Source organism: Meles meles, chromosome 9 (genome assembly GCF_922984935.1).
Source record: "Meles meles chromosome 9, mMelMel3.1 paternal haplotype, whole genome shotgun sequence".
NCBI classification, from domain to species: domain Eukaryota; kingdom Metazoa; phylum Chordata; class Mammalia; order Carnivora; family Mustelidae; genus Meles; species Meles meles.
This window is the reverse complement of record NC_060074.1, coordinates 79,498,142-79,642,320: the sequence shown is the minus strand read 5'-3', so window position 1 is coordinate 79,642,320 and position 144,179 is coordinate 79,498,142. Positions and strand designations below refer to the sequence as shown.

At 36.9% G+C, this 144,179-nt stretch overlaps 1 pseudogene; it reads right to left on the bottom strand.

The window, feature by feature from the left end:
* Positions 1-59,461: 59,461 nt before the first annotated feature.
* LOC123950873 lies at positions 59,462-60,718 on the bottom strand (annotated as a pseudogene).
* Positions 60,719-144,179: the final 83,461 nt, after the last annotated feature.

Genomic DNA, 144,179 nt, shown 5'->3' with positions numbered 1-144,179 from the left:
TCCACATATTTTTTATCCCCAGGCCAGAACTATTCCCTGAGTATCAATCCATCTGTCAGACTGTCACTAACACCTCAATGTTTCAAATCAATCTCAAACTCTACAAATCCAAAATTGAACTCATGCTTATTTCCTCTTAGTACACCAACTCTTCTGGCCAAAATCTAGGTAATCACCTTTTGACATATCCCTCTCATTCACCTTCCATTTCCAATCAACCAGGAAATCACATCAATTTTGTTTCCTAAATACCCCTCCAATCCATCCATTTTTCTCCATTCCACTATCCACATCTTAACCAAACTCATGACCATCTCTAGCTGGAAAAGGACATCAGTTTCCCATTTTAGGTGTCCACAAACACTCAAGTACTCTTTGAACCCATTCTCCACAGAGTGTTTCAAAAAAGGCAAAATTGATTGTATTATTGTCCAGATTAAAATGCTTTACAGGTTTCTCATTGCTTTTAGGATAAAGGAAAAAAAACCTGCAAAACCTACAAGGACATCATCGATGAATTATTTCCCCCTTGTCTGCTTTTTTAGCCTCATCTTCAATTTTTCTTCCCTCACTTATTTTGCTCCAGCCAAAGGGCCTTTATCTCAGTTCCTCTAATTAGCTGTGCTCCTCTCTACCATAGGCTCTTAAATGATTGGGAGAGGGGGAGCGGGCTATGGACATTGGGGAGGGGAGGCGAACCATAAGAGACTATGGACTCTGAAAAACAACCTGAGGGTTTTGAAGGGTCAGGGGTGGGAGGTTGGGGGAACAGGTGGTGGGTGATGGGGAGGGCACGTTTTGCATGGAGCACTGGGTGTCGTGCAAAAAGAATGAATACTGTTACGCTGAAAAAAAAAATAAATATTTTTATCTTAACAAAAAAAAAAATAATTTATTTCTTTTTGGAATACTCTTTCCCAGCTCACTTCTTTTGTCTACATGGCTGTAATTATTTCTCAGATGTCAGTTCCAATACAACTTTTACAGGTAAGCCCAAGTTAGTTCCCCCTGTTATATGTTCTAAAGTCTCCTATGTGTTTTCTTCATTTAATTTCACTATATTTTGTCAATATTTCTTTGTCTTATGGCTTTCTTACTGTCTTTTATATGTAAGCTTCATGAAGAAGGATCTAGTAAACCTATTCTAAATCCAGGGAAAAGCATAAGAATGACTCTTAACAGGAAATAAATACCTGTTATTTATTTTAAAAATAAATATTTTTCAGTGAGAAATCAATGGACAGATGAGTGACTATTCGCTAGAAATACATGCACATAAATTAACACTTAAATACTCAGCACACTGTAAACTCTTAAATGAGATGGATAAAAAGAGACCAATAGGATATTAGTTTAGGAGAGTTATGTCCACAATAAAAACATTTTATATACTGATCATATATGTGTAACACATACATACAAAAAGTCACACACACACACACACACACATTCACAAAGTCCACAGAAACACCAACAACCTGAAAAAGTTTCAGGAAGCCATACAAATCTTCACTAAAAGATATTTTCTTTCCTATCCCACTCTTTTTTTTTTTTTGTTCTAGTCGATTTTTTAAACGATGGTAGGACATGCAAAATTGATTTCATGGCCCACTTACAGATCTCAAACTACATTTTAAAAGTCATTGCTCTAGAGAAATGTAAAAAGTACCATATGAGACTGAATTTTGCCTAGATATTAAAAGATTTGAATAGAGTAAAAGAAGAGATAGGTACTTGAGAGAGAGGGAGAGAGAGAAGGACAGTTGGGATTTGGCTAGAGGAAAAGGACAATACTACCATGACTAGAGATGTGTGCCCTTGGTCTAGTAGGTAAAGGTGATAGATAAACATATTTTGGTGTTACTTAGTAATCAAGATAAACCTTACCTTGCATGAAAGTGAGAGATTTTATACCAGCAGTGTGAAATTATGAAAAGTATTTTTGAAAAAAAATAGTTTGGAAGTAATGAGATTGGAGAATGGAAGATGGTTCGAGCTGCTCTTGATATGAGGTACTGAGATTCTCATGATTAGAGTAGAGATTGCAGGGATGGGAAGCAATGGTTATCAATAATGTCCATGTTGATCAATCCAATAAGCATAGTTATTTTCTCACTCAACGTTTCAGAAAATTTTGACATAGTTTACCATATCTTCCTTTTTAAAAACTTTCTTCTATTGGTTTTCTAAATGATGCATTCTCCTGTCTTGCCATCTCACTGAATGAACCTTCTTCTTTTTTTAAAAGATTTTATTTATTTATTTATTTGACAGACAGAGATCACAAGTAGGCAGAGAGGCAGGCAAAAAGAGAGGAGGGAAGCAGACTCCCTGCTGAGCAGAAAGCCCGATGCAGGGCTCGATCCCAGGACTCTGAGATCATGACCTAAGTCGAAGGCAGAAGCTTTAACCCACTGAGCCACCCAGGCGCCCCTGAATGTACCTTCTTAATTTTCTTAATTGTTTCTACTTTTCTGCCCCAAAATGACAGTCTAGTTCTCTTTCCTGAACCAGTTCATACTGTCTGTACACCACTATTCCTAGAGGATGTCATACAGCCATATGGCCTTAAGTAAATAAATAATCCCTAATGTTACATCTTCAGCTGTCTGTATAATCATTCACATACTTGACATCTCCATAGAGTATCTGATAGTGATTTCAGCCTTAAAGTGGTCAAAATAGAACAGATTTCATCTTCAGATCTCACAATTTTTACTCTCTTGGTTGTAAGCATCACTATTCATTCACTCAGTTATTCAATCCCAAGCAGAGATTTTTCTTGGATTTTACTTTACCATCCCCCTCAATTTCAATTATGAATGCATGGCAATCCACTTGAAAACAATTCATTTCTCAGTGTTTTGTAGGTTAACTAGACTGAGCTGGGCAAAATGCATCTGGGGTCATTTATGTGATTGCAGCCTGACAGCAGCTGAGACCAAGTCACTTTAAAGACGACAGTTCTGAATACCCAAATTGGCTTCTTTATATACATGTTTGATGCCTTGGTGCTCTTTGCTCCCTCTCTTACTCACAACCCCTCCCACTCTACCCCTGGTCCTGTGATTTTTCATCCTCCAGGGCTTATTCACACAGTAGCTTGGTCTTCTCATAGAATCATGGTCTTATATGGTAGCTGGCTTCCAAGAAGCAGGAAACCAAAGTTGCCAAGCTACTTATGGGCTACGCCTACAACTGCCACCACATAAGTTCTACCATATTCCCTAAATAGAGGCAACCACAGGGAAAAATCCATATGCAGAGCAATAAGGAATAGACTCCAGTTCTTGACAGAGAAATGGCAAGATCACATTGCAAAAGAACATATCAGATGTGATTTAATATTGTGGCCATCTTTGAAGTATAAACTGCTACTTCCTACACTACATCTAGTCTTTAAGTGTTTTTGTTTTTCCAGAATGTATCCTTAATCAATTCAGACTCCACTTCTGGTACTAATGCCCAACCCCATACCACAATATCTCAATGTATTAATCTCAACCCTGCATTATCTTTTGTCCCCCATAATGTATTCTCTACCTAAGAATAGCCAACATGATACACAGTTTTCTGTACTTGTTTGTATGGACTGAATTATATATGCCCAAAGTTTCTATTTTAAAGCCATAAACCCAATGTGATTATATTTGGAAATAGGGCCTTTAAGAGGTAATTAAGGTTAAATGGGTTATAAAAGTGTGGCCTTGATCCAATGCTATCGGTGTCCTCAAGAAGAGACACTAGAGTTCTCTTTCTTCCCCACAACCTCCCTGCACACCGAGGAAAAACCATGAGGACATAGCAAGATGGCCATCTACAAATAAGAAAGAGAGTTCTCACCAAAAACCCACTTGTCTGGAAACTTGATCTTGGACTTCTAGCCTCCAAAATTGTAAGAAAACATATTTCTGTGGTTGAAGCCACCCAGTACATGGTATTTTTTTATGGTAGCCCAAGCGAGACAGTTAAATCTCTAATTTCCCACCTTCCATTCTCTTTTGAACCTACTTCAAATTGTCATCCAATTTGATTGCTCCATCTAAGCAGATTTCTTCAGTATCACCAATTATCCTCAATTTACAAGGCTCTACTCTCATTTTCGGTATTTACACAATATTCAACATTAAAATGCTTCTTCAGTTGGCTTTCAGATGACACACTCTGTGCAGTTTTTCTTCCTACCAAACTTGCATTGGTAGAAAGCAAACCCTCCTCAGTCTTTTTTCCTTGTTCCTTTTGATCTCCTTGACCTCTGTGGAGTAGTGTACCAAATCTTAGTCCTTGGATAGCGTGTCTTTTTATATATTATCCTCCTTTAATGTTCATGTCTAGGCTTGTCTTTGCAAAATGACCATTAAAAATGGAATCTATCTCCTACGGCTATTATCAGTACTGGGTTTATATAAAGTATGTAGAAAAGTATCTGGCATATTAAAATCCCTATATAAGTATTAACTGTCACTTTATTAATACATTATTATTTTAATACCATCTATATGCTCACAACTCCCAAATTTATGTTTCAATGCTAGTCTTTCCCTTTAAATTGCAGACTTCCAGATGAGCCTAATTGGAAAGGTTACTTTAGATAGGAAAATAGATGGGACTCCATAAAAAGGAAGGCAAAGTAAATAGACTTGGAATCATAACATTCACTATACTTGAAGTAGGAATTCTCTTCTAATTGATTCTTTGTTCACGGCAAAGAAAGAAGAAGCAACCATCAGCAAATAGTAAAGAGAAAACAGGACATGATGTAGATCAGAGGGACAAGAAGTTGAAATAGTCTTTGAGGAGAAGACTAGAGCAAAATAAGTTATTCCTTGGCACATTAAGGGGTGATTTGAAGTCTGCACTCATTAATTTAACATGAGTTTACACAGCATTATTATGTGGCATTTCTCCAGCCATATTCAGCAGCAAGTTTTCAGGTCTGGAATAGGCCAATGGTCAGATTTAACCAGAGTTTAAGTTAAATCAAATTAACATAGAAGAAGGACAAAAGAATCAAGGATTGAGCAATGGAGTAGCTATAATGAATGGTAGACTATGGAATCTAACCTGATCGTCACTGTAAACTTTGTCTCATGTAATGCTTTTGCCCTAGAAGGCCACTTTATCTGAAGGTCATATTGCTACTGTTATTTCTCATTCATTGCACTAACCCAGTATTTTACCTTTAAATAGTTCAGAGTTACTTGTTGCTGTTTTTTTATTTTAATTTTATTTATTTATTTTCAGTGTAATAGTATTCATTGTTTTTGCACCACACCCAGTGCTCCATGCAATACGAGCCCTCCCTATTACCCATCACCTGGTTCCCCAATCACCCACCCCAGCCCCTTCAAAACCCTTAAGTTGTTTTTCAGAGTCCCTAGTCTCTCATGGTTCATCTCCCCTTCCAATTTCCCTCAACTCCCTTTTCCTCTCCATCTCCCCATATCCTCCATGTTCTTTGTTATGCTCCACAAATAAGTGAAACCATATGATACTTGACTCTCTCTGCTTGACTTATTTCACTCAGCATAATCTCTTCCAGTCCCATCCATGTTGCTACAAAAGTTGGGTATTCATCCTTTCTGATGGAGGCATAATAATCCATTGTGCATATGGACCACATCTTCCTTATCCATTCCTCTGTTGAAGGGCATCTTGGTTCTTTCCACAATTTGGCGACTGTGGCCATTGCTGCTGTAAACATTGCGGTACAGATGGCCCTTCTTTTCACTACATCTGTATCTTTGGGGTAAATACCCAGTAGTGCAATTGCAGGGTCATAGGGAAGCTCTATTTTTAATTTCTTGAGGAATCTCCACACTGTTCTCCAAAGTAGCTGCACCAACTTGCATTCCCACCAACAGGGTAAGAGGGTTCCCCTTTCTCCACATCCTCTCCAACACACGTTGTTTCCTGTCTTGCTAATTATGGCCATTCTAACTGGTGTAAGGTGATATCTCAATGTGGTTTTAATTTGAATCTCCCTGATGGCTAGTGATGATGAGCATTTTTTCATGTGTCTGATAGCCATTTGTATGTCTTCGTTGGAGAAGTGTCTGTTCATATCTTCTGCCCATTTGTTGATATGATTATCTGTTTTGTGTGTGTTGAGTTTGAGGAGTTCTTTATAGATCCTGGATATCAACCTTTTGTCTGTACTGTCATTTGCAAATATCTTCTCCCATTCCATGGGTTGCCTTTTTGTTTTGTTGACTGTTTCCTTTGCTGTGCAGAAGCTTTTGATCTTGATGAAGTCCCAAAAGTTCATTTTTGCTTTTGTTTCCTTGGCCTTTGGAGACATATCTTGAAAGAAGTTGCTGTGGCTGCTATCGAAGAGGTTACTGCCTATGTTCTCCTCTAGGATTCTGATGGATCCAGCAGCACATTAAAAAGATTATCCACCAGTTGTCTTTTGGTTTTGTTAACTGAGGCGAACCATAAGAGACTATGGACTCTGAAAAACAACCTGAGGGTTTTGAAGGGTCAGGGGTGGGAGGTTGGGGGAACAGGTGGTGGGTAATGGGGAGGGCACGTTTTGCATGGAGCACTGGGTGTTGTGCAAAAAGAATGAATACTGTTACGCTGAAAAAATAAAATGAAAAAAAAAAAAAAGATTATCCACCATGACCAGGTGGGATTCATCCCTGGGTTACAAGGATGGTTCAACATTCGAAAATCAATCAATGTGATAGAACAAATCAATAAGAGAAGAGAGAAGAAGCCACATGGTCCTCTCAATTGATGCAGAAAAAGCATTTGACAAAATCCAGCATCCGTTCCTGATGAAAACGCTTCAAAGTATAGGGATAGAGGGAACATTCCTGAACTTCATAAAATCTATCTATGAAAGACCCATAGCAAATATCATCCTCAATGGGAAAAAGCTTGCAGCCTTCCTGTTGAGATCAGGAACACGACAAGGATGCGCACTCTCACCACTCTTGTTCAACACAGTATTAAAAGTCCTAGCAACAGCAATCAGACAACAAAGAGAAATAAAAGGTATCCAAATTGGCAATGAAGAGGTCAAACTCTCTCTCTTCGCAGATGACATGATTCTTTATATGGAAAACCCCAAAGACTCCACCCCCAAACTACTAGAACTCATACAGCAATTCAGTAACATGACAGGATACAAACTCAATGTACAGAAATCAGTGGCTTTCTAATACACTAACAAGGAAAATACAGAAAGGGAAATTAGAGAATCGATTCCATTTACTAGAGCACCAAGAACCATAAGATACCTGGGAATAAACCTAACCAAAGAGGTAAAGGATCTGTACTGGAGGAACTACAGAACACTCATGAAAGAAATTGAAGAAGACACAAAAAGATGGAAGACCGTTCCATGCTCTTGGATTGGAAGAACAAACATTGTTAAAATGTCTATACTGCCTAGAGCAATCTATACTTTTAATGCCATTCTGATCAAAATTCCACCAGTATTTTTCAAAGAGCTGGAGCAAATAATCCTAAAATTTGTTTGGAATCAGAAGAGACCCCGAATTGCTAAGGAAATGTTGAAAAACAAAAACAAAACTGGCAGCATCACGTTACCCTTTCAAGCCTTACTACAAAGCTGTGATCAACAAGACAGCGTGGTACTGGCATAAAAACAGACACATAGACCAGTGGAACAGAGTAGAGAGCCCAGATATGGAGCCTCAACTCTATGGTCAAATAATCTTTGACAAAGCAGGAAAAAATATTCAATGGAAAAAAGACAGTCTCTTCAATAAATGGTGCTGGGAAAACTGGACAGCTATATGTAGAAGAATGAAACTCGACCATTCTCTTACACTGTACACAAAGATAAACTCGAAATGGATAAAAGACCTCAATGTGAGACAGGAATCCATCAGAGTTACTTGTTTTTATTGAGTCTGTCATGTAAAATTATAGATTTCAGAACAGTGGTGATAGTGTGGTTTTAAAAACTGAAATGTTTTTCTCCATCTAAAAAAAGTATTTTCTGATATCAGATTGTTTCCCTTCCAAATATGGAATAAATAGCCTCTTGGGTAGCATTTATAATATAAATTAGAGATGATATAAATTCTTTCCACAATACAACCTAACTGTTGTATTGTCCTAACTTACAACCCTAACTATGGGTTTTTGTTTTAATCTCATACATGTGGAAATTTTTCTTGGTTTGCTGTAAGTAGAGGGTCCAGTTTGGGATATCAACATAGTTCTTTCAGATAATGTTCATATTCAAACAGACTCAGATTTAAGATGTTTTGTTTTTTAGAAACTTAACCTGCAAGTTAACAGGTCCAATTGCCATGGCAAGTAGTAAGAATCAGAGCCCAGCCACCGTGCTAAATATCTTTTCTGAAAGCTAGCTGGGATAAACTTTTCTGAACCAGAACATCCACTTACCTCAAAAAGCCTTTTGGAGGGTCTTCACTGTACTTAGCACATTCTCTAGGACAAACATAAACTCAGAGTGTTGCTCTCATACATATTTCGTTCTTTATGGACTATAACACCAGTGTATTTTTTCAAAAGTATTTGCACCATGAACATTTGCTCATATTAACTGTCCATAGCTTTCATCATCGGTTCTTGTTCCTTTGCGTTTCTTGCCTAGTTTCTAATGCTAGTTTCCAATTCTAGAACTTATAAATTTTCTTTTCTATTAAAATAACAAGCTATTTCAATGACTGAGGAGGAGAACAAAGTTAAATGCATGGGCTCAGACATTCATTATGAATTACAAGATTAAAGACAGAAAAGTCAATGAACTCTGTAATGATTAGCCAGGTGATTTGGAAGGCAGACAAACCACTGTCAGAAAGTTGACAGGGAGGGATATTTGGTGGAAGGTACTTAGTTTTGTTTTGATGACTGCAAGTCCTTTCTATAAAGTTTGTCTCTGAAATCAGTACATTGCAGTCTATATATATCAGGTATCTCTTAATGGAAGGAGCACTCTGATCAATCAAGCAACTGTCCTAATAAAATGGCTGTGCCTAAGGGGGAAAAATATAATAACATTATGAGTACTGTACTTTAAAAAAAGCTAGCAATCTATTTGCAAAGAAATGCCTGAAAAGTCTAAAGGATCTAGGAGATCAGGTATGCACACGTATGCACTTGACAGTTTTAGGTCTGTTACGCATGTCTTTTAACTGTTAAAAGGTACTTTAGTGCAATGTTGTTAACTAAGCAAATTACACATTTTAGTGAATCACATATATATATATATATATTTTAAGTTTACACATTTCAAAGAAAATACCACTCTTTTGAAAAAGAACTGCTGCAAAATTCCTGGAATCTACTTCTGAAGTCTTCACTGATATTTATTTTGGTCTTAGTTTCAAACCAAGATAGCTTTACAGAGCCTATTCAGAATTACATTTTTCAAGGATCAAGAAGTTCAACTAGAGAGAAATTTCTAGAGATTTTTGGATAGGTATTCAAAATATAGGTATTAATACAAATATTGACTTTATATTTGGTTGAACATCTAGATTTATTGTCCCTCAAGGCAAATATTGACCTTATCTTCCAGGTCAATAAATCTCACTGTTCACTGCAACAAAAGTCAATATCTGCATCATAACCATTTTCTCAGAAAATAACTACCTCTATTCACGCTGCAATGATCACCATTTAAAGCCTAATGCTTATTAAAAGGAAAGAACACATGAATAAAAAAAAATGTTAATTGGCAATAAAGCCTTAGAATTTGTTGAGTATACAAATAACTAATTCTAAATGAATCTAGGATGCCTAAGCTTCTATATCAAGATTTTGGATTTACAAATTATTTTTACCAGGAAAAACAAAAAAACTGTTATGATCAGTAACTAGAATGAGAAAGGCAAAAGTGAAGCATGTGTCAAGAGTTCAGCTAGGCTGCTCCATGGTATTGCTGCCTCAGCTTCCACTTGTTTGGCCAAGTGGCCTGCCGGAGCTTTACACTAAGATTAGCCCCTCATGCCAATGCAGGCCTAGATAGCAACCCACAGAGTCTCAAGTAAATATAAGTTCTTGATGGGTCTTCCCCAACAGCCCTTATGATAAACAGTGTCCCTGCTTCTCAGCATCTTCTGTTATGGTTACTTTAGATATATTCCACCATGGAGCTTACCCAAACCCTGATCTTTTTGAGGGTATCAATCTGGTCTCGGGCCAGAAACACCAAAGCACTCCCCATTAGACCCTAATAAGCACGTGCCCCAAGTCCTGCAGTTCTGTCTGCAGCTTGTCTGACAACCCATGTGTCCCCTCAACACCTGCTATGTGGCTCCTCTAAGAATTCAGGTAATGAACTTCTCTATTCCAATTCCCTTGTGGTCCTTTGTTAAATCATCTGACACCCAGGATCTCTACTTAACAAATATTAATAAAGTCACAATGCCACAAATCTTATGTTCCAAAAATGTTTATTTTTTTTCCTTCCCAAATTATATATCTTTAGTTTTTTCTAGCTATGTATCTTAGGAATAAACTATTGTCTTAAATTATTGAGAATTTTGGGGTTGCTTATTACTTTAGCACAAACTTGTCTGTATTTATGCAGTATCTAAAACAATAATGGATTAAGAGTTCTTTACATTGTAATAATCATTTATTTACTTTTCTATATCCAAGATAGTGAAAAATCTTTGTTATAACTTTCTATAATTTACTATGAACTCTGATTCCAGACTCTTGAAAATAAGTAGTTTATAGTCTAACCTGTGGGATGTCAGAGTTATTTATCCTACATATATATCTGTAGTAATAATGGAACATTTGGGGGTTGTATTCTTTTTTCCAGGAAGGTGTTTTAAATCGCCAACATGAGCAGTAGGCATCTCTCTAAGGAGATCGCTAACACTCTCTAATGAATGCCTCTTGTGAGCTCTAAAACCATAATACCCAGTTCCCATCTCTACCTTCAGATAACAAAAGTAGTCTTTCTCTTCCTCCAAGACATGAGGTGTGGACATGTGACACATGTCATTTCCAAGTGATATACCCACCTGGCCTAATATGAGATAGTGGAGCCAAAACAAGGAAGTAGCCTCAGTCACTGAGTATGGAGGAAAGCATGCTTGAAAAATAGTACCTAACTATATGGTAGTCATGCACAAATAAGGGGGAAAAAATGTTATATTAAAGCCACTGATGGGGGGGGTAATTTTTCAACACCAAAACCTAAGATATTTATACCTCTCTAGTGTCTGGTGAAATGATCAAGGAATCTAGCTCTAGGCATAACTCTTAGCTTGTCCTGTACTTACAGAATCAATACAATTATTGAGGTGCCTTTTATGTTGCTGATCCAAAATAAAGAAAAATGAAAGAAAAAGAACACAGACAACCTCATTTAAAAATACAAGAGTCATTTTTTTCCCCTTTCAATTTCTTCTACCTCATTACTAAATTCTTTGGCATTCATCTCTAAAAATCACTCCAAGTTTTGCCTTTACCTGGTTTGGCCAAAGGCCAAAAGTTTTCGATTGTGGTTCTCATTAAAATTCCAAACATGATTTCTTCTACTGTCACCTAATTAAACAACTTCCGCTTTTGAGTGTATTCAGCAATAATGCTGTCACTTTTCTACTCTATTGACTGTAATTAATTATTAATTTATCTAGAACTTAGTGGACTATGATTCTTCAGAACAATTTTATAAGAATTATGGTCTTGACAGAAACCTAATCTTGAAGAGATTACCCTGCGCCATCATTATGAGTCTCTCTATGGCAGTACATAATCTTATCATTGAGTGACAATGCCCATGGATCTTGGCACCCAACTGCATAAGTTAGTGGCAACAATATTGGAAATGGCAGACCATTCACCGTTCAGGGTGACAGCACTAATATAGCTGCTTCTCTTCATTTGTGCCATACAGGCTGAATCAGGAGATACAATAACAAATCTTGGAAAGGGAGTTTATCAGAAAGGAAAGTCTCCCAGCACAAGGCATTTTCTCTCGCTGCCAAACACTTACTTTTGACTCATTAGAATGAGGCTCCACAGGTAATTTTAGGGTGCTGACTGTGGAAAAGGGGGCCTTAGAAATTTATTACACATTTATCCTAATCATTTCCTCTTGAAAATTATATTCTTAATGTCTGTTGACCTCTGAAATTCTTTTCTGTTACTTTCTTCTGTTGCATTTGATATAACTTTCTATTTTTGTTTCCTAGACTCATAGAATGTATTTGTCATTTAAAAATAATTAAACAGCACCAAACTAATGAACTTATTTCCCAGAACACTGAATTCACCACCCCCTCAAGCAGAATAAATGGAGCTGCTACTCTTAAGGGAAAAGCTATTATTTAATTTCATAAGCCACTATTGCCTGTGTGTGTGAGTGAGTGTGTGTGTGACTGTGTATACATGCTACCGTATAAATACAATCATTTCAATACCAAAACCAGTTCAGGTACTAGTGCCCTAAACATAGATATATGACAGAAAAATTACTTGATCGTGCTATTTCATCCCACTATTGTTCCCAGCATCATTTTAGTCCTCATTACATAGTAAATAGATATTTTAGTGCGCCAAAAATGACCTAGCAGAGAGCTGGTCATTTTTAAAGGAAATAAATCATTCTATTAAACAAATTGTTTAATCAGGTGAGAATAAAATTGTGTAATGGTCTCAGATCTCTTTCAAAGTACATAGTGAGGTTAAGTTTATTCTATTATGCTGGTTTGGTTTATTTTTCTCTTCTAGTGTTTCCATGTAAAGTTTAAACATGGAAAGTATATTAAAAAAGTTTTATGAGAACACTTTCAGTTACCCTGAACCTACACTCTTCCTCTATCCACAGCTGGAGACACTTGATCTCCACTCAGCCATTCCCCAGGTTTTGGATTTAGTCTGTCTTTAAAAATGAGAAAATTTAGTAGATGATTCATCATTAAATCAACTGATGTTTCCAGTTCTATTTTAGTCTCCCAGTATAGGAATATATCTGAGCTCTAATAATTCAGTTCCCATATTATTGCCCCAAAGCCCTTATCTTAAATATCTGCCCAGTTTTCTACTTCTCATCCTAGGATCCTGTCTTGCCTTGCCTTGCCATTTGCAAAAATTTTCAAAACTAACCCCTAAATTCAAGTTCAGCAGCAAAAAGAATAGTCTGCAGGCAAGCAACAATCCATCTATGTCACGTAATACTAACTACTTCTGGAATGTGTTTCATCACCTGCCTTTTTGCCCAGCTAACTCTTAGCATTTCTGTATCATTCCTGATACTGAACAAATACCTGGACTGGGACCACACACTCCAGGAATGAATCTTCAACCAAAACTTTAGAATTCCTCTCTGTTCCTATATCTGCCATTGGCTAACACTTCCTACTTCCAATTACCAGCCCCACTCTAATGAAGATATATCTGGCTACTTTCAGATTTAACCTGAACTGTCATCTGTAAAATGTTATGGATCTTTTGTATAGGCTATTGTCATTAATACTTACTTTTCTCCCTTTTTTTAAAGCTTTATTTCTTCTCCAAAGATCATAGGTATATTTGATCTATTTATGGTATATAAAAATAGGGTATTTTTTCATTTTATTTATTTTTTCAGTGTAACAGTATTCATTCTTTTTGCACAACACCCAGTGCTCCATGCAAAACGTGCCCTCCCCATTACCCACCACCTGTTCCCCCAACCTCCCACCCCTGACCCTTCAAAACCCTCAGGTTGTTTTTCAGAGTACATAGGGGGGTAGGGGGATAGGAGAAGAGTAAATGAAACAAGATGGGATTGGGAGGGAGACAAACCATAAATGACTCTTAATCTCACAAAACAAACTGGGGGTTGCTGGGGGGAGGTGGGATTGGGAGAGGGGGAGCGGGCTATGGACATTGGGGAGGGGAGGCGAACCATAAAAATAGGGTATTTTTAAAGGATTTTATTTATTTATTTGAGAGACAGAGACCAGGAGGAAAAGGAAGAGAGAAAAGGTGAGAGAGAACCTCAAGCAGAGTCTGCGATGAGTGTAGAGCTGATGTGGGACTCAATCCTATGATCCTGAGATCATGACCTCAGCTGAAATCAAAAGTTGGACACTTAAGCAACTGAGCCACCCAGGTTTCCCCTGGGAAATGGGGATATTTTAAAATGGGATATTTTAATTGTAATGTGAGACCTCTTATTCAAATATCATGAATACCAATAAATATGTCATAAACTTGATCTCATTTTTATTGTCATTTTGTAGATAGTTTTCTAAAAATTGTTTAATTTCTATTTCTTGTAAAATATTTAAGCTTTTGTCTCATCATAACTGTATAGTATTGTGTAAAAAGCCCAGGTAATGATAACCATATTGTGATGACCAAATACAAAATAAACTTTAACACGATTTTCTCCTTGTGATCCTAAGCAATAATTGTCTCTGTATTTAAGATTTACATTATTTTAAAAAGCAATGATAGAGACCTTGAAAACATGAATATATTTTCTCTGTAATGTTCTTTATTCTTGTTTTCAAGAATAAAGGTGTTCTTTTGTTTTTATGTTCCCTCCATAAAATATCTTCATTTTGGTTCATATGCATAAGGAGCTATAATAAGCAACTATCAGATAATGCTGTAGAATCTTAATTTTTATAAAGTCATCAAAAGTAATCAACATTTTCAACAAGTGTTAACTTCTCACCTTGAAAGCTAGAGATAGCTGCAATATTCATATACCAGCTTATGATTTTCTGAGAAGTCAAGACGTACTCAGAATGAAAAATAGAATATCTATGAACAATGTTATTAAAAGCTATAAATAGATACTGTTATGCTGAAAAAATAAATAAAATGGAAAAAAATAAAAAAATAAAAAATAAATTTAAAAAAAGCTATAAATAGAAAAAAATTAAATTCAAATACCTGTAGACCTCAAATGGCAAAACAAATATGGTGTCACTTTGTCAAAAAAAAAAAAAATCCAAAGTTTCCAAACTTTTTACTGTCTTCAAGTCTAAAAGTTTCATAATGGTACTTATTACCACTTCTAATCATTTACTGTCACTAACATTTGGAGTCCTGAAACTAGCTATTAAACAATGCAGTGAGAATTTGCTGATGGCAAGACTTTCATGAAAAATTAACATTTTCTAAGCGCTTACTAAAAAATATTACTCTTTGCAAAAGAAAGGCACAAACCTCACATGATAGCAGAAACTGATAGACTGATAAGGGTTATTACACAAAGGTACAAGAAGAAGGAAGAGTAAGAAAATGAGATGTATTTTCATTAAGAATAGATATGTGGAACAGAATAGAGAGCCCAGAAAAAGACCCTCAACTCTATGGTCTATTAATTTCAACAAAGCAGGAAAGAATGTTCAATGAAAAAAAGACAGTCTCTTCAACAAATGGTGTTGGGAAAATTGGACAGTCACATGCAGAAGTGGCAGAAACTGGATCATTTCCTTATGCCACACACAAAAAATAGACTCAAAATGGGTGAAAGACTTCAATGTGAGACAGGAATCCATCAAAATCCTTGAGGAGAATGCAGGCAGCAACCTCTTCGACCTCAGCCGCAGCAACATCTTCCTAGGAACAACGGCAAAGGCAAGGGAAGCAAGGGCAAAAATGAACTATTGGGATTTCATCAAGATCAAAAGCTTTTGCACAGCAAAGGAAACAGTTAACAAAACCAAAAGACAGCTGACAGAATGGGAGAAGATATTTGCAAACGACATATCAGATAAAGGGCTAGTATCCAAAATCTATAAGGAACTTAGCAAACTCAACACCCAAAGAACAAACAGTCCAATCAAGAAATGGGCAGAGGACATGAACAGACATTTCTGCAAAGAAGACATCCAGATGGCCAACAGACACATGAAAAAGTGCTCCACGTCACTCGGCATCAGGGAAATACAAATCAAAACCACAATGAGATATCACCTCACACCAGTCAGAATGGCTAAAATTAACAAGTCAGGAAATGACAGATGCTGGAGAGGATGTGGAGAAAGGGGAACCCTCCTCCACTGTTGGTGGGAATGCAAGCTGGTCCAACCACTCTGGAAAACAGCATGGAGGTTCCTCAAAATGTTGAAAATAGAACTACCCTATGACCCAGCAATTGCACTACTGGGTATTTACCCTAAAGATACAAACATAGTGATCCGAAGGGGCACGTGTACCCGAATGTTTATAGCAGCAATGTCTACAATAGCCAGACTATGGAAAGAACCTAGATGTCCATCAACAGATGAATGGATAAAGAAGAAGTGGTATATATACACAATGGAATACTATGCAGCCATCAAAAGAAATGAAATCTTGCCATTTGCGACGACGTGGATGGAACTAGAGCGTATCATGCTTAGTGAAATAAGTCAATCGGAGAAAGACAACTATCATATGATCTCCCTGATATGAGGACATGGAGAAGCAACATGGGGGGGTAGGGGGATAGGAGAAGAATAAATGAAACAAGATGGGATTGGGAGGGAGACAAACCATAAATGACTCTTAATCTCACAAAACAAACTGGGGGTTGCTGGGGGGAGGTGGGATTGGGAGAGGGGGAGCGGGCTATGGACATTGGGGAGGGGAGGCGAACCATAAGAGACTATGGACTCTGAAAAACAACCTGAGGGTTTTGAAGGGTCAGGGGTGGGAGGTTGGGGGAACAGGTGGTGGGTAATGGGGAGGGCACGTTTTGCATGGAGCACTGGGTGTTGTGCAAAAAGAATGAATACTGTTACGCTGAAAAAATAAATAAAATGGAAAAAAAATAAATAAAATAAAATAAAAACTCTCTGCACAATAAAAAAAAAAAAAAAGAATAGGGTGGCTGGGTTATGGACATTTTGGAGTGTATGTGCTATAGTGAGTGCTGTGAATTGTGTAAGACTGATGATTCACAGACCTATATCCCTGAAGCAAATAATACATTATATGTTAATTTTTTTTAAAGTATAGATATGGTCAGCTAAAAGCTTTAAATTTTGATCTAAAGCAGGCTGAAGAGAATAAGACAAGAAAGATGATACTAGGAGTCAACCAGACAGCAATGACAGCTAAAAATGTAAGAAATAATGGGTACTTTATGAATTACAAACTAAAAAGAGAAGATAGAATGGGCGATATGAACACAGAAAAGCAGAGTTCAAGATCCAAGGGAACACAGCATTTGAAGCTAATGATGGTCAGAAAGCTTATGGATAGTATGTCTTTAAAGTATGCCACTACATTTGATTATCAGGAGATTATTGTAGACATTTAAGGTAACAGTTTCAATAGAGTAATCTAATGGCATCCTATAGATCTCTACTGTAACATTGATTTTATTTATTTACATATTACTTGTATATCCCCTGAATAGCCACATACACAGTGCATACTATGTACTGCTAGCTGCCATTTGTCTATATTTTTGTGTGTATATAACTTAAAAAGTGCAAAAACATGGGCTTACTATTCAATGAATTTTCACAAAATGAACACGCCCATGTAACTAGCATTCAGGTTAAGTAAAGGAATATTGCTAGTCACCCATAAGTCTCAACCCCTTTCCCTATTCCAGTAACTACCTTCCACACAAGGGCAATCAATCACCTATCATTTTAAACCCAAAGCAGTTCACAGTCCTTGAAACTAAATATGTGCATTTTGAGTTCATGAATTTTGATTACAAAAGTTAGGAAGGAAAATAAAAGGGAGAGAGTAAAGAAAACGATTGCATGTTATGGTTTCATGACCCAGTTACTCAATATTTACAGTTTCTATGTCATGTTGAACATGAACATAAACCCCAGGAGGAGATGCCAGAGAAAAGGAAGATACAATCCCTTTCTCGGTGATGGTTTATAATCTAGAACCACCATGCTCCGTTTGAGAATAATATCAAAGTTATATAACCAGTGCCTAGAAAAAGACCAAAATATTACAGTTATTTGAAATATTTCTTTAAAAGCATAAGTTATCAGATAGAGAGACTTATATCGTATGTGTTCATAAACACATACAAAGTTACAAAATTAAATTGGAAATCAGTTCTTATCACCAAAGTCCTGCCAATAACATTGTGATAATAACTGCCAAATGCTCCCAAACCTGTAGCCCATCATATCACCAACACTGTCATTCTAAGCCAATTGTCTCTTACAAAATGAAGTAGATGCCATGAAGTGAGATCTCGCTTAACAGTCCACCACAAATCTACAGCCTTTATTACATCTCCTGCTGCCACCAAAACTTCTGTTCTCAATTTGTGGAGAACCCAGTAAATGGAAATAGTACAGAGCAATTACTTCATTCTTCTTCAGAATCCTCCACCAGTCTACAAAATCAGGAGCTTTACACTATCAAATAATCTGTCTTTCTTGCATACATTCAACTCCTGAATCTCCGTTGTATTACTTATGGTATTTACATATGCTTAAGAGTTTCTCACATCTCGGAATTTAAGAGTATTCCCTAGATTCCCACATCCTCCTCCAGTTATTTTCATCTTCCTTACATAACAATTAATTCAGGAAACACTTTCTATACTCATGTCCTTTTTTTTGGTTTTTGTTCTTGTTTTACCAATCACTCTATCACTTACTTCCCAATCATTTCAGTTTGGCTTCAGCTCTCATTACAGTTTTTTTAAATAAAAAAAAAAGCCATTATTGGTAGTCATTTTGCTAAAACTGGAAGATAAAAATAAAAGAATAAAAAGGACAAACAGAAGTCCCATAATTAAATACTGACTATAAATTCACATATTTGTATGTACTTAATGACAGAACCACAGAAAATACATAAAGCAAAGAATAACAAAAAAAGAAGCACCAGACAAATTCATCCTCAGGTGGAAAAGTCTAGTAAACTTCTCAGTAACTAGATCAAATCAACACAAATCTGAAAAATAAAGGAAACTTGAGTCCATGAAATATAAAGTTTGATCCAATAGATATACAGACATATAAAGAATATTATACTCAGAATTTAAGGATATACATTGTCACCAGTTTTTTTCTTTTATTATTATTTTCCAATCACCCAGCCACCCCATCCCTCCCACCCCCCTCCACTCCAACAATTTTTTAAAATCTATCCTAGACCTAACAATGTAAAAAATTGGTATCAGACCACCTTCTGTGATAAAAAATCTATTCTGTATTCTATTCTATTCTATATCAAGATTTGTTATAAATCTAAAGTAATTTAAAATAGTATAATATTAGCACTACTGCAGAACTGAGTGATGGAAAAAATGGTGTGCTCAGAAACAAATTCAGACATGTAAAAACTGGATATATAATGGACCTGACATATGAGAGAGGTAGACTACTAAAATTAGGCCCCTTCCTTCTTACTACACATCAAAATCAATCCCAGGCATACTGAAAACTTAAGTATAAAATATTAAACCAAAAATCTTTAGGAAAAAAAATTTGGAGAATATCTTTGAGACTTTGGGGTAAAAATGGCATTCTCAAACAAGAAAAGGTATAAACCATTTTAAAAATATTAGTAACTTACTAAAGTAAAACTAGAGATGTCTGTTCATCCATAGATACCATAAAGATATGTCACAAGCTTGAGGATTGTATTTGCAACACATGTACCTATAAATTATAGTATCCAAAATACAACAAGAATTCAACTGGATTTAATAAACATCTCAGAGAAGAGGAAGTACAAATAACCCATATAAGTTATGGGAAATAACCATATAAATTTATGGGAAAAATGCACAACTCTGGTAATAATCAGAAGACTACAAATTATTATGACAATAACATTTTATATCCACTATGACAGTAAAATTTAATTGATTAGATTTTGGATATTAGAATCAATACAATTTATTGATTAGAATGTACAACAATAGGAGTATCCATAGCTTTATAGGATAAGTATAAACTGATAAAACCAATTTGGAAAACAGTTTGACATTTCCTTGGAAAACAATACATATTCTGTAATTCACTAATTTCAGTTAGGTATAAACTCTTAAGAAATTCATGCTAATGTGTACCAGCAGGCATGAATACACACATTTGTAGAAGTACTGTTTATAAGTACACAAGCTCACAACTAACTAACCCGTATGATTTTTAGAAAAAAATGCTTATACAAATTATTGTATATTTGTACAAAAGAAAATCAAATAAAACAAAATAAAACAAAAGGATAAAAACAAAACAAAACAAAACAAATAAACCATAGCAATATGTCCCATCATGGATATATCTCAAAATTTAATATTATAAAAAAGTAGTGATCAATGAATATTTGTATATATAGTCAGAAATGGGGAAACTAAACAATATGGGGTCTTTTGGTGTAACACATCAATAAAAACATCACAAAGAAAATTAAGGACATAAAATTCATGACATTACTTCTGGGCAATAGGAAACAACTAATGATTGAGATGAGTCGCACAAAAGGGGCCTAAAACAGCAGTTCTCAGGGTGTGTTCTGTGAAGAAAAATTTTATTCATGGTAAGATGTCGCTTAAATATTTCTTTCATTCTTCATAGATTTCAACCAAAGTAATACTAATTGCAACAGACAGAGTTGAAGCAAATATAAAAATTTACTGTTTCTTTTAAAGCAGACATTAAAAAGATATGAAAAAATATAAATCAATGCCACTTTCCACTAATTTGTCTTATTTTTTGAAAAGATAGATAGTTTTTATAAAATGTATTATTTTTTTAATTTAAAAAAATTTTTTAAAGATTTTATTTATTATTTGACAGAAAGAGAGAGCATAAGCAGGCAGAGTGGCAGGCAGAGGGAGAGAGAGAGGCATACTCCCTGCCGAGCAAGGAGTCCTAATGCAGGACTCAATCGCAGGACCAAATCGCAGGACCCTGGGATCATGACCCAAGCCGAAGGCAACCACTTAACCGACTGAGCCACCTAGGTGTCCCCAAAATGTGTTATTTTATACTAACATGCATGGCTTTATATACTTCAGTGAGTTAATACATATTTTCTAAATTTCTCAATTTTAATTTCTCCCATGGTGAGCATAAATAGATATAACCCATCTAAACAGAAGTATTTCATGCTTTTCAGCAATTTTTAAGAGTATAAGGAGTTTTGATACTAAAATGTGGGAGAACCACTGAACTTTAACACTGCTCATGTCCTACTGCTTAAGCTGAGTGGTGGGTATACATTTTTTTCATTCTATTATTATTTTAAAAATTTATATACACATATACATATAAATGACCCTTGAACAATGCAGGGTCAGGATTGCTGATCCCTCATTCAGCAGAAAATATACATATAACTTTGACTCCCCAAAACTTAACTACTAATTGTCTACTGTTGACCAGAAGCATCACTGATAACAATCAGTTGATTAGTACATATTTCGTATATTAGATGTATTATATACTGTATTCTTTCTTTTTAAAGATTTATTTATTTATTTGAGAGAGCAAGCATGCAAACATGCATGGGGTGGGTAGGGGTAGAGAGAGAGAGGGAGAGAATTCCAAGTACACTCTCCCTGCCACCCTGAGCATGGAGCCCCACGTGAAGTTCACTCTCATGACCCTCAAGATCATGACCTGAGCTGAAATCAAGAGTCAGACACTTAACTGACTAGCCACCCTGGCATCCCTATATACTGTATCCTTAAATAAAGCCACAGAAAAGAAAATGTTAGAGAATTATAAAGAAGAGAAAATACATTTAAAGTACGGTAAATGATAAAAAAAAAATCCCCGTATAAGTGAACCCATGGAATTTAAACCCATTTTGTTGAAGGGTCAACTATATACAATTTCTATATACATATATATATATCAAGTAAATCAGAATTTAGAGTTTTTTTTTAAACTACCTACTGCCCTTCATATGCAGAACTGTGAAAGTATGCTCAGGTATCAGATTTTCCCAAGAAGATGGCTGGGCTGAGATGATTAGTTATCATTAATTGCTCCACCACAGCAATGAACAAAATAGATGTGCATGGTCCCTGCTCTTAAGATGCTGAAAGTGAGGAAGAGAGTCATGAAACATATCAACAACTATAATTCTAATTTGTGACAGATGCTGTGAAGGAAAATCCCAGAGTACCATGGTAGAAGGTAATGGGAAGGAGAAAACATATTATTGATTGGGTGGTCAGGCATATAATCAAATCCAAGACACCTCTGAGGTGACAATGAAAACAAGACCTAAGAATGAGAAGAAACCAGTCATGTGAACACTAAAAAAAGAAAAGAAAAATCCCAGTGACAGAGAACATACAGGTACAGAACCCAGAATGGGAGAGAACAAGGAGGTTAGACTAACTGAAAGAAAGCTGGAGCCTCATGAATGAGTGAGTGAGTGAATGGCATCAGGTAACACTTCAGAGCCGGTCTGCTGTGAACCACACCATGCAGAACCAAGACCAGGAGGTTGAATGAATTTTATTCTAAATGTAATGGGAAGCCCTCCAAGATGTTAAAGTTGTAACAAGATCTGCCAGAATTCAGCTTAAGTTTTTTTCAAAGAGCACTGTATTTCCTTTATGAATAGACTGGACAGGATCAAATGTGGAAGCCAGGTAAGAGACAACGGCAATAGAAAGACAACACATGATATAACAGTGGCTTTAATTGCTGATTGTGAAAGAGGTATTTGAAAATACTATGTCAGCACTTTTCAATCTCTAGAGTGTACCTATGCATTCAAGTTAATGACCTCTATTAACACTAATGTCCTATAAAGCAAGTTTCTTCCATGAGCCCATCCAGCTAAAGGTTCTGTGAACTCGAAGTGACAAAATGACTGGCCAACTGGCTGAGTATCAAAGATAGCAATTTCAAAACTGTTCAAAAGTAAAGCACTAAGGTTACTTTACAAACTCAGATCGTGTGTTTAACTAAAACATTCAGAATCCAGAGAAGTACTTCATCTTGCCCGTGCTGCACAAAGGCATCCCATAAAATCTTTTCTAAGCTGCTTTGCCTATGCAGCAGTATTAAGAATGCTTTAGTCCTCTATTTTTAAGATATAAGTAGCTAATGATTCTTCCCACCAAAGTATTATATAGAATACTTCCTGACTGACAAGATATCTCCAGGAAAGCAGACGGGATATCAAGGATCCCCAGGTCACAGCAGTGTGATCTGTCGTTGTCAATTGTGTCCATTTTGTCACTTACCAGGGAAAAATCCCAGTTCTGTTTCACAGTACTCTAAATACTGACAACATCTTACTCTGAAACTCCAAGAAAAACGGACTTGAGAATCCTTCATATGTTTTAACTGAGGTCCGGAAAAGATGATTTTTATTAATGAGAATGGTTTTTAAGACAAGATACCTTTTGTCTTGCCCACCTTTTTACTGACGATGAATGTCAGCCAGACTTCACTAAACTTGCAGAATGATTATGTTCCAATGAAGGAGAGAAAAAAAAATTTTTTTTTTTGAAGGAGAGAAAATTTAATAACAAGTAGGTCTAAGTAGAGTTATAAAAATCTATGCTTTTCAACTTTAAGTATGCAATTATTTTTAAAACAAGAACAGCTAATTGACATTGAAATCTATTCTAGAAACACTTCTGCTAAAAGTATTTCAGGGGAGGGGCATCTGGTGGCTCAGTCAGTTAAGCGTCTGCCTTCACCTCAGGTCCTGATCTCAGAAACCTGGGATGAGCCCCACACTGGGCTTCCTGCTCAGCGGGGACCCTGCTTCTTCCTCTCTCTCTCTGCCTGCCTCTCCCTCTGCCTCCTGCTCCCCCAGTTTGTGCTCGCTCACTCTATCAAATAAATAAAATCTTTTAAAAAAAGATATTTCAGGGGAAATAGATTTTTTCAGGGAGAGGGGCACTGTGTTGGGGGAAAAAGCCTACCTACTTAATGCATTATAAACAACAACCATAATGTTTAACAAAGTACAAAATTTGCAATTTCACAGAAGAGCCAACACTTACAGCATGTGCTGCCTGCATCAACAAAAAAAGAATAAAACTAGTAACTATTCCTTAAAGAATGTCCTATATATATCAGAGGGACTAGGACTAGTTTGGTTATAATTGTTCCCACTTTAAGTGGAAAACAGGGAATGCCACTGACCAAGAGAAAAAGATCTAAATATGTAAACAAAAATAACAATGTAATTAATCAATTATTAATTGGCTATGAATTCACATGTAAAAGTCAGATTTTAATTTCCCCTTGACAAATGTTTCCTGAGTAGGATTTATGAGTTATGGAAAAGATATAAAAACTAGCATTGTTAAAATACTAAAATGCATCCTGCATACATTTTATGTATTCCACTCGGAAAGTACAGGTGACCTTAATACTCTAACTAAATTGAAAAAATGATTTGTATAAATAGTACATTCTAGTTTGTAGCATAAAAAATGAAGGGAAGGTTAAAAACAGGCAAATTATGAAAATATTATGAAGCTAAAAAAACTTTCAATTGCCATTTAAAGTGTAGATATTTCATTAGTAACAGTAATGATGATTTACTGAAATGATTAAATCTTCAAAGTGTTTGAGTAGAAGCCTCACTCACTGTACAATCACTTTCCTGAGAATATTATAAGTCATTGCCTGAAATTAAAAAAATAATAACATAAAATAAGTAGGAAAGCAATGTCATTTCTACCTCTTTTTCATGTGGTTTATTTTCCTTTATTGTATATTAATTTAGTGGTTACAATCTAATTAACATCATCAGACAGCAGTGGACAGGTAAAGAAAAAAAACGAAACAAAGGTCTCCGTAATTCAGCAAGAGTTCTAAAAGCCTTAGGTAATTAGTCAGACTTACTCATAGAATTGTGAAGAGTGGCTTAATACCTGCCAGATTAAAGGAACAAATTTATTTTGCTCCACACAATTAGTGCTATATTTAAAGGAAAAAAGTCTTTAAAAAAAATAGTTTTCTTAGAACAGGCAGGTATTATTCCATTTTTCTAATGGGAAAAATAAATAATGAAAAGACAGATGTATCTTTATCTGCTGCATTACCTAGTTTTTGTTCTTAAACCAACTTAAGTGCATTTAGAATAGTTAAAAATAAAATCTATCAATAATGAAGCAATAAAATAGCGTTAGCAAGAGCAAATAGCATTGACAAATACTGTGGACATCTGCCTTTTTATAGTCACAACCTGAGCCACTCCAGCTCATCAGCATCTTAAACATTCACTAACCATATTCTTAAATTCCTCTTCTCTAGGGAACCCATGTCATGTGATGAGATCAACATAAACTGAGTTTGCTCTTCCCATCCAGACTAGGAAAGAAACAAGAAACAAAATCTGCTAATCATATTGATCCTAATCAACAAGAGATCTCTGTAGGATTTTTCTTTCAGAACCATAAAAAAAGTGTATTCTTTCTATGGAAATTTCTAGGCTGGTAGAATGTGCATATAAACTGTTGATGGTCATCTTATCACCAACCAAAAAAAAAACCAAAACAAAAGAAAACAAAAAACAGGCTTGGTTTCCTGGTAACAAAGGAGCACAATTCCTAAATTCCTAAATACAGTTAGCATGGATTATGAAATTGAGTATTGACAGTACACAGGATCTCTACTCTGGAAATTTTAGGATGCTGTTTTTTTTATCAGTAAGAGGTTGATAAGTTACCACTTAGGACTTCTTTCTTTCAACCTAGCAAGACCCCAGCCTGCAGAATACCACTGCAATAATTCTGAGCCTATCTCCTGTGAAAAAAACACAGAAACTCGAGAAGCTACTCCCACTTACCATACCCCAACCCATGTGTCTTTGAGAGCATTTTTGATAAAAGTATCCCTTACACGTATCACAGTAAAATGTCATTTTTCTAAGACTTATGTGTTAGAATGCTTACCTTTGCCAAGCTTCAAACACAGACCCATGCAGACAGAGGAAGGAAATTTGTTTCCATGGAAAAGAAATTCCAATGAAAAACATTGTTAGTAATAAGACCTGTGGGTTTATTTCAGCCTTCTGGATATGGAATCAACTCTCAGTCTCACCATTGCCCATGAACTGACACTGTATCCTGACATTGAGGTAAATTGCTTTCTCCTGGCCAGAGATTTTTCAACCATCTTTATTTTTCTAGATACCATTCTCTTTCTAGAATATCTTAATTTTTATGCTGCTTTTTTTTCTAATCTGGGAACTTTTCATTTCAATAATCACTTCTCTGTTACCATATTCCCAGTTTCCCAAGGTAGATTCATTGTTTTATCCTGTATTCCTGCACTATTTTCATCATATATTTGACCTATTACTTAACTCTGTCTCCCTTGCTGGACCATGAGCTTCTTGAAAGTATTATGCCTTCCTCATTTTTGTTTCCTTAGCTTCTTGCACAGTATGGTTATATAATACATACTCAATTTTTATTAAATGAATAAATGTTATCCTTTACAAGTATGCTTTTAAAATATGAAGTATTAAATAGAATATGAAAATCAGCAGGCCATATAAAGAGTAAAGTAATGGATATATGCCATGAAGGAGTCATCTGAAAAAAATCCTTAGCTTAAAACTATTAATTATAGAATTGTATTTCATATAATTTTTAGTCTCAGAGCATATTAGTCGAGTTCTTGATAGTTACTATATATTACACCACTAATTATTAGGCACAAATTATAGAAATATAAAAAGCAATAAATAAAGGATTGTAATAATTATGACAGATAATGAAGAAAACAAACAGTAAGTAGTATCAAACTCTGATTTTAATTTGAATATACATTTTTTTTTCTTCTTTAATTTATTTATTTTTTCAGCATAACAGTATTCATTGTTTTTGCACAACACCCAGTGCTCCATGCAATACGTGCCCTCCCTATTACTCACCACTGGTTCCCCCAACCTCCCAACCCTGCCCCTTCAAAACCCTCAGGTTGTTTTTCAGAGTCCATAGTCTCTTATGGTTCGCCTCCCCTTCCAATTTCCCTCAACCTCCCTCTCTTCTCCATCTCCCAATGTCCCCCATGTCATTTGTTTTTTATTATATGGCCCATCTGAACTTCTGCCATCTTGTTTTAGTGAGCTTTGTAACAGCTGAGTTTGATTACTTTGGTCAATGTCATAATCTGTCACATGCCAAAGATCAAACAGTGCTAATCTCTGGGTCAGGTTAGTGAACAATTCATTCATTTCTTAAATCTGTGCTGCAGTTTGTCTTCGTATCAGCCAAACTAATGTACACTATGTGAATAGATACAGGAAATTCAAATTCTCTGAATCCAATTATAGCTAGAAAATCAAAGTAGGGAAAAATTAAGAAGGTTAAATAGAAATTTTCTATTTTTTTTAAATATTTTATTTATTTTAAAGGGCAAGCAAGTATGGGGTGGGGGGGGATGCACAGGGGTAGGGAGAGGGAGAGAGAATCTCAAGCAGAGTCCACATGGCATTGAATATCAGGACCCTGAGATATGACCTGAGCCCAAACCAATATTCTGATATCTGACTGACTGAGCCATGCAGGAGCTCCAGAAACCTTCTATTTAAAAAATAAAACAGGGCGCCTGGGTGGCTCAGTGGGTTAAGCCGCTGCCTTCAGCTCAGGTCATGATCTCAGGGTCCTGGGATCGAGTCCCGCATCGGGCTCTCTGCTTGGCAGGGAGCCTGCTTCCCTCTCTCTCTCTGCCTGCCTCTCTATCTACTTGTGATCTCTCTCTGTCAAATAAATAAAAAATCTTAAAAAAAAAAATAAAAAAAATAAAACACCCCTAAATTCCAAATATTAATTAAAATCTACTTGCTAGACAGACTACAGAACCTGATACTTTAACTGGTTTATAGTCATGTGTGAAAGTCTTCACAATGTATTATATGTACTCTCATATAAGGTAAACATCGAAGATTATCACCTTAAAAAAATCTGATGCGCCAAAACAGTCAGTGCTCTAGAGTTCTGTAATGATTGTACTGCAGTCAAGTAATGAAGATCTATAACCTTTTGTTGTAATCCCACAGTGCTGAGAATCTTTGCATCAGGTATCCTTGGTGACAGTGTGGCAATGAAACAAACATTAAGAATTGTATTTTAGTTTCTGAAAGCAGCAAACAGAATAGATGAGGTGATTAGAGCATTTGAATGCATTGGCCAGCATAACATGACATTCATTTGAAAGGTAGTAGATTGCAGTTCTGAGGAACCTATTGCTATGTTAATCTCTCTGGGAAAGTGTTGCTCTGTGTGTAACAGTTTCAGAGCTTTGAATTTCTTATTTTAAGCAAAGAATAACAAAAAGAAATGCTTTCCTATCAGAACTGGCTGTTATTTGAATGAATTTAAACAACCGAGCAATTCCCTAAATCGCTAAAGAGACCAGACCAACCTCGAGCATGGGGAAAACAACACTCTGGGCTGTGTTGCATTCTAGTGGCCCAAGCACACCAAAATGAAAATCAAAGAATTGCTCATCAGAGTCACTGAAATTTCAATGTTAATCAATCTGCTACAGAGAAAAGAGGATAACTAGAAAATGATAAGAACTGTTACTTTCACAAAAAGCATTTCAACAAGAATGTATTGACCATATGCAGAGAACCAGAGAACTGGGAGTTACAAAGAATAAAGAGAAAGAAGAAACAGTTCCTGTCATTATCTGATCTCTTGCAGGAGTTTATTTTCAAAGGAAACCTGATCACATATTGATTATGTAAAAATTACAAATACCTTAGATTTTCCATTATGTGAAAACTAGAGATGTGGGGGAAAAAATGGGCAATCTGATTAAGATCTGCACATTTAAGGGAACAAAAAGTAGATTCTAGGGATCTGATACAACTCCATAGAGGACAACTGACCAGACTCCTTACTTCTCCCTGCTCTGTACAATAGATTCATTAGATTATGTTTGGGAGATGTTGTCAAGTGATAGGGACGCATCATCTCTACAGCCTCTTAAACATTTTAGCTTTATTTCAACTTTTTTCTTAATGTTTTACACATAACACACTTCCTTTGCAAATATAGGCTTTTTTTTTTTAAATGTGAAATCTGAATTGAGATTAAAATTCCTTATTCTCTTTCTCCCTTCCTCTCTGACTCCACAAAACCTACCTGAATCTCAGTTGCCTAGAATTCTCCTTCACTTCTTAGTAGTTCTTTCAAGTCTTATGTCCCAAATAGACACACTCTCTTTAGGTTTATTTGGACTTCTTCCCTCTTCTATATTAAAATAATATCTTTTTTCCTAAGATTCTCTCTGTATGAACAATCCTTCTCTCCACCCTGGATCCCATCACCATACATCTCCTTAGGGTTTATCAACATCTTAGCTTCTCCATTTTAACAGAACTTTCCCATAAACATTTAAATATGTTAAAATATCTCCCACCTAAAATTATTTTTCTTGTCCTCACTTTTTACTCCAGATACCATCCAAACACACTTTTCCCTTCATAATAATTTTTCAATACATTGTTGTTCTATAGTAGTTGTCTTAGCATTCTAGAAGATAGAATTCATTCTGTCTGAGGGTGGAGGTTGGACAAGTCTTCATGAATAAGTCTTGAAGAATGAGCAAAATGTTTCCAGGTGGCCAAGGTAGGGAAAGGGATTAAATATAGAAGGAAGCCAACATGCCAAAATACAGAGGTATAACAGAACAAAGACTGTCCAGGAAAAGTGGTTTCACACCTCTCTGGTATGAGATAAATGTGTATGTGCTTGCATCAGAAGCAGGGTGAGTAAGGACTGGAAATGTAGATTATGGCCAAGTTGTAAACAGGTTTTTAAATCTGATTTAGACTGACATCATTGACTAATGAGACATCAGGGGTGAATAACATGCTTAGTTTTGCATTTTAGAATGATAACTCCTCACAATGGATTGTCTCAAGGGCAGTGAAATAAGACAGTCTAGGTATAAATTCTGCCTATGCCACTTACTGTATGACCATAGATAATTCTGAACCTCAGTTCTTTCACATGCTTAATAGAAACATTAAAAGCACTTAACTCAAGTATAAGGATTAAAACAGATAATGTATTTTAAGCCCTTACCACACAACTTTGTATATAGTAAGAATCAATAAATGTTAGTTGCTGTACACTGTTATTCTATTTGTCAATACTTATTCCAAGTAAATATTATGGAAAGAGAATTATGTATAATCCCCTTGTGAGTGAAGAAAGCTTGTAGCAGTACCACTTATAATTTAAAGAGAAGGGGAGGAAAACAATAGGTCTATTTTTTATGTTTTAATCCATTTGTTATCAAAACACAAAAATACCTGTCAAATTAGGAAAGTATATTTAGAATATTTAGAATGGTCTATCAAAATATAGTCTACATAGGATACATAAATTCCCTTTAAAAAGTGAAGCAGGGGGCGCCTGGGTGGCGCAGTGGGTTAAAGCCTCTGCCTTTCTCTCAGGTCATGATCCCAGGGTCCTGGGATCGAGCCCCACATCGGGCTCTCTGCTTGGCAGGGAGCCTGCTTCCTCCACTCTCTCTCTGCCTGCCTCTCTCCCTACTTGTGATCTCTGTCAAATAAATAAATAAAATCTTTAGAATAATAAATTAAAAAAATAAATAAATAAAAAGTGAAGCAGGATGCTACAACCACTGATAGGAGAAAGCATACTCTCTCAAGGGCAACCAAGGTGAACATCCGAGCACCAGAAGAAAGAGGAATTCATCCTCCAGAATGTCTGAAATGGAGGTGTAATGAAAAGACCCCTCCAATTGCTTATAGGGAGAGGTGTGCTTTTTTTTTTTCCATTTTATTTATTTTTTCAGCGTAACAGTATTCATTGTTTTTGCACAACACCCAGTGCTCCATGCAATACGTGCCCTCCCTATTACCCACCACCTGTTCCCCCAACCTCCCACCCCTGACCCTTCAAAACCCTCAGGTTGTTTTTCAGAGTCCATAGTCTCTTATGGTTCGCCTCCCCTTCCAAATTTTTTTTTATCCCCAGGGGTACAGGTCTGTGAATCGCCAGGTTTACACACTTCACAGCACTCACGATAGCACATACCTTCCCCAATGTCCATAGCCCCCTCCCCCTCTCCCAATCCCACCTCCCCCCAGCAACCCCCAGTTTGTTTTGTGAGATTAACAGTCATTTATGGTTTGTCTCCCTCCCAATCCCATCTTGTTTCATTTATTCTTCTCCTATCCCCCTAACCCGCCATGTTGCTTCTCCATGTCCTCATATCAGGGAGATCATATGATAGTTGTCTTTCTCCGATTGACTTATTTCACTAAGCATGATACGCTCTAGTTCCATCCACGTCGTCGCAAATGGCAAGATTTCATTTCTTTTGATGGCTGCATAGTATTCCATTGTGTATATATACCACATCTTCTTTATCCATTCATCTGTTGATGGACATCTAGGTTCTTTCCATAATTTGGCTATTGTAGACATTGCTGCTATAAACATTCGGGTACACGTGCCCCTTCGGATCACTATGTTTGTATCTTTAGGGTGTGGTGTGCTTTTTCATGAGCAGTTGAGAACCATAGTGTCTCTCTAAGGATATCCGTCTAATAATTGTGCAAGATCCAAACATAGGAGATATTTTGTGTGGGAAGAGGGTAGTGTCTTTCAGTGTGTTCAGTAAGGTTATGCCCCCCCCAAAAAAAGAAGGAAAAAGAAAACAACAACACCAAAAAGCAAACATAGGTTCAAAGGAAAAGTGAATTCTAAGAAAAGCCAGTACAATGTAACATCATATTAGAACCAATTATTAGTTAACACCCTAAAGAGTAGAAGAACAAATACAGTATAAAGATTCTTTGTGACAACTTTGAAAATAATTATAGCTTTGTATTAGTTATCAAAATTATAGTGAACTAAAATTCTAATGTCAGTGTCTTTATTATATCTATTAAACAACATCTAACAAAAGTTAAAAATTCCTCTGAGCAATTCAAGGTAGTAGATCTCATTAATATATTAAATTGAGTTCATCCATATAATAAAGTATTGGTTAATCAATCAGAACAAATGTGCAACCAATTCATTGAATGAGTTAGCTCCAGTAAGTAGGGAATGAAGTAAATGTAACTTTATTCTTTCATGTTTCCAATTTTCCTTGTGCTCCAGTGAGACTCCTCTCTGTACCGCAACAGATCACAAGTGATTTCACCACTGTCAGATATTAGCAAACTATCTCGTTGTCAGTACAAACAAGTCCATTCAAGTTTAATATAAAGCAGTGAAATGATCCAGTTCAGAGCTACTCCTGTTCCCCAGCCCAGTGGAAAATCTGCACTGGGGAAGGCAAGCCTATCCAGTATTATTCAGTTCAAACATGCTTACGCAAATCCCAGAACATTAAGAGGGACAGAAGTTTCCTTTATTCCCATGGAAAGAACTCCAGAGGTGGGTAGTCCGGATCTGGTAGAGTGTACCACGTAGCCAAGAGGGATTCAGGCTCCTTCTCCTACCTTGTCCCTCATTCTCAGTATGTGATTTCAACTTCAACTTCAAGACACCTGAAAAGACCCAGATCAAGTCCATATTCTCCCTAGCAGGAAGAAAAAGATGGAGAAAGATCTGCCCCTTCTATTTATGCCATTCTCAGAAGTCACAGATGACTTTACTGCTCGAATCCTATTGCCAAAACTTGAAACTTTTTGTTTCAGGAAGACCAAGAAATATTGGAGGGGTAGCCCTATGCTTCCTTAAAAATTATCTAACTTATCACTAAGAAAGGGCAGAGTAGATTTTGGAAAAACAGCTAGCATTGTTGGACACAGGGGCACAAAGCTGGTATATTTATCCGTTTCCACTGTACTTTTCTACTTCACTTTCCTCACTCACTACACTGACACTATTTCTTCTAGGTTTAGGTAAAGAAAAAGAAGCAAAAGGCATAAAATGCACAGTCAACTGATTCAACTGTAATCTCACTTTGGTGCCCAGATGAGGCAAATGTCTAGTGTTGACTTTTCCTCTTCAGAGTGCTTTTGTGGATTCTACACTGATTCCCATGATGAGTCTTGGATTTCAGTTTGCTAAAATGGGTATTGCCTTCTCCATCTGGCTGTGAACAATGTTCCCTCATTTTTGAACTTGTGGCAATCCACCCGTCAGAAAACTATCTTTTGGGATCACATCAACCTGAAGATGATCTGAATTCCTTCCAGCATAACTCCAGCACAACTCACTACAACTTTCTTCTGTGTGGCCCACATCTAGACAACAAAATAGGCACCGATTCTGCCATTTTTGGTATCCAGCTCACAAACACTATGGCCTTCTTCCCTTACTCTGCTGTCAGACAACTGGCTGGACTCTCAGCTTCAGCCTTTTGTGATAAATCAGGCACTGGTCTCTGCCTGCCCCTATAAGTCATTAAGGCCCCTTATTAGTTCACTCATTTATGGTGACTCTGAAGTATTTCCCCACTATATGGGATGGGAGAAAAAAAATAACAGCAAAGCTAACAGCTCTTTCTATAGACTCCCTCACTCATCAACCTCTTGTGATCAATCTTCAAGATTTCCCAGCATACTCTCAAAGTGGCTAATGTGGTATCCAGTCAACTTTAGGTCATATCTAAAGCAATTTGGTATAAATGGTCTGACACCACTTTTGTAAATGTGAAGTAAATTAATTTCTTAAATTTTAATCTTTCGTGCTCAACTAATACAAAAATAATGGCAGAATTCCCATTAAAATTTCTTAACAGCATTTATGAGGTAAAACAAACTGCACACAATGAAAGTATAGGACTAAGAGCTGACATGTATATAGTGTGAAACCATCACCACAACCAAGGTCACAAACATGAATAACATCTCCAAAGCTCCTTGGTCCCCTTGGTAATCCTCCTTCTCCTGTACTGCCAAGCCCTGTTCCTCTCTTCAGGCAATTACTGATCTGTTTTGTCATTCTAGAGCTAATCACCTAGAACTTAATACAAATGGAATCATACTGTATCTACTAACTTTACTGTGTCTTCTTTCACTTACCATAATGTTTTTGTGGTTTATCTATGTACACCATGTATTAATAGTTCATTCCTTTTTATTGCAGAACTGTAAAAATAATATACCACATTTTGCATGAATATTCACCAGTGGATGGATAATTGAAATGTTTCCAGTTTTGAATATGAAAAAAGCTAGCATAAACATCCATACACAAGTCTTTGTATAGAAATGTTGCCATTTCACTTATGTAAAAACCTATGAGCTGAATGGATAGAACATATGGAAGATAGATCATTCAACAGTTAAACTGCCAAAGTGTTTTCTAGTGGTTGTAGCACTGTGCATCTCCACTAGTACTAAGAGTTTGAGTTCCTCCACATGCTCACCAAGACAAAATATGATCAGTATTTTTAATTTTAGCCATGCTAATATCTAGTAATGGTATTTCACTGTGGTTTCAGTTTGCATTTGCCTAATGATTAATGATGTTGAACAACTACCCATGCACTTATTTGCTATTCATATTAATTTGCTAAAGAAGGCAATTGGAGGGACACCTGGGTGGCTCAGTCAGTTGAGCATCTGACTCTTGGTTTTGGCTCAGGTCATGATCTCAAGGGTTTGGGGATCAATACCCTCATAGGGTTCTGTGCTCAGCAGGGAATCTGCTTGAAGAGTCTCTCCCTCTGCAACCCCCAACTCACATAAGCTCTCTCTAAAATAAATAGATCTTAAGAGAAAAAAGAAAAGAAACTATCACAAATTATTTGGTGGCTTTAAATAACACAAACTTATTATAGTTCTGGAGGTCTGAAGCCTGAAACAGTTCTGGTTGTGCTAAAATCAAGGCACTGGCCAGGCGGCTTTCCTTTCTGGATGCTCTAAAGAGCGTTTTCTTGACTTTTCCAAGCTTTAGGACTGCCCACACATTGCCATGGCTCATGGCCCCTGGCCCCTTTCTCCATGGCTAGTAATGAATCTTTGTGTATTTCTGACCCAGATACTTCTGCATCTGCTACACATTTAAGGACTCTGATTATATTGGGCCCACCTGGTTAATCCAGGCTAATCTCCCTATTATAACTTCAAATGGCTAGTAACCTTAATTACAGCTGCCACCTTAATTCCCCTTTGCCATAATGTAACCTGTTCATATGTTCTGGGGATTAGGACAAATAATGGAAAGCCATTATTCTGCCCACTACACATTTCATTTATCATCTGTGATAAAGAATTAGCTCAACTATTTTGTCCATTTTTGACTTGTTTCATTATGAGTGTGTTGAGTTATTTTGTAGGTTTTGAGTACAAGTTCTCTATCAAAAAAAAATTTGATAGTCTTGGCTTGTCTTTTCATTCTCTTATGTGTTTCAAAGAGCAAAATTTTAAGTATTGATGAAGCTTAATTTACTATTTGCTCTTTTTTAAAAATATTTTATTTATTTATTTGACAGAGATAACAAGTAGGCAGAGAGGCAGGCAAAGAGAGAGGAGGAAGCAGGCTCCCGCCGAGCAGAGAGCCCTACTCCGGGCTCAATCCCATGACCCTGGGATCATGACCTGAGCTGAAGGCAGAGGCTTTAACCCACTGAGCCCCCCAGGCACACTTCCATTTGCTCTTTCATGGATAAATATTTTAGTGTTGTATCTAAGAAATATTTGCTTACCTTAATATCACTAAAGTTTCTCTTTGGTTTTCTTCTAAAAGATCTGTAGTTTCAGGCTTCACATTTAGTTCCATAAATCATTTGAGTTACTTTTGTATATGGTGAGAAATAGTCATTGAAATTCATGTTTCTGCATATAAATATGCAATTGTTTTGACTTAAGTTACTGAAAGGACTATCCTTTACCCACTAGTTACCTTTGCTTCTTTGTCAAAATTAAATGTATAATTCTTATTCTCTGCTCTCTCCTCTGACTCATCTATTCGTCTATCCTTAGATAAATATCACACTATTTTGATTACTGTAGCTTTAAATAAGTCTTGAAATCAAGTAGCATAAACTCTTCAAATTTATTTTTCTTTGCTAAAGTTTGGCTACCATACATATGTTGATGAAGCAATTTATCCATCCGAAGAAAAGTTTTGATAGGATTTTCATTGGGATTACACTGAATACAAATATATACACATCAATTTATGGGTAAAAGGACACCTTAACAATATTAGGTATTTGAATTCAGGTCTCTCTGTTATTTAGATCTTAATTTCTCTCAGTACTGTTTTGAACTTTTCAATGTACAACTTTTAGGCATCTCTTAAGAGATTTATTCCTAAACATTGTGATCTCCATACAATGGTAAAATGTCATTTTTAAGATTTTCAATTTCTGCTTATCTGTTAATATATAGAAATGAAATGAAATTGTATCCCATGGTCATTGATGTGCTGTTCATTTTGTTTTTAGTCTTTCTTCTCTGCCTTTTCATTTTAGGATAGTTTCTATTACTATGTCTATAAATTCACTTATCTTTTCTTTTGCAGTATATCCTATTATTAATCCCATTCAGCATATTTTCCATCTTAGACATTGTCATTTTTACCTCTGGAAGTTCAATTTTGGTCTTTTTTGTTTTTTTGTTTTCAGTATCTTCCATGTCTCTGCATAGCCTTTGTCTACATTTTTTAACATACGGAATAGAGATACAATAACTGTTTTCAGGTCCTCATCTATTAATTCTATCAACTGTGCCATTTCTAGGACATGTTTGTATTGATTGATTTTGTCATTTTAAGTTTTATTTTCCTATTCCATGCCTGAAAATTTTTATTGCATTATGAATTTTTACCTTGTTGAGTACTGGAACTTTTTATACTCAAATATTCTTGAATTTTTTTTCTGAGCTACAGTTAAGTTGCTTTGAAGAGTTTGATCCTTACATGTTTTTAAGCTTTATTACATAGGGACTAGAACAGAATGTAGTCTAGAGCTAATATTAACCCACAACGGAGGCAATGAAGTTCAGAGTATTCTACCCAATAGCTCATCAATTATGACATTTCCCACTCTCTCTGGATGAAGCAGAAACTATTTCCAGCTTTGCCCTGGAGACCATTCCTTCAATCTCATCAATCCTTTTGAGTGGTTTTCTCTCCAACCATGGCTTATTCTCACACATGCACATGCTAATCAGTGCTCAATTAAAGATATGAAGGAAATCTTTTGAGATTTCTGGGGTTCTCACTCTCTCTCTCTCTTTTCCTGAACTCTACCCTTGACCTCACAGACTCTCAGTTCCAGCTCCTCAATTTAAAGAAAACTGCTGGGCTCTTACTGGGCTGCTTCTCCCTATGTGATAGCCTAGAAACCCACTCCTTGTAGTAGGCAATAGTAGAATTTACCTCTTTTTTCCCCATCTCTTAGCAACTACCAGTCTATACCTCACATCCAATGACATGAAAACTATTGTTTCAGATATTTTGTCTGTTTTTTTTATTTTATTTTATTTTAAGCAAGACATTATAGGGGCAGAATTCTGACATAACCCCTATAAGATTCTTGGGCCCTGGGGTATGTATGGTTTTTCCCAGTTATGTAATCCACGCTAATCTAAGTACTACTATGAAGAAATTTTGTAAATATAATTAAAGTCCCAAATCAGTTGTTAAGGAAATTGTTTGGGTGATTATCACATAAATCCTTTAAAAGAAAAATTTTCTCCAGTTAGTTGCAGAAGAGGAATTCAGAGAAAGTCAAAGCATGAGAAGGATTCATACCATTACTGACTTTAAAGATAAAGAGGGACATAAAGCAAGGTGTTTAGGAGTTTAGAACTATTCCCAACCCACAGCCAACAAGAAAACAGGTACTTCTAGAGTAGCGAGAAAACTAATTTTGCCAACAAGTGGTTGGTTTGTAAGAGAGCCCTTCACATCACCTCCTCTGAGTGTCTATGTCTTCTGTAAAGATGCTTGTTGCTGGATTTAGGATCCATCTGGATAATCCAGGATTATCTGATTATCTCAAAAATCCTTTAATTACGTCTGCAACATCTTTTTTCTAAATAGGTAACATTGACAGGTTTCAGTAATTAGGACGTGCACATATCTTTTTGGGGGGTTACCATGCAATCCAATTCATCTTATGAATTATCAAAATAAATGCTCCCCTCTCAATTAATATCCTACAGTAGTCTTTTAAAAAATATTATTTGAAATTCTGAAACATCTTATATTTAAAAAGTTAACAGTCACTGTTAACTAATGGTTGTATATTCATACTTTGGGCTGTTTTGTGAAAAGAAACCAGTGCAGACAACATGAGGGCTTTAAAGTACATTTGAAACATTTTCTAGTGAAGCGTAAAAGATAGAAAGGTCCCCAAGATAGTATGTATTTTCTATTTAAGAGAACCAGAATTTATAGATTGACAGACCTCAAACTTTGGCTCTCTCTGATACCAGGTAAAGAAGCATCAAAAGCAACAAGCTGTGATGGTAAGTCAAGTTAGTAGCACTACTGCTAAGAGGGTCTTCTGATTTTTCCAAATGCATTCATCTAGACAATGAAACCCAAGATAAATAACCTAGAACATCCTGTATGGCCTCATGGTTACATTTTGGTGAAAATAAGAAATCCAGGAAATCATTGTATATAAAAGTTCTCTGTTCCTAGAGAAATGATAGGTTGTAGGAAAGGAAAAAGAAAAGAGATCCAAAATATTTCTTTGACATACAATATTATTTAAGTCTAAGAGATAAATTGTGATAACTCAATATAAGTATATTACTATGAAAAGTTTACCACAGTAAGTTTAGCTAACACAACCTTCACCTCACACAATACCACTTTGCTGTTATTCTTGTGATGGTGAGAACACTAAAGCTCTACTCTCATAGATGTGTTGACAACACACTATAGTATTGTTAACTGCCGTCACTATACTGTACATGAGATCACAGAACTTAAGTCATCTTATAACTGAAAGTTATACCAGTTGATCAATGTTTCCCCATTTCCCCTACCACAACCGCTGGCAACCACCATCCTTTCATTTCCCTGAATTCAATGTTTTTACATTTGGCATGTAAGCAAGATCAAACAGTATTTGTCTTCTCTGACTTATTTCACTTATTCAATTCCAAGAGGGCCTGGAACTACTATAGCAGTGGTGATAAGAGGACAGGACCTCAAAGATAGAAATAATAGGATCTGGTGACCAAATGGATTTGAGGAATGAAAGAGAAGGTGGAGACATTCAGGCGTGGGCCTCAGAATCCCTGGTGATATTATTAATACAAAAAGTTACCAAAGAAAGTTATACAGGTTTCAAGTCATCATGAATTCTGCTTTTGATGTGTCTAGTTTTCAGTATTTCAGGGCCAACTTTCATTTATCACCACCACACATTGTTTTTCACTGGCCAGGCACTATGATAAATGTTTTATGTGCTTGTTTTCTTTTAATCTTCACAATTGCAATGGGAATTGAAAGGTCTTAGTCTCATTATATAAATAAGGATTCCAAACTCACAGAGGCTAATTAGAGAAGGCAAGTCTCCTAGAAACAGACCTACGCTAACTCTGTGATAAGACCACAGGAAACCCTATGGCTGCTGGGAGCAGGGGCAATACAAGATGGGTTTTCAGTGAAGGACGGACCCTGGGGTGACAATTTTACTCAGCCATTTATTTTACTCCTTAAATATTTTAGGGAGGAAAAAACGTGTCCATTATCCAAAATGTTGAACTCATAAAATAAGATTAAAAACTAGATGGAGAAAGGCTTTAACCTGTGAGGGAGCCTAATAACATGCTTAGATGAGTGACATGATAAATTGCCATTACATGGAAAGAAAAATAGCTTTACAACCAGAGCAGCCTGGGACCAGTGCACCCTCCCGCGAATTTTAATACTCTCAATTTATACCACTTTTCCTACACTCATTACTAACTAAATACCCTTTTATCTTCAAAAGGTGCCAGTATGGACAATCATATCATCATCCTATCACCACCAGAAAAACTTCAGGATTACATGAGACTGAAGTCTAAGCTACTATAACCAAGACACTGGTCAAAGAACATAGAAGCATATTTTTCTTCCTTACATAATAGTCCAGGGTAGATAGATGGGCCCAGATTAGCAAACTCATCGTAGAACCCAAGCTAGTAGGACAATTCTTCTATGCTTAACATGCCACTTTCAATCATCAACATGGGAAAAGGAGAGCAAGTCCAAGGTAGGCATCTTAATTAGTTGAACCAGAAGTTGGATACATCACTCCACCCACATACCATAGGTGACACTTTAGGTGACACAGGACCACACCAACAAGAGAGGATATAGTATTTAGGGTTTAACTAGTAGATCTTGCCACAATGGACTACACACTCTCCTTTCCTCTTTAGTCTCCCCCACCCTATGCTATAACAAGGTGACTATAAAATTTGTATTTAATATTAACAAGTGGTGCCACCGTACAAGGGATTTTTGTTTAGCTGATAAAAATTCAGATCAAACAGTCATCATAAAACACAAGTTCAAGAGTCATAAACTATGCATGTTACATCTTGTCTCTAGATTTGCAAATAAATATCAAATTCACTTTTATACACCTTTGCTTCAGTATTCACTGTAGTGATTTGAACAAATGGAAGAGAGATAAAGCAGTAAATCAATCAATGTAACCTTCTCTCTATTACAGACTTACAGAATTTAATATAGACTCAGACTTTAAATGAAAATAAATCTCAAGAGTTATTGTAAAAAGAAAAAAAAACAGTATTTCAAAGCAAATATTTGAAAAAGGTCAAATTTGACTTTTTTTTTTACTATTGCCAAAACAACAAATTCCAGGCATTAAAAATCGATTCTAGAAGTAAACAAAATCAATTGCAATTCATTTAATTATAAAACTGAATCATCACTAAAATAAATCAAGTATTTTATAAATGTAATTGAATATAAATAACTATTACAGTAAAGATTTTATGTGTAGCATCATTATGCAATTATAAATAAGTAGGAAATCAGACTATATATTACAGCTACATCAATACATGAAACTTCTGAAAATAAAAATGAAGCACATAGATTTGACAGATATCAATGTATAGAAAGACTGAATGTGTGGATTCTGGATTGTTCTAAATATTGGTAGTTGGCCCTGCTAACTTCTCAGAAATAGTGTCTTGCCCCTCCCTGCCCCTCCAGGTTTACTATGGGCTAGGTCACAGCTTCCTGGTTAGAGCAGCCTCATAAGACTTCCTTATCTGGAAATTATCAGAAACAATAACCCATAAAGTCAGGTAGGGACATCCTATTCAGCAAAACCCTATAAACTCATGGGATTTGATTCATATGTCATGCAATTTGTGTAGATCCTGAAAATAAACGCCACAGAACATATAGGGCCAGCATCTCATTTTGGCTAATACACATTCAAAATAAGGAAAAAAAAAAAGCTATGTTATTTCTTCAGATTATTTCTTGACTCCTCCCCCAGATCATATTTATGATTATGCTATTATATGACATAAGTGAATTGCTATAATTGTTTTGAAGTTTATTTTATATTTCTTTATATTTTACCACACTGAACAAATACTTTGGCATCAAGTTGACCCAGCTTGGTCACACCAACTAATCCCTTAAATTCTGCACAATTTTTTTGTATCTCCAGTACTCTCTCTAATTGACTCATTCCAAACATTTATGTCCTGTTCCAACAAACTTGGTGTGTAACCTAGACAGTGTTTCTCAATCTGGGGATCTTGCTAAAATCCAATTCTCTTTCAGTAGGTCTGTAGTGAAGACAAAAGTTCTGCATTTCTAACAAGCTCGGTGATGGTAATGCTGCTGGTACTCAGACCATGGTTAGAATAGCTAGGACACGTTCATGCTCACCAACATAAACTAACATTGATAGTGTAAATAACAGTAAAAAATTAACTTTTAGAAATTGTTCAACCTTCCCATCTCCCCTAAGGAAATAGCTAAGTGTGCCTTAATGTAGAAAAAAGAAAGCATGTAAAGTGCCAAATAATTTCAACAATAAAGGAGAGATATTAGATCAGAATTTTTCGATGTCTAACTCGTAATAGGTAAAACAAAATTCTTTTGTTTGGGGGAGGCTGAAATTGTGGTGGCAAGTTAATTCATGAATTCCCTTTCCTGGTTTATTCTCTTGGTTATTGGATGGACACTGAATGGAGCTGTGTTATTTAGCTTGAAATTTACTCCTAACCTTAAGTAATGAGAGCAATTACCATAAACTAGGGAAGATCCCACTGAGTCCAAATTCAGTCCAAAAATGGAGAATGAAGTGGTTTCACCCTGCTGAGAGCTCTTTCACATGGATTTGGCCCTGAATTATTGTTAAAATTGCATGACTTTCATTTCCATTAATTCATAGACAAATTACTCTCCACATATATCTAACCTTCTCCCAAGCCCATGAATAGTACTTGTTTCAAATGAATGAAAGGTGTTTTAAATAGATAAAAGTGTTTCATATTGGAGTATAAAAATATATAACAGAACTACTTCACATGTTAAAAGACTTTTTCCACATCAGTTTCTCTGGTTTTAGATATATTTTTATTAAAAACATGCTAAATAAATACACATGAAATAATATTTCTAGTTACAGTTGCAGGCAAAGACAAATAGCAATTAGCCTATCACAGTGTTTGCTCAGAGAATATCAAATGGAACATTTTTGCATTATGCTTCATGTTTGAATGAAAATAAGTATTTCAGGGTGCCTGCGTGGCTCAGTGGGTTAAAGCCTCTGCCTTCGGCTCAGGTCATGATCCCGGGGTTCTAGGATAGAGCCCCGCATTGGGCTCTCTGCTCAGTGGGGAGCCTGCTTCCTCCTCTCTCTCCACCTGTCTCTCTACTTGTGATCTCTCTGTCAAATAAATAAATAAAATCTTAAAAATAAATAAATATTTCATAAATGTTCACCTAGTTATCTCCTATGATATTCCTTCCCGTCTGTATTGTGCATGTGTCACGTGTTATTTTCATGTTCAACATAGTTTCCTGTTTTGTACCCATGTTGCTCTGAGGTGTTTTCCTATCCTCTGTTTTTATAGGTAAACATTTAAAAGCGTAAGATACCCATAACCAGGGGTTCCTGGGTGGCTCAGTGGGTTAAAGCCTCTGCCTTTGGCTCAGGTTATGATCCCAGTGTCCTGAAATCAAGCCCTGCAGCAGGCTCTCTGCTCAGCAGGGAGCCTGTTTCCCCCTGCTCCCACCTGCCTCTCTGCCTACTTGTGATCTCTGACTGTCAGATAAATAAATAAAATCTTAGAAAAAAAAATATACCCATGACCACAAAAAGATGTAAGATCTGCTAAGAAACTAGTGAAAAATAAAGGAAAAAAATGAATAAATTTTCATTACATTAAATTTTCTCAGTGAGCTATTTACTTAGAAACTGATTCCCATTTTTCTCACATAAACGTGTTTTTATTTTTCAGTTGACATATTTTTCTAGTTGTGAAAATTTTACTGGTTTCTCAGGTTGGGATAAAATACATAATATGTTCCATTAAAATTAATGGAAAATTTTTTGTTCATTTCATGGCTTTTCACTTTAGTAGGAGGATAATTCAAAATAAATTAAAAAGTTTTTAAGTGAGAGATAGGTAAATGAATACAAATATATATGCCATAGAAATGTACTACATGCATTTACCCATAGGTATACATTTACTTACAATATGCAAATACTTGGTACCATCAATCCTTTATCATCTTAATTTTCTCACATCTAAGCAAGGAAGCAATGTTTGCCAACAGAAAAATTTTCTCTCAACCTGTCAAATACCAAAATATTAATTCTCTACTTAAAAAAAAAGCATTACTGACATTAAACATTATTCTTATGATTAGAAATCAATCAAGTATAATCAAAATAAAACTTAGACAATCAGACAAATGAAATGCTTTAGTATGGATATAGCACAGGTTGTCAAAATATAATTATAATGGGAATCTAAAATCAGAGATATTTCTGACACAAACTATTTTAAAAGCCTTGAAATAAGTAATCAAATAATGATGACGATAATACTCTACGCAGAGCTACATTAGGGAATACTGAGGTCACTGCAATTGAGATATTATCCCCAAATAATGCAATATATGGAAAGTGGATTGTGAGAGTAAGGAACAAGTCCATGAAAACAGATAATCAAAACCATGCTGACAATGTGACTTAAGAAAATAATATATAAACACAAATAGAGGTCTTCTTTAATTTGACAGCCATTAAGGGACTCTGTCAGTTCTAGAATAAGACCATTTGCAAAGTACAATTCCAGACACAAGATATACTAGTATGGTAATGAAATACATTGATTCTATATGTAGATCATACACATATCTGCAGAAATCAATAACCCATCGCTATCTTAAAACAGTACATTAATTCAATGCATTCTGCTATTTATCAATAAATGAACCACTGAGTTTAGAAGTCTGAAAAATGTTTTAATCTAGATTCAAAGGAGTAATTCATTCTCCAAAGGGCCAAGCTAAATGGACTTCCTTGTATGATTTTTATTTCATAGAAATTATATAAAGAGTAGTATTGCAAAATTAGCTGAAGGATGGTTATCAGTAGCACATTAGCATAGCATGCAAGTTCTGAGGTAAAACTGTAAGCCATTGTTTTCTTTAATACCTTTCTATGTCCTTTCCTAACTCCTTTCCCATCTCCAGATAGCTTATTATCCATGTATTTATTCCCACATGGACATTCAAAATCTTTGAATTAGAATCTAACAATCCAAGAATATTTTTCCTCTTTCTGTTCCCCAATCAAAATTTCCAGTCTCACAATGATACACATCTTATCTAGAGGGAAACCAATTGATTGCTATTACAAAACTTTCCATCGATGTCACACATTACATAAGAGTTTATGACTCGTGCTTGCTTTGTGTACTAAGAAATCTTTGTGTCTATGCAAGGATCCAGTCTCAACCTTTTTCTTATTGTAACGTAGGACATCTTATATGTGGAGAAGCGCATGGGGATAGTCTGTAGCTTTCACCAAAATAACCTAATAATTGGGAATGAAGTTGACCTAAATCAGTTCACAGCATCAAGTTAGGTTTTGAACTCAAGTTACCTAATTCCAAAAGTCATTTCCTTAAACCAGTATGTCATTGTGTGCCTTCTGAACTTCACTGAAAAGTTTTCCATATCCAGTGACATACTGACAAGTTGTTCATAGCAAAGAGCTTGAAAAAACTTCCTTACTAGATTTCCCTTTTAGAGATTTATAACATAAATCACTAGATTGCAAGCTTTGAGAAGTCCTACAGTTTAAAAAATATATTCGCTAAACAAATTTTGGAGAGGAAACAGACCATTTGATCTAACGTCCCAAACTTACTTAACCATTGAACCATTTCTTTTTTCAATGAGGAATTAGTATTCTGTGGAAATCTACTTAAAGGCAAAGGATAAACAGGTGTTTTTAGCTCTAAAATTTTATGGTTCCTTAATTTGTAGATTTCTGAAGATTTCAAAGAAATATATATTTTTAAGAATGAGATGCTTCTCATTCTTTTTCAAAAACAAGCTGCCCTCTTCCTCACTATGCTGCTCTGAAAAAATTCAGTAAGAAGCCCCCCTCTAAGATACTTAGTCTTGCTGAACTGCTCAAGTTTGTGCAGATTTTCAAGGTCCCCCACAATCTAGAGCTCCCCTACTTATGCACAATTAACAAACATTACTATCACATAAATGTTCTATTCAAAATACTATTTACCTTATTGTCCTCTTGACATACACATCCATACTTTTGCAAAAAATTTTTTTTTTTATTTGACTTGATCTCTTTCCCCCAAACTTCAAAGCTTAGTACCCAGTGGCCCTTCTGGAAACTTTCCCTGGTAGTTCTAGTTCTGTACTGACCTATCATTTTACAAACTTAATTATTTCCACATTAAAATCATCTGTGGAGGTTCTGTTCCAAATGCACAAACCCAGAACCACTCCTGTGGGATACTAATTTAGCAAATCTGGTCTGGAGCCCAGATACTTGTATGTTCACAAAGCTCTGCTGATGATTCCATATACATACAGGAGCAAAAAGTATTTGACATATAATGTGTCTCCCATACCAAGCAATTAAATGTGTCCAGTGCTTCCTCTGGACCAAGTGCTCTGCTTGGTTGTGATACACAGAACACAGCACTATCCTTACCCTAGGTAGCAGAGAGTATGTGTGGAGAAATTCCCTAAACTAAACATGATGGCTGCTCTGAAAGAAGTATGAGTGCAGTGCTTGGGGAGCACAGGGAGTAGCCAATGGTTATCATAGAGTCTGTGGAGGAAGCTGAGGTGGCCTCTGAAGGAGACTGAATTTTGCCTGCAGAATAACTGGCTATTGTGAAGGTGGTCACATGTGGAGTACTCCCTATACTATGTCAGACAGAGTGCATGGAGGAAGTGGCAAAAAGTCAGAATGGAAATGTCAGAGATCAGAATAGGAAGAACTTCAAATACCATACTAAGGATGTCACTGTTTCCTTCTGGACAATAGAAAATAATTTAAGAAGGAAGCATCAAACCTTGCTATTTTTATTTTCTAGCACTGATTCCTATGACAGAAATCTCTATCTTCCCATACGTTCTATTAATAGTGTGTCAAGGCAGTTCATTTTGGTAAAAAACTAAATCAAAGACTCTTCAAAAACATTATATTCTCATGTGCCTTTTCTTCAGTTAATAATTCATAATACTCAATATAATTTTCAGTGATTCTTAAAGCCTGGAATTTATTAACTATATTTAGCTTCACTTATAGTTACTAATCAATTCAAGCCCACCATGATGATGACTGTCTGAAATCAATTTTATGTAGTGGCAAATGGGTAAAAGTAATCCATTATCCCGTCAATTCATATGTGCTTGGTAAACAAATGACTATTTGTTAAACATCTTTAATAGGACACAGCCCACAACAGGGCCTGAGACCATACAAGGAACTGATTAAAGCTAAAGTGTGAAGTAAACTACTCTGCTTATCAGGGAAGTGGTATGTATTTTAGGACAGCTCTGCCAATCAGGATTATAAAGAATATGTTCATGTAAGGAGAAAGTGGAGTCCTGACAACTAATTGGGAAACTATTGAAATTGTAGAGCCTGGTACATAACTACAGTACTACTGTTGGGAAAAGTGTGAAAGGAAGGGACAAATTTCAAAACTGCTCTGAAGGCAAAACTGAAAAGCATTTTGTAATTAAGTAAGTTCACTGGGGAATTATGATAAGGTAGAAAAGTCAAGGTAGTGAGGTAGTGAGTTTTCACCTCAGGCATGTGTTTTACCTAAACACTAGGTAGTGAGTTTTTACTTCAGGCATGTGTTTGACCTAAAACTTTCCTTTACCCACAAGGTAGCTATCAAATGGCATGTTGATGAAGTCACCTATTGACCAAATTCTGACGCTGTCACTCACAACCATATCCCCTCTAGGCTCTCATGTCAGTACACAAGATGTACCATATGCACAATTCATTTTCCTCTTAAACCCCAGTTCTTTCTGATCTCTGGAACAGTCACCTAGTTTTACCAAAGAGAACATCACTCACCCCATAAAGAAAAAATAAACCACTAGGCAAGAAGACTAAGTGTATCCTTGGTATACACACCTATACTGAGATGAAGGTACATTTGATTACAATTCCTCTTCAAGGGGCACCTGGGTGGTTCAGTCAGTTAAGTGTCTGCCTTTGGCTCGGGTCATGATCCCAGGGTCCTGGGATCAAGCACCCCATTGGGTTCTCTGCTCAGCAGGGAGCCTCTTCTCCTTTTCCCTGTCACTCTCCCTATTTATGATCTCTCTCTGTCAAACAAATAAAATCTTTTTAAAAAATTAAAATAAATCAAATTCATCAATTCCATCAGCTGCCTATGTGCTTAATGGTACCCAAATACCTTCAGAGTCTAACCATATTCGCCATTGAGCAAACATCATAGATCAATATTCTCAAAGAATATATACCAATATTTAATCAGAAATACTTAATTTTAAATACCAGATCAGCATTATTCTATTTATCCTGAGGCGGATAGAGACTGCCTGTTCCAGCCCCTTTCTGGTCCCTGGCTCCCCTTTGCTCCTGCTAAGCCCAAGAAAAGACCATATAGCCATCCCATTGAACTAAGATAAGATAACAAGTCATTGCTCCTGCTGAGACAGAAGAAAAAAGCCCTAGCTGGGTCCTGTTTGAATAAGAAAAGAAAAAGAAACAGTCCGGGGGTGATTTAGCACTCTCCTGAGACTCCTCCACATAGATTATACTTCCACATGAAAGGGCCATTTGGCCTTGAGAGACTGGGAAAGTGTCTAGGCCTTGAGAGACCAGGTGAAAACACCTCGTTACCATCCACCTTTGTCCATAACCATAAAAACTCACTCCTAATCCTGTCGGGTGCTCAGCCTTTGGGAAGGAATCCGGCTGAGCCTGCTGGTGTTAATAAAGCTAAATTTTCCCTGCTCTCCCTTGTGGCATTTGAGTTTCCTCGGTCGCCTCAGATTTTCCGCAATAATCCCTATAAATATACAGCATATCAATTATATCATTAAATTGTCTTTTGCAGACAGATTTCTATCACATTGTTTTCATGCAGAAAATGTACTCCAGTTTTTAAATTCACATGATAGGCTTTAGACTATAACATGTGAATGTTGAGAAATCACTAAGTGCTCATTAAATAAAACTAACTCATGAAATAAACTCACTAACCTCAAATTAGGGTTATTTAATATTCCTAGATACTGGTTAAGAAATTTTAAGACCATGATTATTTCATACAAACAAATTAAGTGTGCTGAATAATGTAATATTATGCCTTTTTTTTTTCTCCTACATCAAGGAGATACTTGATACACTATTCACTCTGAAAGAAATCAGTGGGGGTGTGAAAGAAAATTAAGAATAGATTATATTTCCTGAAGGTCTATTACAATATAATTAGTCTTTCGTTAAAGGTGACCCTTAGCCACACCCGACTTCTTCAAAATTATATTTCCTTACATTCCATCTTTCCAGCCATGCTTGAGATGCATCTGTCCCTCAAAGAAATCTGAAAACAGACAAAAATATTTGATATCCATGGTGTCTTGTGACATTCTCCAAACCACAAAAGTAATTAAGTAGTGACTGAAAAAATGTACTGCCAAACTGCCTGAGTGTTTTTGGCAGCTAATGGGCCAGATATTTCAGACTTTCCCAGTGTTCACTACTGTGTGGTATTATTCACTAAGATAACAGAAGCCTCCACTAACAAAGATACATTAGGATTTTTATAAATGTGGAATGAACCACAAAAGCAGCAAGGTCATGTCTGAATGCTTAAAATATCTCTTATTTCCAGGCCCAAGTTTCTTGGTGGTTATAAAACAAATGAGAAGGAGGCTTGGATATACCTAGTAATAAAGAAAAAAAAGTGTTTTTGAAAACTAGTCACTGACATATTTGAGTTTAGATGTAGCAGGAAGAGGATTGCTATTTTTGATTAATGTATATCAAAAGGTCTCTGGTAATATGAGGATAAGAAATAAATAAGCACAGCAGCTCTCTTTCTCAACTCACGCACATGCACACACACTTAAACATGTTTTTTTTTTAAAGATTTTATTTTTATTTGACAGAGAGACACAGTGAGAGGGAACACAAGCAGTGGGAGAGGGAGAAGCGGGCTTCCTGCTGAGCAGGGAGCCTGATATGGGTCTCCGTTCCAGGACCCTGGGATCATGACCTGAACTGAAGGCAGATGCTTAATGACCGAGTCACCCAGGTGCCCCTAAAAACACTTAGTTTTAAAGTGGGAGGTTAAAGCAAACAGTGCCAAATTACTCTAAATAATTTAAGAGGGTGTCTTTAGTGAATGTTCTCATGATTTGTTTGATTTTCCAAGTGTTGGTTCCCTTAACAAGGGAAGGCATGCAGGAAAGGGAAGAGATCTGGGACCTGGGTCTGAGAATAAAAAGGAGATCAAATTTAAAAGCGGAAAGAAGCCAAAGCACTGAAATGCCAATGAATGGCACTGGGGATGTCTGAAGCCTAGGGTTAAACTGTCTTTTTCAGAGTCGTGATGACTCCACATTACCCTAAATTACAGCAAGTCTCTTACATACAATCACCTGGTTGGTGCCTTAAGGGAAGGGCAGAAAAGGAATCTGTTCACCCATGGTGTAGAAAGAGGTAGCAAGACAATTTCTGCCCTCACAGAAGAGACAACGGAGTGATGCCTAATGAGTTGAAGCAGAGAGGAGTAATTCAGAGCGAGATTTAAAATGTTTACTCTAAAAATGTAGACACTCCCTTGAGACACTTCAGAAACACTGGAAGCAGCCCTGGACTATTAGTCCACAAAGAATGGAGCTTTTAGTCACTTATTTGTATATTAAAAAGTATAAGACTTTTCAGACTGCACTGAAAAGGCTTGAGAATGTGGGGACCTATCATTACTCTTGCATTTCATGGCTCCATCTGTATTAAAGAAATCAGAGACGACCGGACTCACTTACTACCATGTGCATAACTCAGAGACCTTGGTGCCCAGGAATCAGACAGAGTCAACACCAATCAGGGAAGACAGCACTGTAGAGAAAGGGAGGAATCACAAATGAATGTCCTGGAGGTATTTCCATGGGGTCATGGGAGAGACAGTTAGGAGGTTATGGTGGCCTTGAAATCAGAATTCCCATCCCCTCTTGGTGGGGAAATGATCAAATGGTCTCACCTGGGTATTGTTTGTATACTTAAAGTACTCAAAATCCCCAAAACATATGTGCATAAAACTGTATATACAGAGACAAATGATCAACTCAGTTGGTTAAGCATCTGCCTTCAGCTCAAGTCATGATCCCAGAGTCCTGGAATCCAGTCCCTTGTCAGGGTCCTTGCTCAGCAGGGAGCCTGTTTCTCCTTCTCCCTCTGCCTGTCACTCCCTCTGCTTGTACTCGCTCTCTCTCTGACAAATAAGATGTTTTTTTTTTTTTTTAAAGAAAAACTTTTTTTAAAGATTTTTATTTATTTATTTGACAGAGAGACACAGCAAGAGAAGGAACACAAAGCAGGGGGAGAGGGAAAAGCAGGCTTCCCACTCAGCAGGGAGCCCAATGCAGGGTTCGATCCCAGGACCCTGGGATCATGACCTGAGCTGAAGGTAGACGCTTAATGACTGAAACACCCGGGCGCCCCAAGAAAAACATTTCAAAAAAAAACAAGCTAAAACTGTTATATTCAAAACCCTTTAGAGGGAGTCAAACTTGTGTACTCTTACTTAGAAAAATAAAAATTGATGTGGGAAAGCAAAGACAGAAGAAAAAAATATTAAATTTCCTTGCTACTTATAACCCACTGACAAGTCCTTAAAACAGCCAGAGTAACATTCCCATAGGGACTGAATTGCCTGAAGGTTGAAACTTTGTTAAGGGCAAAAGGCAATCTTAGCCTGACCTCCAGGATCCTATAAGTCTACTTTAACATCTAAATATCCCTATGGAAACTTCCTTTATCTCCCTCCCTTCCAGGATTCATGCTGGAAATCATCCCCCAAGTATATAACCCACCAATACACATCAGAAGGATCTTACTGAATAAGGACAGGCAGAGCTAAGTAGGGAGATATGGGTAAGGAGCTATGTGATCAGGCTCACAGAAATCCCAGAAATGCTGAGGCATAAGGAAACCACAGGAAAGGAAACAAAACCTGACCACCCTGGCCTGGGTATCAGAGGTGGAGTCTTTTAATGGCAGTCACACCAGACCCCAAAGAAGAAATAAGCCCTTAAAGATGTTATCACCAGTCCTTACTCAAACTAAGACATCACAAGAATGATAAGGGCACAAAATGCCAGGTCAGTTCTAAATAAGATCTGTCACTGGTGGCCCACATTGGCAATCCCGTCAGGACCCCTCTCATTCATGAGATTTTTCTATATCCTTGCTTAATAAAACTCTATCATTTTACTCATTCTTTGTCCACAAGATTCAGTCTTTGACTCCAAGAGATGAGAACCTCACTGTCCTGCTTCAAAGCTATTCCCAAATTACTTTCCCCAAACATTCTACTAGAAAAGCAAGGAGCTAAGATACAGATATGTTTATCATGTTTTGGTAAGATGGTGGGAACAAACTATGTGGCACATGGAAGATACGCTGGAATTTGAAGAGGCAAGGCTGCTAGTGAGGGCACAGGAAAACACAATCTCCAGAATCTCATCAGCTTATGGGGATCACTCTAACATAATTAAAACTCAATAATTTCTAATTATTATTTTTGTATCTTTTCCCATTATCTATGCTTTTAAGGCTATTTACATCTACCATATCCATATGCAGATATACTATATAATGAGATGCTGCTATGAATTTCTTCCCAATTCTGCTTAGTGAAAACAGACTGGTACTTTATTTGTAAGTTTACATAATTTTTAATAATGACTGTGTTTAGCAAAAAACTAGCAAATTTCCAAAAAATTAATTGGCACTGTGAGCTAGCATTAGCTGGGTCCCATGTGTCATTAGATAGGTACATTTCGCAGTAGTCTGACTCAAGAAAGCTTTGGCAAAGAGCTGCTATGCCTGAGAAGGCTAAGGGAGAGCCTAGAGCTCAGGCTGCAGCAGCACAAGGAGGCATCTGCAATCAGAAAATGGCTCTGCAGATCGGAGGCTATGATGCAACCAAAGAGCAGGGACAGCACCTGCTCTGCACAGGGCAGGAAAAGAGCATGGATGCTATGGAAAAGGAGTTACTCCCAAGTATTCTGAGACACTTCAGACACTACCAGAAACATAATGTCAGAAAATGGAAGAGAACTAAGGGTCAGATGAGTGAAGGTGAGGCACAGATACCTAGGTTATTCATTTTAATGTAATATAAAATACATTCACAGGTTGTCAAAGCCTAAACAACACTCAGATTGTATCTTCTGCCGGATTCAAGAGAATGGTCTGCCTAGAAATCTATTCTGGTGGTGGCTTTCCAATTCACAGATTGCAGTTAGGGTACTGGGATCCTGGATCTTACAGTTCAGACAGAAGCTTCCTGGTTGGAAAAGGAGCGGTTTCCTAGTAGTTTTAGCTCTAAGTTATTGCTATTAGAATTCTTCTTGAAGGTTCACCCTATATCTGATCTCCAGCCCTTCCAGTAATTTTGTAAACACGTAATTTCCTATATTAAACACTCTTGGCTTTGTTTCTGTATTCTAAACCTGAAAATTGGCTAATTCTCTTCCCATTTTGATGAATTATGAATCCAAGGGGGAAAAATATTAAAACAAGCTTTAAAATATAAAGAACATCAACTTACGAACAAAGAAGATGTATGTACATACACACACACACACACACACACACACGCACACACACAGGAATATTACTCAGCCTTCTAAAAGAATGAAAACTTGCCATTTGCAACAATGTGCATGGAGCGAGAGAGTATTATGGTTATTGAACTAAGTCAGAGATAGACAAATACTATATGATTTCACTCATGTGGAATTTAAGAAACAAAACAGGAACATAAGGGAAGGGGGGAAAAGAGAGAGAAAGGGAAGCAAAGCAGAAGAGACTCTTAACCACAGAGAACAAACTGAGGGTTGATGCAAGGAGGTGGGACGGGATGGGCTAAATGGTGGTGGGCGTTAAGGAGGGCATTTGTTGTGATGAACAATGGGTGATATATGTAAGCAACAAATAACTAAATTCTACTCCTGAAACTAGTTTTACCATATATGTTAACTAAGTATTAGAATTTATATAAAAAATTGAAATAAAAATATATATAAGATATAAATAACTGATAATTAAACCATTCTAAAATTGCATTATTTACTCAAGATGTACTTTCATTAACCAGCTGAAAAAGATTCTATGTTGAATTTATCATAAAAAGGGGGAAAATTACTAATGTATAACAGAGTTAATGAAGAGAGTCCCAGTTGTGCCAGACTCTCTGAGTATGCTGATCTGATTCTTCAAGACTACTATGAGTATTATTTGTATTATTTTACAGAGTCTTCTGTCTTAAATACTTGAAAACAGATTTTTTATAGTAGAAAATCCAAGGGAAAGCCTATTATTTTCTCTTTATAAGGTGCTTACAAATATTATAAGTCAGAGGAATTATTGTAAGTGATAGCATTAGCTCAGTCAGAAATCTATCGACATCATTAAATATCCTCACTGGAAATCTGAACGACAGAGAAAATTAAATTGGCTTACTGTAATCTGTAACATGTATAAGTACTGATCTGCAAAAATTCCTCAACAATTCTTAAACTACTGTTCTACACTAATCAGCATCAGCCTTCTAAAGCTGGGAAGCTTTATTTCCTATTCTGTTTTTATCAGCCATTACAAGTCTTAAAGGTGAATCACTATGAATTATGTAAGGTACTGAATCATTTTATTTGCAATACCCAAAAACACTGTGTACAACTCATCTTTACTCCATACTACAAAACATCAACCACACAGCCACAGCTCAAAAAAAAAAAAAAAAAAAAAAAAAAAAATCAAAAGGCCAAGCTTTCTCCACACTCTGGTTCTTTTGTAGCAGTTGTCCAAAGCAAAATATAAGGAATAAGCATTTCTGCCTGTATGAAACCAGCATTATATCCTTGGGACCCAAGAACATTGAAAGCGATGTCTGCCTTTTTCTTTTTGAAGATGAAAATCTTCTACTGAAGTAATGTGCCAAGAATTTAAAAATAGAAATATCTGGGTTTGATCAAAAACAGCTTTCTATTTTTAAAGAATTACCCATCCACAGAGACTTTTAGACAGTAATTTGCAATGCTGTGGTCAGGTCCTGAGTTTATTTCAATTATTCATACAGTATTTCTTTCTGAGTGATTTTTTTTTTTGCCTTTGAGTATTTAAACACCATATATTTTCATATGTTATTCAAATATTTGACAGAGTTTCTAGCAGGTTCAACAAAAGATCATGCCAATAGGTTTTAGAATAAAATGAACTGATGTGCAGGGTAACCCATCTCAGAGAAATTTCTTAGCTAGATTTTTTCATAATATAAGAAGAAGATGGATCTAAAGTTAGAAACATATGGATTCTAAGAGCACAACCAGATGAAAAGGGTCTAGTTAAATCACAAGTTTTGGAAAAGAATATAAAGATCTCCATTTAATATTTACATCTGGGGACTACAAAACTAACCTCTCAATAAAATTATATAATGAATTAATGAGGTTTCCACAACAGAAAAACTCCTTTCTGGAGTTTTGGTGCAGACCTTACCATAAATTCTGGCTCACAAATGTATAGTGCACAAACCATTGAACAGAGTTGCCCCTATGTATTAAAATGACCACAACTGGGGGCACCTGGGTGGCTCAGTGGGTTAAGCCTCAGCCTTCGGCTCAGGTCATGATCTTACGGTCCTGGGATCAAGCCCTGCATCGGGCTCTCTGCTCAGCGGGGAGCCTGCTTCTCCCTCTCTCTCTGCCTGCCTCTCTGCCTGCTTGTGATCTCTCTCTCTGTGTCAAATAAATAAATGAAATATTAAAAAAAAAGAATAACCACAACTGTAGTGGATGACTCTTTGGATAATAAGTAGATTTTATCTTATGGTAATAAGGAAAATTATTTCTGGTGGGCTTCTATATATTAAAGGAGAACTGTCCTGTAGTATCTCTTTATCGATAGTTCTTGTTGAAATCAAGCCAGTGCCTTTAATATGGAGCTATCCTTCAGGAAATACAGGTTTGAGTATGGAGAAGTAATTCCATAAATAGAAGTTCAAAGGTAAGAGTGGGGAGTTCAAAGAATCAAAAAAGAAAACAGGAGCAAAATACATGATGGTAGAAAAGGGGCTCAAACAGAGTGTCATTATCTATTAAAACGTAACTTCTTGGGATGGATAAAAGACTCATGTGGATGAATATCTGACATTTCCTGTCTGTAAAGTCAGTTTATTTAGAAAAAAGTCTGACTTACAAAGAAAATTCCTGTGTGGAGAACAATCATACTGGCATGGCATGGGACTAAAAACAGAGTTCAAGGTGAAAACACCAGCAGTACTTGCGGTGTTCCATTTGCTGCCATCACACACATCTGTAGCCTTTAACTGGGGATCAGAAAATTAAGAATAGTGGCCACAGCCAGAGTTTCCAACAAATGTTCAGAGAGAATTATTCCATAGTTTTTTAACTGACATGCCCGCCATGCTACCTTTTGTATCACATGTTTACTAGTACATATTGACAACAGTTTATCTTACACAGAAGGTGACATCTGATGAAGTAGTAAAGCACTGATGCTTCAAGAAAGAAAGATCATCCCTACTTACTACTCTACTTCTCTGGTTATGTCAAATTCCAGATATTTATTGAGCTCTGACTTTCATTAGGTAACATGCTAGGACTATTAGAAGTATGGGGGGGAGAGGAGTACGAAGGAAAATAAAACATCATTTCCGCCATCAAAAAAGCAAAAAGACATACACTTAAAATGAATTAAGATGAGTAAATATGGTAAATTCAGGACCCCAGAGAAGTTACTTAATCATCCTTTGGGTCAAATTCCCTACCTGTAAAATGATACTAATATTAGTACCTATTCAATAAGGTCATTATATGGATTAAATAAGTTAGGACTGTGAAAAGATTAGAAGAGTTTCCAGAACAAAGTAAATGCTATATATAGTTGGGTGGGGAGCAGAGAGACACACAGAGAGAAAGAGAGAGAGAGAGAGAGAGAAAGCGCAAGAGCATTCATGCTCAAAAGAAAGCCAAGAGAAGAGTGATGAGGGGACAAGGAGAGGGAGAGAGACAGGAAGTTTAAGAGAAAGAGAGAAAAGCCAAAAGAGAAGAAAGAGGGAGGCAGGAGAAAGAGAGGAGAGAGGAGGGAGTGAAGAGGAATAAGACTTAGGAAGTCTAACACTGAATTCTGGTTTCTCACACAAAGCACACATTACAAGTCAACCAGATCAACACGGACTTGAAACGTTCCACAGTAGTACTCTATGTAAAAATGATTAAGTTAATAAATTATAGAATGTGACCTAATGGGGCACCTGGGTGGCTCAGTCATTAAGTGTCTGCCTTCGGCTCATGTCATGATCCCAGGGTCCTGGAATCGAGCCCCGTGTTGGGTTCCCTGCTCAGTGGGAAGCCTGCTTCTCCCTCTTCCCCCCCCCTCGCTTGTGTTCCCTCTTCCACTATCTCTCTGTCAAATAAATAAATAAAATCTTAAAAAAAAATGTGACCTGGGGCGCCTGGGTGGCTCAGTGAATTAGGCCGCTGCCTTCGGCTCAGGTCATGATCTCAGGGTCCTGGGATCGAGCCCCGCATCGGGCTCTCTGCTCCGTGGGGAGCCTGCTTCCTCCTCTCTCTCTGCCTGCCTCTCTGCCTACTTGTGATCTCTCTCTCTGTCAAATAAATAAATAAAATCTTTAAAAAAAAAAAAAATGTGACCTAATAAATTCTCAAAATAAATTACTCAATTATATTGAGGTTCAATATTTATTTTTAACCAAATATATTGCATTAATAAGTAATACTTGGTTTCTATTAATTTTAATCTATGCAAGTGAATACAATATGCACATGTATATTTTTCTTATAAAAGAAAAAACATATTACCTATAAGAAATTCTCACTTACACTTACACCAATTTTTTTTAATATGCCAAACTCAAACTCTGTCTTTACTGTTACGATCAGCAAGGGAAAAACAGTTTCATAGTAGTTGTGATTTGGGATGGATTTTGGTTAGAAAAACTACTTTTTCCAACTTCTATCATTCTAAAACAAAAAAAAGGAAGAAGAAGAAGAACAAGAAGAAGAAGAAATTTCAGGCCAGTTCCCTGCTACACAAAAGTAGTGTCCTTTCTTAGTACTATGCAACATGGAGAAAATTCCTAGGAATGAGGATAGCTAGATAGGATTTTTATAAACAAGGAGATGACCAGCAACTTACTCCTAGGTATTTGCCAAAATGTACTGAAAACATTTATTTAAAATTCTGTACATGAATATTTATAACAGCTCTACTCATAAATGCCAAAGATTCATAATAACCCATATGCTGAACAGGAAAATGGATAAACTAATCCACCAATATAGTAGAATACCACACAGAAATAAAATGAACAAACTATATGATTCATGGATGAGATAGAGAAACCTTAAATTTCTTATTAAAAGAAGTCATACCCCCAAACTACATAGTCTGTCATTCCAATATGTCACATTTTGAATAAGACCAAATTATAAAGAAAGCAGATAGATAAGCAGTGATCAGAAAGTTGGAGGGAGGCATTGAGTACAAAGAAGCAGGAAAAGAAATCTGGGGACTATGGACTTGCTCTGATTGGTTCTGTGGTGCTGAATATATGACTACACATTTGTCCATAGAACTATATACCACAAAGAGTGACTTTTATTATAAGAAAATAATAAATAAGGTATCCGGTGAACCCTAGATGAAATGCAAACTGTCACAAATGTATCTATATTATAAATGTGATAATCACACTAAAAGGGGTAAGGAGGAAAATAATTGATTTAAGTAAACTCCTAAGGGTATTTTTATAAATTTGCTAAGGTTAATGACAAGAAGAATGATACACCAACACTATATAATAATAGGTTAATTGGTTTCTCACTAGGTTAAACAGCTTCCCCCCAAAAGTCATGTCCACTTAGAACCTGTAAATGTAATTCTATTTAGAAATAGGGTCTTCAGAGATGTAATCAAACAAAAGTGAGGTAGTAATGGGTTAGTGTGGGCCCTAAATTCAGTGACTGATGCCCTTCATAAGAGGGATACTTAGGGACATTCAGGGAGAATATCATGTGAGGTGAAGGCACAGATTAGAATGATGGATCTTGGTTTCTATTACCGAGGAATGTCAGGAACCACAAAAATATGGAACAGATTCTCCCTTAGAGCCTCCGGAAGACACCAACCTTGCTTTTGAACTTTTAACTTTCCAAACTGGGAGAGAAGAAATTTATGACATCTTAAGCCTTCCAGTTTATACTTGGTTACAGAAGCCCTAGAAAACTCATATGCGGGAGTACAAGTAAGTAATTCTGAAACTACTTGTGTGCAAGGGTTGAAAGGCCATCACAGCAGATCAGGAGCAAGTTACAAATAAGCAAAAGAGAATTCTACACATGAACTTGTGGTCCTCAACTGGAGTCAGAAGTATCAGTATTAACTCAAATTTAATTAAATGTATACACCCATGCAGATGGATAATGTGTCTAAATAACAACTGTGTAAATGTGGACTGACATGCATACAAGCATGCACATCCTACCTCTGTCTGCTGAGAGGACCTAGAATTGAAACCCTAGAAGCCACAAGCACAAGCAGCACACAATCTATAATCATTAAATACCACTCACCAATAAAAGTGATTCCAGGTCTGGGACAGATAAAATGTAAAAGGAGTCTGCAGCATTCTGGGGTGAAAATAAAAGTAAATAAATAAACACATAGTGAAAAAAAATTTAAAGGTTGAAGGCATGTCAAAAAAACACAGGATCCAAACTGAACATAGCACTCAAGGGTCAATGCTGGGGTAATGTGAGCAATAAAATAGTACTGATTATTTATTTATTTATTTATTTATCCCCACCCCCCACTTAAATAGTTGTTTATTGGCAGTTGGCTGGAAAGAGCAATGGAGTTAGTATATACAGACAACACCACACACCAATGTCACGTGGGAGGCAAAGTGATGGGAAAGAGCAGCCTGAAGCCCCGCTGAGGCCCCCCTCTTCAAGAGTGAGGGTAGAGGGGGCAGGGGCTGGAGTGTTGAGGGGGTAGCCTTAGGACACCACTGCTTAGTAGGCATGGTTAGAGATAAAGAGGGACTCGCTGGCTGCAGCCCTGGCCTGACCACTCGGGGTGTACTCTCCTTGGCAGGCAAGGCTGTTGGCCAGGGCTCGCTTGTACTCCTCTGGGGCAGCCTTCAGGTTCTCCTTCTTCCCACCCCAGGCCTTCAGGGCAGAAGACTGGAGCGCTTGGCCGCAGGAGAAGGTCAGGGCCCACAGCTTCAGCAGTGGCCACTTGTTGATGGTGTTGAGGTTGATGGATGTGTCCTCCTCACTCTGGCCTCTGGACAGGAAGGTGATCCCAGTGACAGCAGGGGGCACTGTGCAGAGGGGTGCTGTGACAGTTGCCATGGCAATCTCCTCATGAGAATATTTCTGGGTGCAGGCATGGCCTGGGTTACCATGTTGGGCTTCAGCAGAGTGCCTTCCAGAGATGTGGTGGTCACTCAGAGCCTTGTACATGGCAGCCAGCACTTCTCGGTTACATACTGACAGCATTTCAAGTCGTGGTCCCCATCTGGGAGGATCTCAGGCTCCACGATGGGCATGATGCCATTCTGCCGGCAGATGCTGGTGTAACGGGCCAGAACATTGGCATTTTCCATGATGGCAAGGGCTGGGGGTGGGGTGTTCCCCACTCTTCAGCACACAGCGCCACTTGGCAAAGTCAGCTCCATCCTTCTTGTACTGAGCACAGCGCTCAGACAGCCCATCCAGCCCTTGGGTGGTAGTCTCGCCATTTGTTCCTGCCAGGGGTACCACGCCCTTGTCTACCTTGATGCCCACAACACTGCCCTTGGATTTGATAACTTGGGGGAAGGGACGCCCATCATCTGTCTTCTGGTACAGTGTCTCGCGGAAGAGGATGACACCCCCAATGCAGGGGTTCACGCGGTCATCAGCGGTCAGCAGCAACTGGCGGTAGAAGCGGTGGTTCTCCTCTGTGTTCTCAATGCCGATGGACTGCAGCCGCTTGGCGATGCTCCCAGTGGACTCATCTGCAGCCAGGATGCCCTTGCCCGGAGCCACGATGCGGTGAGGGATGTCAGAAAGCTCCTTCTTCTGCTCCGGGGTCAGCGCTGGGTATTGTTAAGGCATGGTGCCAGTCGGTTCCTGGCACGGGAGGGGGTGGATCTCTATAATCAATAGTATTGATTATTTTAAAAAAAACTAATTTCATATTGAAATAAATGACTGACTACATGAATAAATAGGGGAGAAGAAGCAACCATTTCTTAAAGAAGACTTCTAATTATTGCACACAGAATGAATAAGGAAAATGGAAAATCGCCACTGGAATATCACAATAATCTCTGTAGGAAAGATCCCCCAAGCAATGCTATACTTACTGAAAACTTAAAGAGAAAAAAAAATTTGCATAATTATAAAGTATCTAGCAAAAAACTTATTCATCACTGTGATGGTTATAAATGCCCACAAATATTTAGAAACTCCCCCCGCCTCCATCAGGTGGATATTAATTCTTCTCACCTGAAGAATGAGCTCAAGATAGTACTTTACTTCTTTTCTTTAGATTTATTTATTTATTTATTTATTTATTTATTTGACAGAGAGAGAGAGTGTACGCTTGCACACAAGCAGGAGGAGTTTGGGGAAACAAGGGGGAAGGGGGAAGCGGGAAAGTAGAGGGAGTGGCAGTCGGAGGGAAAAGGAGAATGTGGGCCTTGATCCCAGGACCCTGAGATCATGACTTGAACTGAAGGCAGACGCTTTACCGACTGAGCCACCCAGGCACACAGTAGTATTTTACTTCTAATAGAGTATAGAAAGAAAGAAAACAATAACAGTAAACAAAGTTTAAATGTATTAGCTCTGTAGTACTGCTTTAACAAAATACCACAAACGAGTAACTTCAGCAACAGAACTGTGTTGCCTTACAGCTCTGGGGGCCAGAATTCCAAAATTAAAGAGTCATTTGGGTTGGTTCTTCTGAGGGCTCTGATTAGGAGTCTGTTTCATGGCCCTCTGCAAGTTTCTGGTGGCTTGTTGGCAATCTTTGGCTCCTTTGGCTTAGAGAAACATCACCCTGATTGCTACCTACATCTTCATAAGGCATTCTACCTGCATGCATGTCTATGTCCAAATTTCCCGTTTTATAAGGACATTAGTCACATCAGATTGAGGGTCTACCAATCCAGTATGACCTCATCTTAACTAATTTCTACAACACCTCTATTTCCAAATAAGGCCTGATTTTGAGATACTGGGGTTTAGGATCTCAACATGAATTTGGAGGGGCACAATGCAACCCATTCCACCAAGTGATCAAGGTCAATATAACCAAAGATAAATCACACTGACGTCATATACCTTGATGTTATGCAATGAGAAGGGCACGTCACCTTGTGGTATTCTTTCTCCAAATTCATAACTTAAGACAGATCCTGAGCAAGACCTGAGGGACATTCTATAAACTGAGGGACATTCTATAAAATACCTGGCCAGTACATGTAGTAGTGTTAAGATACTGAAAGACAAGGGAATACCAAGAAATTGTCAAAGACTGTTTGACAAAAAATAGAGGAGAAATAAATGTAATATGGGTATCCTGATTTTGATCTTGGAAGAGAAAAGAACATTAATGAGAAACCTGGGGAAATTAAAGTTTATAATTAATAGCATTGTACCGATGTTAATATCTTAGTTTTAGTAACAACATTGGCTATACAAGATGTTAAAATTAGAAACAGTTGTGTGATACATACACAGAAAATCTCTGAACAATCTTTGCAACTCTTCTGTAAAAAAAATGATTTATTTTTAAGATAAGTTTTAAAAAGGAGAGGACAGATAAATTTAGCATGGCAAAAGTACTTTACTTAAATGACTATGTATCAATTCTGGACTGGGGTTAGAGGTAAGTGCTATTAAACAATACTTTCAAACAGTTAATTGTCCAAACTGTACATAAGATCAGTAGACTCCACAGAGAGATTTGGTGGGTATAATTATTGGACATTACTGGAACCATTAACACATGACACAAAAATATATGTTCCTGCAAGAGGATCTACAAGTTTCAAAACAAGTGATCTTATTAGCCCCCTTATGGGACCAACTCGAAGTTCTTATAATCAAGATACTATTAATTACTTTAAAATATTTTTATGTATGGGGCTGCTGGGTGGCTCAGTCAGTTAAACATCTGACTCTTGCTTTCAGCTCAGGTCATGAAGATATAGAAAAATGAAAATAAATGCTTTTCAATACAAATTACCAAGTATTTATAATAACTTAATTCCCAACATTGGCGTAAAGAGATACATACATGTATTACTGATATGAATGTATATTGATATAATTTATTTTACTAATTCTTACTGAAAGTTTAAAAACATTCAAACTCTAGACTCTAATTCTGTTGTAGCAGTTAAACTGAAAAAATGAGGTCTCAGTTACTTAAAAACTGGAAACAGCCTAAATGTGCAATGACAGAAGTACAATTGAAAACTACACTGAAATCCATAGAAGTAAATATTTAAACATTTAAGATTATTCTACAGATGTGTGTATGTGTGTGTATATATATATATAAATTTCAGTACAATTTTAATAATGCTGTTAAATAAAGTAGGTTAAAAAACCAGAATACTGATATAAAAATACTTGTATATGTGTACATTTTTTTGAAAGATGTTATTACTTGAGAGAGAGACGGAGAGAGCATAAGCAGGGCTAGAGGTAAAGAGAGAGGGACAAGCAGACTCCCTGCTGAGCACAGAGCCCAACATGGGACGTAGTTCTAAGACGCCAAGATCATGACCTGTGCCAAAGTTAGATGCTTAACTGACTGAGCCACTCAGGTGCCCATGAGTACATGTTTGTGCATATTGAAAAGGAAGGAGAAATTGGGGGGCTGGGGAGAAAATGAGAATAGAGCAAAGATCTCTTCCAGAAGATCGAAGCTATTATCTTTGAGTAGTTGTGAAGGTCCACTGCTGGAGCCACTGGGAAGGATCCCGTGACCACAGCCCCCTGTTCCAGTGACTGAGTTATCTGATGAGAGAGCAAAAAACAAGTGTTTACTGTGTTAAGGCACTGAGATCAGAGCTTTTTGAAAAACATGAGCCTGTTACAGCTTTGTGTCAGTTTGTCTAAGCTAAGCTACATCTCCCCGTGGTTCTGTCTCTAGCTGGATGCTAATACAGAATTGGTGGCCAAAGGGAACCTCCAAGATGGTCCCATGATCCCTGCCTTCTGATATTAAATGTATAATGTAATGAGTTCCTTAAACTAGAATACATCATTGTTGAGGGGATGTAACTTAGGTTTCAAAAGTTCGGTTCTTCCATCTTGTTGGGAACTTCTATTGATTTCTTAACTTCTACTCTTTGATGAAGCTCTGCCACGTGCGGAAGAATGATCTTTCCAGGAAATGAGGGTGGCCTCCATCTTACAGGCTAACATTCAGTTAAGAACTTCTCCTAAGCCTTCAGTTGAGAACAAAGTCCTGGATGGATACCTGAACGGCAATCTTGTGATAAACAACAAAGCAGAGAACACGGCTAAGCCATGCACTAATTACTGACCCACAAAAACCCTGAGGTCATTCATGTGTTGTTTCAAGCTAACTTTTAAGGTAATTGGTTACCCAAAATAGATAACTAATAAAGTCTCTTTTCACTCCTATCATTTGAATTATTCAGTTTTGTTTAGGCGTATTTGTGTTTTCTAAAGTTTATTCATTAAGGATAAATTTCATAATTTTTTTAATTGATGAAAGCTCCCCTTTTCGAGGAGCTATAATGCCCTTAAACTCCTGAGGACATACTTTTAAAATGATATCCTGATAATATGTTACAGTTATAAGCATGCAAGAGGCACACAGGGTTTTTTTGCCATGTCTGGACTGTGATCCATACGAATGCTATACATACACTTAGCTGACTTTTTCCATTTCCATATGAACATTTGGCATATGGAAATTTTGTATTTATACTTGCACTCTTAACTCCATTATCTATACCACAAAGTGATGTGCCTGTTTATAGACAAATTAGATCTCTTTCTTTAGAACTGACTACATTCATTTCTTTGTACTAAAGTGTCACTTCTAAAATGTTTTCATTAGGGAACTCTGGCTCTTCAGGAAACTTCCCGCTTATATTTGGAGGCTGCAACCACTGAATAGAACAAAAACAACTGCTCGATCTCTCTTCTCTAATGATATTCATTATCATTTTCTCCATTCACGCAGAACTCATTAGAATTATAGAAACTTCTAGTTTGAGTTCTAAAATGTTTCAGATAGAATTTTCAATGCTTTTCACAACTGTAGTCAATGGATTTCATCATCTTGGCTTCCCTTATGTAGAATAAATAATAATATAAGTAGTAAATAAAATTGCACCTTTTTTCCTGTTTGGGCAAATATTACTGTATACACCGTTTGCCTTGTAGACTAGACATAACTATGAGTATATTTGGTAAGGAGGAAAATGTGTGAAAATTCAAGATATCATCTTTTTAACTCATTTTTGCATTAATTTCCTTGCTAGAAAATCAGCCTCATCTGCAACTAAATGTGGTGGTTTTGTACTGTGTCAACATAGCTAAGCTGCAAGTTTTTTTCTCAGATTTCCTATCCTTCCGTGGTTCTGGGTCAGGACTAGCCTGTGGCTATAGGAAAATTTTTCATGAGGCCTGAAAGGCAGAGGGTGAAACAGAACAGCCATGTTTTCACAGAGAGATCCAGGCAGTCTTGCTAAGGGGCAGCTTACGAGTCATCACTGACCTAATTGCGCACTTTGCTGGTTTGGGGTTGCAGCTGGGCCAACAGCTCCTCCACCCCCCTTGAGAACTCCTCTTTCAGCTTCACCCACTCCTGGCCCATATGTATTTACAACTTCAGAATCAAGTGTACAAGCTTCTACAGATCACTGGCCTCACAGAAACAGGGGTCTTGGAAGTGGTAAGAGATAGATGCAGGTACCAGTTTACCTTAGTACAATCCAGCTTACTGTCATATGATCCAGTTAATTCTCGTTCAACCTTACTTCACACCCATCTTCCTTTCCCAACTGCCTAACTGCTCACTTCAGCTCCAACACCAGATACAGAGGTGATAGCCTTACACTGAGTGTATGACCAGCTCCCACAGTTATGTAACAAGCAGCCCCTATAATAAATTCCTTTTTCTATATCATGCATAACAGTCTTGATTTTCTCTTCAAATTCAACAGTTTTGGTTCTGTAACTAATGGTACAGTGCAAAGAGTAGAGTATTAAAAACTCTGGACCACTGAGACCCAGCTCTTATACACATTTCGCTTATAAACTACAGAGTTGCTTCTAAACTACGAATAAGACTATCCTGAAATGTTATAAGAATTTGAAATAATGAATAAAGCTCCTGCACATAAGTTCCAAATAAATGGTAATTATTATTAATAATACAAAAACTTTACACAATTTTTGAGTCAGCACCTGAAACATCATGTCATGGGTGGATGAATGATTATGGAAAAGTTAAATGTTTATTAAAATATTTATCATAAATATGGTTAGTGAAAACTGAAAAGTAAGATACTGAAATACTCAATTTAGGTTCTACAAAACTCTATAATAGAAAAATTAAGCTAGGGTGCCTGGGTCGCTTAGTGGGTTAAGTCTCTGCCTTCAGCTCAGGTCATGATCTCACAGTCCTAGGATTGAGTCCCACATGAGGCTCTCTGCTCAGCAGGGAGCCTGCTCCCCCCCCAACCCCCGCCTGCCTCTCTGCCTACTTGTGATCTCTCTCTGTCAAATAAATAAATAAAGTCTTAAGAAAAAAAAAGAAAGAAAGAAAAATAAAGCTAATGAATGTAAGCCCTTAAGACAGGATTGGAAAAATCCTACATCATATTTCTACATTCACTGAAACAAACTGAATAAAGAAACATCTGACCATATAAGGCTCTTGTTAATTATCTTAAGTAAACAATAAAGTGAATACACGCTTAATTTCTTTAGCATAATTTCTCATGGAAAAACGTATCAATATGCTACTTTGCTCCAAAATTCAGGAACCATCAGCTTATACAATCATACCACACTGCTATAAGTAACGGGTATAATTAACAGGCATTCATGCTCTACCTGAATGCTCAAGTCTTTCTGATTTTATAAGAGGTGAGAATTCCACCCTCTGCAGATTCTTTTTCTATCACTATAATATACATCCAGCTGCATTCAGCTCTGGGATACGACATGAGTATGGTTCTAAGGCAACAGTTTAATTTTCTTCATACTCCATTCTTCATCAAGGCCTAAGACAAATCCTGTACATCCCTGATAGCTGTTTAATTCAAGTTTTAGTTACTAATTTCCAGTTACTGTTCTTATCCCCAACAGGACAGGCTTAAAATTTGTTCCATTCAACCACATATACATAGGGACCAAATTATAGTGGTTGCTGAAAAGTTTATCTTTAAATTCTTTATCCTTAAAATTTGTAACTGCTCATATTATTTCCAAGAAGAATTCAACAATGTGTACTTAATCCAATGATGCAAGATAGAATGGAAAGTGTTTTAGAGTATGATGAATTGGACTGTCTTTAGATTCAAACTCACTATAAACAGAAAATCTGCTTTCCTTCCAATTTTGTCAAATTGTAGAGAGATTGGCATCCTTTTCTGTAGATAACCATGTGCCTCAGAAGCAAACAAAAAGAACTGAGCAAAAAGCATGTGTCTACTGTTGAACATACAGCTTATCTTTATTTTAAATGGGTACAATAGTTATTCTGGGCTCAGTGTTTTTTATTTGAAGCAAGACAGTATTTGTTAAGTGCACTGTCCTACACATGGAAGACACTTAGCATTCTTGATACAGAAACCATGTAGCATCTCCCTTCCTCACTGTAATAACACAAAAGCATTGTCCTCCTTCCTCCCGTTCATTCTAAATGTTTCCTTCATTCCAAATATTGTAACTGAATACTTGGGTAAACAAATCACATAAATGAATTTAAATATTATTGTGTTTGAACAATGAAATATCTAATTTTATTGTTTTATAGTATTTATTATCCATAGCATATTTTTCTTGAATCAATGCGACTTTTAATCATCTCACACATACACATATTTTTTGATAGATTCTCTATATTATTCTACCATAGTTAATGTTCCCTTTAATTCTGACAAATATTCCAATGCACTCCTAAAGTCTACTGTTATCTATATTTTAGGAATCCCCAGTTCTACCCCACACCCTCACTTTCCTTTTTCCTATGTGTTTCTGTCTCTAAGGGGACCTTTAAGTCCTGTCCTAACTCTCCACTTGTGCTCCTCAAGGACTTGCTTAAAAGTATATGTAACAGAAAGCTGGATTTCATAACAATGAATCCTTTAAAGAGATCAATATAAAGAACCTCTCTCTCTTCTTACTAGAACATATTTATTTGGACAAAACTTTTCAACAAAGTTCACATTGCTTCATATTATTCTGTAAGTACATTCGTACCTTCTCTATCTAGCCCTACAATAACATGAACGAGGCTAGTGTGAGAATTTTTACAGCCTGGTTGCAAAGGATGTAGATTTTATACAATGCTTTTACAACACACTGAAGTGTCTCAGAGAACATTATGAGACAAGGCTAAATGGTCATCAGTTAAGTGATCTTTTGCAATGGTGAAAATGTCCATTTATTTTTTAAGTGAATTTAAAAAGACTTGAAGGAATTCTCTAAAGACTTCTGCTCAAGAATTCATGTAAACCAACCTGAATTCCAAACTGTTTCATGCTCATCTATTTCTGTTAAGAGTAACCTTAATGGCTCTGTCATTCAACTCTACTATTTACAATACCACGGAGAAGGTGGTCATTCAAAAGCATGACTAATAACATTCTCAGACACTGCCATTCAAGTGTGTTACTTACAATGTTCCTAAGATCACTACATTGTGCTTGTGATTGTGCTACTTAAACTCCAATTCTCCTAGTACCATTGATGACACTACTATTTTGCTAACAGAGTTAATAAAGACTTAATAGCACCACTATTTTCTTGCCTTGTTTCTAGACCTGTTGCTAACATTTGATAGGTAGTCGAGTCTTAATAAATTCTCAAACACGGTTCAGCTAGTCTAACTAAAAATGCCACTTTAGGGGCACCTGTGTGGCTCAGTCGGTAAGCGTCTGCCTTCAGCTCAGGTCATGATCTCAGGGTCCTGGGATCAAGCCCTGAGATCCTAGGGTGCTCTCAGGTGAAGAGCCTTCTTCTACCTCTCCCTCTACATTCTCTCCCACTCATTCTCTCTCTCTCAAATAAATAAAATATTATTTTTTTTAATTTTTTATAAACATATAAGGTATTTTTATTCCCAGGGGTACAGGTCTGTGAATCCCCAGGTTTACACACTTTACAGCACTCACCATTGCACATACCCTCCCCAATGTCCATAACCCAACCACCCTCTCCCCACCCCTCCCCCCTGAGCAACCCTCAGTTTGTTTTGTGAGATTCAGAGTCATTTATGGTTTGTCTCCCTCCCAATCCCACCTTGTTTCATTTATTCTTTTCCTACCCCCCAAAAATAAAATATTAAATTTTTTTAACTGCCACTTTATGACTAAAGAAATTTATTATCAGGAAGATCTTTGATGTTTAAAATGCATTTATTCTTCACTCTCTGCCCCTCCATTCTTTCACTATACCGTTAGAGAATTACAAAGCCAGAAAGTTGTTCTTGAAATTAACCCAGTCAGCTATTTTTCAAACTGGTGATGCAGGCATATTATTAAAGGTCAACAAAGTCTTTGGGGTTTTTTTGTGTGTGTTTTCAATCTAATGATAACCTTTTAAAATTATGTTACCAGTATAAAGGATATACTTTACATCTAGACTTAAAATTTGCAACCAAAAGGCATTTTTTATACAACAGTTTGTAATGTAGATCTCAAACAATGATACTTTAAGATACATAAAAATTACTCTTAAAAAGGTCTAGCAATTACCCAAATTTCTTAAAACGATCATTGCTCTTTCTGGTCATAGCCAACCTGAAGTCACTATAGAAATAATGAGTAGCTGGTTGAAAATGTCAGAGAGTCTATTTGTTTGATCTTTGTGTCCTCCACAGGCTTATATACAATAGACACTCTGGAAATATGTGAAGAGATGGACAGGTTAAGGAATAGATAAATTAATGAATAAACAATCTCCTTTGTTAATATACTTCAGGATCTCATAGCATGAAACACAGCTAGGACTTCCAGATTCTACTCAGGATGTAGAATGCTGAAAAGTGCATTGCTCCCACACTTACAATGAAGCAACCACAGCAAACCTGCCAGACAATCTGAAGATTCACAGTTTTCTTGAACCCATCAGAGAGCTGACAACTCAGAAATTATTGGTTAGGTAAATAGCCAAACCATAAATCTAAGGTAAGACAGGTGTCTCCTTGGAGAAGTGGGGTGGGAGTAATACTTTACTTAGGCATATGTCTCCAGACACCAATAAGAATTCAATTAAAGCTTTTAATGAATTGCTCAACGTTGAGTGGCAAGTAATAAGACTATAGATCTCTTTACAGCCAGAGGCACCAGGAGAATGCACATCCACTTGCAAGTTCTTCTTCCTGGACTTTCTAGGCACTCACAAAAAGATTGATCAGAGTCCTAAGAGAAACTATGCTGCATATACACAAGCCTGAGGTAAACGTACAGCAGGCACTGTGAGAGAGGCATTAATCTCCACTTCGATCTTCCCAATATCTACCTGACAATCAAAAGTCTTAAACAACTTGTGTAAGCAGGGAAATAAACTTGCAAAGACTAGTCGAAGTTGGTAGAAATGAAAAGATTTTTTTTTTTAGAACTGTCTTAAGCAAGGATCAGGATCACTAGAAGGGTTCTCCTTCAAGACCCAGGAAAACATTGCCTACCTAAGATTGAGAATTAATCCAAACAATGGAAAATTTATCTTGCTCCCAACACTATACTAACAAGAGTCAAATGATAGGCTACTGCTTACACTGAGAAAAGATTTAGAGACCCTCTCTCAAGCACAACATAAAAGGACAACCTAAAACGAAATATGAAGCAGACACAGAATATACCCACAGGCAAAAATTCCTATCCTAAACAAAACTAACACTAGAAGGATTTAAGATTAGGGTGATCTAAGGATATCAATAGCAGCAATTAAAGCCAAACCTAGTTCAATTTCTCACTACATTGACTCAACCTCCACAACAAAGGCAAGCAGAAAGAAAAATGATCATTTCCAGGAATAAAAAGCATTTACCTCAGGCACTACTTGAATTCTACAAGTGGAAAGGATAAAACACATGTAAGATCAGAAGGAAAGAACAAACAGACTGAGCATCCAAAAGCTGTGAGACAAAATCACATGACCCAACACACATGTAATTGGAATCTTAGAAGGAGAAAGTGAAACAAAAGAAATATTTGAATAAATCATGGTCAAGAATTTCCCAAAATTAATAACAGAAACCAAAGCACAGATCTAAGAAGTTTAGAAACAAAGAGTAGAACACATTTAGATGTATTACTTCCGTTTTTAAAAAATGAATTTATTTGAAAGCAAGAGAGAGCACAAGTGGGAAGCAGATGGGGCAGATGGAGAAGCAGAAGCTTCACTGAGCAAGGAGCCTGAAACAGGGCTCAATCCCAGGACCCTGGGATCATGACTTGAGCCAAAGGCAGATGTTTAAACAAGTGAGCCACCCAGGTGCCCCTAGATGTATCATTTTCAAACTGGTGAAAACCAAAAACGAGAGGAAAAGAAATCTACCTTAAACATAAAATATAGATAGACTAAAAGTAAAAGAATGAAAAACATGAAAGTAAAAAGATGGGAAACATGAAAACACAAACCATGAGCTGGAGTAGTTATATTAATATCAGAAAACCTGGAGTTCTGAATAAGCAATATGATGAAGGATAAAGAGGAATATTCCATAACAGTGAAAGGATCAATTATCAAAGAGACATAACCATCTTAAATGTATATATATCTAACAACAGAGCTTCCAAATGCATTCAATAAAAATGGGTAAAGCTAAATGGAGAAATGAACAAATTTAGAATTACATTTAGACACCTCACTCTTTTCAGTTATTAAACAAACAACAAACCATACATAAATGTTCTATTTATTGACAGAAAATCACTACGATTATAGAAGACCTAAGCAACACAGTCAACCAACTTGGTCTAATTGAAGATTATAGAACACCCGAGTCAACACATTTTTCAAGTGTACTTTCACCATGATAGACTATGTTCTATGTCATGAAAAGTTTTTGAAAATTTTAAAATAATTTAAATTATACAAAATATGTTCTCAGATCATAATAGATTTAACCTAGAAATTGTAACAGAAAGATGACTGGGAAATGCCCCGACATGTGAAAATTAAGGAGTTCAATTTGAAATAACCCATGGATCTAATAGGAAACTATAAGAGAAATTAGAAAGTTTTGACCTGAATTAAAATGAAACATAATATACCAATGTTTGAAGAATGCGGTAAAGAAGTACTCAGACAATTTAAAGTGTCAAATGATGGTACTGGAAAAACAGAAGTTTCACAACAATAACCTATTTCTACCTTAATGAACTAGAAAATAGCAAATTGAGTTTAACATATGCAGAAGGAAGGAAATAAAGACTGGAAATTCATTGAAATAAGAACAGAAAAACAACAGAGAAAATCAAGGGGCCAAAAAGCTAGTTCTTTGGTAAGATCAATATTATTGACAGTCCTATCACCATAATGATAAAGGATTAAAAAAAAAACACACACACAATACCAATATCAGGAATGAAGAAGATATGACATCACTAGGGACTCTACAAGTATTAAAAGAATGAGAATATTTTCACAATTTTATGCCAATAAATTTGACAAACTTTATAAAATGACAAAAATCAATAAAAGGCAAAACTATTAAAACCCATAAAGAAATAGTTAAGATAAATAGCCAGCCCTATATTTATTAAGGAAATTGAATTTGTAGTTAAAAAAGTTTCCGTCAAAGAATACTTCAGAGTAAGATGCCTTAGTTTATAGAGTCTATGAACTTTTAATGAAGAAATAATGTGGTGCATAAACAATGAATTCTGTTACACTGAAAAGAAATTAAATTTAAAAAAAAAGAAAGAATACTAATTCTACAAAAACTCTTCCAGAAAATTGGAGAGTGACTGCTTCCCAAATCATTCTATTTAAATGTCAAAAACAGACATTACCAAAAAAGATTGCTCATGAATAATGCCCATTAACAAGAACACACAAAAAATCCCTATCAAAATAGCAGATTGAAATCATCAATATATTAAAAGGATAATGCATATGCTGAGTTCAGTTAATCCCAGGAACGCAAGGTTGATTCAGCATTGAAACATCCATCAGTATAATTCAACACATGAACCTGGCCCACTCTATACCCCCGGCCACACATGAAGAAAAACTATGAAGAGTACAGAAAAAAATCTTTGACAAAATTTAGCATTCATTCATGAGTTTTTTAAAAAAAGAAATCTCTGAAAACTTGGAAAAAAGGAATTTCCCCAACTGTATAAAGACAATCTGGCCATCGCATCTGGGTGGCTCAGTCGGTTAAACCTCTGCCTTCAGCTCAAGTCATGACTCCAGGGTCCTGGGATCGAGTCCTATATCAGGGTCTCTGCTAAGTGGAGAGCCTGCTTCTCCCTCTCCCTCTACTCCTTCTCCCCTATTCATGCTCTTTCTCTTTCTCGCATGCTCTCGCTATCTCAAATAAATAAATCTTGAGAAAGAGAGATTCTGCATCCATAGATAATACTATTCTTGTGAAGCCTTGTGCTTTCTCAAGATCAAGAAAGGAGAAAGCAAAGTCAGTTTCCAGAATTTCTAATGTTGCTGAAAACAGTAACAGAAACTCAAAAAAAACATTCTTTGATTTAAATCTAAAACTACTAAACTCAATTGAGTTAAATTTCCCTGGAAGAAATTAATTTGGGCATCATGCATTTATAGTTTCTGCCTAACCTCTTCATGCCCCCTTCTCCCGTGAGTCCTGTGTTTCCCGCTGTTGAGTAGGACATGACTGTAAGCTCTACACAATGACTCATACTCTCTCCTGAGCTGACCTTCAGTTCTGAGCCACAACAGCTATTTTCACCACTTCTTGCTGGCTTAGGTATAAGAATTATTTTTGCCTTGTAGGGAAAATTTTCTCCACATATATAATTAATTAATCTAATGCCAACTTGAGACGATACAGTGGGGGAAAAACACTTATACTTATGTACAAACCACATGAGTCCAAGTTTGGCCCCAGCTGTACAGACACCTCCTAAGCTCTGAATGCAGAACGGAATTTGGGATTGTGGAGCCAAGTGTTGCGTATAGGCCTGACAGTAACAATTTCCACCAATAAGCTTTTCAATACTCTGTATCAGACTACCAATCCAAATTTTTGCTGTTTAAAAAGAAAAATGATTTCCAGTTCATTAATGCCTCAAAGGCGTATAAAAATCACCTTTTCTTATAATCACATGCACTACTCTGGAAAAGCTGCTACAGTGCAGTTAGTCTTGATAGGGCCCACCCTGAGGTTGTCCGCTGCCTGTTATGTAATCCTTGCCTCACTATCTTCTTTCTTAGGCCTCCATGCCTCTCCCTGAGTTACTTTCACAGCCTCTCATTCTTCCATGATGAGGTCATTCATAGGCTCCCTCGCTGCCTTCACAGTGCCTGCCTAACAAAATAAAAATAGTCCACCCTCCACAGACCAATCATGCCACCAGAAGGTGCACCTAACCCCACACAGGACAAGCTGTCATTGCACCTGGATTAAACCTTTGTGCAGGCTACAGCAGATAAAGGTCAATGGACAATTTCTATCCAAGGACCTAATAGAAGCTTCTACAAACCACCAATGTAAAAATCCCCTGCCCCACGCTGAAGCCCAAAAAGCCTCAAATCTCAAGCCAAGAGTTTTTATCTACATATTTGGCTCAAGAAATGTGACTCTTTTGGGTTTTTTTTTTTCTCTATACTCCTGGCCCACACATGAAATATTAGCATCCAGTAGAAGACGCAACACAGAGCATTCCATACAGGTTCTGAACAAATTGAGGGGGCAGGGAACAAAAACAAAAACTTGGCCTCAATCTGGACTCCGTATCTATTATATTACTGATAGAGAATGAGACTTCAGGCCTGTCATCCCCAGATATGGGAAGATTTACACCCCCTCTGCCATTACTGCCTTGCTGGCCATCAGTCATGACAGCAATACCACTGCTGGAGAAGAAAACCTGAATCCTCTAAGGACCTTGCTCCTCAGGCAAAGAATAGGAGAGCTAGACTATGCATGCCCAGTTTATTCTTTACTTCCCCAGTCAGGTAAGCCCCTCTCTTTGCCCAGGATAGGGTGAATCAGAGGGAAAAGGGTGTGGTAAGGCTAGGAGTGTTACATCAATAGAGCTACCTCCATAGAAGGAGATACCAAATGAACATAAGCCTTATTCCTTAACGCACAAAACACTAAGAAGGAATAAAGAATAAGCATCTGTTTTGGCAAGGTGAAGAAAAGCTACCATTAGGTTGCTAAACTGTTGACTGAATTTTCATAGAAAACCAAAATCAAAACAAATGAAAATAATTTTAAAATATTGGTCAGGAGGGAAAAAAACTTTTTAATAATAAATCAAGGTATCATATTTTAATAACTGATGATCCCTATAAAATATTTGAGCCATACTGGGGCGCCTGGGTGGCTCAGTGGGTTAAAGCCTCTGTCTTCAGCTCAGGTCATGATCTCAGGGTCCTGGGATCGAGCCCCGCATCGGGCTCTCTGCTCTGCAGGGAGCCTGCTTCCTCCTCTCTCTCTGCCTGCCTCTCTGCCTGGTTGTGATTTCTCTCTGTCAAAAAAAAAAAAAAAAAAAAAAAAAAAAATATTTGAGCCATAGTTAACAGTAGCAAAACAATTCCTTTGTTTCTTCCTTGTGAAGTTAAGAGCTCCAAGTGTTTCATGTCCTTGTGTTTTGTCCTTTAGAACCACCTCTAGTAATCACTTGGTAGATATTTGGCTTTTCCCCCAACCTCCCTTCTTTTTCATGGCAGAATTTTACCTATAATTTGTACTTCAGTTTTCAAGCTCCAACTACGGGTTTATTATTATTATCATTATCACTTTCAGCAGCAGCTTTCTTTAGTTCTCTTTTGGTTTTCCTGCCAAATAACTCCATACACTCCCACTCTGCTTAGAAAGAACATCTTTTAAATCCTGAATGCAGTTTTATTGTCGGACTTTGACTACACACTGAAATGATAAAAAGCATCTTCCAATAGCTTTTCCACAAAGATTACCATGGAAATATTCTGTACCTAACAAATAAGACCTAAATTTATAAGAAACTCAACAAATGGTGTGAATATTATTCTACTTTCGTGGAATAATGGAAGGCAAAATTTACCAACATACTTTGTTCTCCGGGCCTGAAGGGAAACCTAGTTTTAATCTAATGTCAGGGCAGATTTTAAGATTAATGACATGAGAAGGGGGTGGGGGGTGGTAAAGAAAATCACCTTCAGAGACAAAAGACTATTAACTGCTAAAGGACCCTGATAAATAGCCAGAGAGATGTCTAACCCAAAGAAGAATGGAGAAAATAGCACTTGGGTTGTTTTATGCCTCAATCATCATGACTTCCCTTGCCCTAGGATCCTATCCTAGGATTCCTGTGCAAAAATATATTATCATTTAGTTAAAAAGCTGACAAATCTTTAGGTTGAGAAGATCTTTATTTTCCAAGTGAAGAAACCAGCATTTGGAGAATGAAACTATCTTTGTAAAGGTAAGTAATATTTAAAAAAATGTAGGAGTTCACAGTTATAGATTTCAAGTCTGATTATATGTATTCCCAAATCAATAATGACGACAGACAGTAAACTTGGGTACAAATCCAGGTTTGGATTTATCTTTTAGTTTGTATAAATTATAACATCTAGAGTAGAGTACAGTTTCCAGAAGAAACCCTACCTCTTTTTCTCTCATAATGTGCACATTACTGAAATCTAGTCTAAAGAGGTCATTTTATACAAATACCGCAATTATTATTTTGGAGTTGTGTTAATAGAGCAATCTATATTCATTTTTTAGCAGTTATAATTCATAAACAAAAAGATATAAATGGATCTTACATACAAAGAGCCATCTCCCCAATATACCCACCTTTAACTTTGAAATTTTCCTTCATAAGCTTCTTTTTAAAGTTTAAGTTTTCTCTTTAAGCTTCATGAGTTTGAAAATTTGTAAGTAATGTTCAGGGTCAAAATAAGGTCACGCTGTCAGTTCTTTTGTACCAGTAAGTTAGGTAGAGCCAGCCTCTGTAAAGTATGAAGTTGGGAATGGGATATAGTATATTGATTCTCTTCCCTTTCAGATCAAACTCCAAGGTCACAGCTGTTTTCTCTTCATCGGAGGCAAGAAGATTTTTTAGCACTAACCATGTTTCAGACACAAGATCATAAAAGTCACAGTCCCTGTCCCCTGACTGGCTATTACAATCTGCACCACAAATTCTCAGATAAAAGTTTTCACAAGACACTACGGATAGGCAGAGAGGAGAAACTGAAAATCATGTAGGAGATTTGAAAAGGCTTCCCAGAGAGATCAAGGCTTGAAGTGAGCTTTAAAGGAAAATAGATGGTAGTTAGGCAGGGAAGAATGAAACCTAACACCACATGTTCAAAGATGTTCCAGGCCTCCCCTGTGGCTGCACTACAGGCAGTGGCAGGAGAAGAGATACCAAATAAAAGACTAGGTGTCTATTTGGAGTTTAAATCTAATCCTGAACTCCATGTTTAGCCATTTCAGACTTAGTGTGACAATGCTTTGGAAGGGTTGTGAAGAGGATTCAGAGAGGTTTGGACTAGAGCTAGGCCCGGACTTTAGACGGACTGGATCAAGGTGATGGCTTTGGGAAAGGATTGGAAAAAGATCTTAAAAGACTCTAAGAGAAGAAAAGCGTACGTGTTTGGGAACTAGCTGGTGATTTTGAAAGAGGATACAGGGTGATGTCTCAGTTTCTGGTTTGTCAACAAACCAGGAATAGGTCTTCTATTGAGGTAAGGGATGAAAATGAAGAAAATATTAGAAAAGCATATGTTTACCTTTAGACTACACTGAATTTGTAAAACCTACAGGACATTAAAGTCAATATATTTAGGAGGCAGTTACATACCAAAATCTGAAAGAATATGGGACTAGAAGAATAACAATAGTAACATCATTATAATAGGAATAAAAGAAGATATTTGAGTGTTTTACCATGTTACAGCCACTGTTCAAAGTACTTACATGGATTACTGACTTAAATCTTACAACATATAAGGAAAGTATTATTCTCACTTTACAAATAAGAAAGGGAAGGATTAGAGAAGTTAATAATTTACCTACTATCATTTAGCTGGCTGTTGAGAGAAACCAAAATTTGAACCCACACAATCTGACTTCAGAGCCTCGCTTTGTTACTGATGCCTATCTTAAAGCTGTAAGTGAAATTATGGGCATGTTTATACTCTCTACATGGAACATCATAAGTCAACAGTATTAGAGTATTTTATTATAGTGACAATAATTCAGCCAAATAATTGAATTTCTTCTGACTCCATCTGCTGTCTTACACTCCCTTCTTATCATAATTAGGATTTGAATAATTTGGATGTGTGTTCTATTTAATTGTACTTTACCCTTCTGCAGAAAGAAAACTAAACCCAGTCAAACTGAGTTTTTCTAACCAGTAAGATTTTTTATACTATTTATGATGGTAGGGTTAAGCAACACAAAAATAATGGGCTCATTTCACAACATAAGCAAATTCAATTTGATAAAGTGTGTTTCATCATGTAGGTATAGAAACATAGGTTCTTATTTAAAATGCAGTTTAGAACACGAGGGTGAGAAAAGAGAGGAAAACTAAAATAACTTAACTGTAGAGAAGTAATGGCTACCAGAGGGGAGGCGAGTGAGGGGAAGGGTTAAATAGGTGATGGGGATTAAGGATTCACTTGGGATAAGCACCTGGTGCTATATGGAAGTATTCAATCACTAAATTCTACACCTGAAATTAACATTACATGGTATGTTAACTAAAATTTAAATAAAAACTTGGGGGGGGGAGTTTATAAATTAGTGATTAAACCACAAAATTTCCAAGCCTTGTTTCCTCTGCTTACCTGTCAGTAAACGTAGGATAAGATTTTATAAATGACAATGGTAACACTCATAGTAATAGTAATAACCATAACAGCTAGCATATATTATGTGCTTAGCAAAAGCCAAGCAATGTTCTATGAACTACATGAACTAATTCCCACATTTTGCAGATGAATAAATTGAAAAATAAAGAGATCAGGTAGCTTATACCCATCACACAGTAGATTATTGGGATCAAGATTTAAATGGAAGCAGTCTAAAGCCACCAAGCCCAGGGTAAGCCTGTTATGATGACTAATTTGATTTTTCATCTTGACTGGGCCACAAGGTACCCAGATATTTGGTAAAGAATTACTGTGCATGTGTCTGTGAGGGTGTTTCTGGATGACATTAACATTTGGATTAGTAGACTGACTAAAGAAGATTGCCTCCCCAATGGAGATGGGCCTTATCCAATCTGTTGGAGGCCTGAATATAATAAAAATGGCTAATTTAGGAAGAATGTGCGAGCTCGGCTCATCTCCAAGCTGTACTTCAGTTTCCTATCCTTGAACTCAGATGGGAACTTACAGCATTAGCATTGTTGAGTCCCCTTGCTGGCTGCAGTTCTTGGGATTTAGCCTCCATAACTGTGTGAGCCTTAAAACGAATCCATATGTATAAACGTAACCTCCCATGGATTCTCTTTCTCTGGAGAACCCAGACTAATTAATACACCTGGTTTAGTCTTAAAAAGTCTATGTGACACCAACTCTGAACATCAGACTTCCATAATCCCCAGAAGCAAATGTCTTCCAATCTTTATGTTTTTATCCTTATTAACAAAAGTGGTGGTAAACCTAGTGTTTGGGATTTTGTAAGTTTTCTATTAAATAAACCTGTAATCTATATTTCTATGACTAATGTCAGGAAAAGAACTCAAAGTCCAAAATTTCACAGTTGATTTTCACAGTATTATAGAGAAAGCTAAAGTTCAATTACTTTAAGAAATAATGCAATATCTATTTAAAATTAGCACTTTTTCTCAGTATCTCTGTAAACTGCCATTTTATTTCCTCAAGTGTGCACAAAGACCCCTGTAATATAAGGATCAAATCACCATTATTGAAAAATTCTGTAGAAGTAAAAATAAAAAGCCACTTCTATACGTCGGGTTTCTGTGACCAATTAAAGTATGATAAATACTGCTCACAAAACTAAACAGACTATTCGTACCTTTATTCACACAGTGAAAATAGGGTTTATAGGAATAATACAGGCTTATTGCAAATAATTCAAATAGTACATATAAACATAGAAATGAAATTGAAAGTCACTTGGTCTCCCGCTAATCTGAATGATGCTGGTTAGTTACACATGTTGGTGATCATTCTGTCATACATGTTTGGATAGATATATATGCACATGCATTTACAGGAATATTAACATTTTGTATAAGAGAAATTACTGCATGTCTTCAGTTTTGATCAGTTTTAACCCCACAAGAACACCTCACCCCACATCTTGCTCATTCCAAGGGGAATCATGTTAAAGATGTAATTCTTCTGTATTTTTCTCCCTAGTCATAATCCTGTGTAGACTATGAATCATGGAATAGTTGGTACAATTCAAATGTATTCTTTTCAATATTCTCTTGTATAGCTATTTAAGATACATTCAGCCTTTCCCCTGTGGATAGCACTTTGTTTCCAGTTCAATGCTGGAATAACACTCTTTTGCATATGTCCTTGAAATGTGATGTATTTATTTTTATGTGCTAGATTTCCAGCTGTGGAAATGGTTTGAATGACATGCATTTTTTAAGATTGTTTATTTATTTTATTTACTTTAGAGAGAGTGTGTGTAAACAGGGAGAGGAGCAGAGGGAGAGAGCAATCCCAAGCAGATTCTATACTGAACATGGAGCCTGACATGCGGGTTGATCTCATGACCCTGAAATCGTGATCTGAGCTGAAAGCAAGAGTCAGACACTTAACTGACTGAGCCATCCATCCAGGCACCCCTAATGACATGCATTTTTAAACCTTAATATATGTTGCCTGACTGTCTTCTAAAAATATAAAATACTTCACATTTCCAACCACAATATAAGAGGATACCTATTTCCCATATAACCTCTATAATATTTGAAATTTTGCGGTTTGATGGACATAAATAGCTCATTTTGAGTTTAAGATATATTTTACTATAGGAGAATTTGAGACTCTCCATATTTCCGTTGACCACTTGGACAAGATGCTGTTTGCATTGTTTATTCCTACACTTTTCCGCTTATATATCTTTACTGTCAATTTGTAAGAGCTTTCTGTATATTAAATAATAAGCCTCCCTATGGGATTACAAAGAACTCTTTTGTAGATCTCTCCTATTCTTTAACTTTCCTTAGAGGATAAATTGTCAAATTTTTGTTTTTATAAAACCATAGTTTTATTTTATTGCCTTTATTTTTACAGCATCTAGATTGTTAGTGTTGAGTCAGACATTTTTTCCCCTTTATATTTGCCAGGTTCTATAATTTTATTGCACAATTTTTAAAAAATTCTTATATTCCATTTTTATTTCACTTGGATTTATTTTTGTAGACATTGTGAAATGGGAGTCCATTTTAATTTTTTCTGGACTGCTTTTCCATACCATTGATTAAATATCCTTTCCTTTTCTCACTGGATTAAAGTTTGTTTTTTTGGTTTTTTTTTTTAAGATTTTATTTATATATTTGGCAGATAGAGATCACAAGTAGGGAGCGAGGCAGGCAGAGAGAGAGAGGAGGAAGCAGGCTCCCTGCCAAGCAGAGAGCCCGATGCGGGGCTCGATCCCAGGACCCTGGGATCATGACCCGAGCGAAAGGCAGAGGCTTTAACCAACTGAGCCACCCAGGCGCCCCAAAGTTTGTTTGTTTTTTTAAACCAGGGTATTTACTTTCATTTTTATATTAAATTTTCCATATCAGATAATCCTACGTAATTGAGAAATAGAGACATTTCCAGTATTTTGGTAGAAATTGAGACATTTCCCAGGATTTGACTTTTAAATTGATTTATTTTGGGGCACTTTAACCAAGACCCTCCAGATTTCACCAAGTGTTAGATATAAATGAAGTCACACTGACAGTTTTTCCTGAATCTATGCAATAATATTTCTAGTAGAATTATTTTTATTATTCTAAAGATTTAGTTATCAGAGACCTCAGTTTAATACCCTGAGACCCCATACTTAAATAGGAAGCCCAATTCTTTATGGAGTCTCCCTCTTCCAAGCATTAGTGGAAAAAACCAAAGGGAATTTCATGTAAGTGTCTATAATGAGTAATTCTTACTGATTGTTAATTTGGTACCCAAGCCTACAGTCTAACTCCCTTGCCACTTCAGTGCTCCTTAATCCAAAACTCTGCTTCCACTGGCCAGGACACCAATACTACCTTAAAACCAGCCTAACTATAAAACTGTTGATCCTTCCTTTTATTTTCTTTAACTTCATAGTCTGTAGTCATATCTCTTTATGCAAAACAAGGGGGGATCGTGGTGGGGAGAGGAGAATGTGATAACCCAAAACGTAACTTGGGCCTTAGAGTGGTAGAGAATTTAGAGAGACAGCTCTTTAATACATATATGCCATCATTTTTAAGAGTACGTACTAGCCAAGATGTCTTGGTGAGTATAGGCTTCAACATTAGCTGCCATGTTATATACCAAAATAGCTACAAAGTTGAGCCCCAGCTGGGCTCAAGCCCCAGCACCCCAGGCCAGATTCCTTCTTTTATATGGCAAAATTTTCCTGATATTGCAGTTATCTAGTTTCTGTCAACTTGTAACTAACCCCACAAATCTACCAGGTATGTCTAATACATCTGAATTCCAAAGGTTAACATAGTACTTTTTTTTCTTCTTAGTTGTCCCATGGGGCCAATTCAAAACAACAGATGGACAAGGATTGCATGAGGAATAGGAAAACCCTACCAGAGGAATGCATTTTTATCATGCCTTAGGGGCACAACACCACAACACATGTATTACAAGTCCTAGGTTTAAAATGTTTACCTTGAAGTGATTTGCCAGCACCAGAAATTCCTATTTAAGTTACCAGCACAGAGTTATCAGTAATATGCTCTATATAATATGATGCTGAACAAAAGGCTGATAAAGAGACTTCAGATTGTCTTTGGGTATTAATTATAGACTATGGAGGAGGTTTACCTGTTCCAAGAACTTCTATATATCTTTCCTGATTGGGACAAATAATGACACATGGATTCTTTCTTGAACACACTTCTTTTAACTGGAAGTGTTTTTACAATTGATCCACCATTTCTTTGTAATTTAGAAGTAATCTTTTTAGTGGAAAGCAAGTCACAGGAACAAACATACATCAGTTATAGAAATACAGGATACTCCTTTGAAATTCACTGATGCCTTGGAATATTTTTAAAATAGAAGAAAATCTAATATTCCAAGGCTAAAAGGGAGTTGATTGCTTCTCAAATGACTTAAAGTTCATAAATCAAGATACAAGCGCCATACTTACTCTAACTCTTCATTGCTTTGTCCATAGTCCAAGGTGACTAGAATTTGACCACATTCTCAAAGAGTTAATATGGTTCTGCTGCTGAATATGGCTTATAATCATTTTACCATCTTAAAACATACATTTTCTTCAAAAACCAAGTACATTTGAGTAGTGTTTTTAGGATTCTTTTGATGCATCTTGACTGATTTATTCCTTAATTAACCTCATAAGACTTTGCTTTTGAAAGTCTGTATGGTAGGCACAATGGGAAACTGCAAAGCAGGATTGATGTATATCACTTTGGCAAAACCAAAGCAAGTAGTAAAAGAAAAGAAATGATGATATCAGCTCCTAATTTCTGAAATAGACTGGTTATTTCCCTTTTCCTCAGCTTTGTTTTATTTTCATCAGCATCTACAAGCTGTTTGCAATTGCTGCAAAATACATTTAGAAGTAGTGTCAAAGAAATCTTTTCAATAGGAAGAAAACTTGCTTAAACAAGTGTCAGTTTGTTTCAGCCTTCATTCCCACTTGGCTTTTAAGAAATCCTTTTCCACCATTCAGAAAATTTAATAGGTATTTAATTTAATGGATGTCATGTTGTCCTCCAACAACCTCACACCTTCACTTTTGTTGCTAACCTTACCAATAAAACCACCTGAGCACCTCAGCTAAACATTCATTTAGCACATCACAAATCCAGCAGACCTTGACTACCTTCACAGAAAGGCAAATAAATATGTTAAAGGACCATCCTAGTGTTCTCATTTTGAAAGTCAAGAAACATTTAGTTTAATAGCTAACTAATTTATCACACTGAAAGGGCATCTGCCCTCCAGAACCCCAAACTAACTTGGTCCTACTTGCCCTCCAATGAGGAAAATAGAGGCCTGCAGAAGGATACCCAGTTATCAGAAATTAACTCATATTATTACACCAGGTAAATGTCAAGAACAAAATGTCCCTTCTATCCTAACTCTTCCTACAATTCTCAATCCATGAGTGAAGAAATCAACTTCTTCCTGAGGGCAAGGTCCAGAGTTTTAGGTCCTCAGTGGTAGAAGTAGCTCAGCTTTGTGAGTGAGCCTACTAGAGTAGTAGGCAACACTGGGGACGTGCCAAGGATAGAACCTACATCATTTGGGGTCCTGTCATGAGACAGAAAACACACCAGAAATTTCAACACATAAGACTTAATCTTAAAAAAACAAACAAACAAACAAAACAAAACACTATTACAAAAGTAAAAATTAGGGGCACCTGGGTGGCTCAGTTGGTTAAGCATATCCTTTGGCTAAGGTCATGATCCAAAGGTCCTGGGATGAAGCCCCATGTCGGGCTCCCTGTTCAGCACAGAGTCTGCTTCTCTTTCTCTCCCTCTCCCCCTCTCCCCAACTCATGCTTGCTCTGAAATAAAGTCTTAAAATAAAAAGGTAAAAAATTTTAACTACTAATAAGGGTTAAAGAAGTCTATGATGTTTTCAAATCAACAGTGTCAGGAAGTAGCTACCACCCCACAGAAACTCTCTAAGTGATGCCCGTTGGTAACACCACCGAATCATCTCTTTCTGACTGTAGGTGAAACCTGTGACATGCTTCTAAACAATTCTATTGGAATGCATGATGGGATACTACTCTTAAGTTGTAACATACAGGATTTTATATTGCACTTGAGAACTCAGCATTTCACAGTTGCAAAGTAAGAAACCAGAGTACCTGTAAATATGACCAGTGTCTCATGATAGCATGTTGTCAGTTTCCTTTGTCCTACCATTTTGTTCATGACTTTTTTTGCACCCAGATTTTTTTCAACATGCCAAATACCACTATAATCCAGTTTAAGATAATGGCGTTGCGGGCACCTGAGTGGCTCAGTGGGTTAAGCTGCTGCCTTTGGCTCAGGTCATGATCCTAGGGTCCTGGGATCGAGTCCCGCATCGGGCTCCTTGTTCAGTGGGGAGCCTGCTTCTCTCTCTGCCTCTGCCTGCCACTCTGCCTGCTTGCGTACTCTCTCTCTGTCACACACACACAAATAAATAAAAGATAATGGCGTTGCTATTATTAGCAATTTATTTCCCTCACGTAACATTTTCATTGCTATTCCAACATCATTTCAAGTATTCATTAAAATATAACCAAAGCCTCTGACCTTAAAATTAACCAACAAAAAGAAACATTAGCAAATTCATAGCTCTTTGCAAGTGTTCTGGCTTGTATAGCTCATATTATCATGTCAAGAAGCCTACAGCATTTTCAAACTTCTTCCCCCTTGGGGTTCAAGTCAGTAACTACTTACAGAGACTAATATTTTTAAGCAATTATGATAAGGTTAAAGACTTTCCATAAGTGTTTAGAATATAGAATTTAGAAAGATTAGTGTTCCCTTCCTAATTTGTCAGATATCCAGCTTTTACTAACCTTAACATATGCAAAAATGTGTTCACACATGGATACAGCCACACTTACTGCTATGCTGATGCTTCTAAGTCTGTTATGGTCTAATACTTAACTATTCAAATACTGAACTCACAAATGCACATTATGAGAGAAGACAGAAACCCAAGGCACAGCAACTATTTAAAAACTCATGTACTATTCATATATGTATTAGTACCTGTAATTATGAAGTACACATGTATGCTGACCCTGACTCACGATGCAGCCAGCATTTCTTTCAGTTCTCAGCTCCGCTGTTCTGTGTATGCTAGTTTCATTCTCTTGCACACCACCTCTCTCAATTTTGTGGGTAGTAAAGTTAATAGAGAGGGGCCAGAAACATGAAATGTGGCAGTATGGCTACAAAGAGCTTTAAAACTATACTGGTCTCAGTAACTCCAAAGTGAAGAAAATATCTTGTCTTGCACCTATATATAGAAAACATTGATTGGCCAGGTTTAAATTAAACATGTCCAGCGTTGGACAAATTGCTGTGTTCACAACAATGAAAGTATGATGAGCCAAGTCTTAAGTATATTCCCATTCCCAACCAGGGCAATGGAGTACTGTGTTGGCCTCCCCACCTGAACCAACAGGGAAAGGAAGCAATAAGATAATTTACTAGGAAAAAAGGGATGAAGAGATGCCAGTCCAATGGAACTAATGTTCACTATAGGTGCCCTCACTACTCACTGGCTGTGGTAAAACTGCTTAATCCAGTCAACTATCATGAAAATTCCCTCTTCAAATTGTTTAATGGGAAAGAATCATAGCATTTTATGAAATAAAAAGCTTGGTTCCACAGCATTCTGATGGGTCTGTTTATTTGTAGGATGCCTAACAAAGAGCCAACTAAGTGAAAGGCTGAGTAGGTCCCAAGAGACAAAGATACAGGAGTCTCAGTAGATTCAACTACAAAACTGTAAATCTATCCAGTATACCCCTGCTTCTGCCACTTCACTTACTATCTTTGTTTAATGATTTCTTTGTACGAAAGCAGCTTTATTATAATCAGGACTCTCTCCACTGCAAGTGAAAGGAAGTCAAGTCAAAACAACCTAAGTAAAAAACATAAAGTTTGGAGATATATATAGATACAGGCACTCAAATGACATTTTTACTCCTTGTTCTCTCTCCTCATGTTTGGCTCTGCCTTGGCTTCACATTCAGACCAGCTTTCTCCTCATGCTGGGCAAAACAGACACTGAAAGCTCCCAGTTTATACAGCCTTAGAACTTGTAATCCTTAAAGAAAAAGGGAACAAATTTCTCAAGGGCAAAAAAAGTTTTACTGAAAATTCTAATTTTCCCAGATTGAGTTACATGCTTTTATCATCAACCAATCATACGGACCAAGACAAGTTTGGACACTTTCATCTTGGAACCACGTCAGTCCCCATGAAGTAGGTTCCTTTTAGATAAAGGGTGTTCTGTTAATGGGAAGAAAGGATGCAATGGGCTACTGCAGTCCAGTACCAAAGAAAACCAGGTTGCACTGTATTTTGTAACTGAGGTGTTGTAGGAACTGTACCTGTAAAGTTCCAAATAAGTATATTTTCTCAAGACCAATTTAAATTGGATATTTTGATATGGCTATTCTGACATAGGTTCCATGTTAGAAAAAGGGAACACTAGAATAAAGCAGGGATTATGTTTCATACACAATTTAGTAATAATTTAAAAACTGACATTATCATTTTTAGGTCATGTTCAGATGTATCCGTTACATAAAGGGATAGATTTAAAAAGCAACATGCAAAAATAATGTAACTCTAAATTAAATACTAGAGCTGTGATATTCCCTTATAGCATATGCTCCAGGAGTTGCTTTTTAGCATCTATCTGAATAATAAGGACTACAAGAAAATTTGAATCTTCCACAAGCAGGGACAACCTAATGGCTATTAGACAAAATCAAATATATTGATGATGGTAAAATATCTGAGTGGCTATTTGATAACTGTTGCTTAATTTTCATATTGATGAGGATATGGACACAGTGCATTTCCTAATGCATATCATTTAAGAATGCATCATCAGACACAAAACAGTATTTTTAGTGTCTCAAGATCTGTGACTTTTTTTTTTTATCATATTACCTTTATTATTCTGCCTATGATATATAATGGAATAAAATACACTATTGATAGATAATTTTATATACATCTAGTGATATAAACAATGTCTGAAAACATTCATAATATAAAAAGAGGAAGGCTTAAACCAAATCCATGCAAAATAAGGATTGAGTTCTGATAACAAAAATTTAGAATATTAGTCGTTTAATACAGAAGAAGCTTATTGTTCTGTCCAGTAATAAATATAAGAGTAGACAGAACAAGATTATGTGGTGATGACATGGTAGCCTGGATTCAAGCTTTTGGTTTTTGCTATACTTCATGCAATTTCTATTCTCGAGTTCAGAACAAAAATGACTAGACCTATAGCTATTACATTCATCTTAACCAGGTGAACAGAGGAAAAGACATAAAAAAGTATTCCCTTGTGTTTTAAAGGGACCTGTTAGTATGGCTCCACTCATGTATGGAAGATAAGAAACAGTTCAGAGGATCATAAGGGAAGGGAGGGAAAACATGAATGGGAAGAAATCAGAGATAGAGACAAACAACAAGAGATTCTCTGGGAAGCAAACTGAGGGCTGCTGGAGGGGAGGTGGGTGCATGGATGGGGTAACAGGGGAATGTGGTACATGGGTGATAGGTATTAAGCAGGGCACGTGATGCAATGGGCATTGGGTGTTATATGCAACTGATAAATTATTGAACATTACATCTGAAACTGATGTACCAAATGTTGGCTAACTGAATATAAATAAAAGGGAATTGTTAGAAGACACAGCCACAAACACACTTAGTTCTGCTTAAATCTCATTTTCCAAGTTAAAACCCCATGACCTTGCCTAATTACAAGGAAGAATGGTGATTATTTTTTAGATGAGTGGCAAGGTGACCAGTTCAGCCTGAACATTTTAGTAAGGAACAGATACTGAAAGCAACTATCATCTCTACCCCAGTCTTTATACCATTAATTTTAGGGACACAGCAATTAAGAATTAAGCATATTTTAAATATGTATGCTATAATTCTGAGATGAGAAAAACCCACAAAAGAAATTAAAAAATCAAAGAAACACACCAACAATAATACAATAATAGAAGGGTACTTTAATACCCCCCCCTCATTGAAATGGACAGATCATCTAAGCAAAAGTACAACAAGGAAATAAAGGCTATAAATGATACACTGGACCAGATGGGCATCACAGATATATTCAGAACATTCCATCCCAAAGCAACAGAATACACATTCTTCTCTAGTGCACAGGGAACATTCTAATAGATCACATCCTGGGTCACAAATCAGGTCTCAACCAGTACCAAAAGATTGGGATCATTCCCTGCATATTTTCATCCACAATGCTTTGAAATTAGAACTCAAATACATGGAGACTAAAGAGCATCTACTAAAGAATGAATGGGTCAATCAGGAAAATAAGAATAATTTAAAAAATTCATGGAAACAAATGAAAATGAAAACACAACTGTTCAGAATCTTTGGGATACTGCAAAGGTGGTCCTGAGAGGAAAGTATGTAGCAATACAAGCCTTTCTTAAGAAACAAAAAAGATGTCAAATACACAACCTAATGCTACACCTAAAGAAGCTGAAGAAAGAACAGCAAAGAAAGCCTAAATCCAGAAGGAGATGACAAATAATAAAGATCAGAGCAGAAACCAATGAAATAGAAATCAAAAGAACAGTAGAATCTATCAATGAAACTAGGAGCTAGTTCTTTGAAAGAATTAATAAGACTGATAAACCCCTAGCCAGACTTATCAAAAAGAAAAGAGAAAGGACCCAAATTAATAAAATCATGAATGAAAGAGGAGAGATCACAACCAACACCAAAGAAATATAAACAACTATAAGAACATATTATGAGCAACTCTATGCCAACAAATTTGACAATCTGGAAGAAATGGATGCACTCTTAGAAGTGTATAAACCAACAAAACTGAACCAGGAAGAAATAGAAAACCTGAACAGACCCAAAACTGGTAAGAAGACTGAAGCGGTCATCAAATATCTCCCAACAAAAAAGAGCCCAGGGCCAGACAGCTTCCCAGGGGAATTCTACCAAACATTTAAAGAATTAATACCTAATCTCCTGAAACTGATCCAAAAAATAGAAATGGAAGGAAAACTTCCAAACTCATTTTATAAGGTCCATCACTTTGATCCCAAAACCAAAGACCCCATCAAAAAGGAGAATTACAGACCAAGATCCTTCATAAATATAGATGCAAAAATTTTCACCAAAATACTAGCCAACAGGATACAACAGTCCATTAAAAAGATTATTCACCATGACCAAGTGGGATTTATTCCAGGGCTGCAAGTTTGGTTCAACATCCACAAATCAATCAATGTGATATAATACATTAATAAAAGAAAGAACAAGAACCATATGATACTCTCAATAGATGCTGAAAAAGCATTTGACAAAGTACAGCATCCTTTCTAAATCAAAACTCTTCACAGTGTAGGGACAGAGGGTACATACCTCAATATCATCAAAGCCATCTATGAAAAACCCACAGCAAGTATCATTCTCAATGGGGGAAAACTGAGAGCTTTTCCCTAAGGTCAGGAACATGTCAGGTATGTTCACTATCACCACAGTTATTCAACAGAGTACTAGAAGTCATAGCCCTGGCAATCAGACAACAAAAAGAAATAAAAGACATCCAAATCAGCAAAGAAGTCAAACTCTCAATCTTTGCAGATGATATGATACTTCATGTGGAAAACTCAAAAGACTCCCTCCAAAACTGCTAGTACTCATACAGGAATTCAATAAAGTGTCAGGATATAAAATCAATGCACAGAAATCAGTTGCATTTCTATAAACCAACAAGAAGACAGAAGAAAGAGAAATTAAGGAGTCTATATCATTTACAATTGCACCCAAACCCATAAGATACCTAGGAATAAATACAACCAAAGAGGCAAAGAATCTGTATTCAGAAAACTATAGAGTACTCATGAAAGAATCAGAGGAAGACACAAGAAAATAGAAAAATGTTCCATGCTCATGGATTAGAAGAACAAATATTGTGAAAATGTCTATGTTACCTAGAGTAATCTACACATTTAATTCAATCCCTATCAAAATACCATAAACTTTTTTCAAAGTAATGGAAAAAATGATCCTAAAATTTATATGGAACCAGAAAAACCCCAAATAGCCAGAGGAATGTTGAAAAAGAAAGCCAAAGTTGGTGGCATCACAATTCCGGACTTCAAGCTCTATTACAAAGTTGTCATCGTCAAGACAGTATGGTACTGGCACAAAAACAGACACATAGATCAATGGAACAGAATAGAGAGCCCAGATAAACCCTCAGCTTTATGGTCAACTAATTTTTAACAAAGCAGGAAAGAATGTCCAATGGAAAAAAGACAGTCTCTTCAATAAATGGTGTTGGGAAAATTGGATTGCCACATGCAGAAGAATGAAACTGGACCATTTCCTTACACCACACACAAAAATAGACTCAAAATGGATGAAAGAGGGGTGCCTGGGTGGCTCAGTGGGTTAAAGCCTCTGCCTTCGGCCCAGGTCGTGGTCCCAGGGTCCTGGGATCAAGCCCCGCATCAGGCTCTCTGCTCAGCAGGGAGCCTGCTTCCCCTCCTCTCTCTCTGGCTGACTCTCTGCCTACCTATGATCTCTGTCTGTCAAAAAAATAAATAAAATCTTTAAAAAATAAAACAAAAATAAAAAAAAATGGATGAAAGACTTCAGTGTGAGACAGGAATCTATCCAAATCCTTGAGGAGAACACAGACAGCAACCTCTTCAACCTCAGCCACAGCAACTTCTTCTTAGAAACCTCTCCAAAGGCAAGGGAAGCAAGGGCAAAAAAATGAACTATTGGGACTTCGTCAAGATAAAAAGCTTCTGCACAGCAAAGGAAATAGTCAACAAAACCAAAAGACAACTGACAGAATGGGAAAAGGTATTTACAAATGACATATCAGAGAAAGGGCTGGTATCCAAAATCTATAAAGAATTTATCAAACTCAACATCCAAAGAACAAATAATCCAATCAGAAATAGGCAGAAGACATGAACAGAGAGTTCTGCAAAGGAGATATCCAAATGGCCAACAGACTCATGAAAAAGTGCTCAATGTCACTTGGCATCAGGGAAATACAAATCAAAACCACAGTGAGATACCACCTCACATCAGTCAAAATGGTTAAAATTAACCAGTAAGGAAATGACAGGTGTTGGTGAGGATGCAGAGAAAGGGGAACCCTCCTACACTGTTGTTGGGAATGCAAGCTGGTGCAGCCACTCTGGAAAACAACATGGAGTTTCCTCAAAAAGTTGAAATTAGGGGGGCCTGGGTGGCTCAGTGGGTTAAAGCCTCTGCCTTCCGCTCAGTTCATAATCCCAGGGTCTTGGGATCGAGACCCGCATCAGGCTCTCTGCTCAGTAAGGAACCTGCTTCCTCCTCTCTCTTTGCCTCTCTGCCTACTTGTGATCTCTGCCTGTCAAATAAATAAATAAAATCTTAAAAAAAAAAAGGTTGAAAATAGAGCTACCCTACAACCCAGCAATCACACTACTGGGTATTTAAAGATACTTAAAGATACAAATGTAGTTATCTGAAGGGGCACCTGCACCCGAATGTTTATAGCAGCAATGTTCACAATAGCCAAACTATAGAAAGAACCTAGATGTCCATCAACAGATGAATGGATAAAGAAGAGGTGGTGTGTGGATATATATATATATACACACACACAATGGAATACTATGAAGCCATCAAAAGATATGAAATCTTGCATTTGTGATGACATGCATGGAACTAGATGATATTATGCTAAGCGAAATAAATCAATCAGAGAAAGACAATAATCATATGATCTCTCTGATATGAGGAATTTGAGAGGCAGGGTGGGGTTCTTGGAGGGAAGGGAGGGTAAAATGAAACAAGATGAAACTGGGGAGAGAGATAAACCATAAAAGACTCTTAATCTCAGGAAATGAACTGAGAGTTGCTGGACGGGAGTAGGGGTGGGAGTGTTGGGGTGGCTGGGTGATGGACAATGGAGAGGGTAGGTGCTATGGTGAGGGCTGTGAATTGTGTAAGACTGATGATGCACAGACCTGTACCCCTGAAACAAATAATACATTATATGTTAATTTAAAAATGTTTAAAAAAGGAACAAAATTATTGTGGTTTTTTTTTCTGTAATTAAAAGTTTTTAATCACATTTTCCCATTATATTCCAAATAGTAACACTGGGGTCAACAAACTCATTTGGAATTATTAAGTAAACACCAAAAGATCATACAAAAAAAATTAAGGTTACTTTTTCAGGGCAATTTTCTCTTTATTTTGACAAATATAATCTAATGGTAGATTTTTCTGATACAACTTCACCACTTAGTTGCAAAATATTTGAAAGTAGCCCAATAAAATGGCACTAAGTTCTTAAAATCTATAAGGAGAAAATCACATTTAATTAAACTTTTGAAATAGCCACAAAGTTTGTTCATTTATGTGACCTTTCTAAGTATAAATTTCCTTGCTAGCAATTTTGTTAGCTACAGGCTTTCAGAGAAACACAAGACTGTACCAGAATTCTTTTCCCCAAAGGCTTAACTAGAGTTTCTAAGCCGATAAAGAATGGCATCATTACAGATATGACAGAGCTGACTCTCCATCAGTGAAGCACACAGATTTGTGCCGCCTTGACCATTGCTCATCCAAATGACCAAGCTACAGTTGTGGTCAGGCGCTTAAATATAGCTAAATATTTTATGACTTTCTTCCTTAAAATGATGCTCTACTCTGCCAGGTTAGGATTGGGAGTCAGACTTTCTTCCCCGAAATTTTAGGAGTAATTAAATAATCCAAGACAATGTTTTACCCACATTCATGATCTTGAGAGTATTATTTATTTTGTTAACTTTTTTTAATTTATTATTTATTTGACAGAGAGAGAGGGATCACAAGTAGGCAGAGAGGTAGGCAGAGAGAGAGAGAGAGAGAGGAGGAAGCAGGCTCCCTGCTGAGCAGAGAGCCTGATACAGGGCTAGATCCCAGGACCCTGAAATCATGACCTGAGCAAAAGGCAGAGGCTTAACCCACTGAGCCACCCAGGCGCCCCACTGACAGTATTATTTAAAATACAGAAACAGCAGGGCCTGGGTGTCTCAGTGGGTTAAGCCTCTGCCTTCGGCTCAGGTCATGATCTCAGGGTCCTGGGATTGAGTTAGGCATCCCTGCCCAGCAGGGAGCCTGCTTCCCCCTCTCCCTCTGCTGCTCCCCCTGCTTGTGCTCTCTCTCCTCTCACTCTCTTTCTGTCAAATAAATAAATTAAGAAAAAAAATACAGAAACAGAGGTGCCTGAGTGGCTCAGTCCTTAAGCATATGCCTTCCGCTCAGGTGATGATCCCAGAGTCCTGAGATTAAGCCGCGCATAGGGCTCTTTGCTCAGGGGGAAGTCTGCTTCTCCTTCTCCCACTTCCCCAGCTTGTGTTCCCTCTCTCGCTGTCTCTCTCTGTCAAATACATAAATAAAATCTTTAAAAATAATAATAAAATAAAATACAGCAACAATAACAAAGTTTTTGAATGACAACTAGGGAATTTAAAAAACAATATCTTAGTATAATAGGATGTAATAGAACCATAAAAATAATATTTTCAATGATTTTAATGGCACAAGGAAATTCTTACATAGTTTTACAATCTTTATTCTTTTTCTGCTCATGAAAAGTTATAATTAGAAAATTTGGAAGATAAAAGAAACAAAATAAGCATCACCTGCAATTTCTGTATTTACAGAGTACCATGGTAGAGACAGACAGGATTGCCAGAACTTTGTCTCTCTCACATAACATTTCTAAAGGCAGGCAGAGCAGGTTTTTTATGGTAGTTTCACTGCTTTTAGGAAACCCTGCTCTTATGTTGTTACACTGTGTGCAATTTCAATTCTGAAACCTAAGATTACACAGATTACATGATTACGAAGATTATACACATACATACACATGTACACACTAATCATATAGTGCATGTATTTAAATTATACTTTGTTTCATTAATATGTAAGATTTATATTTAAGAAATTAGTGAGTCATATTAATCTGTTTATTCTAATATTTTCTTAGAGCACCAACTATTTTTTAAAACAAATTTCTATAATTTCACAGTGGTCTCTTGGATGAATGAAATAACTGATGAGTTAATACCTTATTAATGTTATTTTAGTTTAGTTTTTCAATTCTTTATGTAATGTTGTGAAGAACAACTCGAATACTTAGGAGCATCATTATTTTAGAAGAATTCCTATAAATAGACAAATATGAATATGTTAAAACTCTTGACAAAATTGGCTTCCAAGGAAAGTGTGGCCCATTTATATTTCCAAGAGAAATAGGTCCTTACTTGATATAATATCAATAAAAAAGGAGAGTGTACACTGTGTGTGTATAATGAAACTAATATAAACACATATTTTTATGTACATATTTTATTAGTATTCCTATACTTCATGAGTAAGAAAAAAGACAAGAGGGATATACACAAAAATGTTAAGAGTGGTTAACTTTAAATAGTGTAATTGTAGGTAATATTTTCTATTTGTGTCTTTTTATTTTTTAGATTCTCTAAATTAGTAATTTTATAATAAGATGAAAAGTATTAGTTTACAAAACCATTGTAATATGACATTAGATACAATATTTCATTTTTTATACTTCTATTACATTTTTCAGTTTCTATTTACTTATTGATGCCTTAATTTATGTAAAATCCATATAGAATTTAGAAAGCCTATTGGTAATTCATAATATCTCTACATCACTAAGATGGCTAAATCAATATTGGAAAGTAAGTGGTTTGAGTATATTTTATTAATTACTTTGAAAACTTTGCAGAAATCATGCAAATACTGAAACAAAATCACTGTCTTAATAGTGTCTTCTCTATGTTCTTTATGACTTTTAAGGAATATTTTGTAATTATAGTTATGTAGTAAAGTCCCTAACATACACAAGAAAAATTTAAAAATAGAGAAACATACAAATTCAGACTAGAGAAGGACAATTAGGAAGAACTTGTAAAAAAGGAATATTAAATGCAATTGCTTTTTGCATTTATCACCAGTGACATTGTCACTGTCATCATTAATCTGTCTCTGTGCATTACAAGCACTTTGTTATGGTTAATGATCCATTTTTCATTCCACTCCTCTCCATGTCTATGTCTTTCTTATTAAGCTAGTCCTAAGTGAACTCCTTGTGAAACTGAATTCCATATCATAAATATCTGTATTTTCTCCTGCATTTTCCTAATTATCTGTACCTATAAATCTAATTTCTATTTAATAAACTTGTTATAAAGCATTCCTATCTACCACTTCTTTGACTAACCATGCAATTACTTTTCCTTTCAAGTAGTAAATTACAATTCATCTTTCTTCACTCTTTTGTGTTTGCTTACTCTCAATTACTAAGAACACGGGCATTATTGTACCACCATGGATTATTCTTTCTCTCTTTATTATCTATGATGAGTTATATCCACTCTGATGAATATAAACAGATTCAAGTGGATGGCCAGAAAATATAGGTTTTGTTGTTTAGTGCTACATTCTCCTATAAGGTTCCAAGGAATAATTAACAAAGACTGAATTTTTTTTTTTGTAAGTTGTCTCACAGTTTTAGTAAGGTAGATAATTACAATAAAATACACATATTTAAAGTGTACAATTAAAGTTTGACATAAAAACATACCAATGAAGTGCAATCACAATAATGAGGATATCCATCATTCTCAGAAGTCCCTCATGCCCCTTGCCACTCACCCCTTTGTCGCCAGGCAACCACTGATAGTCCTCCTTCCATTTTGGATAAGCACGCATTTTCTGGAATTTTGCATAAATGGAAAGATACAGTATCCTTTTTTTGTCTGACTTCTTTCAGCATTATTATTTTGAGATCCATAGATATCATAGTATCTATCAATGGTAATTTCCTTTTAATTGCTAAGTAGTATTCAACTGTATGGACATAGTAAAATGTGTTTATCCATTTACTGGCTAATGGACACATGAGGTTTTTGAGTTTTGAGTTATTACAAAGAAATCTGTTATTAAATTCATGTACAAGTCTCTAAATGGACACATACTTCCATTTCTCTTGGATAAATGCCTAGCACTGGCATTGGCTGGATCATATAATAGGTGTACATTTAACCTAGACAAGACACTAAAATCATGATCCATAAAATGACGAAGATAATGAAGTCAACTTCATCAAAACTTAAAATTCCTTCTCTTTAAAAGAGCTACTTAAGAAAATTCAAAGAGAAGTCACAAGTGGGAAAATTATTTCAAATCATCTTTCTCATGAAAGGCTTATATCAGAAATATATGAGGAACACTTAAAATCAAACTTTTTAAAAACACCATTTCTTAAATGTACAAAAGCTCTGGACACATACTTCAAAGAAGAGATATGCCTGGCAAATGAGCAGATAAATAGAGGTTTAACATCATGGGAATTGGGTCACTAGAGAAATGTATATTGCAACAAAAATTATATACCACTACTCTCTAGTAAGATGATTAAAATTTAGAAACACCAAATTTTGCAGTACCAAGTGTTGGTGAGACTGTGTAGTAACTGGAATTCTCACAATGCTGCTGGGAATTTAAATTTGTCAGTATACATAGGTTTTTAATTTCAAAATACAATTAAACTAATCAGATATGAAAACCAAAACTTTTTAAAAAATTACTTTAAAAATTTAAAAATTACTTTTTAAGAAAAAAAGAAAAAATTATCACAAATTAAAATAAAATAAAATAAAAAAATAAAGAGGATACCTGCATTTCCATGAATAAATATTTTAAGCATCATTATATTTTTATGAGGTAAATTTGTCCTGAAAGTCTAACCTATCTCTTGCTTCTCACTTTTAGACTTAAACCAGGCTTTTCTTTGGGGGAGGGGCAATGAGGAGAGATTGTGTTTGTGTGTGTGCCTGTTGATTAAATTCCTACCCCTGTCAGATACTACATGCTATAGCTCAAATGGCTACTTCTTTGTCTCTACTCCTACAACTTAGTAAAAGTCAGTTTATAATAAAATAAAAATCCTAAACAAGCCAAGCAAAATTCTAAATGTAGCCAAATCAAGAAATACTTTTCATTTATAATCTACTCCTTAATATTAAAGAATATAAGTATTAATGTTAAGTATTCAACATAGGTTTCCTATTCTTATATCTGACACATTATTTTGTGTGGAATGAACTATAAAATCATAATTCTGGTTCTAGTTTCAAACCAAACCAAGTCACTTTAAATTTGTCTCTTTTTTTTAAAGCATCAACTAAGTGACAAGTCCTGTGATAGTCCCTTGATACATAGATGAATAAGACGGTCCTTCTGCCCTTGAGCTGCTCAAAGTCAGCAGGTTTATGATTTTGTCTTGGCTTGTGATGATTTACCCAAGGAGATCCTTTCATTAGGAAAGTTTATGTCTCCTAAAGCTTGATTGTGTGGCAACTAAGCTGCCAAGTTCCTGTCACCAATTATCTATTACCTATTACCAGAAAGCTTAAAGGGGTGCACAAATATTCTTTTTTCCAAAGTATCACATAGCCTTTCAAACCAACCTCTTGTCTCTCCTACATGTAGTTCCTTCATGATTTCTCTGGACTAGAAACTTCAGGAAAACTCAATTTGAATTTTTCAATTTTTCTTCTTTTTTTTCCCTACCACTATAAGATAGATCCAGACTGCTAACCTCTCCAACGACCTTCAAATTGGAAATTAGTCTTTCAACTTTTTGACTGCTTCAAAGCATTTCCCAGACCCGAACACACTTTCCTTCTTAAAACTTTGGTTTCCACCATAGAGCCCTAATCTTGTTCTCCTACAGATTCTGACCGTTCTTTCTCCTCTCTTTCACCAGGTCCTTAGTTGCTATTCCAGCAGACCAGATTGTTCCAGATTTATATCTTGTCTTTCTTTTCTCATACACTCTTCCTGGACAGTTTCATCCATATTCATGTTTGTAACTATAGCCTTTTAATTTAACAATTTCTGAATCTATGTCCTCCAGCTCCTATTTATGGAATGCCTACTATGTGTCCATCATCCTATGGACTTTGCATAAATTATCTCATTTAATTCTCAACACCCCAGCTTATTCTATAATCCATATGGAAAGGAAATAAACTCATGCCAATGAATTTTAGTGCCAAACAAAACCTGTTTTCACTTAAACTAAGGTTTAAAAAAAATCTTAAATTCCATTCTTCAAAAGTTATTTTAACAACTATTACCTTTAAAAAGAGTTTAGGCGAGGAGGAGTCAAGATGGCAGAGAAGTAGCAGGCTGAGACTACATAGGTAGCAGGAGATCAGCTCAATAGCTTATCTAAACATTGCAAACACCTACAAATCCAACGGGAGATTGAAGAGAAGAAGAACAACAATTCTAGAAACAGAAAATCAACCACTTTCTGAAAGGTAGGACTGGCGGAGAAGTGAATCTAAAACGATGGGAAGATAGACCACGGGCGGGGGGGGCCGGCTCCTGGCAAGCGGCGGAGCAACGAGCACAAAATCAGGACTTTTAAAAGCTGTTCCACTGAGGGACATTGCTCCAGAGGCTAAACCAGGGTGAAGCCCACACGGGGTCAGCGTGGCCCCAGGTCCCGCAGGATCACAGAAGGATCCCGGGTGTCAGAGTGTCGCAGAGCTCACAGGTATTAGAACAGAGAAGCCGGCTACAGAGAGAGAGCCGAGGACTGAACTCTCAGCTCGGGGTTACCTTGAACTGTTTGCGGACTGGGTGAGCTTGGAGCGTGGCTAGAGGCTGGGGATATGGGAGTGATTGGGTGCTGTCCTCTGGGGGCGCACTGAGGAGTGGGCCCCGGGCTCTTGGCTCCTCTGGGCCAGAGACTAGGGGGCCGCCATTTTCATTCCCGTCCTCCGGAACTCTACAGAAAGCGTTCAGGGAACAGAAGCTCCCCAAAGCGAACCCGAGCCGATTACTTAGTCCGGCCCCGGTAAGGGCGGTGCAATGCTGCCTTGGGCAAAGACACTTGAGAGTAACTACAACAGGCCCCTCCCCCAGAAGATCAACAAAATATCCAGCCAAGACAAAGTTCATCTATCAAGGAAAGCAGGATCAATTCCTAAGACAGCAGTGGAATTCCAGAGGAGGAGAAAGCAAAGCACGGAACTCATGGCTTTCTCCCCATGATTCTTTAGACTTATGGTTAATTCAATTTTTTTTTCTTTTTTCAATTTTTTTTTCTTCCTTTTTTCTTCGTCTGCTAAATTTTTTAATACTTTTACCCTTGTCTTTTTTAACATTTTTTGACTAGTTTATATAAAATATATATTTTTTCTTTCTTTTTTATATTTTTTCTTTATTTGTTTTATTTTTTAAATTTTTTTCTTTTTTTTTCTGAACCTCTTTTTATCCCCTTTCTCCCCCCCACAATTTGGGGTCTCTTCTGATTTGGTTACAGCGCATTTTTCTGGGGTCTTTGCGACACTTTTAGTATTTTATTTGATCCTTCATACCCTCTTATCTGGACGAAATGACAAGGCGGAAAAAATCACCACAAACAAAAGAACAAGAGGCAGTACCGAAGGCTAGGGACATGATCAACACAGACATTGGTGATATGTCAGATCAAGAGTTCAGAATGATGATTCTTTGAACATTCTAGCCGGGCTCGAAAAAGGCATGGAAGATATTAGAGAAACCCTCTCTGGAGATATAAAAGCCCTTTCTGGAGAAATTAAAGAACTAAAATCTAACCAAGTTGAAATCAAAAAAGCTATTAATGAGGTGCAATCAAAAATGGAGGCTCTCACTGCTAGGATAAATAAGGCAGAAGAAAGAATTAGTGATATAGAAGACCAAGTGACAGAGAATAAAGAAGCCGAGCAAAAGAGGGACAAACGGCTACTGGACCACGAGGGGAGAATTCGAGAGATAAGTGACACCATAAGACGAAACAACATTAGAATAATTGCCATTACAGAAGAAGAAGAAAGAGAGAGGGGAGCAGAAGGTCTATTGGAGAGAATTATTGGAAAGAATTTCCCTAATATGGCAAAAGGAAAGCATCAAAATCCAGGAGGTGCAGAGAACCCCCCTCAAAGTCAACAAGAATAGGTCCACACCCCGTCACCTAATAGTAAAATTTACAAGTCTTAGTGACAAAGAGAAAATGCGGAAAGCAGCCCGGGAAAAGAAGTCTGTAACATACAATGGTAAAAATATTAGATTGGCAGCAGACTTATCCACAGAGACCTGGCAGGCCAGAAAGAGCTGGCATGATATATTCAGAGCACTCAACGAGAAAAACATGCAGCCAAGAATACTCTATCCAGCTAGACTATCACTGAAAATAGAAGGAGAGATAAAAACATTCCAGGACAAACAAAAACTGAAAGAATTTGCAAACACCAAACCAGATCTACAGGTAATATTGAAAGGGGTCCTCTATGCAAAGAGAGAGCCTAAAAGTAGTAGATCAGAAAGGTACAGAGACAATACACAGTAACAGACACCTTACAGGCTAATAATGTCACTAAATTCATATCTCTCAATAGTTACCCTGAATGTTAATGGGCTAAATGCCCCAATCAAAAGACACAGGGTATCAGAATGGATAAAAAAACAAAACCCATCAGTATGTTGCCTACAAGAAACTCATTTTAGACGGGAAGACACCTCCAGATTTAAAGTGAGGGGGTAGAAAACAATTTACCATGCTAATGGGCATCAAAAGAAAGCTGGCAATCCTTATATCAGATCAATTAGACTTTAAGCCAAAGACTATAATAAGAGATGAGGAAGGACACTATATCCTACTCAAAGGGTCTGTCCAACAAGAAGATCTAACAATTTTAAATATCTATGCCCCTAACGTGGGAGCAGCCAACTATACCAACCAATTAATAACAAAATCAAAGAAACACATCAATAATAATACAATAATAGTAGGGGACTTTAACACTCCCCTCGCTGAAATGGACAGATCATCCAAGCAAAAGATCAACAAGGAAATAAAGGCCTTAAATGACACACTGGACCAGATGGACATCACAGATATATTCAGAACATTTCATCCCAAAGCAACAGAATACACATTCTTCTCTAGTGCACATGGAACCTTCTCCAGAATAGATCACATCCTGGGTCACAAATCAGGTCTCAAATGGTATCAAAAGATTAGGATCATTCCCTGCATATTTTCAGACCACAATGCTCTGAAGCTAGAACTCAATCACAAGAGGAAAGCTGGAAAGAACCCAAATACATGGAGACTAAACAGCATCCTTCTAAAGAATGAATGGGTTAACCAGGAAATTAAAGAAGAATTGAAAAAATTCATGGAAACAAATGATAATGAAAACACAACAGTTCAAAATCTGTGGGACTCAGCAAAGGCAGTCCTGAGAGGAAAATATATAGCGGTACAAGCCTTTCTCAAGAAACAAGAAAGGTCTCAAGTACACAACCTAACCCTATGCGTAAAGGAGCTGGAGAAAGAACAAGAAAGAAACCCTAAACCCAGCAGGAGAAGAGAAATCATAAAGATTAGAGCAGAAATCAATGAAACAGAAACAAACAAACAAACAAAAAAAACCAATAGAAAAAATCAATGAAACTAGGAGCTGGTTCTTTGAAAGAATCAATAAGATTGATAAACCCCTGGCCAGACTCATCAAAAAGAAAAGAGAAAGGACGCAAATAAATAAAATCATGAATGAAAGAGGAGAGATCACAACTAACACCAAAGAAATACAGACAATTATAAGAACATACTATGAGCAACTCTACACCAACAAATTTGACAATCTGGAAGAAATGGGTGCATTCCTAGAGACATATAAACTACCACAACTGAACCAGGAAGAAACAGAAAACCTGAACAGGCCCATAACCAGTAAGGAGATTGAAACAGTCATCAAAAATCTCCAAACAAACAAAAGCCCAGGGCCAAACGGCTTCCCAGGGGAATTCTACCAAACATTTAAAGAAGAACTCATTCCTATTCTCCTGAAACTGTTCCAAAAAATAGAAATGGAAGGAAAACTTCCAAACTCATTTTATGAAGCCAGCATCACCTTGATCCCAAAACCAGACAAGGATCCCACCAAAAAAGAGAACTACAGACCAATTTCCTTGATGAACACAGGTGCAAAAATTCTCACCAAAATACTAGTCAATAGGATTCAACAGTACATTGAAAGGATTATTCACCACGATCAAGTGGGATTTATTCCAGGGCTGCAGGGTTGGTTCAACATCCCCAAATCAATCAATGTGATACAACACATTAATAAAAGAAATAACAAGAACCATATGATACTCTCAATAGATGCTGAAAAAGCATTTGACAAAGTACAGCATCCCTTCCTGATCAAAACTCTTCAAAGTATAGGAATAGAGGGCACATACCTCAATATTATCAAAGCCATCGATGAAAAACCCACCGCAAATATCATTCTCAATGGAGAAAAACTGAAAGCTTTTCCGCTAAGGTCAGGAACACGGCAGGGATGTCCATTATCACCACTGCTATTCAACATAGTACTAGAAGTCCTAGCCTCAGCAATCAGACAACAAAAGGAAATTAAAGGCATCCAAATTGGCAAAGAAGAAGACAAACTATCACTCTTCGCAGATGATATGATACTATATGTGGAAAACCGAAAAGACTCCACTTCAAAACTGTTAGAACTTGTACAGGAATTCAGTAAAGTGTCAGGATATAAAATCAATGCACAGAAATCAGTTGCATTTCTGAACACCACCAACAAGACAGAAGAAAGAGAAATTCAGGAGTCAATCCCATTTACAATTGCACCCAAAACTATAAGATACCTAGGAATAAACCTAACGAAGAGGCTAAGAATCTATATGCAGAAAACTATAAAGTACTCATGAAATAAATTGAGGAAGACACAAAGAAATGGAAGAATGTTCCACGCTCCTGGATTGGAAGAATAAATAGTGTGAAAATGTCTATGCTACCTAAAGCAATCTACACATTTAATGCAATCGCTATCAAAATACCATCCATTTTTTTCAAAGAAATGGAACAAATAATCCTAAAATTTATATGGAACCAGAAAAGACCTCGAATAGCCAAAGGAATATTGAAGAACAAAGCCAAAGTTGGTGGCCTAACAATTCCGGACTTTAAGCTCTATTACAAAGCTGTCATCATCAAGACAGCATGGTACTGGCACAAAAACAGACATATAGATCTATGGAACAGAATAGAGAGCCCAGAAATAGACCCTCAACTCTATGGTCAACTAATCTTCGACAAAGCAGGAAAGAATGTCCAATGGAAAAAAGACAGCCTCTTCACTAAATGGTGGTGGGAAAATTGGACAGCCACATGCAGAAAAATGAAATTGGACACTTCCTTACACCACACATGAAAATAGACTCCAAATGGATGAAGGACCTCAATGTGAGAAAGGAATCCATCAAAATCCTTGAGGAGAATGCAGGCAGCAACCTCTTCGACCTCAGCTGTAGCAACATCTTCCTAGGAACATCGCCAAAGGCAAGGGAAGCAAGGGCAAAAATGAACTATTGGGATTTCATCAAGATCAAAAGCTTTTGCACAGCAAAGGAAACAGTTAACAAAACCAAAAGACAACTGACAGAATGGGAGAAGATATTTGCAAACGACATATCAGATAAAGGGCTAGTATCCAAAATCTATAAGGAACTTAGCAAACTCAACACCCAAAGAACAAACAATCCAATCAAGAAATGGGCAGAGGACATGAACAGACATTTCTGCAAAGAAGACATCCAGATGGCCAACAGACACATGAAAAAGTGCTCCACGTCACTTGGCATCAGGGAAATACAAATCAAAACCACAATGAGATATCACCTCACACCAGTCAGAATGGCTAAAATTAACAAGTCAGGAAATGACAGATGCTGGCGAGGATGCGGAGAAAGGGGAACCCTCCTCCACTGTTGGTGGGAATGCAAGCTGGTGCAACCACTCTGGAAAACAGCATGGAGGTTCCTCAAAATGTTGAAAATAGAACTACCCTATGACCCAGCAATTGCACTACTGGGTATTTACCCTAAAGATACAAACGCAGTGATCCGAAGGGGCACGTGTACCCGAATGTTTATAGCAGCAATGTCTACAATAGCCAAACTATGAAAAGAACCTAGATGTCCATCAACAGATGAATGGATAAAGAAGATTTGGTATATATATACAATGGAATACTATGCAGCCATCAAAAGAAATGAAATCTTACCATTTGCAATGACGTGGATGGAACTAGAGGGTATCATGCTTAGTGAAATAAGTCAATCGGAGAAAGACAACTATCATATGATCTCCCTGATATGAGGACATGGAGATGCAACATGGGGGTTAGGGGGATAGGAGAAGAATAAATGAAACAAGATGGGATTGGGAGGGAGACAAACCATAAATGACTGTTAATCTCACAAAACAAACTGGGGGTTGCTGGGGGAGGTGGGGTTGGGTGAGTGGCAGGGTGTTATGGACATTGGGGAGGGTATGTACTATGGTGAGTGCTGTGAAGTGTGTAAACCTGGCGATTCACAGACCTGTACCCCTGGGGATAAAAATACATTATATGTTTATAAAAAAAAAAATTGGAAGATGAGGCGAACCATAAGAGACTATGGACTCTGAAAAACAACCTGAGGGTTTTGAAGGGTCGGGGGTGGGAGGTTGGGGGAACAGGTGGTGGGTAATAGGGAGGGCACGTATTGCATGGAGCACTGGGTGTTGTGCAAAAACAATGAATACTGTTACGCTGAAAAAAATAAATAAATTTAAAAGAAGAAAAAAAAAGAGTTAGGCAAAATGAACTCACTTAGGAAGACCCATGTACTCACTCTTAATACACAATGCATGAAACTCCTTTCCCTTAAAGATAATCTAAGTAGTCAAATTCTTCTTTAATTTTCCTTTTGACTGATGGAAAGACTGGAAGGAGATGGAGGCACTGGACCCACAGGACTATTGTAAACTCCAAAAAGAATCAAGTACACATTTTTTTCCCAGTTTATGTTCTTCAGAAAATTCCATTTTTATGGATCATATTGTGAGACCACTATTGCTCAGAATAGATTCTGAACAGTAATGTCAGTAATTTGAAAACATATCAACTAACTTCTGTTTTACAGCATACTACCATCCCTGCTGAAATCATTTCACCACATAGGTCCTACATATTTTCAATATGATCTCTCTTTTCTTGTTACCCATAAAAGAGTTCAGTTTCTCATCACCTCTCACCTGAACAATTACTATGACCTCCAGTCTCACTATGTTGCAGTCTCTCCTCCCAATTTTGCCAATAATATTTTTCTATAATGCACATTTGACCACTTTGAACCAAACTGATTCATCCCCCAGCCAACTCCAGTGACGCCATATTTCTTGCCAGCAGTCGAGTTTCAGTGCATAACTCTTTCAACCAATAGCTTCTGTCTTGATGGGTGTTTTAAAAATTCCTATACAATAGTGGCCATAAACTAAATTTTCCTGTATTTTTCAATTTATTTGTGCACTTGAAATATTATAAAATATATAAAGAAATGAAATCAAAATGTACACATCTATAAATTAATGATGTATCACTTAGAGTTTATCTCCAGCAGAAACTACTGGGGTACTACAGCTTTCAGTATCCAAATCTCAACTTGTTTGCTATCTGACAGAGGATCTCACAGGAATAAATTCATAATCAGCTAAGAGACAAAAACAACAACTCTAATGAAACAAGATGGGTTTGGGAGGGAGACAAACCATGAGAGACTCTTAATCTCACAAAACATACTGACAGTTGCCAGGGGGATGGGGTTATGGAGAGGGTGGTTGGGTTATGGACACTGGGGAGGGTATGTGCTATGGTGAGTGCTGTGAAGTGTGTAAACAACTCATATGCCAATATCCTAAATTACAAGAAGAAATCATGTTCAAGAAATAATACCAGTTAACTCATTTTATCCATATAATATGGAAAGGTTAAAATTTTATTCAGAAAATTATTGCTTAGTGCTTCAAAGAAAATTCACATAAAACAGTGCATATGTAAATAAAAACCTAAAATATTTAACATTAACTGAAAATGAATGTACACTGGGAAATAATTCCCAACTCAATATACAAGCCCCTGTAAGACCCTAGTACCCACCCTTGGAGGGATATTAGATGAAAAGATAGTCATTTCTTAAAGTTTTAATTTGAATTCCAAAATAGTTAACATACAGTGTTGTATTTGTTTCAGGTGTATAATATAGCAACTCAACAAACAATTCCACACCTCACCCTGTACTCATCAAGACAAGTGCTTTCTTTAAACCCCATCACATATTTCACCCTTTCCTCCCAACCCTCTCCCCTCTGGTAACCATTAGGTTTTTTCTATAGTTACGAGTCTGTTAGAAAAGATCACCCTTAATAAAATATTAGCAAAAGAATTTATCAATGCATAAAAAGGATAAAACATAATGATTGTGTAGGATTTATCCTGGGAATGCAAGTTTGACTAATATTTGAAAAGTAGTAAGTTACCATATTAAGAAAAAAACAAAATTAAATAATCCTCTTAGTAAACACAGAAAAAGCACTTAACAAAATTCAAAACCTATGCTTTAGTGATTAAAAAATAAAAACTAAGCAAACTACAGATTGTAACACGTTGCCTGATAAAAGCATTTACCAAAAAAAAAAAAAAAAAAAAAAAAACAACTCCCATTGACATTATACTTAGTGATATATTTAGCGTGAGAACTTTCTCCTAAAAACAGGAATAACATGAAGTAGTCCACTATCCCCACTTCTATTTAACATTTTATTGAGGTCTTAGTTAATGTAATAAGATAAGGAAAATGATTAACAGGCATATAGTCTTAAAAGGAATAAATAAAACTATCTTTATTTGCAGACATTATTTTTGTGTTGATCCAAAGCCCTAATGAATCAACCAAAAAAAAAGCCACTAAATCTAATAAATGAATATATCAGGGATTCAGAATACAAGACCAATACAAAAAAATCAACTGTATTTCTATATACAAACAGTAAATAACTGGAAAATAATTTTAAATGTTATATTTTAATAGTATAATAGATCAATAAACAAACTAAGCCAAAAACATACAAGATTTCCACAGTGAACACTATGAAATATTGCTGAGAAAAACTAAACCAGATCCAAAAGATGAAATTCACCATACTAGTGGTTAGGAAGACAATACTGTAAATAAATTGAGTCTTCCAAGTTGATCTTTAGTTTTAATGCTATACCAGTCAAAATCCCCCAAATCAGGGCACCTGGGTGGCCCAGTTAAGCATCTGCCTTTGGTTCAAGTCATGATTCCAGGGTCCTGGGACTGGGCTCCCTTCTCAGTGGGGGGTCTGCTTCTCCCTCGCCCTCTGCCTTCTTCCCTTGTGCTCTCTTTCTTGTTCTGCTTTAATAAATAAAATCTTTAAAAACAAAACAAAATGCCAGAAATCTTCCCTCAATCTTATTGAAAGCTAATTCCTAAATGTATAGAAAATGAAGAACTAAACAATCAAAACAAATCTGTTTAAAATTTACAAAATTGGGTAATTTATACTACCTGATTATAAGACTAATTATTAAATTATAGTAAAGAAGATAGTGCTCTGTTAGCATAAAGCCAAGCATAAAGCCAGACAAATGAATCAATCAGACAATAGCCTAGAAATAAACTGACACTATTTTTCACAAACTCAGAGTATTCAAATGGGCATTATATAAAATTTCCATTAAATAACTCATTAACTGAATATTCATGTGGAAAAACTGAAGCTTGACCAATACCTCAAGCCACACACAAAAATTAAGTCAAGAGGATTTCTAACTATAAAGCTGTAACTATAAAGCTGTAACTATAAAAGCTGTAACTATAAAGCTCTTAAGAGAAAACATAGAAAAAAATCTTAGCAATTTGTGGTTAAGCATAGTTTACTTAGAAGGCAAAAAAAAAATCACTCACCATTAAAGGAAAAAACTGAAAAAAAAATAAATTTCAAAGTCAAGGAGTTTTTGCTATCTAAATACACCATAAGACAATGAACAGTCAAAACATAATTGCAGAGTGTGTGCATGTGTGTGTGGGTAGAGAGAGAAAAAGGGAGAGGCAGGAGAGCCTGAGAAGAGAAAAAGAGAGGAAAAATAAAAAAAAGAGGAAGAGAGAATAAGAAAAGTGGTGGAAAGACACTGAAGCACTGATATTCAGAAGACAAAAAAAGAAAATGTCACAAACAACACTTCTTTCCAAAAGATCTATACCAACACTTCACAAAAGGGAACATCTAATAGCCAGAATCTCAAAATTCAGTCATTAACAAAAGATAAACTAAAATCACAATGAAATATCAATATATATACATTGAAATAACAAAAATTAGAAAGATTAAAACCAAATACTAAAGATAAAGTGGAGCAACTGCACATCTCATATCTTCCTGCTATGAATGCTAAATGATATGCATACTTTTTTTTTCCATTTTATTTATTTTTTCAGCGTAACAGTATTCATTCTTTTTGCACAACACCCAGTGCTCCATGCAAAACATGCCCTCCCCATTACCCACCACCTGTTCCCCCAACCTCCCACCCCTGACCCTTCAAAACCCTCAGGTTGCCCCAACCTCCCACCCCTGACCCTTCAAAACCCTCAGGTTGTTTTTCAGAGTCCATAGTCTCTTATGGTTCGCCTCCCCTCCCCAATGTCCATAGCCCGCTCCCCCTCTCCCAATCCCACCTCCCCCCAGCAACCCCCAGTTTGTTTTGTGAGATTAAGAGTCATTTATGCTTTGTCTCCCTCCCAATCCCATCTTGTTTCATTTACTCTTCTCCTATCCCCCTACCCCCCCATGTTGCTTCGCCATGTCCTCATATCAGGGAGATCATATGATAGTTGTCTTTCTCCGATTGACTTATTTCACTAAGCATGATACGCTCTAGTTCCATCCACGTCGTCGCAAATGGCAAGATTTCATTTCTTTTGATGGCTGCATAGTATTCCATTGTGTATATATACCACCTCTTCTTTATCCATTCATCTGTTGATGGACATCTAGATTCTTTCCATAGTCTGGCTATTGTAGACATTGCTGCTATAAACATTCGGGTACACGTGCCCCTTCGGATCACTATGTTTGTATCTTTAGGGTAAATACCCAGTAGTGCAATTGCTGGGTCATAGGGTAGTTCTATTTTCAACATTTTGAGGAACCTCCATGCTGTTTTCCAGAGTGGTTGCACCAGCTTGCATTCCCACCAACAGTGGAGGAGGGTTCCCCTTTCTCCGCATCCTCGCCAGCATCTGTCATTTCCTGACTTGTTAATTTTAGCCATTCTGACTGGTGTGAGGTGATATCTCATTGTGGTTTTGATTTGTATTTCCCTGATGCCGAGTGACGTGGAGCACTTTTTCATGTGTCTGTTGGCCATCTGGATGTCTTCTTTGCAGAAATGTCTGTTCATGTCCTCTGCCCATTTCTTGATTGGATTGTTTGTTCTTTGGGTGTTGAGTTTGCTAAGTTCCTTATAGATTTTGGATACTAGCCCTTTATCTGATATGTCGTTTGCAAATATCTTCTCCCATTCTGTCAGTTGTCTTTTGGTTTTGTTAACTGTTTCCTTTGCTGTGCAAAAGCTTTTGATCTTGATGAAATCCCAATAGTTCATTTTTGCCCTTGCTTCCCTTGCCTTTGCCGTTGTTCCTAGGAGGATGTTGCTACGGCTGAGGTCGAAGAGGTTGCTGCCTGCATTCTCCTCAAGGATTTTGATGGATTCCTTTCTCACATTGAGGTCCTTCATCCATTTGGAGTCTATTTTCGTGTGTGGTGTAAGGAAGTGTCCAATTTCATTTTTCTGCATGTGGCTGTCCAATTTTCCCACCACCATTTATTGAAGAGGCTGTCTTTTTTCCATTGGACATTCTTTCCTGCTTTGTCGAAGATTAGTTGACCATAGAGTTGAGGGTCGATTTCTGGGCTCTCTATTCTGTTCCATTGATCTATGTGTCTGTTTTTGTGCCAGTACCATGCTGTCTTGATGATGACAGCTTTGTAATAGAGCTTGAAGTCCGGAATTGTGATGCCACCAACTTTGGCTTTGTTCTTCAATATTCCTTTGGCTATTCGAGGTCTTTTCTGGTTCCATATAAATTTTAGGATTATTTGTTCCATTTCTTTGAAGAAAATGGATGGTATTTTGATAGGGATTGCATTAAATGTGTAGATTGCTTTAGGTAGCATAGACATTTTCACAATATTTATTCTTCCAATCCAGGAGCATGGAACATTTTTCCATTTTTTTGTGTCTTCCTCAATTTCTTTCATGAGTACTTTATAATTTTCTGTGTATAGATTCTTAGTCTCTTTGGTTAGGTTTATTCCTAGGTATCTTATAGTTTTGGGTACAATTGTAAATGGGATTGACTCCTGAATTTTTCTTTAGTCTTGTTGGTGGTGTACAGAAATGCAACTGATTTCTGTGCATTGATTTTATATCCTGACACTTTACTGAATTCCTGTACAAGTTCTAGCAGTTTTGGAGTGGAGTCTTTTCGGTTTTCCACATATAGTATCATATCATCTGCGAAGAGTGATAGTTTGACTTCTTCTTTACCAATTTGGATGCCTTTAATTTCTTTTTGTTGTCTGATTGCTGAGGCTAGGACTTCTAGTACTATGTTGAATAGCAGTGGTGATAATGGACATCCCTGCCGTGTTCCTGACCTTAGCGGAAAAGCTTTCAGTTTTTCTCCATTGAGAATGATATTTGCGGTGGGTTTTTCATAGAAGGCTTTGATGATATTGAGGTATGTGCCCTCTATCCCTACACTTTGAAGAGTTTTGATCAGGAAGAGATGCTGTACTTTGTCAAATGCTTTTTCAGCATCTATGGAGAGTATCATATGGTTCTTGTTCTTTCTTTTATTAAGGTGTTCTATCACATTGATTGATTTGCGGATGTTGAACCAACCCTGCAGCCCTGGAATAAATCCCACTTGATCGTGGTGAATAATCCTTTTAATGTACTGTTGAATCCTATTGGCTAGTATTTTGGCGAGAATTTTTGCATCTGTGTTCATCAAGGAAATTGGTCTGTAGTTCTCTTTTTTGGTGGGATCCTTGTCTGGTTTTGGGATCAAGGTGATGCTGGCTTCATAAAATGAGTTTGGAAGTTTTCCTTCCATTTCTATTTTTTGGAACAGTTTCAGGAGAATAGGAATGAGTTCTTCTTTAAATGTTTGGTAGAATTCCCCTGGGAAGCCATCTGGCACTGGGCTTTTGTTTGTTTGGAGATTTTTGATGACTTCTTCAATCTCCTTACTGGTTATGGGCCTGTTCAGGTTTTCTGTTTCTTCCTGGTTCAGTTGTGGTAGTTTATATGTCCCTAGGAATGCATCCATTTCTTCCAGATTGTCAAATTTGTTGGCGTGGAGTTGCTCATAGTATGTTCTTATAATTGTCTGTATTTCTTTGGTGTTAGTTGTGATCTCTCCTCTTTCATTCCTGATTTTATTTATTTGGGTCCTTTCTCTTTTCTTTTTGATGAGTCTGGCCAGGGGTTTATCAATCTTATTGATTCTTTCAAAGAACCAGCTCCTAGTTTCATTGATTTTTTCTATTGTGTTTTTGGTTTCTATTTCATTGATTTCTGCTCTGATCTTTATGATTTCTCTTCTCCTGCTGGGTTTAGGGTTTCTTTCTTGTTCTTTCTCCAGCTCCTTTACGTGTAGGGTTAGGTTGTGTACTTGAGACCTTTCTTGTTTCTTGAGAAAGGCTTGTACCGCTATATATTTTCCTCTCAGGACTGCCTTTGCTGTGTCCCACAGATTTTGAACTGTTGTGTTTTCATTATCATTTGTTTCCATGAATTTTTTCAATTCTTCTTTAATTTCCTGGTTAACCCATTCATTCTTTAGAAGGATGCTGTTTAGTCTCCATGTATTTGGGTTCTTTCCAGCTTTCCTCTTGTGATTGAGTTCTAGCTTCAGAGCATTGTGGTCTGAAAATATGCAGGGAATAATCCTAATCTTTTGATACCGGTTGAGACCTGATTTGTGACCCAGGATGTGATCTATTCTGGAGAAGGTTCCATGTGCACTAGAGAAGAATGTGTATTCTGTTGCTTTGGGATGAAATGTTCTGAATATATCTGTGATGTCCATCTGGTCCAGTGTGTCATTTAAGGCCTTTATTTCCTTGTTGATCTTTTGCTTGGATGATCTGTCCATTTCAGTGAGGGGAGTGTTCAAGTCCCCTACTATTATTGTATTATTATTGATGTGTTTCTTTAATTTTGTTATTAATTGGTTGATATAGTTGGCTGCTCCCACGTTAGGGGCATAGATATTTAAAATTGTTAGATCTTCTTGTTGGACAGACCCTTTGAGTAGGATATAGTGTCCTTCCTCATCTCTTATTATAGTCTTTGGCTTAAAATCTAATTGATCTGATATAAGGATTGCCACCCCAGCTTTCTTCTGATGCCCATTAGCATGGTAAATTGTTTTCCACCCCCTCACTTTAAATCTGGAGGTGTCTTCGCGTCTAAAATGAGTTTCTTGTAGGCAACATACTGATGGGTTTTGTTTTTTTATCCATTCTGATACCCTGTGTCTTTTGATTGGGGCATTTAGCCCATTAACATTCAGGGTAACTATTGAGAGATATGAATTTAGTGCCATTATTAGCCTGTAAGGTGACTGTTACTGTATATTGTCTCTGTACCTTTCTGATCTACTACTTTTAGGCTCTCTCTTGGCTTAGAGGACCCCTTTCAATATTTCCTGGAGACCTGGTTTGGTGTTTGCAAATTCTTTCAGTTTTTGTTTGTCCTGGAATGTTTTTATCTCTCCTTCTATTTTCAATGATAGCCTAGCTGGATAGAGTATTATTGGCTCCATGTTTTTCTCGTTGAGTGCTCTGAATATATCATGCCAGCTCTTTCTGGCCTGCCAGGTCTCTGTGGATAAGTCTGCCGCCAATCTAATATTTTTACCATTGTATGTTACAGACTTCTTTTCTCGGGCTTCTTTCAGGATTTTCTCTTTGTCACTAAGACTTGTAAATTTTACTATTAGGTGACGGGGTGTGGACCTATTCTTGTTGACTTTGAGGGGGGTTCTCTGCACCTCCTGGATTTTGATGCTTGTTTCCTTTGCCACATTAGGAAAATTCTCTCCAATGATTCTCTCCAATAGACCTTCTGCTCCCTTCTCTGTTTCTTCTTCTTCTGGAATCCCAATTATTCTAATGTTGTTTCGTCTTATGGTGTCACTTATCTCTCGAATTCTCCCCTCATGGTCCAGTAGCTGTTTGTCCCTCTTTTGCTCGGCTTCCTTATTCTCTGTCATTTGGTCTTCTATATCACTAATTCTTTCTTCTGCCTCATTGATCCTAGCAGTGAGAGCCTCCATTTTTTATTGCACCTCATTAATAGCTTTTTTGATTTCAACTTGGTTAGATTTTAGTTCTTTAATTTCTCCAGAAAGGGCTTTAATATCTCCAGAGAGGGTTTCTCTAATATCTTCCATGCCTTTTTCGAGCCCGGCTAGAATGTTCAGAATCGTCACTCTGAACTCTTGATCTGACATATTACCCATGTCTGTGTTGATTAGGTCCCTAGCCTTCGGTACTGTCTCTTGTTCTTTTGTTTGTGGTGATTTTTTCCGCCTTGTCATTTTGTCTAGATAAGAGGATATGAAGGAGCAAATAAACTACTAAAAGGGTGGCAAAGACCCCGGAAAAATGCGCTGTAACCAAATCAGAAGAGACCCCAAATTGTGGGGGGGAGAAAGGGGATAAAAACAGGTTCTGAAAAAAAAAGAAAAAAAATTTTAAAAATAAAACAAATAAAAAAATATAAAAAAGAAAGAAAAAATATATATATTTAGATGAACTAGTCAAAAAACGTTAAAAAAAAAGGGTAAAAGTTTTAAAAAATTCAGCAGAAGAAAAAAGAAAAAAGAAAAAAAAATTGAAAAAAGAAAAAAAAATTGAAAATAGAAAAAAAAATTGAAGTAGCCGCAAGACTAAAGAATCATGGGGAGAAAGCCATGAGTTCTGTGCTTTGCTTTCTCCTCCTCTGGAATTGCGCTGCTGTCTTGGGAATCGAACCTGCTTTCCTTGATAGATGAAGTTCGTCCTGGCTGGATATTTTTTTGATCTTCTGGGGGAGGGGCCTGTTGTAGTGACTCTCAAGTGTCTTTGCCCGCGGCGGGATTGCACCACCCTTACCGGACTAAGTAATCGGCTCGGGTTCGCTTTTGGGAGCTTCTGTTCCCTGAACGCTTTCCGTAGAGTTCCGGAGGACGGGAATGAAAATGGCGGCCTCCCAGTCTCCAGTCTGGAGGAGCCGAGAGCCTGGGGCCCCACTCCTCAGTGCGCCCCCAGAGGACAGCACCCAATCACTCCCGTATCCCCAGCCTCTAGCCGCGCTCCGAGCTCACCCAGCCCGCGACCAGTTCAAGGTAACCCCGAGCTGAGAGTTCAGTCCTCGGCTCTGTCTCTGCAGCCGGCTTCTCCGTTCTAATACCTGCGAGCTCTCCGACACTCCGACACCCCCGATCCTTCTGTGACCCTGCGGGGCCTGGGGCCACACTGGCCCCGCGTGGGCTTCACCCCGGTTTAGCCCCTGGAGCAATGTCCCTCAGTGGAACAGACTTTTAAAAGTCCTGATTTTGTGCTCCATTGCTCCGCTGCTTGCCGGGAGCCGGCCCCTCCCCCCGCGGTCTATCTTCCCGTCGTTTTAGATTCACTTCTCCGCCAGTCCTACCTTTCAGAAAGTGGTTGATTTTCTGTTTCTAGAGTTGCTGTTCTTCTTCTCTTTGCTCTCCCATTGGATTTGTAGGTGTTTGCAATGTTTAGATAAGCTATCGAGCTGATCTCCTGCTACCTGATGTAGTCTCAGGCTGCTACTTCTCCGCCATCTTGACTCCTCCCTCCTCGATATGTATACTTTTCAAAAGTTTCTTGTAAAGTTAAACATTTGGGTATTTTATGATCCAGCAGTTCTAGTTTACCCAAAAGAAATGTATATTCAAGGGAACTTGTCAAATATGTTTATAGCTTTTTTTTTTTAAAGATTTTATTTATTTATTTGAGAGAGAAAGAGGGAGAAGCAGACTCCCTGCTGAACAGGGAGTCCAATGTGGGGCTCCATTCCAGGACCCCGCTGAGCAGAAGGCAGATGCTTAACCATCTAACCCACCCAGGTTAAGGCTTAACAGCAAAACTTTTGAAACGTGTCAAGCAACTGTCAACAGAATAAACTACTGGGATATTTGTACACAACAAAATATTACTCTGCAACAAGAAACCGACGCATACAATATGAAAGAACTAAAATATCATTAACCCAAAGAAACCAGATACAGAAAAGTACATATGGTATGATTCCATTTATATGAAGTTTACAGACTATACTAGTTTACTGTAAAACTAATGTGTATGATAGAAATCAGAATATTGGTTGTCTCTTGGGAGCAAAATATTGACTGGAAAAGGTCACAAGAACTTCGTAGCATAAAAGCAGCATCTATATTCTGATAGGAGTGAGCCAAAGCTCGTGGAATGGTACACTGAAAATCCGTACCTTTTATGGAAGGTATTCATACCTTAATTTATAAAACTACATTGAGATACAATTTTGCACTTATGAGTTCTGCAAAAGTCCACGTTTTGACAACACATTCTGCTGCTGTGTCTGTGGAGAAACACCCACATTTTGATGAGAATGCAAAATGATACAACCCTTGGGAGATACAGCAAATTGGTATTATCTAGTAAAATTAGGATGTATTTGCTCTTCGATCCAGAATTCTTTTCTCCTAGAATTTATAACAAAGATGCACAGGCAAAGATATGAAAATATGTGCATTTAAGGCTACTTATTGAAGCATTATTTATAATAGCAGAAAAACAAAAATACAAAAATATCTATCAACAGGGGACTGGTTTAGTAAATCAGGTTATAACCAAGCAATGGAATTCTCTGGAGCTGTAAAAAGTAAGTACAGATTTCTGTACATACTGTTATGAAGCTATATTGTTAAGAGCAAAAGAACAAGTTAGAAAAAAGTACATATAAAATATAATAATGTGGACGCCTGGGTGGCTTAGTCAGTTAAGCCACTGTCTTCGGTTTGGGTCGTGATCCCAGCATCCTGGGATCGAGACCCGCATCAGGCTCCTTGCTCAGCAGGGAGCGTGCTTCTCTCTCTGCCTCTGCCTGCTTGTGCTCTTTCTCTCTGACAAATAAATAAATAAATAAAATATTAAAAAATTTTAAAATATAATAATGTGGGGGGGGTGGAGTACATATGGAATGTTACCATTTATCTAAGAAGAGGAAATTATAGAGGCATATACCTGTAGATCAGTCAGCCAATAAATAGGACAGGTAATTTACATAAAAGAACAATGGAAAGATGGAACTTTTTTTTTTAATGATTACTTATGAAGGAAAACTTGGAACAGAATAAAAATGTATTTTAGTCCATAAAATTTTATTCTGGACTGCTGTAAAGAATACAAACAATCATAATTTTTTTTTAATTCCTAAAGAGCAATGATAAAACAAATGAGTCTAACTGTAATCAGTTGGTGGTATAGTTGATATTATCAACTAACATCAAAACACAGTAATTTGTCTAAACACCCCCTGTGAGACATAGCCTCCTTAGGACAAAAAAAACTGCAAAAATATATAAATAGCACCTAAAAAATTACATTATTGGCAGTAGTAATATTAGTATTTTCATGAAGCAATTGTTATAATGTATTGCAGAATAAGGTAAATGAGTAATTATGTTGGTATTATTGACAATGGGTATTTTTTAGTATAGAGAGAAGAAATGCAGATGGTAAGATTGATGAGTTTAAATTGAAATCCCGTTATACACATTTGAATCAAAAGTATCAGTAAGAATGCATAATAAATTACTTAATATAAAGAAGAGAATTGGTATTTACTAATTTTGTCTACTCTTAAGACCAAGTGAGGGTCCCTAGCAACCATAATGCAATTTCTAAAATAAAAAGAGTCATGACTTCTTGGAAAATGGAGCATAAAATTTTTTAAGATGATCCTGGAACAAGCTGTCATAATAAAACATTAAGGAAAAAAAGGCTCTGTCAACTTAAACTATCACTGGCCTGGAAGGAACAATTAATTACATGTTGTTATACACAGGTTTCTTATAATAATAAAAATTACTCTGGGGTCACTACTGGAGAATGTTAGTGAACTTAGAGAATCATTTAAAAGATACTTCTAGTTAAAAAAATAAGATACTTCTAGTAAAGCATTATTTTGAAAAGTGGAATACAAAGGGGGGAGAAGCACACATTTACCCTTCCTTTCCTGTACAAACTGATCCCAAAACTTGTATCGATTAGTTGATGAGGAAACACTTCTCTTTAGAGAAACATTCTAGCTAAATATTGAAGAAGGACAGATCCAAAAATTACTGTTTTGCTCTAAGTAACTAATGGACGTGGGCAAATATCATCAATGACCGCTAATATCACACATATGCAAAAAAAAAAAAAAAAAAGAAAAGAAAATCACCAGATATTATATACCTCCTACTGGAAGCACATATCAGAGAAGTTCTTTTTTCAAAGAAAAAATACCAGCATTGGAATATGATCACACTTCTAAAACTAGCAATAAGCATGGGGTGAAGGGACAGAGGAGCACACTGAATGACAGTAGCAGTGTAAAAATTATACAGGCTATGAAAACTCAAAGTAAAATGACACATTTTCTTCCACAAATAACTTGCATTAAGACAAGAGATGGAGGTGATCTATAAGACTAAAAGCCAAATCAATCAATTGCAATATGCAGACCTTATGTGCATCCTGATTTGGACTATCAATTTAAAAACAAAGAAAAATGAAAGAAATCATCATTTAAATTTAATGATAGAAAAGACTTACAGAATTGCAGTTATGTTAAAAATAGCCCCATCATTTTAGAAATCCACTAAAGGGGAGTCTGGGTGGCTCAGTCAGTTAAGTGTCTGCCTTGGGCTCAGGTCATGATCCCAGGATCATGCACTGGGTCAATGCAGGTCATGAGCCTGCACTGGGCTCCCTGCTCAGTGGGGAGCCTTCCCCCTCTCCTCCCCACTCATGCTCTCTCTCTGTCTCTGCTTCTTGCTATCAAATAAATACAATCCTAAAAAAGAAAAAGAAATATCCACTAAAATATTTACAGATGAACTTAAATGATGTCTGGGATATTCTTCAAAATGATCTGAGCAGGACATTGTGAATATAGAGAAAACAGGATTGGACATGAGTTGATAATTAGTGAAATGGGGTGATGGGTACATGTGGACTCATTTTTTAATTTTCTTCCTTTATTTCCTGAAAAACAGAGCTCTAGAATCGTTAATATATTTTGCTCATTCAGTCTAAGTATCTTCTCCTTGAAAAGAAAACTTAGGGTACCTGGGTAGCTCAGTTGGTTAAGCAACTGCCTTCGGCTCAGGTCATGATCATGGAGTCCCAGGATTGAGTCCCACATCTGGCTTCCTGCTCAGTGGGGAATCTGCCTGTCCCTCTGAACCTTTCCCCCTCATGCTCTCTCGTGTATGCTTCTCTCTCTCTCTCTCTCTCTCTCAAGTAAATAAATAAAATCTTTTTTAAAATTTAAAAAAAAAAAGCCAACCTAAAAAGACAGGAATCTGCAAGGAAAATCTGGGCATTCCCCAAATTAGGAATAATATATACAAAACGCCACAGCTTGAAAAAGTGTGATGTGAAAGGCAAGTAGCTCACATCTGGCTGATTGGAGGAGACGGAGAGGAACACAATAGGATTTTATTCTGTAGATGTAAGCACTATCCAATAGAAATAAAAGAGAAGCCACATACATAATTTTTAAGTTTTAAAGTAACCATATTAAACAGTAAATTTTAATAGATTTTTGTTCACTCAAATCCAAAATATAATCAAATATGTAATTAATAGGAGAAATGAGATATCATGTTTTCTATACTAAATTTTCACAATTCAATGTGTATCTTATAGCATATATCCAGTTTATACTATTTCAAATACTCTATAGCTACATGGGGCATGTGACATATCATACATCATTTCTTATTATATGAAAATTTCAGAGTTTATCTGTTTTCATTCTTTTAGTCACCGTATCTACTCCATGTTGACTTTAACCGCCATAATTCCCAATCCAGATCTATCCCTAACATATTTCCTCAAGTCTAAGACGATACATCCAATAATCTATTGTACCTAATATCTAATGTTTATCTCACAACTCTGTCCAAACTAAGTTCATTATCTGTCTCCTTCATTTCTGCATCTCATTATAATTACGCGTTCCTTGCTTCCTTTCTTTCTGTTCAGTCCCTCTTTCTCATATAATTGGCTAAAAGATTCTGATAATTCTACTTCAAAACCTCTCAGATATTCTACAACTTCAGTGGTTCAAATGTACCAGAAATCATGATTGACATAATTCTAACTTATTCCTCATTCTCCCTCCCTGCCATCATTTGGTCCCCATTCTCAATGCCCTTAAATTACATAATTGCTTCTCTAGTAAGTGGATTTTATTAAGAAGGAAGAATAAAAAGAACTGCTATCTAGAATGTCAACTAAAGCATATTTGTACTAGAGGAAATATGGTAAAAAATTTGATAGCATTGTTAATAAAAGTTGAAATATAAGTGTAAATTGACGAGTTCCTTAAAATTAAACCATCTATTTCCCTGATAAGAGAATGTTTTAAGCAATAAGTCCTTCCATCCTCTATTACTATTCCCAGAAAATTGATTAGAATCACACAATTTAGTATATCACCAAATAAAGAATCTATACCTGTCCCAGTGACAGGAATGGCTCCTGATGCTGAATGCAATTGTTAGGTAAACAGACTTGAATGGTCAGCTCTGGGTGAACCACTGGGACAAGGAGAGGAAGGGCAGGACTACAGTAGCATGCACAGCTGGAAGTCGAGTAGGCACAAGGACTAATACATAACTGAAAACCGACTGCCTTATTCTGTTTCACTGAGTCTGCCAACTGAGATACATTATTTGACACTGCTATGCAGCGCCAAATCATTCATCAAGCTGTTTAAAGCTCAGCATACCACCTGTCCATGGACCAGATTTATTTAAAAAAAATAAAAGTTTCCTCGGTCCCATAACAAAAGTGAAGGTACTTCCTTTAGAGAGAACAAAAGTTATGACATCCTTTGCCAACAAAATATGCCACAGTGCCTGCAAGAATAGATGACAAAAAGAGAAATTAAAGCATGTCATTCAGCTTGTCTGGATGGTGGTACAAGACAACTAAAAAGAGGTCATTTAATATATCACAAAGTGAGAAAGCATTTTTTTAGAAGTTTCAAATTTTAGAATACATTGTAAGATCAATAATTTTAGCATAACACTTTATACCTTCATTATAAATCTCCAAATTCTTATTTCATATGGTTATTAGATCACAAGAGAAGTAAAATAGAATTCATCTTCAAAATATTTTGTACTTATACATCTAAAGCCTTTTTGTAGCAGCAGCAATATTATCTTTCAACATTTTTATTCTTTTGAACTTTCTTAACCATTATGGAATTCTGGGGACAGGGTTATTTTTACTTCTAGTGACAGGCTCCACCATCCAGCTGAATTCAGGGGGGAAAATGTGAACAGTTTTGTGAAAGTCTGTCAAACAAGATTTAAAAAAAAAATGGGGCTAATTTGGTTCACTCGAGCCTATTTTTCTTTTCTTGAAGTACCTCAATAAATATCTTTCAAAAAAGTCACTGAAAGCTGGAGTTCTTGTGATAGCTGACAACTGGTCAGGTAAAAGCATTATTGGGAATACTCAGAACAACTTTGGGAGAAAGCTGGACTACATGCAGTCAGTGAGGAAGAAGACTTCGATTTGAGTATTAAGGATGGAAGAAAATTAAAGACATTCAGATTATATAGACCTAGAAGTTAATATAACATTTACTATGGACAAGGAGTTAAAATAATTAAACCTAAATATATCAACCTGGATAAATGTCAAAAGCATAATATTTAGGGGGAAAAATCAAGATATATACTGACATGTAAAAGCATGATTACATTTATATAAATTTTTAAAGACACACAGCCAATTTTTATAGATTCAGTGTATATAGTAAAAGTACAAATACTCAGATGAAAAAGAGAACAACTTCCAGAAAAGGGTTTCACTTGGTATGGCTAGGGAAATTAAAATGTTAATTAAAATTTCCCTGGTGCATGAATACCCAACTTTTGTAGCAACATGGACGGGACTGGAGGAGATTATGCTGAGCGAAGTGGGTCAAGCAGAGAGAGTCAAGTATCATATGGTCTCACTTATTTGTGGAGCATAACAAATGGCATGGAGGACATGGGGAGATGGAGAGGAGAGGGAGTTGAGGGAAACTGGAGGGGGAGATGAACCATGAGAGACTGTGGACTCTGAGAAACAACCAGAGGGTTTTGAAGGGGTGGGGGGGGTGGGAGGTTGAGGAACCAGGTGGTGGGTAATAGGGAGGGCACGTACTGCATGGAGCACTGGGTGTGATGCCAAAACAATGAACACTGTTATGCTGTAAATAAACAAATAAAAAAAATTAAATTAAATTAAAAAAAAAGAAAAAAAATTTCCCTGGTGCTATGAAGGGAAGGAAAAGGAAGAGATAAAGGAAGAGGAAAGGGAAAAGTGAAAGAATTCAAGGAGTGGGTCCTGAGGGCCAAAATAGAGATTAGCTAATAAACCACAACCAAATAGAAGATCCTGTTTCTCCCTCAATCTTATGAACACAAAATAGGAAGAAATAAAGCCACTGAACTCAAAGTAGTGATGAACATTCATACTCCTTTTGTATACTTGACTAAGCAACATTAACCTTTCTTTGTTGTAAACTGTATTACTCCTTGTTTATGTTGACATACATAGGTCTACAAGTACTCAGATTCCCTAAACTCTGTACTAGTAATATCTGTTTATCATTCCTTTTGAGAAAATATATGGATGTATTTCATATATTCTTTATACTGACCTCAGAAAAGGGGACACTCTGGGGCACCTGGGTGGCTCAGTGGGTTAAGCCTCTGCCTTCGGCTCAGGTCATGATCTCAGGTCCTGGGATCGAGCCCCGCATCAGGCTCTCTGCTCAACAGGGAGCCTGCTTCCTCCTCTCTCTCTGCCTGCCTCTCTGCCTACTTATGATCTCTCTGTCAAATAAATAAATAAAATCTTTAAAAAAAAAAAGAAAAAAAAAGAAAAGGGGACTCTCTGCCAGAATAGTTACAGCTAGGCAAAGTGGTTGACAGTGTTCATCCTTACCATTGGGAATCCAATAAGTGGTGAATCAACTATTACAAATATCTATTGTACATAAGGCAAGGTAGGTATTGTAGGACCACAACAATTTTTTTTAATTTTCTGCTCATAAACAATTTCACATCTAATATTATTCTTGACCACAATGGTACAAGACAAAACCAAGGACAATCCAACATCATGCCTCAAGAGATAAAACCAAATATATTATGCAACGACAGAGAACATCAAGCATGCTTCTCTTCTTGCTTAATCATAACTATTTCTCTAGTAATAATTGTACCTGTTTCTTTCCTCCAGTCTCCTTCTAAAGATTTTTTATGTAAAATATAATCAATATGCAAATCAATAAAGCATTAAAGTCAGTCACCGAATTGCCACTTTTTCCTGACAATATCCAAACCTTCCTGCAATTTTCCTGAACTTTCCCTCCGAATTAACATCAATTGTTACTGTGGTAGTCTCTACTGTGTAGTCTCCTTTGCTTCAAGTTAACAGACCTAATTTTATTAGAGATAAGAAAGATTTCTTCTTTCCTGGCGCAAATAATATAACAATACACACACAGAAACAGATACAGAGACAGATACACACAAAGAGACAGAAAGAGAAAGCAAACCTACAAAGCAGAATAAAGGACTATCTTTACATCATGAAAAATTATGCCAAAGTATGTATTATACACCTGTGTACAGAAAAACCATAATATAGCAGGCCTGATGCTGCCATTTTTAGAAAAGCCTGCTTCTAAGTTTGGCTCTTGATTGGTTTCAGAATTTAGATTTTCTAATAGTCCCTAATAAGATTTGTTTTCTGTGCCTAGACCATTTGTACACACTGTGATAGATTGTGAACAACTACTTTCCTTCTGGGATTCTAGAATTTTGGTATATTCTAAGACTTTATCAATCTCCAATAAAAACTGGTAAAAATACATTTGGATGTTGCACCCTGCTTTATGGTAATAAATACATGAGAAGCTACATTTTAGCAGTAAGAAAGTCCTATCACGTCTCTCCTTACCAGAGAGAAGGATCTCTGCTGCTCTGATACATTTACCAAATATCTTCCACAAAAAAATGTTATGCAAGAAAACAAAATTATAACTAGTTTTGGTATTGTCGTTCTGGGCAGAGATATCATTGCATAGACTCCATCTCGATAAATGCGTATTTTCAGCAAAATATAACCATACTTTATGCAATGACTGAAAAAGCAGTGGTTTCTACTCAGTTGGTCAGAGAAAGTGGCAGTGAGTCTTTTACAATTTAAGTTTTAGATCTGCAAGCTGAGATAATACAAGCCCACTTCACCATGGTGATACAGTCATCAACACATTAAGTGATGATTACCTCTCAGACATTTTATCTGTGAATTGATATCTGCTTCTTCAGAGAGCGACTACACTTGAACATTTAATACAGAATATTATAGCCAATAAGACACAAAAGTTCTTTTCTTCTAAAAATGACAACTCATTTAAACTTGAGGCAAGAATTATGATTGAACAGCATGTCGACATTTTTCTCAGAACCAGAATGAATTCATAGTAATAGTTTCAGTATTGCAACTCTTCTTTTGTTATTGCTCTGTAATCATGATGGATTTCTAGTTTCAATCATCAGCTTTAGAAGAAACAATTCTTTAGGTACCACTTAATGTAACATAGACCTAGACTCGATAAATACAAATTGGAATAAAAACCCATAAATATTAGCGCTTATCAGTGTGATGAAATGGGCAATACCTTTCTTAGGAGAGTCTTAAAAGCAGCTCAAATAACTCATACTGACACTCTTGATATACCCACAGAATATAGTAGTAACCTAATTCTTCTTGCATGCTAGTATTATGATAATAAAACGGTCTGAACAAAATTAAATCATGAAGATGTAATGCTTATTAGCATCACTATTATTTATTTGGTTGCCAGTCTTATATGTCTGTCTGTGTAGTGACTAATGTGGTAAAAAAGCCAAACAAAACAATGTAGTTGAAGGTGAGGTCATTGCTCTTACTCCACTCTACCATAAAAATTATCCAATGAACATGATGGTTTAACATCAAAAAATTTTTGGAGCAAGATAAGTTTTAAGTTCATTAAAAAATTATATCTATCAAGTTCCCAGAGATTTTCCATATGATAAATGGATTCATTCTGACAGATTTTTACCTTCTGAAGTTCTAGTTTGAGAATTTCAACTGACGTAGTTAATAATGTTTTATATTATAATCCTCAAAGTGATTCACTCTTTAGCCTCAACTTGTATAACTAGGTCTTTTCATATCAAAATGATCTGTCCCTATTCTTAAGCTCTCAGCACTATCAGGATCCTTCTTGACCATGACATATGGTCTCTCTTCCGTTGACAGCTGTCAAGCAAAAAACACACATCCATAAGTGGGGATTTATTTCAGTAGGAGAATTAAGCATTAAAATAACACTTAATATTAACTTTTTAAGTTACAATTGGCTACTTCCTGAGAAAAACTTTCTTCAGTAAAATTGAAAAACCAGCTTATTCCCCAAAATAGCTTCAGATATATGTACATATAGAAAACATGTAATTTATTTTGTTAGTTTAGGAGGAAATTCAGACATTCATTTCATGAATTTATTAGTAAGTATTCTGCTGTGTGCTATAACAAAGATTAAGATAAATAAAATATACTAGGTGACCAAAAGGAACTTTTAATCTGAGAAATAGAATTGGTTCACCAATAGCAATACAGTGTAAAATAAAAATATAGAAAAGGCTTTTTTGCTTGAGGGGTTCAGGAAAAAATATTAGGATGAAGCAATAAAACAGAACTTCAAAATGTACCAAGGGTGTCAGCAGGTAGCAGTATCATCAGGCAAAGGGAACAATGTGCAAACAATGCGAGAAAATATAGATCAACCTTAGGGAATAATTATTAACACTACCGGCCTTACATACAGGGTTTTGGAAAAGATCCCTAGGGGATGAACTTGGAAAAATAACCCTTGTTTTCCAGAAGAAAGGATTTGGACATTCTGTTGTAGGTGAAGGGTATTCATTAGGAGTAAGACATAATTCGGGTATTTGGGGATATACTGAGTTTCAGGTAATAGTGGGCTTTCCAGAGAAATAGGCTCTGTGAAACAGGAAAAGACACCCAGAACAGTAAACAGAGTGAACTGAGGGTAAAGACGACTGTTTGAGAATTGCTTATAAAAGTGGCATATGTGTTATTATTTTGGATTTGTATATTCAAAGAACTTCGGAAATGTATGTACTCATCAAAGAGGGTAACTAAAATAAGAAATTAAGATATCAAATTGTTTAGAGAAGACACTTACTCAGCTAAGGAAGGGAGGGTAGAATTTGGTGTTTTCCCAGAGCTGCATTTTGGACCATATGCTAACTCTTCAGGCACTTGTCTGCTATAAGATCTATAATCTCATATTAATTTACATGAAAATGCTTTATTGATTTTGATTTGGGGAGAAATGTGTGTTTTACAATTTATGTCAAACATCTGGCTTAAATTTTCAGGAATTCCCTTAATTGTAGCACATTATAAGGTACTTTACCCTGAAATTAATAGCTATTTCATGTCTTTGGAGATTTGCTAAATTTTTCCCAAAATAGTTTTGCTAAACACTCCTTATTGCTCAATTACTCTTGACTCTACAGATTACTCTTAACATATGTCTTCTATTTTGTGTTCATTCCATGGGATGAGAATGTGGCTCTTGTCTTTTAGAGAGGCATTGATGTTAGAAATACTTTTTTTTTTTTTTCCTAATGCCGCACTTCTCACAGTATTGGTTAAGTTTATTCTCCTACCATCATTGAACTATTGATCAGTACTTGTCTTTGTTGTTGTTATTGTTAATATTTTTATCTCATACTACCTGCAGAGAGACTTTAAGTATCTGCGGTAACACTGCTTGGTAAGCATGTTTTTCAAACAAACATTCATAACATTTCTTAATCCAATCCTCCTATCAAACAGCCAATGTGCCTCAATCCTGTGTGGTGCCAACTCAAGGCAACAAAAATAACTGAAATAGAAAAGCGAGGGAGGAAAGCAGGAGGAAAAAACACAAGTAAGGTGGTATACTCTCAAGTTGGCAAGAGCTTCCCTAAGAAACACGGCAAGTTGGGCTGGCACAGTTAGTTGAGCATCCAACTCTTGATTTTTGGCTCAGGTCATGATCTCATGGTTCCAGAGATGGAACCCTTTGCCCCTTCCCCACTTATGTTCATGTGCATACTCTCACTCAAATAAATCTTTAAAACACAGACACACACACAGACACACACACACACACACACACTGAGTTGTCTGATCTCCTAGGAAGCCTCCAGGGAGACACTGGAATTTCCTCTGTTGGTCATGTCTTCTATATATGTTTTTTTGTTTGTCCTATTAGTTGTAAGGAAAGATAAGCTGAAATTACCCTGATAAATATGCATTTGTACACTTTTTAGTTCTGTCAACGTTGCCTCTACTGTTTGTGAAGCCATATTACTAGCTGCATACACATTGAGAATTGATCAACATTCCTGAAGAATTGAGATTTTCCTCATTATGAAATATCCGCCCTCATCTACTTATCCTTCTGGCCCAAAAGCAGCTTCAAGTGCTGACCTCTTCTTACTGGGCTGGTTTTCTTTCTCTTCTGAATCTTGGCCCTACAACCGTCAATGCCTTTAAGAATTTTTTTTTTTTTAAGTTTTGTCCAGAAGGTCTATCTGTCCTAAACAGAAACTTTGGTTTACAACAACTCAGTCCATCACTTATAGAAAAGGAAACTGTTAAATATACTCAACTCCTTATCCTACGAAAGTTAAGAGACCACCTTTAAAAATCAGTCAACTTCAGTGCTTTGAGGAGAAAAAAAAAATTGATTAGGGCTTTTAGACAATTTAGAGCTATAGGCAAACAAATTGAAGATTCCAAAATACATTTTTTTAAAAATCTAAGTACTATGATTCAATAAATTTCTTGAAATTTTGAGTATTACATGCCTAAAATATTTTTAAACTATCAAAGATCTCAGTTTCTTAGATTTTGGTTTTATGGCATATTTTTAAGTATACTAGCCCTCTAAAAGAGAAAATGAGTTCTAGAAAATCAGTATGCAAGGCTAAAATTTTCTAATCAATGCTTTCTGATTTATTATACTTCCTTTGAGGAAGGGATAGTGAATCATTTCTTAAATGAATGTTATTTCACTGCAAATTTCTAGATTTTTATTTTATCAGACACCTGAGAAAATAAACATAACTTCCCTTAATACATGTATTAAATATTAAAGTGAGAAAAAAAACAGACTGCCACATACACTTGAGAAAACAATCCTCAGCCATCACAGGAGTTAGCCTATGTTCCTACAAATTTTATTAAGTACTTACATGAATGCACAAGGTCAGAGAGGTAAGATGTAAGTTTCTGGGCCATTAAACCCTATACCTCCTCACTAGATCACAATTAGAGAAACACCTGTGCTAAACAGTGGGGCTGTGCGACTGTGAAATGGTGTGTTCAAATGCTTCATCATTTTCTGTGACTACAATCTAGCCATAGAAGTCAAACTTTTGACACAAACACTTTTCATCATCCAGCATATTACTACAATGTTGGTCTTCCATTAATTTGAACATCTTAGGCTACAAATAGATTACAGTTATCAGCATGAAGAACTTAATTTGGAAGTTCTATTACAGAACACAAAAACAGGCCTAAAATTACTTTTTTTAGTATTAAAAATATTTTTTAGTAATAGAGCATAAAATACAAAAAGGTTGTGTTACCTAAGAAATGTGCACATCGATTATTATATTTTCATGAGTACACAGTGTGACAAACATAAAAGGCAATAAAAGACCAGCTAATAAAACCAATCTACAGCTAATAAAAGACAACCATTTCCTCCCCTTAGTTCTGCATCAGGAAAAATTTATCAATATTTCTCTATACTTATATTTCCCCAGTGATAATTTTTTAAATGACTTAGTTAAAAAATAAAAATTGAGAAATATGTGATGTCTAACACAAAGGTCTAAGTTAACCTCAACTATGGTAGTAAATTAGAAAACATAGCAAAGGGATCACAATTTCTAAGACACTAATCCCGGCAATTTTATTTGTTCTATCAAGACTACTAGTAATAGGTAAACAGCTACAAATCCAGGTCTTTAGTAGTACTCCACAAAGGAACAGTAAGGCATTGCAATTCAAACATAGGTATGAGTGTGCACACACATGCATACACACACACACACACACACACGACAAAACATTAAGAATATAACTTCTAATGTTAGGGGTCCAAAAATTGGTAGAGTATAGTAATATTGTCCTTGATGAATAAGAATGGAGAAATGTTATACACACAATTTCTCAAACACAGGAATAGAGTGATAAACTACATTTATAGACTTCAGACATGTAGCTTGCTTAAATAAAACTCGCATAACTTTGAAATTGAAAGCCTGAGTGTTAAATACACAATGTTCATGGAACATTGACGGGGGAGTGACATCACTAAGATGGCAACACAGGTCATTCATGACTTTGCTCCCCTCACAAGAAGAATAGCTACTCAAGAACAAGACACCACTGAATTCGAGAACATAGGTGAGACTGAAACACTCCCTGCACCAAAGAGACCAAGAGATTGCACTAGGAAACTAAGAGAAATGGTTCTACATTAACTACATTCCACCCCAACTCAACTGTACCATGAGGCTAGGGCAGCACCACACAGAAGAAAGGTCTCCCCTGAACTTGCATTCCTCTAGTGGGAAAAGAGAACCCAGATGGACAACTAGCATCTACTCCCAGAATTATGGGTTGCTCCATAGAAGCCACTATTCTTTTTTTTTTTTAATTTTTTAATTTTTTTCAGCCGTTCCAGAATTCACTGTTTTTGCACCACACCCAGTGCTCCATGCAAAATGTGCCCTCCATAATACCCACAACCGGGTTCACCCAACCACCCACTATCCTCCCCTCCAAAACCCTCAGTTTGTTTCTCAGAGTCCACAGTCTCTCATGGTTAGCCTCCCCCTCCAATTTCCCCCCTATTCTAATATTGCAACACAGGGACTGCAAAGGTATATGTAAGGTCCAGCCACCGGAAATCTGACTGTGACAGAGAATAGGGGAGGGACTTGCAACAACTAGCACATGGATCTTGGCAGACCTGGTTTACACCTGCAGTGCCCAAGTCATAATCTCAACCAATGGCTTTGCTCCTCTGCAAAACTATGCAAGGGGCATACTCAGATGAGGGATTTTAGCAGAATGTATATCTGCCCAATTCAGATACAGGGATAAGGAATTTAGAGGGCCCAAAAGCCCAGTTTGTTCCTGTCTGTGCAAGGAGTTGAGTCACAGCCGCACCTGCCATGTATAGTGTCTTCTGGCCCTATCCAACCAGAAAGACTAGTGATAACCCCTGGAAGCAGTGTAACCCAGTGCTGTTAGAGCCAAAAGGAGGACCCACAGAGCTGATCACAACCACAGCAAAGACAGTTCTTGGTGGAGTATTCCCATGCTATGCACAGGCAGAGGGATTAATTCATAGCCAAGGCTGAGGGTAATTCCTGATCCCTCCCAACTGGAAGTCATTTTGGGAAATAGGGTAGCCCAGAGCAGCCCCTTCCCCCTTGCACCCAGGCAAGGGAGCTAAGACATAACCCCACCTGCTGTGGAGACTGTCTTCCAACCCCATCTGATCAGAAAGGGTGGCCACGATTCCTGGAAGCAGTGTGACCCAGTCACTTAAGCCAAGGAAGGCAGGCAGGCAGAACTGAGAATTGGAAGGACAAAGCCAATGGCCTTATTTATTCCAAGAACTTGGGAGTGGGGGTCAACTTGCATTAGGACAACAAAGATCTTGGGTCACTTGGGTGGCTCAGTCCTTTGGGTCCTGGAATCAAGTCTCACATCTGGCACTTTGTTCAGAAGGGAGCCTCCTCCTCACTACCTGGCCCCCCTCCCCCTCCGCACCTGCCTCTCCCCCTACTTGTTTTTTTTAAGTAAATAAATAAAATTTAAAAAAAAATTTTTTTAATTTTTTTAAAGGACAATGATAGATTTACTATCTTTAGATAGTGCCCGGGCAGGAACTCTGATTCAAAGCCTCATTTATCACTAAACCAGCCTTCAGGCTGTCCTACCAGGAAACCTAAACACAGCACATGGGAACCTGCATAGCCCATTCAACAGCCTAATGTAGAGTGGCACATGACCAGAGCCCAGGCCACAGTTAACGTCACCCACAGAGTAAAACTGGTAGCATAATCCACCAGTTAAATCCACAGTGAGGTATCATCCTCAGGCCATCAAAAGAACAACAGAACCAGTGCTGGTGTAGATGTGAAGAAAAGGGAACACTTTTGCACTGTTCAAGGGATTGTAAATTGGTACAACTACTATGGAAAACAGTATGGAGGATCCTCAAAATATTAAATATAAAACTAACACCAATTCTACTTCTGGAAATGCATCTGAAATAAAAACCATAACTCAAAATGTATGTGCTCATTTATGTTCACAGCAACATTATTTAAAATAGCCAAGACAGGAAAACAACTTAAATGTCCATGAGTGGATGCATGGATAAAGTTGTGATACACACAAAGACACACACAGGAATGTTATTCAGCCATTAAAAAAGAAAGAAAGAAAATCATACCATCTGTAACACCATGGATGAAACCAGAAGGCAGTATAATAAGTAAAATAAGTCAGACAAGGATAACATATACTCCATGATTTCACTCATATATGGAATCTTAAAAAAAAAAAAAACAAAAAAAACAAAAACCTCGTAGAAAAGAAGATCAGACTGGTGGTTAACAAAGGCAGGGGGTGGGGATGGGGAAATGAAGGAAGTTGGTCAAAAGGTACAAATTTCCGGGGCGCCTAGGCGACTCAGTGGGTTAAAGCCTCTGCCTTCGGCTCAAGTCATGATCCCAGAGTCCTGGAATCGAGCCCCGCATCAAGCTCCGCATCGGGCTCTCTGCTCAGCAGGGAGCCTGCTTCCCCCTCTCTCTCTGCCTGCCTCTCTGCCTACTTGTGATATCTGTCAAATAAATAAAATCTTAAAAAAAAAGGTACAAATTTCCTGTTATTAGATAAATAAGTACTGGATATGTAATATACAACATGATGACTATAGCACACATTGCTCTATGATATATAGGAAAATTGTTAAGAGATTATATCTTGTGAGTTCTCATCACAGAAATTTTTTTCTCTGTATGTGAAAATGGATGTTAGCTAAACTATTTTAATAATCACTTCATAATATATGTAGATCCAACCATCATCCTGTATACCCTTAACTTATACAGTGATATATATCAATTGTATAATTTTGTGTGTGTGTGTGTGTGTGTGTGTGTATTTTACCGGAAAAATTTATATATATATAAATATATATACACACATATGTATATGTATATATATACTGTAAATATATATGGAGATATATATACACATGTATATATGTGTACATGTACATATGTGTATACATATATATATAAATTTTTCCAGTAAAACTGGAAAAAAAAAGAAGAGTCATCAGGAATATGTATGCACAAAGAAAAGGCCATATGAGGACATAGTTAGAATGTGGTTGTTTGGAAGCCAAAGAGAGAGCCCTCAGACAAAACCAATGCTGATGGCATCTTGATCTTGGACTTTCAGCCTCAAAGAACTATTAGAAAGTAAGTTTCTATTGTTTAAGTCAAGATAAACAACAATAACAACAACAGCAAAGTAAATAGTAACTATTGGCTGTCTTTAACTGTTGTCAGAGGCAAGGGTGGGGTTTGTGAAGTACCAAAGAAGCAGCTCAGAATAGGGCAAGAGACAGCATGAAAAAACAATAAGGCAGCTGGTCAAATTTCCAAACAGTTACATTAAAAGCAAGTCATTTACATAAAGGAAGATTAACATTTGCATCAGTATTTTTCCCCACATAGTAAGACTGAGCAGACTAAAACAAACAGTGAGAGATTAGTCTTTATCTTATTACTCACCTTTCTTTGACTCTTCCTCCTGTCTTATAATATCATTTCCAAGATATCCAGTTGTCCAACATGAATGGATTTAGTAAGAAATTCCAATGGTATACAAAGACATGATATAATTTTCCTCATTGATACAAACCCACATTGTACCTTTTTTACCCTATGAAACATGCCATTCCTTTTCAACCAATTATTCTTTTGCATTTTCCTATTAAGTCATCAGTGTGGAAAAGCTAGTTCTAAAAAGGATATATGGGGACGTCTGGGTGACTAAGGCAGTTGAGTACCTGCCTTCGGCTAAGTTCATGATCCCAGGGTCCTGGGATAGAGTCCTGCATATACTCCCTGCTCAGCAGGGAGTCTGCTTCTCCCTCTCCTTCTACCCCTGCTCATTCTTTCTCTCTCTAAGATATTTTTAAAAATAAAACACAATATAAAATAAAAGGGATATGTTGTCACTCACAGAGAAATGTACATTTACACAGTAAAATACAATATTTGCACTTCAATCCAAATAATTAATCTATTAGGATGTAATGTCAAATCAGAAACATGTTATTAAGCAGAATCTTTTGTGACTTTTGCCTGGTCCATCAATGCATATTATTGGGGCCAACATACTGCCTGATGCTTATAGATGGATATGCATCTTTTTCTCATATTTTTGGTTTTAAAAGTCACACATATTTGTGAAATATCTTGCTGAATTCTTGAAAAAGTGGTGATAAAATCCTTTTACTTTTTGCAAGATGCTATTTCTATCTCTCATTACTCTTCCAAGAATGAAACATCTGCTGTTACTCATTATCATTTTCTCCTCATTTCCTTATAGCCTTTATGTATTTTGAAAGTATCCTGGATTATGTTACACATTTTTCTAATATTCCTCATAGAAGTGAATAAAACTTGCTCAAAAACCATTCAGAATCAAACCACTGAGTGTTCAGAGACAATGAACGATGAGCTTACCCCCACCATTTTCCCCTCATCTCATTATTTATAATTTTGCTGCATTTTTAAAGCCACTTTACAGAAATTAAACCTTAATTTGGGAAAGTAAAAATTAAGTTTCTTCTCTTACCTAGAGCTTTGGTCACTTTTTATTCAGTTTTATCACAAGTTCTGTGATTTTCATTCCTGAGAGAAACAATAGGATTAACTCCTATTAGTAAAGACATTATTAAATTTTAACATGCCATGGTTAGGAAGGATAGATATTAAAGAGTTAAAATTACTTTTTACAAAAATAAAATAAAAAGCCAATTCCATAAAATATAACATTAAAAGATACCTCAACAAACTTCCAGGAAAAATGGCAGAGTAGGAGAAGAGTAAACTCACATTGTCCCCTGGATACAACTAGATAACAACCACATCAGTGTAAATAACCAAGGGGAAAACAAAAAACAAATAACAAAGATAGGCAGGATTTTTCCTGCTAAAACTTTCCACAGCTAAATGTAGACAAGAGGCCACATCCAAGAAGGTAGGAATGGTAGAAGTTAGGAGGCAAACAAACCTATGAAATAGTCCTTGGATGGCAGGGCCACCACAGAGGTGGAGTAGCAAGAGGAGTAGGTACCCATACATGGCACCCCAGGCATGAGGACACTAAATTCCCCTAACATTTGGCTATGAAAACCAGAGGTCCTAATAATCACAGGAGTTTAACACCTAGAACTTAAAAATAAGTGAATCTGGCTCTGTAAGAAGGGAGAGGGTAAAGTCCCCATCATTAAAAAGAGCACAAATAAACAACCCCACTGAGATATGGCACAGAAGCAGCCATTTGAAAAATGTATGAGATATACAGGAAAGAGATTTATTTGCTGATCTTAGAGCTTGTGCTAGAAGAGCAGGGATCTTTGAAAGACCTCTCAAAGAACAAACGAGTTAGCAGGCACCATTTTCCCTGCCCCACCACCCAGCCTAGATACATGGACACCTATGGGAACTAGCTCAGCACCAACACTCTACCTAGCTTGTTAACAGTTTGCCTTGTGCACTCCCACACACTTCTCCCCTCCCTCCAACCCAGCAGGACTGAGCAGAAGTTTTCCCAAGTGACTGCAGATCCCCTCCTGCAGGAGACCCGCATGGACCTTGCTAGAACCAAATGCACTGAGACTGCATGCATCATTCCTGCATTCTCCTGTGAACCTGCACCCTCTGATAATGCCCTTGGCCGGAGCATATCCAAAATGGTGCCACAAACATGACACTGTGCAAAGAGCCCCAACAGGTGCCCCCATCACTTCAAAGTGACTCTTCCCCTAGGACGAAGGGAAGCAACAATCCCACTGCACCTTCAGCAGTGGGCTAGGACAGATATCTGGTCTAACTGCAGGCCCCACTCATCAACTAAACACTCCTAGGTGAACAACACAGAGAAAGCACACTGCAGTTCAGTGCTATGGCATCTCTGGGAAATGCATGGTCTGACTCAATGCAAGCCCAGGGCAACCTGACTTGCCCACTAACACAGGGACAAACCCTGCCCACAACAAAGAGAGACACTGCAGATGAATGGACTGAAAGCAAATGGGGCTCAGCAACAACAGCAAGGTACACACACACACATACACACAGAAGACATGCCAAAAATGTGAGGTTCTGGTGAACAGGGGGAATAACTGCAAGGCACTATAGGACCTCTTCCTCATAGAGCTACGACTTTAAAGAGCAGGAGGCAAACTTGACTTTCTTAACAATAGAAAACAGACACAGGGTTAAACATGAGACAGAACTATTTCCAAATGGAAAAAAAAAAAAAGTGAACAAAATCACAGCAAGAGAGCTAAAGGAAATGAAGTTAAGAAATATGTCTGATAGAGAATTTAAAGTAATAGTCATAAAAATATCCACTGACTTGATAACAGTGGAGGACCTCAGTGAAACCCCAACAAAGAGATAGAAAACAAATAAGAACCAGAGATGAACAACTCCATAACAAAAGTACACTAGGAAAAATAAATATTGGACTAAAGGAAACAAAAGAACAAATCAATGACTGAAGGACAGAGTAATGGAAAGCAGTTAAGCTGAACAGGAGAGAGAAAAAGTAATAATAAATGAAAACTGACTAAGGGAACACAGCAACACCATCAGGCATAGTAACACTTGCATTATAGGGATTCCAGATGCAAAATATTGAGAAAGGGAGTGCAGGAAATTGATTTGAAGAAATAATAGCTAAAAACTTCCCTAATCTGGGGAAAGAAACAGATGTCCAGATCCAGGAGGCACAAAGACACCCCAATATTTTCAGTCAAAGGAGGTCCACACCAAGACACATGCTAACTAAAAGGGCAAAAAGTACTGACAAAGAGAATTTTAAAAACAGCAAGAGAAAAAACACTTATGTACAAGGCAAACCCCATAAGGCTATCAGCTGCTTTTTGTGAGAAACTTTGCAGGCCAGAAGACAGTGGCATGATATATCAAAGAACTAAAAGAAAAAAACCTGCAGCCAAAAACACTCTCAGCAAGGTTATCATTCAAAACAGAAGGAGAGAGAAGAAGTTTCCTGGACAAACAAAAATTAAAGGAATTTATCACCATATAACCAACCCTACAAAAAATGTTAAAGGGGACTATGAGTGGAAAGGAAAGACCATAAGCAGGAATAAGAAAAGTAGGAAGCACAAAAGCAGTAAAAATAAGTATATCTATAAAAATCAGACAACCAATTCCCAAAATAAAAAGATCTAAAGTAGAAAATCATATACCTAAAACTGGGGGAAGAAAAGTAAGGAATGTACTCAAACTTAAGTGACTATTAGCTTAATACAGACTGCTATGTACATAAGATGTTATATATAAACCTAATAATAATCAAAAATCAAAAACTGGTAATGGACAAAAAATAAAGGAATCCAAGTAAAGCACTAAAGAAAGCCAGTAAACTATGAGAGAAGAGAGTAAAAGAAGAAAGGAACAGAGAAAATTTTAAAAAAAAATTAAAAGATGAAACAAAATGGAATTACATATTAATCAATAATATTTTGAATGTAAATGGACTAAACACCCCAATTAAAAGACATAGGGTAATGGGATGAATAAAAAAGCAAGACCCACATTTGCAACAATGTGGATGGAACTAGAGGGTATTAGGCTAAGTGAAATAAGTCAATCAGAGAAAGACAATTATATGATCTCACTGATAGGAGGAATTTGAGAAACAAGGCAGAGGACCATAGTGAGGGAAAAAATGAAACAAGATGAAACCAGAGAAGGAGACTGGAGTGATGGGGGGTGGAAGGGATGGGGTAGCTAGGTGAGAGACATTGGGGAGGGCATGTGCTATGGTGAGTGCTGCGAATTGTGTAAGACTGATGTGTAAGTCTACGTAAGTCTATGGTGAGAGGTGTGAATTGTGTAAAACTAATGTGTAAGTCATTGTGTAAGACTGATGAATCATAGACCTGTATCCCTGAAACAAATAATACATTGTATCTTAATTTTAAAAAAGCAAGACCCATCTATATACAGTATATGTCAATTTTTTAAAAAAGCAAGACCCATCTATGTACAAAAGACTATTTCAAAACTAAAGACACATGCAGATTGAAAGTTAGGAGATGGAGGATTCCAGGTCAAGATGGCGGAGAAGTAGCAGGCGGAGACTACATCAGGTAGCAGGAGATCAGCTAGATAGCTTATTAAACATGGAAACACCTACAAATCCAACAAGAGATCGAAGAGAAGAAGAACAGCAATTTTAGAAACAGAAAATCAACCACTTTCAGAAAGGTAGGACTGGCAGAGAAGTGAATCCAAAGCGACGGGAAGATAGACCGCGGGGGGAGGGACTGGCTCCCAGCAAGTGGCGGAGCAATGGAGCACAAAATCAGGACTTTTAAAAGTCTGTTCCACTGAGGGGCATTGCTCCAGAGGCTAAACCGGGGTGAAGCCCACGGGGGGTCAGCGTGGCCCCAGGTCCCACAGTGTCACAGAAGGATAGGGGGTGTCTGAGTGTTGCAGAGCTTGCAGGTATTAGAACGGGAAAGCCAGCTACAGAGACAGAGCCGAGGAGTGAGCTCTCAGCTCGGGGTTACCTTGAACTGGTTGTAGGCTGGGTGAGCTCAGAGTGCAGCCAGAGGCCGGGGATAAGGGAGTGATTGGGCGCTGTACTCTGGGGGCGCACTGAGGAGTGGGGCCCCGGGCTCTCGGCTCCTCCGGGCCGGAGACTGGGAGGCCGCCATTTTCATCCCCGGCCTCAGGAACTCTAAGGAAATCATTCAGGGAACAAAAGCTCCCGAAAGTGAACCAGAGCAGATTAGTCTGGCCCCTGGTAAGGGTGGTGCAATTCCACCTCAGGCAAAGACACTTGAGAGTCACTACAACAGGCCCCTCCCCCAGAAGATCAACAAAAAATCCAGCCAGGACAAAGTTCACCTACCAAGGAAAGCAGGATCAGTACCAAGGACAGCAGTGGAATTCCAGAGGAGGAGAAAGCAAAGTACAGAACTCATGGCTTTCTCCCCATGATTCTTTAGTCTTGGGGTTAATTTAATTATTTTTCAATTTTTTTCTTCTTATGCTAATTTTTTTTTGATTTAACCTTTTCTTTTTTAACATTTTTTAACGAGTTTAATATATATATTCTTTCTTTTTTATATTTTTTCTTTATTTGTTTTCTTTTTATAATTTTTTCTTTTTTTTTTCTGAACCTCTTTTTATCCCCATTCCCCCCCCCCCCCCCACGATTTGGGTCTCTTCTGATTTGGTTAAAGTGCATTTTTCTGGGGTCTTTGCCACCCTGTTAGTATTTGACTTGCTCCTTCATATACTCTTATCTGGACAAAATGACAAGGCGGAAAAATTCACCACAAAAAAAAAAAAGAACAAGAGGCAGTACCGAAGGCTAGGGACCTAATCGATACAGACATTGGTAATATGTCAGATCTACAGTTCAGAATGACGATTCTCAAGCTTCTAGCCAGGCTCAAAAAAGGCATGGAAGATATTAGAGAAACCCTCTCTACAGATATAAAAGCAATCTATGGAGAAATAAAAGAACTAAAATCTAGGGGCACCTGGGTGGCTCAGGGGGTTAAGCCTCTGCCTTCGGCTCAGGTCATGATCTCAGGGTCTTGGGATCGAGTCCCACATCGGGCTCTCTGTTCGGCGGGGAGCCTGCTTCCTCCTCTCTCTCTCTGCCTGCCTCTCTGCCTGCTTGTGATCTCCCTCTGCCAAATAAATAAATAAAATCTTTTAAAAAAAAAAAAAGAACTAAAATCTAACCAAGTTGAAATCAAAAAAGCTATTAATGAGGTGCAATCAAAAATGGAGGCTCTCACTGCTAGGATAAATGAGGCAGAAGAAAGAATTAGTGATATAGAAGACCAAATGACAGAGAATAAAGAAGCTGAGCAAAAGAGGGACAAAGAGCTACTGGACCAAGATGGGAGAATTCAAGAGATAAGTGACACCATAAGACAAAACAACATTAGAATAATTGGGATTCCAGAAGAAGAAGAAAGAGAGAGGGGAGCAGAAGGTATATTGGAGAGAATTATTGGAGAATTATGGCAGAAGGTGCGGAGAACCCCCTCAAAATCAACAAGAATAGGTCCACACCCCGTCATCTAATAATAAAATTTACAAGTCTTAGTGACAAAGAGAAAATCCTGAAAGCAGCCCAGGAAAAGAAGTCTGTAACATACAATGGTAAAAATATTAGATCGGCAGCAGACTTATCCACAGAGACCTGGCAGGCCAGAAAGAGCTGGCATGATATATTCAGAGCACTAAATGAGAAAAACATGCAGCTAAGAATACTATATCCAGCTAGACTTTCATTGAAAATAGAAGGAGAGATAAAAAGCTTTCAAGGCAAACAAAAACTGAAAGAATTTGCAAACACCAAACCAGCACTACAGGAGATATTGAAAGGGGTCCTCTAAGCAAAGAGAGAGCTAAAAAGTAGTAGATCAAAAAGGAACAGAGACAATATACAGTAACAGCCACCTTACAGGCAATACGATAGCACTAAATTCATATCTCTCAATAGTTACCCTGAATGTTAATGGGCTAAATGCCCCAATCAAAAGACACAGGGTATCAGAATGGATAAGAAAACAAAACCCATCTATATGCCCACAAGAAACACATTTTAGACCCAAAGACACCTCCAGATTTAAAGTGAGGGGGTGGAAAACAATTTACCATTCTACTGGGCATCAGAAGAAAGCTGGGGTGGCAATCCTTAAATCAGATCAATTAGATTTTAAGTCAAAGACTATAATAAGAGATGAGGAAGGACACTATATCCTACTCAAAGGGTCTGTCCAACAAGAAGATCTAACAATTTTAAATAACTATGCCCCTTTTTTTTAATTTATTTACAGCATAACAGTGTTCATTGTTTTGGCATCACACCCAGTGCTCCATGCAGTACGTGCCCTCCCTATTACCCACCACCTGGTTCCTCAACCTCCCACCGCCCCCCCACCCCTTCAAAACCCTCTGGTTGTTTTTCAGAGTCCATAGTCTCTCATGGTTCATCTCCCCTTCCAGTTTCCCTCAACTCCCTCTCCTCTCCATCTCACCACATCCTCCATGCTATTTGTTATGCTCCACAAATAAGTGAGACCATATGATACTTGACTCTCTCTGCTTGACTTATTTCGCTCAGCATAATCTCTTCCAATCCCGTCCATGTTGCTACAAAAGTTGGCTATTCATCATTTCTGATGGAGGCATAATACTCCATTGTGTATATGGACCACATCTTCCTTATCCATTCATCCGTTGAAGGGCATCTTGGTTCTTTCCACAGTTTGGCGACCGTAGCCATTGCTGCAATAAACATTGGGGTACAGATGGCTCCTCTTTTCACTACATCTGTATCTTTGGGGTAAATACCCAGCAGTGCAATTGCAGGGTCATGGGGAAGCTCTATTCTTAATTTCTTCAGGATCTCCACACTGTTCTCCAAAGTGGCTGTACTAACTTGCATTCCCACCAACAGTGTAAGAGGGTTCCCCTGTCTCCACATCCTCTCCAACACACGTTGTTTCCTGTCTTGCTAATTTTGGCCATTCTAACTGGTGTCAGGTGGTATCTCAATGTTGTTTTAATTTGAATCTCCCTGATGGCTAGTGATGATGAACATTTTTTCATGTGTCTGATAGGCATTTGTATGTCTTCATTGGAGAAGTGTCTGTTCATATCTTCTGCCCATTCACATCAAGATACATTCAGGAAGAATCAAAATAACCTTCCTCACCCACACTGAGAATTTATAACCACTCTCCCAATTTTTCCTTCTGTCAGTGTTTCTGTGAATTTGTGTTTGTCCTGATAATATATAAATCTTATACCTGGGGTTCTTTCTGATGAGGTTCTTCCCTTTTTTTTTTTTTTTTGCTTATATATATATGTTCTTTTTCTCTTGTCATATACTTTTATCAGTTTTTTTGTTTGTCTGTTTTTGTTTGTATAATTCACAAATCTTACCTTGTGGCCCATTTGGGCTAAGTCTTCTCTTTTATCTTCCCTTTTTTTCCTATCTCTCTCTCTCTTTTTTTTTTCTTTTTTCCTTTCTTCTTTTCCCTAAATATCTATGTCCTTAACGTGAGAGCAGCCAACTATATAAACCAATTAATAACAAAATCAAAGAAACACATCAATAATAATACAATAATAGTAGGGGACTTTAACACTCCCCTCACTGAAATGGACAGATCATCCAAGCAAAGATCAACAAGGAAATAAAGGCCTTAAATGACACACTGGACCAGATGGACATCACAGATATATTCAGAACATTTCATCCCAAAGCAACAGAATACAGATTCTTCTCTAGTGCACATGGAACATTCTCCAGAATAGATCATATCCTGGGTCCTAAATCAGGTCTCAACCGGTATCAAAAGATTGGGATCATTCCCTGCATATTTTCAGACCACAATTCTCTGAAGCTAGAACTCAATCCCAAGAGGAAATTTGGAAAGAACCCAAATACATGGAGACTAAACACCATCCTTCTAAAGAATGAATGGGTCAACCAGGAAATTAAAGAAGAATTGAAAAAATTCATGGAAACAAATGATAATGAATTCACAATGGTTCAAAATCTGTGGGACACAGCAAAGGCAGTCCTGAGAGGAAAATATATAGCGGTACAAGCCTTTCTCAAGAAACAAGAAAGGTCTCAAGTATACAACCTAACCCTACACATAAAGGAGCTGGAGAAAGAACAAGAAAGAAACCCTAAACCCAGCAGGAGAAGAGAAATCATAAAGATCAGAGCAGAAATCAATGAAATAGAAACCAAAAAAATAATAGAACAAATCAACGAAACTAGGAGCTGGTTCTCTGAAAGAATTAATAAGGTTGATAAACCCCTGGCCAGACTTATCAAGAAGAAAAGAGAAAGGACCCAAATAAATAAAATCAGGAATGAAAGAGGAGAAATCACAACTAATACCAAAGAAATACAGACAATTATAAGAACATACTATGAGCAACTCTACGCCAACAAATTTGACAATCTGGAAGAAATGGATGCATTCCTAGAGACATATAAACTACCACAACTGAACCAGGAAGAAATAGAAAACCTGAACAGACCCATAACCAGTAAGGAGATTGAAGAAGTCATCAAAAATCTCCAAACAAACAAAAGCCCAGTGCCAGATGGCTTCCCAGGGGAATTCTACCAAACATTTAAAGAAGAACTAATTCCTATTTTCCTGAAACTGTTTCAAAAAAGAGAAATGGAAGGAAAACTTCCAAACTCATTTTATGAGGCCAGCATCAATTTGATCCCAAAACCAGACAAGGATCCCATCAGAAAAGGGAACTGCAGACCAATATCCTTGATGAACACAGATGCAAAAATTCTCACCAAAATACTAGCCAATAGGATTCAACAGTATATTAAAAGGCTTATTCACCACGACCAAGTGGGATTTATTCCAGGGCTGCAAAGTTGGTTCAACATCCGCAAATCAATCAATGTGATACAACACATTAATAAAAGAAAGAACAAGAACCATATGATACTCTCAATAGATGCTGAAAAAGCATTTGACAAAGTACAGCATCTCTTCCTGATCAAAACTCTTCAAAGTGTAGGGATAGAGGGCACATACCTCAATATCATCAAAGCCTTCTATGAAAAACCCATTGCAAATATCATTCTCAATGGAGAAAAACTGAAAGCTTTTCCACTAAGGTCAGGAACACGGCAGGGATGTCCATTATCACCACTGCTATTCAACATAGTACTAGAAGTCCTATCTTCAGCAATCAGACAACAAAAGGAAATTAAAGGCATCCAAATCAGCAAAGAAAAAGTCAAACTATCACGCTTCACAGATGATATGATACTATATGTGGAAAACCCCAAAGACTCCATTCCAAAACTGCTAGAACTTGTCCAGGAATTCAGTAAAGTGTCAATATAAAATCAATGCACAGAAATCAGTTGCATTTCTCTACACCAACAACAAGACAGAAGAAAGAGAAATTAAGGAGTCAATCCCATTTACAATTGCACCCAACACTATAAGATACCTAGGAATAAACCTAACCAAAGAGGCTAAGAATCTATATGTAGAAAACTATAAAGTACTCATGAAAGAAATTGAGGAAACACAAAGAAATGGAAAAATGTTCCATGCTCCTGGATTGGAAGAACAAATATTGTGAAAATGTCTATGCTACTTCAAGCAATCTACACATTTAATGCAATCCCTATCAAAATACCATCCATTTTTTTCAAAGAAATGGAACAAATCATCCTAAAATTTATATAGAACCAGAAAAGACCCCAAATATCAAAGGAATATTGAAAAAGAAAGCCAAATTTGGTGGCATCACAATTCTGTACTTCAAGCTCTATTACAAAGCTGTCATCATCAAGACAGCATGGTACTGGATCAAAACCAGACACATAGATC